Source organism: Antennarius striatus, chromosome 18 (assembly GCF_040054535.1).
Source record: "Antennarius striatus isolate MH-2024 chromosome 18, ASM4005453v1, whole genome shotgun sequence".
Taxonomy (NCBI): Eukaryota; Metazoa; Chordata; class Actinopteri; order Lophiiformes; family Antennariidae; genus Antennarius; species Antennarius striatus.
In genome coordinates, this window is record NC_090793.1 from 7,715,213 (window position 1) to 7,857,631 (window position 142,419).

The 142,419-nt window shown below is 41.6% G+C and overlaps 8 protein-coding genes, 1 long non-coding RNA gene and 1 pseudogene across 14 annotated transcripts; 6 read left to right on the forward strand and 4 right to left on the reverse strand.

The window, feature by feature from the left end:
• The first annotated feature begins 17,715 nt into the window (after positions 1-17,715).
• LOC137611839 (uncharacterized) lies at positions 17,716-18,306 on the forward strand. Its single transcript, XR_011038785.1, has 3 exons — positions 17,716-17,880; positions 18,022-18,074; positions 18,283-18,306. It is a non-coding gene; the product is annotated as an uncharacterized lncRNA (long non-coding RNA).
• Positions 18,307-18,317: 11 nt separating this feature from the next.
• On the forward strand, positions 18,318-32,693 carry wu:fb63a08 (mucin-2). The gene is made up of 27 exons (XM_068340992.1): positions 18,318-18,363; positions 18,986-19,203; positions 19,286-19,367; positions 19,585-19,982; positions 20,155-20,719; positions 20,839-21,035; positions 21,127-21,516; positions 21,934-22,226; positions 22,873-23,138; positions 23,289-23,351; positions 23,593-23,730; positions 23,850-24,106; positions 24,195-24,279; positions 24,375-24,401; positions 24,600-24,734; positions 24,824-25,080; positions 25,184-25,268; positions 25,386-25,583; positions 25,695-25,832; positions 26,191-26,447; positions 26,524-26,608; positions 26,766-29,990; positions 30,309-30,517; positions 30,636-30,792; positions 30,883-31,304; positions 32,239-32,368; positions 32,546-32,693. Exons 1-27 carry the CDS (start codon positions 18,318-18,320, stop codon positions 32,686-32,688), a joined length of 8,466 nt encoding a protein of 2,821 aa, XP_068197093.1. The 3' UTR covers positions 32,689-32,693.
• Positions 32,694-33,474: 781 nt separating this feature from the next.
• On the forward strand, positions 33,475-43,366 carry LOC137611736 (mucin-2-like). Of its 5 annotated transcripts, none has more exons than XM_068339782.1 (12): positions 33,475-33,616; positions 35,685-35,708; positions 36,729-36,857; positions 37,045-37,260; positions 37,370-37,501; positions 37,625-37,744; positions 37,910-38,314; positions 38,420-38,554; positions 38,639-39,043; positions 39,154-39,273; positions 42,044-42,132; positions 42,237-43,366. In XM_068339782.1, exons 1-12 carry the CDS (start codon positions 33,475-33,477, stop codon positions 42,306-42,308), a joined length of 1,989 nt encoding a protein of 662 aa, XP_068195883.1. In that variant the 3' UTR covers positions 42,309-43,366. The 5 variants fall into 5 exon arrangements, with proteins under 5 accessions (XP_068195883.1, XP_068195884.1, XP_068195887.1 ...); XM_068339785.1 differs by having other exon boundaries at positions 33,491-33,616; positions 36,815-36,857; positions 37,580-37,744; XM_068339783.1 differs by lacking the exon at positions 37,625-37,744.
• Positions 43,367-48,891: 5,525 nt separating this feature from the next.
• On the reverse strand, positions 48,892-64,632 carry pax3a (paired box 3a). Its single transcript, XM_068340296.1, has 9 exons — positions 64,436-64,632; positions 63,663-63,898; positions 63,191-63,320; positions 62,893-63,036; positions 54,683-54,882; positions 53,943-54,108; positions 53,598-53,818; positions 50,488-50,751; positions 48,892-49,643 (listed from the first exon to the last, which is right to left on the reverse strand). Exons 1-9 carry the CDS (start codon positions 64,518-64,520, stop codon positions 49,626-49,628), a joined length of 1,464 nt encoding a protein of 487 aa, XP_068196397.1. The 5' UTR covers positions 64,521-64,632; the 3' UTR covers positions 48,892-49,625.
• A 10,894-nt stretch (positions 64,633-75,526) lies between these two features.
• Positions 75,527-87,963, forward strand: acsl3b (acyl-CoA synthetase long chain family member 3b). The gene is made up of 15 exons (XM_068341437.1): positions 75,527-75,694; positions 77,988-78,466; positions 79,521-79,698; positions 79,779-79,888; positions 80,011-80,149; positions 80,628-80,778; positions 80,936-81,059; positions 81,711-81,782; positions 83,374-83,513; positions 83,701-83,873; positions 83,966-84,040; positions 84,126-84,317; positions 84,447-84,561; positions 84,673-84,830; positions 85,002-87,963. Exons 2-15 carry the CDS (start codon positions 78,116-78,118, stop codon positions 85,157-85,159), a joined length of 2,136 nt encoding a protein of 711 aa, XP_068197538.1. The 5' UTR covers positions 75,527-75,694; positions 77,988-78,115; the 3' UTR covers positions 85,160-87,963.
• A 7,164-nt stretch (positions 87,964-95,127) lies between these two features.
• scg2b (secretogranin II b) lies at positions 95,128-98,420 on the forward strand. The gene is made up of 2 exons (XM_068339928.1): positions 95,128-95,209; positions 95,730-98,420. Exon 2 carries the CDS (start codon positions 95,747-95,749, stop codon positions 97,559-97,561), a length of 1,815 nt encoding a protein of 604 aa, XP_068196029.1. The 5' UTR covers positions 95,128-95,209; positions 95,730-95,746; the 3' UTR covers positions 97,562-98,420.
• Positions 98,421-98,562: 142 nt separating this feature from the next.
• On the reverse strand, positions 98,563-102,828 carry ap1s3b (adaptor related protein complex 1 subunit sigma 3b). Of its 2 annotated transcripts, XM_068339930.1 has the most exons (6): positions 102,675-102,828; positions 100,722-100,900; positions 100,460-100,568; positions 100,181-100,318; positions 99,428-99,489; positions 98,563-99,245 (listed from the first exon to the last, which is right to left on the reverse strand). In XM_068339930.1, the coding sequence occupies exons 1-5, from the start codon at positions 102,675-102,677 to the stop codon at positions 99,448-99,450; spliced, it is 471 nt and encodes a 156-aa protein (XP_068196031.1). In that variant the 5' UTR covers positions 102,678-102,828; the 3' UTR covers positions 98,563-99,245; positions 99,428-99,447. The 2 variants fall into 2 exon arrangements, with proteins under 2 accessions (XP_068196031.1, XP_068196032.1); XM_068339931.1 differs by lacking the exon at positions 99,428-99,489 and having other exon boundaries at positions 102,675-102,827.
• A 57-nt stretch (positions 102,829-102,885) lies between these two features.
• dhrs12lb (dehydrogenase/reductase (SDR family) member 12-like b) lies at positions 102,886-106,173 on the forward strand. Its single transcript, XM_068339929.1, has 10 exons — positions 102,886-103,450; positions 103,820-103,953; positions 104,024-104,106; positions 104,177-104,272; positions 104,347-104,428; positions 104,510-104,571; positions 104,693-104,797; positions 104,935-105,025; positions 105,363-105,500; positions 105,620-106,173. Exons 1-10 carry the CDS (start codon positions 103,395-103,397, stop codon positions 105,784-105,786), a joined length of 1,014 nt encoding a protein of 337 aa, XP_068196030.1. The 5' UTR covers positions 102,886-103,394; the 3' UTR covers positions 105,787-106,173.
• A 195-nt stretch (positions 106,174-106,368) lies between these two features.
• Positions 106,369-119,903, reverse strand: LOC137611821 (cullin-3-like). Its single transcript, XM_068339927.1, has 16 exons — positions 119,583-119,903; positions 115,964-116,161; positions 115,765-115,878; positions 113,479-113,639; positions 113,147-113,261; positions 112,831-113,059; positions 112,527-112,672; positions 112,263-112,439; positions 112,020-112,190; positions 111,782-111,889; positions 111,527-111,651; positions 111,349-111,445; positions 108,225-108,359; positions 107,883-108,069; positions 106,925-107,070; positions 106,369-106,822 (listed from the first exon to the last, which is right to left on the reverse strand). Exons 1-16 carry the CDS (start codon positions 119,640-119,642, stop codon positions 106,691-106,693), a joined length of 2,301 nt encoding a protein of 766 aa, XP_068196028.1. The 5' UTR covers positions 119,643-119,903; the 3' UTR covers positions 106,369-106,690.
• Positions 119,904-126,784: 6,881 nt separating this feature from the next.
• LOC137612356 (cullin-3-like) lies at positions 126,785-138,943 on the reverse strand (annotated as a pseudogene).
• Between the last annotated feature and the right edge of the window lie 3,476 nt (positions 138,944-142,419).

Here is a 142,419-nt window from a genome sequence, read left to right on the forward strand (position 1 = left end):
AGGTTTTGTCTTTTTTCTGACATTTGCTTTGCTGTGCAGTCTTTTGAATGACATATTGCTCAGATTTTTAGTGCCAAGAATAATTTCAGTGGTTTTAAAAGCAGCCAGCCATGTGATCTCTATCCTCTTTTACAGTCCAGGCCACAACTCAAAGTGTCCTTTGTGACTGGGGCAGACCAGAACGGCCCTGACCTTTGTCTCCATATGCCTCTCAAAAATATTAGTGATCTGCATTCATTAAGTGTAATCTTCCATATGGCATCAACAGCAGGCTGACCGAATTTTGCAGTCCTGACTACCTGTTAACCTTTTATTTCTATTTTGCTCCTCGGTGTAGTATGTTATCCCAATCTAAAATCGACTGTTTGGTCTCCAAACTTGGCTCCAGGCCTGTCCGTAGAGTCTAATCATCCTTAAGCCATGGATTGGCTCCACTCTCCCTCTTCTTGCTTTCTCCCCATTGATTGTGGTCATTTTATACCTGAAAACAATCATTAATCTGATTATGACTGTGTCTGGGTCCAGTTCATTAGTCTGGCCCAGCTGTAATTCAGGCAGATGCCTGCTGGGCAATAAGGATTCATCACAGATTCATTGAGGCCTGAAGAACACACACAGAGCAAACATAGGATTGAACTTTTCTCTCAGATTGCCAATGAAAGTTACTTTAGAAACACTGATATCTAAATATGGCAAAATTGCGCTTCTGCTTCATGGTTAAGTTTTTTTTTTGCACTCATCTCAATGCACAGGTTGAGCCATCGCTGTTGTGAACCTCTAAAAAAGTGAGATCACATGTGCAGACTATATGGAACCCGCATGACTTAGCCTTAATGCATCAATAGCCCCTCCAGGGGGGGATTTGAATATTTCTTTTCAGTTAAATTAAGCTCTTGCACAGCTCCTCTAGCCTGTCTTCCCTCTTGCATGTTCTCATTGCTCTACAGTGTTACACACTAATCAGGAATTGAACCTGCGTTGCTAGATTATTTGTACTAGAGCAGTTAGTTAAGCACTAGGCTAAAAGAAGGGAGCTAAAATGCAGAGGTAGCATAAAAAGACCAGGTTTAATAAAGTATTTTAACGCTCATAAGGTTTAGGCAAAAAAAAAAGATCTAAGCCAAGTACATATCAACTAAAGCAGAGCAAAAGATATTCTAAAATTCAAAGTAAGCAACCAAAACGCAGGAATTGTCCAAGTTACGGAAAGTACAAAACAACACCTTAAATTAATAATCCAAAACAAAATTTCCACAAAAGGAAATTTACACAGTGATAAAGCAAAGTTCTCATTAAGCTCACCTCAACAGTTCTGCAAAGACTCAGGACTGCACTAACAGAAAAAAACGTGCTTTATATGCAGTCACTAATTGACAGACAAAAATTAGCTTCAGGTGACAAATTCGAAATGTCTGAACACTCATACGGAGGGGCAAAGAAACTTGAGCACGTGGCACAACAAAACATTAGACACCCAACATGATCACCTAAACAAACATATGAAAACATCGTCTTCTTGCCTACTGGTTTAAAATGTTTTGCTCCCTCACTTTAGTTCTCTCGTGCTGGAGCACACCGTCCACCACCACCTCACTACCACCATGTCTCCAAGTCCTTCAGCTTCTCAAGCTTCAGCGTTGGGAACCCATTCACTGCCACCAGTTTCTGACCACCAGGGGGATCCACCCTGCTGCTGCTCAGACCACATGGATGTCCTCTATCCAGATCTTCCTGCTGAGTCTGAGAGCCATTGCCATATTACCTTCGCGTCAGAGCTAAATCTTATAATCAAAATCCTTATATTCATTGGTTTCTCGTTTAAATGTCTTTTTTTGAGATATTTTATTTTATAATTTTTTCTGAAGTTATTTAAGAGAATTAAAAACTTGACGTGCTTTCCTGATGTCAAGTCCTGAAGCCCAACTTCTGTGGAGGAGGTTGGTTAAATGTACCCTACCTAAACCCTAGAGATCAACCCAGTGCCTTAAATATTACTGTACTTAATCATTTTAACTCAACAGATGCATGGTGTCATAAACGTACTGACTTGTTCAGAGTTTGAAAGCAGAGTAGCACCACATCAGCTGTTTCATTTAAAGGATAAAACACTCCATGTTTAACTGAGCTGGGTAAATGGACCCACTACTAAAATATTCCATCACTGTCTCCTTATCAGACAGAGTGTCAGTTGGGGTTAAAAGCCCCTCCAAATGTTCTTTCCATTTTCCAACAATGGCCCATCCAAATGGGATTAGTATTGCAGGACAATGGTGGTAATGTAATTCAGTACATTTGCACGTCAGTGATTTTATTGAATGATCTGGACGGCATATGCAGAACGAAGTCCGATGCTTCTCATGAATTACTGAGAGGTTATATCATTCCTGCCAGGTTTTATGACATGTCTGCAATACAAACCATTTGCCATTAGAAACCGTTTTAACATCGATCTAGATGGCACCGTTGTGATGGATGTGATAAGTATCCTCCTCTTCTCTCTCCCTCCTGAAAAATCTCCCAGAGTAAGTAAGAGAACATTTTTTCTAAATGGCATGGAGTAGCGGTGAATGAAAATAAGAGTTCCAACGTTAACATCTTGTTAATTACTTTCATTTTTGTTAATCTATGCCATTCAGTTACCAAGTACAGTGCCAATGAAGGAAATACTCTGATACTTTAAGTGCTTTGAAAACAGCTGGTCAGTTTTAACATTTTTATTTATACACGACCTTGTTATTTCTGTTTTTACACCACCTATTTTCTTGCTGGCCTTAAACGTGATTGCACCATTCCTACACTGCCTCCCTTTTCCCAAAGTCCAGGAAGTGACCCATGAAGGTCAGGTGATTTGAGTGATTATTTACAGGAGCAAGCTAGAGAACTGCATCAGAAACATTTTTGTACATTTCTGTAGAACTTAATGTTATCTTAACATGTTTTTCTATTTTCAGATTTCAGGATGGTTAAATATCACTTCTTTTAATTAATTTTTCTATGTTCTCCCCGTCTCTGCGTGGAATCTCTCCGGGTTCTCCAGCTTCCTCCTACCTCAAAAAACATGTGCTTCAGGTTACTTGGCCGGTCCCATATTGACCGTAGGTTTGAGTGTGTGCGTGTGTGGTTGTCTGCATCTCTGTGTGGCTCCGCGGTGCACTGGCGTCGCGCCTGGAGTTTCCTCAAGCCATAAGCCAACTGGGATAGGCTCCAGCTCCCCATGGCCCGCAACAGCGGAGAAAGAGTAGAGAGAGTAGAGTATAACTTTATTGATCCCCTAAGGAGGTTCTGTCAGGGAAATTAACATCTCCGTCACACACAGCATAGTCAGTACACAAAAAACAGAAAAAGCACATGGAAAGCACCAGCACATAGAAAGTAGTACCAACACCAAATAGAAAGAGTAATAAATAACCCATCAAGAATATACAAATAGAAAATCATAAATAGGCACAGAAATAAACAAATAAAAAGGCCTAGTTAGGCATGGGTACAGTGAAATGTCTATAGTGTTTGCATTACATACAGTATGTATATATATATATATATATATATATATATATATATATATATATATATATATATATATATAATATGATATATGTTAATATGTTTCCAATATGTGAATATGTAAATTTCATATGTTGCAGATGTTAATATGTATGTATATTATTTAACTATTTATGTTTGACCCCCCCCTATATATATATATATATATATATATATATATATATATATATATATATATATATATATATATATATATATATATATATATATACATACACACACACACACACACACACACACACACACATACACAGTATTTTTCGCACCATAAGGCGCACTGGACTATAAGGCGCACCCGCAAAAATTTGTTTTATAATTTATTTCATATATAAGGCGCACCGGATTATAAGGCGCACACAATAAAAAATGAATAAAATTTATTTGATAAACTGCAGCAGCTGTAGTTGCGCAATCCGTCCACTAGATAGAGCCGCGCTGCTCAGACAGTCATGATTGCATTCATGACTGCCTAGTACCTTTGAATGGCCCCTGTTGCTATGTAAATAAGACATTCTGAGCCTCATCAAGGAAACCTGATCACTTGATCACTTTGCCATCTGAGCAAGAAGTCAACACGCATATTAAAAAACTGACATTAAAAACTGGTTAAATTCATTACGAGTGCAGTCAGTGTGAACAAAGCGGATTATTTCCTGATCTGAAGTTCGAAGCAGATATTTAAGCTCCGACGTTCGTCTTCATTTATTGATTAAATATTGTTTTGATCGATCGGTAGTCCAGTTGGAGGTGAGGTGCAGCTATTTGCTGCTGTGTGTCCTAAACAATTTTTTAACTAGTTTTTAATGTCAGGCTGCTAATTTACTGGCAAATATGACGCTGTTTTACTCCTAGAACTGACTTTAATGTCGGTGTCTCACCGCCGTGAGATTCACCGCCGTGAAGACAGAATACACAAGCCTGAATGCGCCCCTCCGCCGCCCGCCCAATCAATTACAGCACCCCTGTTGGCACCTTTGTCTAGCAGTGACTCTGCTCTTGAAATTTCAGAAAAGGCTGGAAGTTCAGCTTTGAGGGTCTTTCATTCACCTTTATGCCAGTTTCTACTAGATTCCAGATGACAGCACAATGGCATTTTTAAGACCAATTAAGTCTAAAGTGGGTTATTTCCGACACCAAATAGTTAGAAAATACTGATCAGCCAGTCAGTCAAACTTTATTAATAGAATTGTTGAAAGTTCCTTATGTTTTGCTACGTAATCACCGGTGCTCCTACAGTCTACTGTCTGAGAGCAGCTCAGTCAGAGCTGGGACTTCGGTGACGCCCCTTGACTACCGTTGTTAGGGGGCGTAGGCCCGAGTGCCTTGTGAGGGGGCTCCTCTGGTGGCGGAGTGCGGCATGACTGGCGGCCAGACTGGCTTTTTTTCAGCGATCATGTTTTTAACCAATATTAATATGAATATTAATCCATATATAAGACGCACCGGATTATAAGGCACACTACGGGTTTATGAGAAAACTTCAGGCTTTTAGGTGCGCCTTATAGTGCGGAAAATATGGTGTATATACAGTGCCTTGCGAAAGTATTGGCCCCCCAAGAAATGTTTTGACATTTTGCCACATTTCAGTCTTCAAACTTGAACATAACAAACTGAAAATATTTTTCAACAATCAACAACATGTGAGACACAATCGTGAAGTGGAACCAAATTTATTCAACATTTTATATTGTGTTCAGAAGTAAAAAGCTGAAAGGTAGGATGTGCAAAAGTAGTGGCCCTCTGTTCTCTCAACTCAGCTAACCGACTGCAGAAGTTCCCTGATGACTTCTGAATGATCCAATGTTGACCTAAATGACAAACAATGACAAACAGAGTTCACCTACGTGTCATTTGGTCTCACATATGCACATCCTACTTTTCAGTTTTTTATTTCTAAACACAATATAAAATGTTGAATAAATTTGGTTCCACTTTACGATTGTGTCTCACATGTTGTTGAGTCCTTAAAAAAAATGCAGTTTGCTATCTTTAAGTTTGAAGCCTGAAATGTGGCAAAATGTCAGAAAGGCTTGGGGGGGGCAATACTTTCGCAAGGCACTGTATAAATAATAGTGTTTGCAAAGCAGTAGAAGATGAATGAATGATTGACTGAATAATGGGTAAAAATGTACGACACAAGTTTTGTCTGAACCCTCCTGTGTTTTTAAATCTCTCATTTAAATATTCTGTTCTTGTTCCAGATTAGACATTAGAATGGGAGAACAAATGAATATAAAGTTCAAAAATTGTGATGAAACAAGGATGAGCAAATGCACCACAAAGAATTCAGTTCCACCATATAAATGATCTGTCTGTGTTTGTCTTTGGCAGTACAGTCACGCGGTATGTAGCTCTGTTGCCTCCAACGAAAAGGTTTGAATTCACCTGGGTGCTTTTAATGCAGAGTTTGCATGTTCGCCCAATGTCTGCATGGGTTCTCTCAGGGTTCTCCAGCTTCCTCCCACCTCCAAAAACATATCCTTCATCCACAAGCAACGTGGATGACTTGGTCATGCTAACTTGAACATAAAGTGTGTTTATCCGTCTCTACAAGGCTGTGATAAACTGGTGGTCTCTCCAGGGTATACCCTGCTTCTTGCCCATAGTCAGCTGAGATAGGCTCCAGCGTAAACCTGTGAACAGATTGTCTTATCTTCAAGAAGATGAATGAATGTTGGTGTTCAGAGAGGGGTGGCTTTAACCAATTGTGGATGTTACAAAAAAAACATAAATAGTAAATTTAGGAAATCGACATGCCTGGAAAACATTATTCTTAACCTACTGTACTTAGAAAACAGTCAACCAGCATTAATGTTGGTAGAACATGGGGGTGAGAGAATAGAAGAAATTCGAAGGGGGGTGAAGAGGGAAGAAAATGAAGAGTGATGATTTTTTTTTTTTTAAATTTTATATACTGGTTTGATCCCTGAAGGGAAATTAAGAACACACTCTAGCTACTGATTCAAACGCATGCATACATATATATGTGAGTACAGGTCCCTGTATCACACGCACACAGGGGGGCCTGTAGGCATGCAGGGGAGGTAGAGTGGCAGGCAGCTCCTTCTTGGCGCGCCTCAAATGAGCAATTTGTAAAGGGGACGGCACCTTGCTCAAGGGTGCCTCGGCAGTGCTCCGGAGGTGAGCTGACACCTCCCACTGTCAGCTCACCTCTGGGTATTTTTTTGGGGGGTGGGAGCGGGAATCGAACCGCCGATCTTAAATCATAGGACGACCCGCTCTACCGCCCGCTTTACCACTGAGCCACTGCCGCCCCAATTGGGAGTGATTGAAGAAGGTTATCAAGGGCATAAAAGCCTTTATCAGACAAAGAGGTTTCCATGTGCCGACGCCTCCTGTCAGTTATTAAATTGTTTTTTTTGAGTTGTTGTGTTGATAGTTGATGATGATTGTTGTTTGTATCTTGCAGTAGGATGTAAAATGTGTTTCATGTGTTCCTTTCTACCTATAAGGATGTTTTTATTTTTCAAAAAGTATTCTCCCTTCACTTTCACCTTAAAGAAGGATTTGAAGATTTTATGTGCTTTCCTACAGTTTCCCAAATAGTAATGCTCCAACAGTCAATATCCAAGATGTAGGTAGTCCATAAATTGGGCACAGTGGTCAAATGAAGAGCCTATTTTGAATCAATAGAACACTTCACCTTTTGCAACTACTTTTTTGTTTGACATTTGAAAAGGACTCGTTGCTGGATGGGCAATAGGCTATTGCTTCTTTGTGGTGCTCAGATTGTTTATCGACAAGATGGCCTCGAAAACCGTGGCCCACTGTCAGTTCAGGTATTCAAGAGACCACAGCAAAGTTTTGTACATCTGTGCGTCAGGACACAGGTTGGGTTGTAAAAATGAGGGTCGGACAACTTTTACAGAGTGACATAAACGCAAACACATACAGTGATTCTTTGCGGTTATACATTCCAGGAACCACACGCGATTAACGATTTACACGATAGAGTGACAAACTAATTATCTTATTATTTACGGCAATTTAAATGTTTATGAACACTCTTATCGACTGTTTAAAGCACCTTTGTGTCTCACATAAGTCTGAGACTAAAGGAATGGAGCACACTTCCGAATGCCATTAGCCAATAGAATGGGCGTACGGTATCATGTGACTGCCTACCAAAAGTCCGCAATGAGGTGAAGTCGTGAGCGTTGATGCGCAAATGTGTGAGGGCGCACTGTGCATAGTGCATGCACAACGAATGCAACTCTCATGCAACACAGGGATACCTCAGGAAAAGGTGATTGGACCTCCAAGCAGGTCATTTTTCTCAGCCCATGTAAGCAACCTGACGCAAACATGGAGAAAACCCTGCAACAACTGTAAATGCTATTACTGTAAAAAGAATTGACCAAAAGATTGAAGATGTGGCTCCAACTGTGCCAAGATTAAAGGATCTCGTGAGGAATGACTGAAATATCTTCATCTTGCTAGATTTTTAGCATTGTAACATAGCTTTCAACAGCTATAGACGACATATACACAGTTAGTTAGGCAAGATTAAAAAAGAGTCTAAACATGCACCCACTCAGATAATTACAAATAGCTAGTATTTGCATAAATAACGCAGTGCATTGATTATTAAAACATACCTCCTACCATGCCTGTTTCTTATGAATCCCTTATGAATTGCTTTAATTTTGCATTCTGGGCTGCATTAAGCATCTTCAAATTAATGCCATTCAGTTCCCAAGTCTAATCTGCAACATCATGATTAGCATTCCCTCAGCTTTTGTTCCCCTCATCAGAGCAGCTTCATGTGTTTTTACAACTCAGGCGAAGTTGCCGAGCCGTTTGTGGCATCTCTTCTGATGTTTGACAGACATTCAGATCTCTTTCTACCTGGATGGCGCTGCTCGCTGTTATCTATTTTCAGCTGGGATGAGCAAAAAGGTGCACAGGTTTGGCGCTGCAGGCAAAAACAGATCTTCAAAATATAATGAGTACCTGGTCCTTTTCAGGTAAGGAGGAAAATACTTGTATTCTTTTTTCTTTATGTCAAAGCTTAAAAGCCCTACCTTAGGCCAAAAGACCATTGCATGAATATATGCAGATCACTTGGTAATTAGAATTCTAAAGAGTTGGTCTGTGCACTGTTTTCGTCTTGCTGAGTGAAATAATGATGAGGTTCTTGTATTGGCAGACCATCACAGACCACATGTCCTAAGCAGCAAGTCACAACAGAGCAGCTGAACATGCGTGTGATTGCTCTTAAACATCAACTGCACAGGATGTTAACCTGCATGGTTTCCTGCCCCTTATCGCTTTCATTCTGTTTTAATTCCTCTTTGATCAATGTAGGAGCTGCATGCTTCAGCTAAGGTGACACAGCGTTGATGTGATTTCTATAGCTCTGCTTGAGCCCAGCATTTCATCACAAACTGGGCTCAGCTGGTTGGGTGAACAAATCAAATCCCGGATAGAACGACTGAAACGATTTCACTTTGAGTCTGGAGAACAGGCCTCACATCTCAGTCGCCGGGGCGCATTCAGTCGGATACTTTTGATTCAATCCAGCTCGTACGTGGGATGAAAGATAGTGAATGATGTTGAAAAATGTGTGGGGGGGGGGGGTTGTGTGTAAACATCTGGAATTTAAGCTATGGCATCCTCCCCGTTGAAAGTCTCTGGGAGTCGATGGTCTCTCCCACATGTCTTTTATGTGCAAATCAACATAGGTTCAAACATTCAAACCTGCCAAAAACTAAAGAAAACATTGCTTTTTGGGGATGTTGTGATTCCACACTAAAAAAGTAAAAACACGAAATAGAATATCTGCAACTTTATTTTCCAAAAAATACGATCTAAGGTATAAGTGATTCTTTCGGCCTTGCAGAAGCAGGAGGCCCACTGTGTATAACCGTAGGATACTCACATGGATTACTTTGTGCATTATTAATCAAAAGACTCCTTTCCACTTGGTAATAAAGTAGCAGCAAAGTTGTTTGTGCTTCATTCCTTAGCTGTGTTTTCTATTCTGTAAATCACTTCAGCTCCACCTCAAGATTTTTGCAGATCACTGGCACAGAATCTATGTTGAATGACACTAAATGAATGATTAATATTGTATTTAATGCTGCTGTCATTCACATTTTTACAATGTGTTGATCAAACTTACGTATTGGTGGAAAGTGATTCTGAAGATGCTAAACAGACATCCTTCGGACCTTTTAAAAACACAAATGTTAAAATGTTGCCAAGACTTCTATTGAGTTATGTATCTCATATGATGTGCAAAACCAGACCAGACTTTGATTTTATCACCTGTTGTAAGAGGTTCTGTGACAGAACCAAAGTGCTTGGAAGGAAGTTGACTAACGTGACTAAACTCAACAAAAATCTTTGATAGCATTATCCTGTCTGTGAATGTTTTTCTAATTTTCATCAGTAGTGATGGTTCTTTAATATCTTCAACAACGTTTATGATTCCATGCTACTTCACAACATCAACCTTTTTGTCATCCCTTTTGACTGTGACCGTTTTAGCAGTAGAAATGTGCATATTCTGCACCTGACTGTTTTTTTTTTTTTACATTTGTTGGTTTATTTGCTTCTGTTAAGCCTTCTTATTGTCATTGCTTTACTTCCAGCAGCAGCAAACAGCTGTTTCAACAGTTTTCTTAAAATCCTCTGTAAACTGCTTCATCAGTTATGATCATAGTGTAGCTGCTGGCATGTAAAAAAAAAAAAGTTGGCTGAGAGCCAAATGAAGCTCTGGCTTTTGTTCAGTCAAGAAGACTACACTATTGCATGCTCGGATTATATTTTATTTCTTATAATGTGTTTGTAAATAGCAATCTCCCTGTTCTTTGTGTTCAATCATGCTGGAGTTATTTGTGTCCATCACCACCCACCAACAGAGTCTGTTCTCAATACCCTGAAAAGAATGAATGCCGGAGACCTTCTGGCACTAAAGACTTTCATATCCATTAATTGGAAACAAGGAATTTGATTCAGGTTTAATTTGTTCACAAGCAAAAAGTGTTGGGAATTTTGGGTGAACAAAACGATGGAAAAATATATATATATAAAAGAAGAAACCATGGTGCAATATAGAACAAAAATGTGCCGCAAACGGAGCCATCGTATATCATTTGCTGTAATATACAAATACTTTCTTATTATTTCTAACATGAGTCTCTTTTGATTGAAATATATAGTTACTCAAAGTAAACATGGGAGACATGCACAACATCTCCATATGCAAACATACAACTAAATAAATGTCGATGTTGCATGTTTGAGATATCAACTTAAAATAATCATGTGCAGGTTTAAACCTGCACATAGATTTTCATATACTTTTAATATTCATGCACATATCAATTTACTGAATATGATAAAGCAGTTAATGCTTTAGCACGGAAATCTTCGAAGTAGTTGTTTTTTTCTGGTTGTTTCTGGTTCAAGACGAAAAATGGGAATTAAATGCATTTTGATCATGTTAAAATGAGAAAATTAATCATTTTTCTTTTATCTGATCACTGTTTAAACATGTTTTCTCGCACCAGTATAGCTTACATCCTTTGACGAGCAGCAGAAGTACTTCTAAATCCTAGCAGAGCAAAGCAAATCTGTTGTCACACTGACTCTGGTTATTTAGCTCAGTAAACTGCAGCTACTCTCTTTGTGTGTGCCTGTGCTGACCTTTCACTGACGGTGAATAAAGCGTCTGTGAGTTAAAGTTCCTGGCTTTCAAAGGTTATACCGACTGTTGACCCCTAGACTAATAAAAGCCAACTGTCTCATGTTTGTGATGACACAAACAACCCAAGCACCCCCCTTTTTCAATCTTTCTGAGCATCAGATATCTCCATGCCCGCGCCCTGGGAGATGGCGGGATGCTGAAAATGAATAGAAAAACAATTAGTAGCTCTGATGGGCCTGTATGAGGTAATGAAATTGCGTGTCTCATTGTAGCGTGTAATGGAGAGCAGTTTGAAGTTAATTGAGGAGAGATAGGACACTGGACCAGTGCTTGGTTGGATTCTGGGTTTTATCAGGGAGAAAATCACTGAACCCAGAAAAAGAAACAATTACGTATCAGACCTTAAAATTAGGAATTATCTTGCTTTAACAGACAAATCACATGATCAGTTTTTGCTGTGATTAAATGAACGTGTCCTTCATATTTTATGTGAGTCAGGTTCATGAGCATGAAAGCTCCATTTACCCTCCGTGAATACATCATCCAACTAATATCTAAATGTGGTGACATTACTATATTATTATTCACATTGCATATGTATTTCAGCTTCTTAAGATTGAATTGAACATTCTTTTCACTCTCACATCATGAATTTATCGTATATGCACAGATTTCCTGTTTCATTTCATTCTATTTCTTTTTTTTTTTCTGGTTGTTAGACTTTCAGAAAACTTGTCACGGCGCAGAGATTCTGGTAGTTCATAGAAGGAGACAGGGCGCCACCTTCTGGTGAACGTGTTGAACAACCTCAATGTTCTGTTTCACCTGCCTGTGAATGCGACATGGAGATGGAACACGAAGGAATCAAAATGCTGAAAGCTGGCTGGACTGGAGTGCATACGTGTTTGAAATGGCAATAAACAAACAATCTTGGTCTGTAAAAAAAAATTACATCATCCAGCATTGACATTTTTTGAAACAAACATTTCTAAAGTGAAAATTTCTAGGAAATTATATTAAAGCATATCCTGTGCTTATCCATTCATTGTTGCTTTTTATGACTGCAGTTTTTCCAGTTGTATTTTTCACGTCCGAGCGAGAGCAGGGAGTGAAAGTAAGCTGCATGTATCAAAAGGCCTGAAGGATGATCAAGAAAGGAATAAATACTGTAGTTTGGGTGGATCTGCAGATTTGAAAATGCTGAATACGGGTTGCTCACAGTATTGATCATGTCTCCCTGCTAGTCAGAGCAGAACCATGGCACCTGTACTCATTAAACATCCTGTTTAGCAGCCAACCAGTGGTAGAAGTCAGGCTCTATTTGAGAGACGAAGCGCCACAGGCCAAGAAACACCTGCAAGATTGTAACAGAAACTTTCCAACAGAGCGTGACGGAAAGAAAGAGCAAAGGGGAAGGAGAGACCAAGTCATGACCTTGTCTACAAAGTTGAGAATGAGAAGCAAATGACTAAAAACAACAATATTAAATTGAGTGTGTTTATTGCAATGTAAACTGGAACGTGACAGAGGTTATTTATTGCTTTATTGCTTTATAAACACTTGTTCACATTTGGAGCTTGAGGGTGAAATGTTAACAAGTTTGACTTGTCATTGTGAAATTAAGAAACGCTTTGGCAAGTTAGATGATTCAATGAATATTAAACAGAAGGCACAGATTGAGGACTAATTTGTTTTCACGGACGTGTCTTATTTTGAAAGAATGGAGTGATTGCTTCCACACGTGTCTTACCTACTTTACATGCCACAGATGGGCTTTCTGCTGCTTTTTTCACCCTTCAGTGGAAGATTCTGATTCTAAAAACCTTACTGAGAACAAACCATTTTTCAGCAGGAAGACTATAAAGTGCAGGAGCTGTAAAAATGTGCCCATAAATAGGTGGGATTTACAAAATGTAATGGACCCACTTGAGCCAATAGTGTATGTCCTCAACCTTCATGTACCGATGTGATTTCATACTTTAATCATCAACAAGGTTTACAATAATTCAATCCTTTGTAGAATTTTGAAGGCGATACATTATGTTCCGTCACCTTTAAAGGATTAGAAGAATGTTGAGTTCATGCCAAACACAAACACAGACATTCACTCTTTAAAGATTCGTAAAATGCTGTTTAGATTGCTCAGACTGCAGAACTAGTCCAACATGTGAAAAGCTCCCATTCACCTCTTAAAATGTGATTGGGAGGGCGCGGTCTCTGTCACTGATAACCTTGAGCTCAGACTAAATCACTAGATGGCGAGAAGGAGAGGCAGCGTGAGCCTCGACATCCGCATCAAGTATCTGAATTAGAGCTCCATAAAAGTACACTGAAAGTATGGCAAGAATGAGAGCTTGGCATCCGCCCTGTCTTAGCCGGTGTTATCTATCAACCTTGACCTATGACCTTGACCTGCCGTTACACTTGAGAACATCGCCAGGAACTACAAACCACAAAGTCACAAGCAAACTGGAAGGAGGGCAGAGAGGGATTTTCATACGCCACTGACTGACCTGTTGTAGATGAAAGGCTGCAGTATGGATTGATTTTCTTTTGTTCAGCAAGGGTAAATTTCGAGTGCAAGCCTGGTATTAAAAAAAAAAATGTGTTTGAAGTGGGATGGAAGTGGGTTTAGGACAGCTTTGCAAGATTAGGGGGCAAAACTAATTCAAGGGGTGAAAAAAGAAAAGAAATATTGCCCTACCTGAGGGCCATAGGGGCTGGTTAATGACCAGCATCAAGTTAATTCTGCCTGACCACACAGGCAAGCTTTCCTGAGAGGCCTTCTTAGCTCAGCGGTTTTACAATCAAAAATGGTAAAAATGGAATGTGGTAAGAGTGAATTTGAAAATTTGTGTCCGATGACACACCCCACTGAAAGAAAAGATCTGACCTCCATCAAAGCATAGAGTCATGGTACAATGGCATGAAAATCAGGGCTCCTTCATTTCACAGAATTCTTAGTGAAGGTTTTTGAAGAGATGTGGGGAGACTGTACCCTAAGATAGATGAGGATCACCCACCGTTTCCTTTTGGCAGGAGCATTTAAAGAGACCCTCAGACAAAATTTCAATCCCTGCACACTTTATCAGTTGAAGTAGGTGGAGAGTAGTTTGAGAGCTTCTGAAATTTTTCAAGCCACTGATACTCTCATTATATATATACTATATCAACGAGGATGGACATTTTTTAGGACTGTCTTGTAGGCATGACTGGAAAAGGTTCATATGTGTAAAAAAAAAAAAAAAAAAAAAAGAATCTGGAAATAGAGGCTGGTTCAGTTCATTTCTGTTTTTTCCGAGATCGTTTGCAAACAAGTCCGATCGTCAAGTTTTCCAAAATAACATTACTTTGCCATAGCAACGAGGCAGAGATTCAAAAAGGAAGCATAAACTTATTAACTGTTAGTCATGGATCAGGGCGTGGGGCCAACAATGATCCTTAGAAAAGCCCATGGTTTATTGCTGCATCTTGGCCCCGTGTTGCTCCCTGCTTCCTGTGAGCAAAGTTGATTATTAATGGACCCTTAATTCTTGGCTGAAGACAGAAGGTATGAGAACATCTGGGTTAAAAAATAGGTTTATGGATTTACAGGCACGTCCTTGAGCAATATTTAATATTTCAGTATTAATACACTTAAAGGGTTCAGTATGTCGATAAGATTAGGACGTCGTATATCAGCATTTGTGACCATCAGGGTGAAGCAGAAAGTTGCTACACATGTGAATGTCCCGGTTACTGATGAGATCTGACCTGACGGTGGTTTGAATGCCCTTGACCCCTTATCAACAGACTCCTTCCTGGTAATCACAGTGCTTAATTTTTAAATCTAAATCAAATACTGTGCCGGGAAGTCAGAGGGAGAAAAAAGTCACAATCAACAGTGAAAAAAAAAAAAAAAGTAAAATAAATGAATAAATAAATAAATAAAAACTGATGCATGCAGGGTTTTTTTACACTGATTAATCAGGGAGTTCACGACGGTAACAGGAAATCAGCAGAGGGAGGAGCAGTTTGCTTCCCTGCAGCTTCACTTCCTCATTTTACTTCTTAGTGTAGATTGCTGGAAATGGAAAGGAAATGGGAAAAGGGATGAAGGTCCGCTTTAAAATGCACAGACAGATTAACCGACCAATATTCTGTCTTTTTGTTGATCTTGTCTTCTCCCTTTCAATAATGTGGACAGTGTCATACTGACACACAGAGCTTTAATTTAGCCATATTCCTTTGAAAGGCACACTTTGGTTGTGAGGCTTACAAAAATCATGTGTGAATATTTAAAGCGAGGTCAAGCAGACTTCAGCATTTCTCTCTTCTTTTGTAATTTTTGAAAAGATACAAATTTGTATTTCATCTAAAATAAGCAAACAAGAGATTCATGGATGACTTCAGTGGTTTAAAAAAAAAAAGAATGACAAAAAATTAGCAAAAAAATATTAGAGAAAAATTGTAATGAATCTGACAGTAAAAGTTCCAGATCTAGGGGAAAGATTTCAATGAATCTGACATTTTAAAAAAAGATTCCAGATCTATTGAAATATTACTCATTTATTTAAATATGTCTCATTCTGGGAGGTCTTGGATCCTGCTCCAACTGATCCAACTTAAATTAATTCCTTGTGATGTCATTCCAGAGATGGAACACCTTTAACACATTATGCTTTATCTACCTATGTGAGCGATTGTATAATCTCCTAGAGAACTGGACAAAATATGTGCATAGTAAAAAGCAATAGGTAACAGTGTGACAAAACATTAACTGAATCCATACATACTTGAGGAGCTCTACCACCTTGCAGTGTAAATACAGATTTTTGACACGTCGCTGTGGAGTCACACACCTGTTTTGTTTCATAGTGAACCCTCTATAAAAATGTTTGCACAGACCCGAATGGGTCAGTTTATAAGTGACTCACTTCCAGTGGAATTCATCACACGCCTTTGACGCCGGAGACACAGATAAAATGTAGATTATCTGTGGAGATATCATGGTGGTGGTGGTGGTAGTGGTGGGGGGAACAGGGGGTTTCTTAACAGATAACTATAGATGAGCACTGTAAGAGAGTCATCCTATTCCTCTAAAGCAAATGTAAAGGTAATAGCTGGTCCCTATTGAACACACTACTTTAGGCTGGACAAGCTGTGAGAGCCCTAGTATTTGTTTTGGGCCACCTGCTGTATTGACACATACCGACAGAGTTACAGCCATCCCACAATAGGAGGATCAAACGCCTGTTTGTTATCTCTCTTCCTCCATCTGTTCTTACATTGTACAGCACCATCTGACCACTACATGTACTTTTCAAATCTGTTTTTACAACTTAAACAAGTCACAATGTTCACCTATTGATTACATGAAATGATGCCAAGTATGACGGCAATTATCTTGTCCTTTTAGAATCTGAGGATTTTGTCAGCTATGATTGTCTGAATGAGACTGTGTCACAGAAAGTTATAAGTTAAATAGTTAAGTTAAGCAATGTTTTGAGAATGTGTTCTTTTGTTTAGACTCTCCTCATCTCGTGTCCTTGGCAAAGGGAACAGTGTGACACTAGAGGAAAGAAATTTGTTAGTCTAAAAGTTTTACTCCTGACTTGTTTAAATAAATTCCATTTCTCCTAAACAAATGTCTATGATCGCACAAAAAATGGGAATTAATAAATGAAATAAATAAATATATATATAAATAAATAAATTAAATAAATAAAATTCACTGAATGGGCATCACAGGAATCTGCCAAATCTGTCAACCCCTCCTCTGACTAGTGGTAGAGGCCTCCTGATTAAAACATTCAGTGAGCTCACTGTGTTTATCAGGTTACTAATGTCCCATCTCAGTGTCTCAGACTGCAGCTTCATAATATCATTAGCACCCGTGGATTTGCTGCCACAATCTTTGGAATCCTGTCAGCCAAGTCACACACTGTGCTGTGCAGTGCTCTTACGTTTTTACTGAACACACTTCTCACATCCTTTACAGCAATTTTTTTTGTGTGCTTGTGTTCTTCTAAACTTCTTTTGATACCTGTGTTTTGTCACAAAAAGTTTTGATCAATTAAAAAAAATCTCTTTAAACTGTACGTATTTGTCACTTATCATGTTCACATCAACCAAAAGATTGTTTATATCATCAAACTGTAAAGCCTTTGTTTACCCTGATATTTGTGATTTTTATGATTTAGCAACTCTAAACCCTGACCTTTCCTATCACTATTTACTGTAACTCTGCAGGCTGCTGTCGTCACCTGTACAATATTTTTACGCAAAAGACCCAGTCCAACCCCTTTTGTAGCTTCTTGTCCTCCCAGTCCTCCTTCCCCACCCACGACTGAGATTAACTGGTGAGGCGATGGGGCTATATATGCTCAAAACCCACTGCTGTGCTCTTAGAGTGACACAGGAAGACATATACCTCTACGTTGATGGTCACAGGGTGACATTAGCTGCATTTTCACTGTGAAGCCATACAACAGTTACTGCTCATCAGTCACTCTTTAAATCATCAAAAGGAAAGAGTATTAGCAACGGGAGAGCGGCTTAAAGACTGTCGGGAAGGGATCAGCTATGCTTGGAGAAACCCACGCAAATTTATTGGTCACAGTGACTCTACTCTTTCTAACTAAGACGGTGACTCAGTGCAGGTGGGTCTCAGGATAACTTGACTGTTGAAAGATTCTTTTTTTTTTATTTAATTATTATCATGATTCCTCTTTTTTTTTTTCTCTCAAATCAATCAAGATGTGTTTAAAAAATAACCTCCTCTCATTGTTCTGTAATTTCAGGGCAGAAGATGCCTTGTCATTTCTTACTTTACCGGACTGGAAGACAAACTCAGGTACAAAGTTTCATAGTTTTACCCAGATTAGGTCTGCAAATTGTGACATTTTATTTTTTTAATGAGAGAAATATTTTCTTATTATATAAGATCTACGATTACTCATTTTAAGATTTTACCATGAATGGATTTAAATAGAGTTAAATATTGTACATATAATTGGATCCCCACTCCCACCCCCCACCCCCCTTTTGTTTTTTTGCACTAGAATATGTTACAAAGTGTTTCTACGACAGAAACAACATGATCTGTGACTGGATGAGGAACCAGCCAACTGCCTCTGCAAAAGGTATAGAAAATAACAGGAATTATTATTATTTATTAAAATGGTAATTAATCAAATACATTAAATCTAACAAAGAAATTCAAAAGCAGGTGTTTTGAGAAGAAAAGGCAGATTGGAGTTGCACAGAGAAATAGTTAATCTGACATAACATTTAATTGAGTCCCACCCTTTTGGAGAGGTTTGGAACATAGGTCCACAGTTCTGTTATAATCTACAAACAAGCTGTGACTGAATCCATATCTCACTCCATATCACTAAATGATCTGTAACAGACTAATATGCTTTTATGGCCTGGCGTTCTCCCAGAGGCAATCGGAATGAAGGGCTCACACTAAGGTTTCCAGTTTAGCACAAAAACCTACAAACAGGTCTTTTGCATTCAATGATGATTACCTCAACAGATGGCTTTTTTTCCTTACAAGGAATGTTCGTTACTTCAAATTTTAAGGAACTTGTGTTGAAATAAAAATATTTAGCCATTTATATTTGGTGAAAAGAGTTACAGAAAGTTACAGATAGAGTTAGGAAACAAAGTTTTAATTGGAACTATTTAAAAACTGAGTTTTGTAATATAGATGGAAGCATCCAGTGTATGAAGTTCTCTTATGGGTTTTTACATCTCCAGGTAATGTGAGTATTTTAGAGAGTGGTCCACTCAGACTGGAGTGGGACGCCTGTTTGGAGTTTTGGTACCTGGACCCAGTCACAGCGGGAGGCTCAGAACTCCACGTCCAGCTGAAAAGCAGCATTGGTCTGAAGGAAATCTGGGCCTCACCTTTCTTCCCCAGGAATTTTTGGAAACAAGTGTTTATCCCCATAAGCATCACTGTACCTGGGACTAAGGTGAAGCAGCATGGAGCGACCTAATTCTGCTGTAAAATGTCATAATACATATGTTTAAACAGCTGATCTGCTTTGATATCAGGTTGTGTTTGAAGTGGCTTCAGCAGCATCCACAGAGGAGGGGATCACACTGAACCGGATAGGCGTAAGAAGAGGCTCCTGTGGTAAATCAAATTTTACTATATTTAACACAACTTTTCTCCTCAATTCATAAAGTAATACATTAAAACAAATAATTTCCATGGCTGTATTTCATCTTTTTTTGGTGAAGTGTAATGAAAGATTTTCTTTTGTTGTTCACTGACAATGAAGAAAATGACTACTTATATGAATAATATGAGCGCTAACAGAGGTAAAATAGCTTATTCACATTCTCTACAGGACACCAGTGTGAATCCAACACAGAGCTGTGGACGGATGAAAGGACACACTGCCACTGCTCTGCTGGCCAGCTTCTCTGCTCTCCTTCTCAATGCCCCCAGGGCCAAGTGTGTGCTTCTCAAAGAGAGAGCTTCAGTGGGCACTCTGCTATCGGGACGTGCACCATACACAGCAACACCGACTGCAGCACTTTTGACGGTGTGCTTTTTCGCTTCATGGTCCCCTGCACCGTCACACTTGCTAAGACATGCTTGTCCAGCAAGGCCCTGCCTGAGTTCAGCGTAGAAGTGGTCAATGAGCGGGACGGGAACTCATCTCTGCCAGCCATTCATCAGGTTGTTGTGGAAATAGGGCACTACAGAGTGTCCCTGATGAGCAGGCAGACACGCCGGGTCGTGGTGAGTGTTTATAAAATCTTGGATCAAGCAGTTCCAATACATATAGCTCACTGTAATGATAAAATAATCCATTCTGGGATTCATAGTAGACTTATCAGCCTTATCAGTTTTCAAGGGTATAACTTCAGAATACCTGATTACAGTAAAGAAATCTAATCTTTACATTCTGCAGGTTAATGGAGTCTGGAAGAAGCTTCCACTGAAGCTCAACAATGACTCTGTGATGATCCAGAGCAACCCTGCCGCGGTGTTACTGAAAACCAACTTTGGTCTTTCCGTCTCATATGACAAAAGTGGCGCCGTTCACATCAACCTGCCCCCTAATTACTCAGATCAAGTTTGTGGCTTCTGTGGTAACTTTAATCACCTCAGCGAAGATGACTACAGAAAACCTGATGGCACAGATGCCCCAGATGCTACATCTCTGGCTGAGAGCTGGCAGCCTGGTCAAAGCACGTCCTCCTGTGAAACCATTCTGGTGCCTTATCACTGTGACCCAATGGAGGAGGATAAGTATGCCAGTGAGCTGTACTGTGGAGGCCTCTTTTCTATAGCTGGACCCTTTGCTGAGTGCCTACCAGTTCTGGGGGCACAGAGTTACTTCAGGGGATGTGTGGTTGGGATGTGCTCCTCTCATGGCGACCCAGCAGTACTATGTGACACATTGCAAGCCTATGCCGATGTCTGCCAGGAGGCTGGGGTTGACATACCTGCATGGAGGAACTCTGAATTCTGCCGTAAGTTGTGACATCGCTTCCTGTTTTTATTCTTTTACTTCTTGGTATTGAAAGGGGAAATGTATATTTATTAATATGGCAATTAAAATAATGCGTTCCGCTGGTTCCTTCCTTTTCAGCTCTTCAATGTGGTGAGAACAGCCACTATAACCCCTGTGCTGATGGCTGTCCAGAGATGTGCACCAACCTGGATATAGTGGGCTCCTGTGGAAGTTGTGTGGAAAGATGTGAGTGCATATCTGGCTTCAAACTCAGCGGGGGAAAGTGTGTCCCAGCAGGAGACTGTGGGTGCTGGAGTGGTGGAAAGCATTATGAGGTAAATAGTGAAGAATAGGGAGCAATTTTATATTCACTTACTTGCTTCCCCAGTGCAAGAACTTAATCACACACCTCCTATTTGCCTGCAGAAAGGAGAAAAATGGATAGAAGGAGATTGCACGGAGACGTGCCAGTGCATGGGCGATAATGTTGTGCAGTGCAACCCAATGCAATGTCCAAAAAATGAGGTCTGCAAAGTCAAGGATGGGGTCAAAGACTGCTTCCCTCTCAACATCACCACCTGCAGCATCTATGGTGATCCACACTATCTCACCTACGATGGGATGGCTTACAGTTTTCAGGGGGGTTGCAGCTACACTCTGACAACCACGTGCGGAGATGAGAGCACAGTCCAGTTCACCGTTATAGGTCACAACATGCATCCTTCCCTCCAGAACTTCACCCGGTCCAAGTTAGAAGCTGTGACTCTTGTGGTTGGTGATCTACGCCTCACCATGAATCAGACCAGGGAGGCATATGTAAGCATGAAGCTTGTAATTCTCTGCTCTTTATGATGGATGAGAAAAATATTTCACAAGCAAATGTGGCTGTAAAAAGTGTGTGTGTTCATCAGTTGTGTCTCATTGTCTCATGACCTGAAAGTGGCCAGCTGGCTGCATGTGGAGTGTCACTGGCCTGTATTATCTGCTGTAATTCATTAATGATAATGGCCAATTATTAGCAGCACACCCTTGTTTATCAGGGTCAGTAATTACTGTGTGTCACTGGAGGAAGTTCCTCACAAATACTCACACTAAGAACTGACCCACTCGACTTTGCTCCGATCAGCGAGTTGGTAGCTAATTTGTTGCTATATATTGTATATCCCAATGAAAATATGTGCATACATGAAAATGTATAAACTTAATGTAATTGATGTATTGTCTTCACTATAGGTGGATGATGTTGGTATTCAACTTCCCTATTCCAAGAAAGGCCCCTACGGCACAGTGTCAGTGTACAAAAACAGTAATTATATTATTTTGGAGGCGACCTTTGGCCTCAGAATGATGATCGATGGGCAGAACAGACTCTTCCTCCAGGTCGATGAGCGCTTCAAGTATGAACTGTGTGGACTGTGCGGCACCTTCTCAGAGCATCAGGACGATGACTTTGTAACACCTGGAGGCCAAAATGCTACTGGACCGTTTGAGTTCGGTGACAGCTGGAGGCTGGAAAGCAACAACGAGTGAGTCATCTTGTTCGAGAAATTGTCTATGGACCTTTTTGTAAACGTTTAATGAATGTTCCAACATTTTAATATATGCAATGTCTCTAAAAAGGAAAACTACTGTACAACAGCAAGTTGGATTTAGCCGTAGTAGTTTCTTATTCTCCTTTCGACTTTTCCTAAGTTTAACGCTAAGAACCAACCGAATGGCATGTTGACCGAATAAACTAATATGATGAATGTGGAAAACATATGCTAACTATGTCAGTGTCATCACGAATAAATGAACCACTGTGAAAAAACATCAAATACATGAATTATGCTTTGTCAATGTGGTTTCTACATTACAATGAGGTAATAACCACCGTTAACAATCTGTTTGCGTGACTAGTTTGTTGATAATCACACACAAAAAAGGTTCTTGTCTACTTACTAGCTAAACATTACATAGTTTATTACTTTGTTAGTCATATTAATTAAATTAATTGAATATATACACATAATACTTGCTTAAAAAATGTATACACAGACCTCCTTATTTTGCCATCTAACATTAAATTTAATTTTAAACCAGTTGCTATAGAGTCATTAAGTGAAACTGAAGAATAATAAGCTTTTCCTGAACCTTATTTTGACATTTTACTTTGTGATTTTTCTCCTCCAGGTGTATCATCTATCCAAATAACCCTAAACTTTGTGATTATGCTGAGGAAGATAAAGCCTACAGAGAGTGCAACGTGCTACTAAGGGACGTATTCAAAACCTGCCATGAACCTGTTCACCCAAGCATATACATCAGCAGTTGCGTGTACGACTACTGTGCTACAAGCGGTGACCAACAGACCTTGTGTGAATCGCTGAAGTCCTATGTAGCTGCATGCCAGGTTGCAGGACTCAAGCTTCCACACTGGCAGACAGACACAGCATGTGGTGAGTGATATTTGACACTCCATGTTTTGTTGGGTGCCAAATAGTCAATAGTTGCGAACTCATTTATTTTCTTTTTATTTGTTTTTTACTTGTTTGTTTGTTTGTTTGTTTGTTTTTTGGCGTTTTGTTTTGTTTTTGTCCACGTTTCAGCTGACCTCTCAACAACGTCAGCTCCTCCAACAACTTCTACCTCTCCAACACCAGATCAAACTTGTAAGACCACTAAGGGTTCTAAGGGTTTATTTATTACTGAGCGATAATCCAATTTATAATTATTTCTTTCCAAACCAAAAATCACATCTCACCATGCCTGCCTCCCAATAGGACTTTCCTTTTACAGATTTAATATATGAATACATCTGAAAAATATTTCTAACTTAATGTAATTGTTAATATCATTTTTTTGTTTTGTAAACTAAAAACTATTGCATTGTGTTTATTTGTTTTTTCATAGTCTGCCCCTTGAATTGCAACTTTGAAAAAAATCTGTGTGGGTGGGAACAACTCATACAGGACAGTTTTGATTGGACAAAAAATTCAGGACCCACACCATCAAATCTAACTGGTCCAACCAAAGACCACACCACTGGAGGTAAGCTCAAACTCTCAACTTGACATGATATCTGTAATATTGCTTCCTTTATTTAATGACTTTTCCTGTGTGTTGTTCTATTTTGATATTTGTTTCACATATTTGCATTTATCTTTTAGCTGGTTTCTACATGTATATTGAGGGTGACAATGTAACCCATGGAGATTCAGCCCGTCTGTTGAGCTCAACGTGCCACTACAATGGCCCGCTCTGCCTGCATTTCTGGTACCATATGTATGGTTCAGCTAAAGCCATGGCTCTAAATATGTACTTGCTCAAGGCAAATAAAGCTACAAAGGTCTGGGCCTTGAAAAACAACCAGGGGCCCCAATGGCATCCAGGATATATCGATATCAGAGTACCAGGTCCATTTCAAGTAAGGACATATCTTGACAATATATGTTTCTTGCAAATACTAATGACAATATACACAAAGAAATATATGATTTTGTTACCTCTTCCAGATTATAGTGGAAGGTATTCGAGGCTCTAACGCCCAGTCAGATGTGGCCATAGATGACATTTCCATCCATTTTGGCTCATGCTCAGGTGACATTCTGTGATATTCATTCACAAATGAGAAAAGATACCTATGAGCATAAAAACAGTGTCAGTCTTTATTAAAAGTGAGCTTCCTTCCACAGCTGCAGAAGTCATCCCATCACATTCAGGTTAGTACACAGTGGCTGCATTTTATGGGGCATTTGTTTCTGCATTGAAAAGATGAAGTTGGTTACAGATTAACTAATCCCTCCCAATAAATACTGATAGTGCCGTTCCTAATTCTGACTGTATTTACAGATTTAGTATTTTATTACGTTGCATAAAGGCCAAAATACTAGATTTTTTGACCAATGTTTCCGTTATAGTTTGTGATTTCCATTGCAACTTTGACAACAACCTGTGTGGCTGGAATCAGATGCTCACAGATGCTTTTGATTGGACATGGCAAAATGGTTCAACTCCTACCCAGAATACTGGTCCATCTGCTGATCACACTGGTGGTAATACACTGTTTTTCTATGTGCAAGATAATGTACAGCTGTATGGCTCAAACGCACTTGAAAAGTTTGATGGTAGCATTGTTTTCTAGATGGTCACTATCTTTATATCGAGGCCAGCAGCGTGACACATGGAGACACAGCTCGTCTCATCAGCTCAGAGTGTCCTGACTCAGGTCCTCAGTGTCTACATTTTTGGTATCACATGTATGGTTCAGCGAACACAATGGGCCTGAATGTCTATTTGCTCCAGAACAAAAAAGCAGATGTTGTTTGGAGCAAAAGGAACAATCAAGGAAATGTGTGGCATTTGGTTCAAGTGGACATGACAACAACAGGAGCTTTCCAGGTGAGATACATCCGACCAATTATTCAGTGAGGTAGTAATGATAGAGTAGTAACAAAAAAGAACATCTTAGACATAACATCTAAAAATATTTTGCCTGACTTAGATCATCATTGAAGGGCGTAGAGGCTCCAACGAAGAGTCTGATGTGTCCATAGACGATGTAAACCTTTATAGTGAACGATGTTCCGGTAAGAAACTTACATACGGAACAAGCACTTTTAAACCTTGAAAACCTTTCACTTATTTCAAAGGCTGTGAACCTTGAAATGTTTTTAAATACTTTCAATTATTTTCCTTTATTGCAGATGTGAGTGTTCCTGTTACAAGACCCCCAAAACCTGATTTAGGCACTGCAGTTCCTTCAACTGTCTTTGTGCCAATCACTACAGCTTCAGAGCATCCTCCGGTTAATGTTACTGCCCAGTTCCTCAGTACAACCTTGCCCCCCACAGTGGAAGCAACAACCAGTGTCATTAACGGGGACAGCAATGTTGAAACTTCAGGTAAGACCCCACACCCATATGCAGGTGTGGTATTGGATACCATACCTGCAATCAAACGTTGTTAATTTCTTATTTCAGTAATCTTAAATTATATCTGACTTCTCTTCCCAGCATGTCAACTCAACTGTAATTTTGAAAAAAATCTATGTCAATGGAGTCAACTTCTCACTGATGTTTTTGATTGGACAAGGCTTCGGGGCTCCACTCCTACTACAATGACAGGCCCTTCATCAGATCACACCTCTGGAGGTACAATAATGCACTGGCATGAATGGATTTGTGATTACATTTACCTGACAGGGAAAAAATTAAATGGTGCACTTCAGTTAACTACTAAAAACACAAACAAAGCAATGCTAGCTTATTAAACAAGAAAGGGGGAGAAAGACCTCCTGATGAAATGCATAGCAGTTCTTTCAGCCTCTTGAGGACATGCCAGGAGATCTACTAGATATCAATTTGTGATAAATTACCTTTCAGTGTTTACCATACACTATAAATGCAGTAATCAGCAATCATCTGTAGATGCAGCTGGACTTTGAATGTAACATTAAATTCTAAATCCTAGCATTAATTTAACATAGTCAACTCTTATATCTTCAACCAGATGGTCACTATCTGTACATCGAGGCCAACAGCGTGACACATGGAGACACAGCTCGTCTCATCAGCTCAGAGTGCTCTGACTTTGGTCCTCAATGTCTGCAGTTCTGGTATCACATGTATGGTTCAGCAGATACAATGGGCCTCCATGTCTACTTACTTCAGAACAGAAAAGCTGTTGCTGTGTGGCGTAAGAGGAACAATCAAGGAAACATGTGGCACCTGGCTCAGGTGGACTTGACAACAACAGAGGCTTTCAAGGTCAGATACGTCCCACTAAATTGTCAGTTATGTAGTAACGTAATGATTTAGTATTGACCTCGACACTCCATTTCAGATTATTTTTGAGGGGCGGAGAGGCTCCAATGATCGCTCCGATGTCGCCATAGATGACGTGTCACTTTACCATGGGCACTGCAAAGGTGAGTATGTCCTCAAACTGACCTTGAATTTCTAAAGATAAGATGAGATATTTACTTTATTCTTCCCAAACTAGGATAGTAGAAAATCTTTAATGCACATTTAGGTTACAGTAATATCAATTCATAAAAAGTAATTGATTTTGAATTGTTGTTACAGACCTGGCTAAGCCAACAGTTCTGGCTTCCACATCCATTCCAGGACACAGCACAGCTGTGACACAACTGCAAACATCCATTCCTTCAGAAACACAACCAACAACTACTACAAGAACAACCAGAGCCACAACTGCATTTAACACACAAGTCCCTATTACATCTGCAACAACTTTAACCACAGAAACTTCTAATCCTGATGTCCCAACATCAGGTACACAAGCAACAATCACATCAGGACCAATAAGAACAACCACAACTGGACCTAAAACAACAGTTCATCCCCAGTCACCAACAACAGTACTTTCCACAGGAGTTGAAACGTCTCAGCAACCTGGAACAGACGTGACAGAAAGACCCCAAACAACAAGACCAAAACAACCAGTTACATCTACAAATGAGCCACCACCTCAAACGACTGCTGGACCACAACCACAAAGCACAGTTCAAACACAACCTTTAACTGACACTAACACAAAACCTTCAACTACAGCTGGACTACAACCTCCATCAACAGGTGGACTACACCCTTCCAGCACAGCTCAGCCACAATCTCAAACAACAGTTCAGACCCAACCTTCAACCAAAACTCAGGCACAAACAACACTTAGTCCACAATTATCAACAACAGCTCATCCTTCAGCTACAGCTAGACCAAAACCTCCAAGTACAGCTCAAACACAGCATTCAACTACAGATAGACCACAACCTCCAAGTACAGCTCATATGCCACCTTCAACTTCAGCTAGACCACAACATACCAGCACAGCCCATACTCAAACTTCAGCTTTAGGTACAGAACAGCCTCCAAGCACAGATCAACCACAACCAACATTAACAGGTGGCCCACATTCTTCAAGCCCAGCTCGTACACAATCTTCAACAACAGCTATACCAAAACATCCAAGCACAACCTATACTCAAACTTCAACTTCAGGCAGACCACAACCTCCAAACACAGCTCACACACAAAACTCAACTACAGATAGATCGCAACCACCAAGCACAGCTCATATGCCATCTTCAACTCCAGCTAGACCACAACATCCCAGCACAGCCCATACTCAAACTTCAGCTTTAGGTACAGAACAGCCTCCAAGCACAGATCAACCACAACCAACATTAACAGGTGGCCCACATTCTTCAAGCCCAGCTCTTACACAATCTTCAACAACTGCTATACCAGAACATCCAAGCACAACCTATACTCAAACGTCAACTTCAGGCAGACCACAACCTCCAAACACAGCTCACACACAACACTCAACTTCAGGTAGATCACAACCTCCAAGCACAGCTCATATGCCATCTTCAACTTCAGATAGACCACAATACCCCAGCACAGCCCATACTCAAACTTCAGCTTTAGGTACAGAACAGCCTCCAAGCACAGATCAACCACAACCACCATTTACAGGTGGCCCACATTCTTCAAGCCCAGCTCGTACACAATCTTCAACAACAGCTATACCAGAACATCCAAGCACAACCTATACTCAAACTTCAACTTCAGGCAGACCACAACCTCCAAACACAGCTCACACACAACACTCAACTACAGATAGATCACAACCTCCAAGCACAGCTCATAAGCCATCTTCAACTTCAGATAGACCACAACATACTAGCACAGCCCATACTCAAACTTCAGCTTCAGGCAGACCACAACCTCCAAACACAGCTCACACACAACACTCAACTACAGATAGATCACAACCTCCAAGCACAGCTCATATGCCATCTTCAACTTCAGATAGACCACAATACCCCAGCACAGCCCATACTCAAACTTCAGCTTTAGGTACAGAACAGCCTCCAAGCACAGATCAACCACAACCGCCATTTACAGGTGGCCCACATTCTTCAAGCCCAGCTCGTACACAATCTTCAACAACAGCTATACCAGAACATCCAAGCACAACCTATACTCAAACTTCAACTTCAGGCAGACCACAACCTCCAAACACAGCTCACACACAACACTCAACTACAGATAGATCACAACCTCCAAGCACAGCTCATAAGCCATCTTCAACTTCAGATAGACCACAACATACTAGCACAGCCCATACTCAAACTTCAGCTTTAGGTACAGAACAGCCTCCAAGCACAGATCAACCACAACCAACATTAACAGGTGGCCCACATTCTTCAAGCCCAGCTCGTACACAATCTTCAACAACTGCTATACCAGAACATCCAAGCACAACCTATACTCAAACTTCAACTTCAGGCAGACCACAACCTCCAAACACAGCTCACACACAACACTCAACTACAGATAGATCACAACCTCCAAGCACAGCTCATATGCCATCTTCAACTTCAGATAGACCACAACATACTAGCACAGCCCATACTCAAACTTCAGCTTTAGGTACAGAACAGCCTCCGAGCACAGATCAACCACAACCACCATTAACAGGTGGCCCACATTCTTCAAGCCCAGCTCGTACACAATCTTCAACAACAGCTATACCAGAACATCCAAGCACAACCTATACTCAAACTTCAACTTCAGGCAGACCACAACCTCCAAACACAGCTCACACACAACACTCAACTACAGATAGATCACAACCTCCAAGCACAGCTCATATGCCATCTTCAACTTCAGATAGACCACAACATACCAGCACAGCCCATACTCAAACTTCAGCTTTAGGTACAGAACAGCCTCCAATCACAGATCAACCACAACCACCATTAACAGGTGGCCCACATTCTTCAAGCCCAGCTCGTACACAATCTTCAACAACAGCTATACCAGAACATCCAAGCACAACCTATACTCAAACTTCAACTTCAGGCAGACCACAACCTCCAAACACAGCTCACACACAACAATCAACTACAGCTAAATCACCATCTCCAAGCACAGATCAACCACAACCGCCATTAACAGGTGGACTACACTCTTCAAGCACAAGTCACACACAATTTTCAACTACAGCCAGAACAGTACCTCCACGCACAGCCCAGTCTCAAACTTCAACTTCAGGTAGACCACAAACTCCAAACACAGCCCATACTCAAAATTCAACACAATCTTCCACTGAAAGTCAGTCACAAACACTTAGCACACCACAATCACTAACAACAGGTGTAACAAAACCTTCAACTGAAACTAGGCCACAACCTCCAGTGACCATTACACCACATTCAACCACAGGTACCAGACCTCTCTCTACAACTCCATCTATATCACAATCTACAACACCAGTATCAAGTGAGTCATTGATTTATTTCCCTGTACCACTTTACCTGAATTTCTATTTATACTTTATGCCTTTATGTTTGGCAAATTTAAACAATGTCACCTTTAAGTCCAGATACTCCAAGAATAACAAATAATGGATCCCTTATAGGCAGTACCAGTTAAATGTCTAGATGCATTTTAGTGTACATGTGAATGGGAATGTATGTCCTGTATATGTGGAATGTGGTATCTGTATGTTCATTGCATTTTACCATTTAAATTTTTGACATATTATTTTGGATATATTTTATATTATTATAATCTTTATCTACCTTTCTGTCTCCCTAGCGCCCCCCTGTACACAGAACAGTCATTATACCACTTGTGTCCCTGCTTGCAGTCCCACCTGTACAGACTTGAACGGCCCACCACGTTGCAATGATAGCAATGGTTGTGTGGAGGGATGTGTATGCAATGAGGGCTTTGTGCAGAAAGGAAGGTTTTGTGTTCCGATCCAGCAGTGTGGATGCGTAGAGAGGAACGGTGCCACACATCAGGTGAGTGATGGTTCAGATAGACAAATTTGATTTTCAAATAAACACTGCTTTTTTAGGGAGCCCAAGCACTGTTGAAAAACAGAGGTGGATGTGGGCATAACTTTCTCTTTGTTGTTAGTTCAATGAAGTGTGGTACACCGATCACTGCATCCACAAATGTGAATGTGAGGAACAAAATGGCGAGGGGAAGATTAACTGCGATTACGAGGAAGGATGTGTTGGAAATGCTGTCTGTCTTAAAAATGAGGAGGGAGACTATTACTGCCAATCAACAGGTGCCATAAACACTAATATTCAACTCTGTAGTGTATCTAAAACATATTCCTCTGTAACACATGAATTGCTCTCCGTTTGTTGATCAACAGGTGTCAATGAGTGCACCGTCAGGGGACATGTTGAGTACAAAACTTTTGATAAAATGAAGTATGATTTTGAAGGAGAACACTCGTATGTTCTGGTCCAGACCAGGAATTTGGCAGGCATCTTACCAGATATCTACGTCGAGGCGACCAATACACGCACTCTACATGATGACAGTGATAGTCATCATGGCGACAGCAGGAGTGAAGAAGACCACAGTCGCAGAGTCAAAGATGATGATGATGATGATGATGATGATGAAGAGAAAGATAACGATAATGATGCTGATGATGATGATAATGACGATGATAGCCATGATGATGATAGCCATGATGATGACAGCAAAGAGTATAACTACAAATTGAAGGAGCTTAAGATCAGAGTGCACAATCATACTGTGGAGCTGAAGGAGAAACGGAGACTTGTTGTAAGTACCAAGGGTATTTTCAAACAACTCACTGCCTCCATCTCATTTTCTTGCAGGACCTTTTTCAGTGGATGCAATATTTTTTTCATGTGATATTGTCATATCTGCCCGCCCACAAGCATTTGTTAAAGCACTGAGGGAAATAACTGTGCACCACATTTTTTCCATGAGGTGTAATGACAGCAGGGAGGCAGATGATATGTTATGAACAAAATAATACCGAGTCATATGTTATTTCCCCACTGGTGTTTTACACATTTCTTTGTGTATGAGAGAGCTTCAGAGAGAGAAAGAGGAAGTAAAACACTGCAATATCATTAAATGTATCCAAAAGTGAGACTTTATGATGTGACTATGATTTTAAATGTAGTTTTGTGAGTAGATTATTATCCCATATATGCAGAAAACACTGGTATGCAATTTGGAAAAAATTAAGATGCACCTAATGAGTCATTTCATGGATTTTATAAATATAGTTTGTTGATAAAAGTCAAAACTGATTCTCCAATAAGATTTTCAAAAAATATGAAAACTATGTTTTCAATATAACTGAACATGATGACATTATTTTTCATCATAGAAAAAAATTAGAGACGTTTTCAATAGGGGGCTTGAAATACTTCATTTCTTATGAATTAATCACTGTAGACCCGACACCTTGAAATCAAATACATACAGTAGGTGTAATCTTCAAGTGTATATTCAGAATATGTGTACATGAATAAATGCACAAAAATAGGTATTTATTTACAAATCCATTTCGCACTAATTAACTAAATAATTACAAGATATAGTCTCACAGCTCACATGTCATGTGTGGTAACTGTGCTGTTTAATGTCAGGCATATCTTGTAGACATTTTCCTAAAATCAAAGAAATATTCTTACATATCATCAAGTGCATTGACAAACTTTTTTTTTCTGTCTCTGTCTAGGTTGATGGGAGGAGAACTAAACCTCCGGTCTCACCAAGTCCTGGCTTAAACATCTATGTGCGTTTCTCTCGTATCTACCTGAAGACAGACTTTGGCCTCTCTGTGGAGTTCAACGGACACAGCTCTGCAGGTATTAATTTTTCACAAGTTTAATCCAAAAAAGCAGTAGTCCTGAATTTGTAGCATTCAAAAACATTGAATATGCATTTCATCATTCCAATCTCATGTACATGAATGAGCCATTTTCCCAAGAAGCAATTTACATACTGATCTAATTCACCCTGTTTGGCTGATTTTGTTCCTGCAGGGATCATTCTACCACGTATATACAGAAGGAAGGTGCGGGGTCTGTGTGGAAACTTTGACAGTCAAATGCAGGATGAATGGATAAAGCCAGATGGCACCAGAGCCAGGAGTGTTGAAGAGTTTGGAGATAGCTGGAGAGTGTGAACATTTGTGATATGGGATAAGACACGGACATTACAATCACAGCCCAGAAAAAGCTTCCATACTGTTAATAACTGTCATTTTACGAGAACAGGAAGAAACTGTCCAGATCAAAACATTCATTCCTAAACCTGACCTGATACTGCAAAACCAGCAAATTACATAGCACCCTATCAACTGCAACTGATATAAGAGCAAAATCATCCACAGTCTCTGATACTACAGTGACCATTCAAACAAGCAATCATCTCTTTTCTGAGCTCTTTCTAATTTTCTTTTTAACTTTTCTAAATATTTTGCATTTTCTATCTAAAAATCCTTGTATTCCATGATGACATATATAAACTCTTACCATTTGTGTCATTGCCAAATGTCATGTTCTTACAACAACTGCATCCTCTTCTCACACAGTATTGGCTATATGGATACAGAAATAGTATACAGTGTGTTTTTATTTATCTCATATTTAATAATGGTATAAAGAGAGTCAAAGTGCAATAACTGGTTGTTTCGAATGTTTTCTGCACCTTCCAATTCAAACGAATATGAACCCTAGTTTTTTTTGTGTTAACATTAGTCTAGTCATAATAGTCTGTTTACGACAATGAAATGCTATGTTGAAATGTCTGTGGTGTGGATGAGTCATCCATTATGAACTAGAACAACCAGTATAACTGACAACTAAGCCATAGAGAAGAAAGGACTGATGTGGAACATCCGTAACATAATATTCTTTAAATACCTGTCTGCCTGATAACAGGATTTTTCTGACTGTTTGTGTGAATGTGAATGTGTGTGCGCATGTTTGTGTGTTCGTCATATTCATGCACTTGTATAAAAAAAAAAATCCTTGTCCCAACGCCACACACAATCATGGGTTGGTTTGCTTTGTACGGTTGTCTCCTTTTGTCGTTGCCACGTCTTTATTATGGTGAGTGAAACTTAATCTGTTTTAAATTAGAATGCTAAGCTGAGAATTGTATTATAGAAAAATGTTTCACAAGAAGTGATTTAGTATAAAATGTAATGGCAGTGTTTAAACATTTTTTTAACCTGCAGGTTTTATTTAATTTTCTTGTTTGACTAGCAAACAATTGAAATACAACTGTCCGACTGGATTGTTTAAAAAACAACAAGTAAATAAGTGGAGCATTAAGTACTTAGTACACAGTGAAATTAAAATTAAGCAACTGCTGGACATATTTATTGTCATCAGTTGCTTAATTCTAGTTTGAGATGAGCCACTGAGTTGGTTTAATAGTCATACTCCGTTAAATTGGTAAGCATACCAATGTAATTGATGTGACTATTAAACCAATAGTATTCTGATTTTAATATATAACTAGTGTACCTCTGTCAAGGCCCAGCACCCACAGCCCCCTATCATTAAACAGGCCCACCTCTTTATCTGGACGTGCCCTACTTCTGTACAAAGTTTGATTAAAATCTATAAAATAATTTATGCATGATTCATTAAAATATTGTTTCACAAGTCTGATTTCATGACAATGAATTATTTTTATTCAAAGATCTCTCTTTTCATCTGGATGCATTCTAAAGTTTGTGATTTCTCCCTTTACAAGCTGTATTTTAAAAGTGAACCAGTTTTGTCCAAAAACTGTTATGGGCCCCAAAGCTATGCATTTGTGTCTGGCTAGGTTAGGGTAATTCAAATTTGTGTAATAGCTGTGTTTGAAAAACTAGAAAATGTAACAGCAATATCTTATTGTTTAGAACTGCCACAAAATAACTAAAAATGTATGAAACGATTTCAACAAAACTCATGGATTAACTCAGATTAAACAACCATGACATTATAACAGGGTAATGTCATCATACATGCATCCACCATTTGCCCATTTTTTTGTAAACAAAACAATAGCAATTTCCTTGGGACAAGACTCCAACAAGAGACAGACAAACACACAAGCTCACATTTGCACCTGTGGTCAATTTGGTGTAGAGTAATTCACCTAAACTGTATGCTTTGGGAGGTGGGAGGAAGCCAAAGAACCCAGAGATGACCAACTGTGCCACCTTGTTGCATGTGATCAAATAATGCAAGACAAATCAGTCATTGATATGAGGAAATATATTTTTCAGTGACTGGCAAGAAAAAAAATCTCCCCAAAAGGGAAGTTATTTTCCATGATGAGACTCTTCTACCCCTTCCTCATACATTGCATGTTAAGTCTTTGATTTCCTTGTTGGAAGAGGTGTAAAAGTAAACAGACTTTACTCATGTTAAAAAAAATTTATTTATAGAATGAAAGTGAAATTAAACCTTCAAATCCATGTATACTGGTTGCTTTAATGCTAACTCAATCTCATTCCATATTAACTATTTCTAATCTTTGCTTCTTGGTAATAGATTTACAATAAAATGCATAGAAATGATTGTATGACACATGTCACACCTAAAACAGTATCTCATAAACAAGGCTAAACAGTATTTTCAGACATCTCTACTTGCATATCTGATGGTGTGATGGAAGCTTTGGCTACACGGCTAACTTAATGTGACAAAGATTATCTGTGCACAGATGCTTCTTCTGGGGCTGGACATCTCAGAAAATGACAAATCAAACCAACAACAACAAGCTAGCAGCAATTTTTGTGTCATTAAATGCATGTATTTGAGTCGAGAGACTAAAAAAAACAGCTTCTCACTTGTGCAAGGAAGTTGTGAAATATACTTTCATGCTTTGAAATCATGGTTGGGTAGTAAAAGGCTCATATTTCAGTTTATGGTTATAATACAGTATAGACTAAAATCCTGGATCTGAGCAGTCAAAATACTTTCTTTACCATTTCTTCGGTGTGTTTTGCAAAATCTAAAGAATGGCCACTCTATCTGTTGCAGGTTAAGAGTGTTTGTAACTGTCTAAAAACCTTCAGGGAAGACAGGGCAACATCAAATTATTTTCAATTCAAAGCTTGAATGTTGTTTTGTTCTGAATTTCAAACAAAATTAAATGTTGTTCCTTTTCTGTTTCTAGCTCAAACAGCGATCACACCAACAGGTAATAAACTCAATATTACCTATATTCCCTGCTTCCATTCCTGCAGTATAACGTTTCTGCCTGCCCAGATGCACGGCATTGAACAATGGTGTGCCTGTGCAATCCCGTGGCATTGGTCAGGGCTGTTTCCTGGGATTTGGGCTTGTTTGTTGTGCCCGAATCTGGGTAGTGCTATATGTATTTATGATCTTGAGCCTACATATCAGCAACCGCTAAGACCAAATCTTCTGTGTCTATTTAAAACTTGAGGAGTTGTTGAGCAAGTTTTTGCGGCCAATATCACAGCTCAGTGGTTAGCTCCTGGCACTCTCTAGATTCTGGGCTGACTGGGAGTGTTTGGAGGATTAATATTACACTGTTCTTCAGTCTATGTGTATTTTTTAATACTGCCTCGGTTTCTACTCTTGTTTTTCTTGTTTCAACAATTTCAGTCAAGTTGCATCATGCCCTTTTCGAAGAGTGATAGGTATTACTTTCAAAAAACATAATAGGCAAGTCAATCACAGAGGGCACAGTAGGTCATATGCACACATTTGTCACATGTACAGTATGCAGAAAAAATTAATAACTTAACGAATGTCCACTCTCATTGTTGTAGGGTATCTGAGCCATTACAGTTGTCGGAAAAGTCTCAGGGAAGACTGAACAACACCTTCTTACCTACAACTTAAATGTTGTTCTTCTGAATTTCGCACAAATAGTATTTTTCTACTTCAAAAACAGCTCCCAGTACCAAACCAACAGGTCACATCCATAACAGCACCTCAGTCACCATACTTCCTGGTCCCAGTTTTCCAGTGCAACATTTCTGTCTTCAAGATGTAACAGTAAAATATCTTTCATCACATTGATCGCAAACATTTTTGCCACCATCATGGGCAGAAATCTTTTCCATTTTTTACAGAAAATCAGCTTTGTTTGGCTCAGGCACTCAGAATGATCTCTACATAACACACTATGGGTACCGTCACACGTCTTATGTCAGTATTCATCTTAAAAGTAGTTGTACTTGTGCTGTAGGCTGTGCAGGTCCATCTGTGTTGTGCTGCCCTGGCCGAAATGACACCTGTAACAGAGGCTGTTTCTGTGACGAATTCTGTCTACAGTCTTCTGATTGCTGTGATGACTTCTTATCAACCTGCACGGCATGTAAGTGTTCCTCACCACAAAAATAAATAGGCTTATAAATTTGTCAGTTTACTGACATCTCAAATTGAGATATGTTTGCAACTCTTTATGTCTTGATTCAAACTTTTGTCATGGTACAGAAAGGTAGGCATAGTAGTGACAATGCACTGTAAATACAGTGGCAATAATGTCAGAAATTATTTTCCAGTGTCAACAGTAACAGCGCTCAGCATGACATCTGGTACTACAGAAACCAGCGAAGCAGGTAGCACCCTATCAACTCCAACGTTCCCTAATACTATAATGACCATCCAAACAACTAGTACCCCATCATCTCCAACGGATACAAGCATGATTTCATCATCCATGGTTTCTGATACTACAGTGACCACTGAAACAACCAGCACCTCATCAACTCCTTCAGGTATGAGCATGACATCATCATCCAGAGTCTCTAATGCTAAAATGTCCATTAAAAAAAAACAGCATCTCATCAGCTGCAACAGTTACTAGCACAATATCATCATCCACAGTCTCTGATACTACAGTGTTGATCCAAACAACCAGCGCCCAGTCAACTCTAACTGATATGAGCATGACATCATCCACAGTCTCTGAAACAACAATGATCACCCAAACAACCAGCTCCTCGTCAGCTCTATCAGGTATGAGCACAAAATCATCATCCGCAGTGTCTGATACTCCAATGTCCATCTAAGCAAGTGCTGGCCCATCATCCCCAGCAGATATTAGCACAATATCATCATCAACACTCTCTGATACTACAGTGACAATCCAAACCTCCAGCACCTCATCAGTTCCAACAGATATGAGCATCACTTCATTATCGACAGTCTCTAATATTACATTCACCATCCAAACAACCAGCATCCCATCAACTCCAACAGGTATGAGCATGACATCATCATCCACAGTCTCTGATACCACAACAACCACCAAAACAACCAACACCTCATCAACTCCATCAGATATGAGCACAATATCATCATTATCCACTGTCAGTAATACTGCAATGTCAATACAAACAAGCAATGCCCCATCATCTCCAACAGATACCAACATGACATCATCATCCACAGTCTCTGATACTACAATGACCATCCCAACAACCAGCATCTCGTCAACTCCAACACATACCAGTGCTATATTTTTATCCACAGCCTCCGATAATACAATGTCCATCCAAACAAGTGATGCCCCATCATCTCCTGCTGATATTAGTACAATATCATCATCAACAGCCTCTGATACTACGATGACAATCCAAACAACCAGCACTTCATCAGTTCCAACAGATATGAGCATCACCTCATCATCGACAGTCTCTGATACTACACTGACCATCCAAACAACCAGTATCTCGTCAACTCCAACAGATACCAGTGCAATATCATCATCCACAGTCTCTGATACTACAATGACAATCCAAACAACCAGCATCCCATCAATTCCATCAGGTATGAGCATGGCATCATCATCCACAGTCTCTGATACTACATTGATCATCCAAACAACCAGCATCTCATCAACTCCAACAAATAACAGTGCAATATCATCCACAGTCTCTGATACTACAGTGATGATCCACACAACAAGAACCCCATCAACTCCAACTGATATGAGCATGACATCATCATCCACAGTCTCTGATACCACAACAACCACCAAAACAACCAACACCTCATCAACTCCAACAGGTATGAGCACAATATCATCATTATCCACTGTCTGTAATACTGCAATTTCAATACAAACAAGCGATGCCCCATCATTTCCAACAGATACCAACATGACATCGTCATCCACAGTCTCTGATACTACAATGACCATCCAAACAACTGGTGTCTCGTCAACTCCAACAGATACCAGTGCTATATTTTTATCCACAGCCTCTGATACTCCAATGTCCATCCAAACAAGTGATGCCCCATCATCTCCAGCAGATATTAGCACAATATCCTCATCAACAGCCTCTGATACTACGGTGATAATCCAAACAAGCAGCAACTCATCAGTTCCAACAGATATGAGCATCACCTCATCATCGACAGTCTCTAATGCTACATTGACCATCCAAACAACCAGCATCTCATCGACTCCAACAGATACCAGTGCAATATCATCATCCACAGTCACTGATACTACAATGACCATCCAAACAACCAGCACCCCATCAACTCCATCAGGTATGAGCATAATATTATCATTATCCCTTTCTGTGACACTACAGTATTCATGCAAACACGCGATACCCCATCATCTCCAACAAACACCATCATGACATCATCATCCACAGTCTCTGATACTACAATGACCATCCAAACAGCCAACATCTCGTCCACTCCAACAGATACCAGTGCAATATCATCATCCATTGTCTCTGATACCCCTCTGATCACCCCATCAACTCCATCAGGTATGAGCATGACATCATCATCCACAGTCTTTGATACCGCAATTACCACCCCAAAAACCAACACCATCTACATTAGGTCTAAACCAGTGGCTCTTAACCTGGGTTCGATCGTCGAACATACGAATCACTGTGTACATTTGACACATCGTGTCAATTCGTGATGACACGTCCCCCTTGGCCATCACTGGCTGTAGGTGATCACGCTGCATCGATTAGCTTACCTGTGCTACATGGGATTTTGCACAGTCAGTAGTAAATGTATGCCTGTCATGATGGTACGCCACCTGATTACTTTCGTAATATTTTAATGCATAGTATCTATGTTGAGCCAAAAAACAAAGTGGTTGGACGAATATGTACAACGGGCGGCCGTGGCTCAGTGGTAGAGCGGGTTGTCCAATGATTCAAGATCGGCGGTTCGATTCCCGCTCCCGCCGAGTCATCTTTCGTTGTGTCCTTGGGCAAGACACTTTGCCCTCCTTGCCTCCAGTGGGACACTCACTGGTGTGTGAATGTTTGTGATTGTTCCGCTGGTGATCGGAGGGGTCGTAGGCGCAGATTGGCAGCCGCCACTCCGTCAGTCTTCCCCGGGGCAGCTGTGGCTACATACTGTAGGTAGGCTTACAATCACCAAGTATGAATGAATTGGACCGTCGTTGGAGGAGATGGGGATGCTTTCTTGGATGGGGTTCACTTTGGCGATGATTTTGGTGATGATCATGTGGTACGGCCAGCCTGGCACATCTTCAGTTGTTTGCCCCAACGTCATTGGGTGTTTCAGCAGCTTACAACAGGACATCCTCTGCTGAGGTTGGCCCAGGATGATCAGACCTTGGTGTGTGGCAGACAGTGGCACCACATGCTCATTTGGAAGCCCATACTGCATCTTTACATTTCAGCCACAGCCAGTGACTGCTCGGTTCTGCTGCAGTCGCAAATTCTTTAATTGCCCTCCGCTGAGCCTGCCCCCTAATCCATACCTCCTTCAGGAACCTTGTGGTGGACCTGGCTACAAAGCCTCTACAGCCAACCTCCACTGGACACGCCTTCATGTTCCAGCTCTGTCCCTCTGCCTCAGCTGCTAAGTTGGCATATCTCAGTCTCTTCCATTCAAATGCTTCATCGATGGTATCTTCCCATGGGACAGTTAGTTCAACCATGAAGACATGTCAGCAGGATTTGGATCCGAGGACCAGGTCTGGGCACAGACTGGGGGTTTAGAGGCATGGCATTGGTGGTACCCTTCTGCTCTCTAGCTCGGCAGCCAAGCACTTCAACATCTGGTTGTGGCGCCAGGTATATCTTCCTCGTGTTAGGCTAGCCTTGCAACCCACCAAGATGTGCTTTAGGGTCACCGGGGCTGCACACTGGGGACTGGGGACACGCTGAGTCCTCTCGATACCATACGTGTGGATTGTTTGGAGAGGGCAGGAGATCATATGTGGCTCTGATGATGAAGCTTATCTTGTTGGACTCCATACTCCACAGATTGTTCCATGTGATAGTGTGACCTCGTAGATGGACATTGGCCACATGAGACAGGGCAGCATCCCGAACTGAAAGCACCACAGTTTCAGCTTTCCAGGCAGAGCTGTGCTGTTCATCTGCTTGAGGCCACTGATGGTATCCTGCTTGAGTTGCTGCAACTGCTTTGAGTCCTTGAGCTCTGCGCTGTACCAGCACCCAAGGCTTTTGACAGGCTTCTCCAGAACTGTTGGTATTGGCTCGTTGTTAACATAGAACCTCACATTGGTGAGCTGGCTTTTGACAATGGAGATACTCTGGGATTTGCTAGGTTTAATCTCCATTCGTGCCCATTTGATGTTTCCTTGGATTTTATTCAGCAGACGTTCGGTGCATGCACTTGTAGTTATTGTCGACATGTTGTCCATATACACCCTGATTGGAGATTTGTATCTCAATTGGATCCAACCATAAAAAGGTAATAAATGTTTAAAGTAAAGGTTTAGGAGATCCTCATTTCTTGAGCAATTAATTCTGCTATTCTTAGCGTGTGCCAGGGGCAGCATAGGGAGAAGGTCACTCGGCAGAGATCTTCCTTTGAGGGTCCTAGAACTATCAATTGAGGCAACACAATGGCATGTGGTAAGTCATTAATGTTAGGTAGTCAGAGTCGTCCTGGGAAACATGAACTAGCCAGTCCTACAAAGAAAAATATTTACTATCAAGTCTGGTTGGTATTCCACTTGAAAATCTGAAACCCTCTCTGAATAGCATACTTGGCAGATCAGATGATTCAGCAAAGGATAAGGTGGAGAAGTTATTACTAGGTTTAACTGACTGGTAACAATGTTTCAGTTGGAAAGTTTTCTGTAGAAGGAACTTTTATTTGACTGGAGTCTACACAAATGCCTCTCAACACGGGATAAATCAGGTTCTTTTACAAAGAGAAGGAGATGAACCAATAGCATTAGAGGCAAGGGGTTTACAATAGAGATAAAGTAATCTGCAGCAGAGCTAAAATAATGACCGTAAAAGTGGCCGATTGAAATTGTTTTACCAACTAAATCAGACATTAGTTTGATAAGTTAAGTTTTTTTATAAGCATTTTGATGCAACAAAATTATTTGAAGCCTCATTTTCTTATCCTGTGCTATATGGACGGGATATTTATCTAAGCTCGTCTTCTTCTCCTGCAGTCTGAAGCACACCGCTTCAGACTGCAGTACAATCATACACATATAACCCGGTGATGTATTTTTGCTGCAAAACTACAAAAAGCTATTTCATTTGCATGAATCTATTTCAGAAGGCAGGGCAGTGTCTCTTCACCTGAAAGTTTTTGTTGCAGCCAATAACTTTGATGATGAGGATTTGATAACAGAATCTTTATCTAATGTAAGTATTGTAAAACCTTTAATAACATAAGAACATTACAGCAAGACAAACTATGTACGCATTTATGTCTCTTCTCTCATCACTGAATGCCTTCTCTCTCACAGGTCATATCCCAGATCCTTCGGCAGAGTTGTGAACAATGCACTTTTACCACCAGACACGTCAAATTTACCTGAGAAAGAGAAATATTTTAACTGTTTCTGCCACCTAGCACATCAGTCGGACTACACTACTGTACAGTGGCAACAGAACGAAAAGCTTTCAAAAAGAGAATCAACTGCTGAAACTGAATAATTTGTTCATGATCAGCAATTAATGATGCCTTAAGTGATAAAGTGATTTAAAACCTCTTATTATTCAAGCGCTGTCTCATGAGAGCTCTTATCTCTATAGTGCCCTGCTGCTTTGGATAACCATGACCTGGATAACTGAGAACCTACACAGACATCACACCCCAGTATTAGGCAGTATATTGAAAAAAAGATTTTTTCACATCTACAGGCTGATGTAGATGTGACTGATTAATTAGGTCCTGGATAACTTGACTTTTTACTCTACCCCTGAAATTACCGTAAATGTGTTCTGCTGTAACACTCCTCTTGGAAATGCGTTCAATTCAGGTGACCTGTTTGGTATTATGTAGATTTAGACAGTTTTGATAGGTGACATCCTTCTCAAAAGGCCTCACCTCTCATTACACATCATTGTGAAAACAGACTCTTAAAAGGAAATTATAGAGATGGTTTGTAAAGAAAACAGAAGACCTGTAATTAAATTGTTGGAGAAAAAAATGAAAATAATATAATTATTTAGACAAATTCAGCCAGCTACCATAGAAAGCAAAGAAAAATGCCAATCTCAATCTCATCAATCCAAAGCTTAAATCGTGAATCAATTATCAAAATTCCAGGAGCTGTGCAACAATTCAGAATATAATGTCTGTGACCTTTGTGTTGACACCAGAACTATGGATCCAATCCCAAAGAAAAAGTGGCAAAATGTAATATACTCCACATGCCTTTTGCACTTTTGTCTGCTGTTTGCACTACAATACTCTAAAACAATAGCCTCTTTTGTGCACTATGTAGATTAGGGCTGTCGTTATTTTGTTTTTTTTTCTCTCATGTTTGATTGTATGCAAATATTTTGTTTTAAGCTTAATGTTTATGAGGTTTCAGAGAAATGCAATTTCAGTTCTTGGAATGTGTACACATGTAGCAGAAGTCAAAATAAAACTGACTTTAAATTTTGAAAAAAAAATGGGACTGTCTATAAAAGCAATTGACATTGGTGTATTCTTAATTGTTTACGAACAACAATAGCAGAGAGTGCGAGATAAATTAGAAGAGCAATGATTGCCGTCTCTCCGTCGTCGAGGTGCGATGACCTGTCATAACTTCACCAGCAGATGGCAGCACAGTCTCAGTTTGTCTAAGGAATGTCCACAGCTTTGCTACTGAGGCCGCTGCGCATGAGCTTCCGTCAGGCCGGCCCGGGGCGTCGGGGAGCCGGGGAGCCGGGGAGCATCGCCTGGAACTCCACTGACAGAAGAACGCTGACAAGGCTGGTATAAAGCTGTCATTCGGCCGCTGCAGCTCTTAACTCTAGTTCAAGTGTTAGTGAGGTTTATTTTGCATGATCGTCTGTGCGGCCGTTGGATTGTATGTTTACCCCCTCCCCACGCCCCCAACCACCCCCAAACACACAAACACACCCCTCCTCCCCTGCATCACACCACTATAAAGCCCTGTGGGCATTACTCTGTGTCTATATGTTGGATCTCAGCAACTGAGGGTGAACACAACAGTGCAGCAGCAGCAAAAATGTGGTATTGTCCTGTGTGGCAGTTGTTATAATGCAGTTATCTTTCTCTCAGATTGTATGGTTTTGTCAAGAGTATCCACATTCGATGTAATTGAGTCTAATTGGAATGGTTTTAGCAACTAAATCAGAAATTAGTTTAACAAGTTAAGTTTTTTTAACAAGCATCTTGATGCAAAAAAATTACTTGAAGCCTCATTTTCTTATCCTGTGCTATGTGGACGGGATATTTTGGTAGGCTCATCTTCTTTTCCTTTCAGCTTTTCCCTTCAGGGGTCGCCACAGCCAATCAGTTGCCTCCATCTAACCCTGTCTTCTGCGTCCTCTTCTCTCACACCAACTACCTTCATGTCCTCTTTCACTACATCCATAAACCTCCTCTTTGGTCTTCCTCTAGGCCTCCTGCCTGGCAGTTCAAAACTCAGCATCCTTCTACCAATATATTCACTATCTCTCCTCTGGACATGTCCAAACCCTCTCAGTCTGGCCTCTCTGACTTTATCTCCAAAACCTCTAACATGTGCTGTCCCTCTGATGTACTCATTCCTGATCCTATCCTTCCTGGTCACTCCCAGAGAGAACCTCAGCATCTTCATCTCTGCTACCTCCAGCTCTGCCTCCTGTCTTTTCCTCAGTGACACTGTCTCTAGACCAAACAACATCGCTGGTCTCACCACAGTTTTGTACACCTTTCCTCTCCTTTTAGCTGAAACTCTTCTATCACACATCACACCTGACACTTTTCTCCACCCGTTCCATCCTACCTGTACATGCTTCTTCACCTCTTTTCCACACTCTTCAGTGCTCTGGACTGTTGACCCTAAGTACTTAAAATCCTCCACCTTCTTGATCTCTTCTCCTTGTAACCTCACTCTTCCACTTGGGTCCCTCTCATTCACACACATGTACTCTGTCTTACTGCAGCTAACCTTCATTCTTTTCCTTCCCAGGACAAACCTCCACCTCTCTAGCTTCTCCTCCACCTGTTCCCTGCTCTCACTGCAGATCACAATGTCATCTGCAAACATCATAGTCCATGGAGATTCCTGTCTAACCTCGTGTGTCAGCCTGTCCATCACCATAGCGAACAAGAAGGGGCTCAGAGCTGATCCCTGATGTAGTCCCACCTCCACCTTGAACTCCTCTGTCACACCTACAGCACACCTCACCACTGTCTTACAGTCCTCATACATGTCCTTCACCACTCTAACATACTTTTCTGCCACTCCAGACTTCCTCATACAATACCGCAGTTCCTCTCTGGGCACCCTGTCATCAGCTTTCTCCAGATCTACAAAAACACAATGCAGCTCCCTCTGGCCTTCTCTGTACTTCTTTATCAACATCCTCAAAGCAAATACTGCATCTGTAGTACTGTTTGTTGGCAAGAAACCATACTGCTGCTCACAAATGCTCACTTCTGCCCATAGTCTAGCTTCCACTACTCTTTCCCATAACTTCATTGTATGGCTCATCAGCTTTATTCCTCTGTAACTGCCACAACTCTGCACGTCTCCCTTGTTCTTAAAAATGGGCACCAACAGCTTGAACCCTGCTCCTAAACTTCTAACCTTGCTACCTTTCCACCTGGTCTCCTGGACACACAGTACCTGTCACCTTCCTCCTCTGTATCATGTCAACAAACTCTCTACCTTTTCCTGTCTTAGTTCCAACAGTCAACATGCTACATAATATTTAAGTAGGCTCATGAGGAACAAAAATTGTCTTTTTTTTTTGTTTTGTTTTGGTTTTGGTTTTTGGTTTTTGGTGACATAAGCAAAGCAACAGTTTAAGGGTGGTGGACAAGACAAATTCAATTATGCAGAAAGAAGAGGAAACAGGTCCACTTATGGCCCCAAGGACCTGGAGTGGATAGCTTAGATTAGACCAGTGTTGTCATTGCAGACCACCTCTGACCCTGGAGTTTAAGTGCACAGAAGGTCATCATGCAAAAGACATTGTGTTTTTCTTCAGCCCGTTTGCCTTATTCTCCGGCCGTACTCTCCACATGCAGTTAGCTACCAGTCTTCTAATCTGTAGAGTCCTCCCTCAAAAGTAAACGCTCCCTTAAAACTCTGCAAACTCTGCGATCGAAGTTAATTCAACAGTCTCGGGTTCATGTTTCGCTTTGTAAACTTAGATCACATGGGGTCATCACAAGGTCAAAGCAGTCCTGTTGCTGCGAGTCGGGTCTCTGAAGATCAGTTACAACGTAATGGCAAAAGAATGTCCTCGGTCCTGACTGTTGCATGGCTCTAATTAGAGTTGATTAGTCAGTGAAATGACATTATATATGAATTAGAAACAGTATTTGCATGAATGTACAGTTTGTAGGGATATATTATGGATACTATTGTTAGGAGCAGTTAATTCTGGATGAAATCATGCATGAAATGGCATGATCTGTCAAATCTTAATAAAAAGTTTACACACATATTCTTATAGAAGTCAGACCCTGATGGATATACTTTTATCTGGAATGCACTAAAATAAAATAAAAACTCTTATTTAATTTGTTAAGAGAATCCAGTTACTTTTAATTCAGTGAATGGAAAATCCAGTGGCAGGTCAATACACACACACACAGACACACACACCGTCCAGGCTGTCCAACACCATCAGTCTGTTGAGGTATCCTTGCTTCCCTGTGGCGTGTGCATGTTGAAAGCTTTGGTGTTATTGATCCTGATTGGGCCTCACAGGAGGAGATTCCGGCCTGCCATTGACCCACGCTTCTCCATGTTTCCACCCTCCTCTCAGATCATCAGAGGCAGCCGTCTTCCCCTCCTGCCTGCCTGCTTGCGTGAGTTTTCTGATTGTCAGATGGAAGGGGGACAGGAGAAAAATCAACTTACTACAAGTTTTGGAAAGTCACTAGTAGGTCATGCCTGACGACTCGGTGCTGACGTTTTTCTGGCTTGTTGACTGCCACCCCTCCACCCCCCCCCCCCCCCCCAACAATGCTCACAATCTCCCTCCGCAGAAAGCCTTCGGCTCACAGACTGCTCTCCTCTTCAAAGTCAAACTTCTCCACCATGTGGCCTGCGTTGAATTTTTGCGTTGACCGTTGCCCAGCTTTTATGAACTCCTCGTAAGGCTCCTTTTTGTCTTCGTCACTGCCTATGCACTTGAAAAGAGTCATGGCAAGGAAGGAGTAGAAGACCATGACAAACAGGATGTAAAAGTAAGCGTTGTCGTAAGCCTCCCGGGAACTGGAAATGGTAGACGCCGTACTGGTGCTGGACAGAGGGCTCACTGTGCTGCTGGAGACATTTATTTGCTGTCCGTTACTTCTGGCGTCCTTCAAAATCTCCTGGCATTTGGACAGAAGTAGAAGCAAGAGGGTCCGGTTCATATCTGTCATAAATTTAAATTTAAATTTAAAAAAAAAAATGCTGATGGAACTCAAATAGACCGAACACACCAGAGAGTGAACTGTCACTGTGAAAGCACCCCAGTTATAAAGTGTGAGTAGCAGGCAGTCTCCGCTTTAGGAAAGGCATGCTGGGAGTCATCCACTCACTCTTCAGGAAGCTTGATAAGGTGGTATCTCATAGATACAGCCCATTCCACTCCTATGGTTCGGGATGCCACCACAATATTATAAACTAGGTCGTCTGAATAATTTTTACAGGGTGTTATTAATTTTTTTTGTAACTTGATCGATTTCTGTCCAGCAAATCCCTTCTTTGTACTCTGTCCTTCACTTTCATTTAAGGGCCTTGGAAGCTGCAGAGTTGCTTTGATAAATGTCAGATCCGGTCAAGTATTGCCTTCATTTCAAAGAGTACTTGGGTCAAAGGTTAAGTGTCTCCAGTGTGCTGCTGCTTGACTGACATTCTTTTCTGGACCAGCCCTTTGGCTCTTTCAGTCATTGTGTCTCACAAGTGGAGCACTTGTTAAAAATGTTTGTGGAGAGCAAAGAAAACAGTGAAATGTGATCCTGCCGCAGTCAAAAGAAATACTGACACAAATACATTTCAGATTTAAAACACGTCCAATGAATCCTTTTGCTTTTGTCCTTGACTGCTTACTTTATTCACATACCATGAATGATATAGACAGCTTCGCACCTGATCCCCAAACCTCTGAAAAAAAAGATAATGATAAACATATCAGGAATCTGCTAACAGTGTGCACAGAGGGAGATCAAACCCATTTGAACTCGGTGCAGCCACATCAGTAAGTGATGTCCTGTTGTTACTGTGGGGGCGGATATGGTGCTGCTATGATTTATAGTAGCTCTGCCTTATTCATTAAAGGGCGTGGATGAGCCTGTCGGGAACAGGATTGTGTCCAAAAGGAGTGATTATGACAGGAGGTATAGTTATAGACTTAATATTCTAGGATTACGCAGTTTAGAGAGATATGAGAGAAAGAAAAGAATGTAATGTACAAACAGAATCACAGAAATATTAACTATATAATATTATGATATAAATTATTATGAATCCATCAATCTATCAATTTAATTATTAATTTTACTTTTCAAATTTGTAATTTTGCTCCGGTCGGTTGGCATTGCACCAGGAGTGTCTCCCGCTTCTCACCTGTAAATCCGCGGGCATAGGCTTCAGTAACCCCCGTGACCCATAACAGTGGTTAAGAAGATGAATGAATGAAAAAAAAATTTAATTTTGTAACGTTAAAGTCCAAAATAAAATCTAGTGATGTGAATGTGTTGAATTATCACTCAAACATCAGTTTGTATTAAACAGTTGTGATCTAAAAATTATGACTCTGGTCTACTCAGCAGCAGCCGCAGCATCTGTGTATTTTAATACACTTTATTATAAATAGTAAATAGTGCTGTATTGTACACATTACAACAAAAAAAAACATTCAACAGCAATGTAAATGAACATTTTTACAAAAGAAAAACACATATATGAACATTGTATAAGACTGGCTTAATCACTTAGGAGACAAAACCCTCTAACAACACTGAACAACACTAAATAAATAAGGAAGAAATCTAATGTTTCCAACTTTAACACACACCGGAAAAACTGTCTAATGGAAAATTTTATCAGCAGAGAAATTTTTGGCTTAATGAAACACTCACTGCTTGTACAACTTGATGATATCCACTGATTGAGCAAACGCACGCAACCCAACAATAATGACATAAGAAAGCGGGTTTAAAATCAGGGCCGTCTGATTCGTGTTCATTTAAATCACGTGAGGTATGACTGTATTGCACTTTCTTTGGGTTGCAGTGGTTTCACTGTGACTCCACTACATTTCAATCGATGCCTTTCTGCTCGTTCTCCCGGTGTTGTCGCATGTTCACCCATAATGTCTGTCATACTGCACATATCATTGTCCTAAGACATGGTGATGAACATAAGGGCAGAGAGGCTCACCAAGTCCAGATCACCTTGCATCGCTGTTTCTTTAAAAAAATGCAGTCCTGAGTGCTTTTGCCCCCCCCCTCATCCACAACCCTCTCTTCTTCCCATTCGAAGTAACAGGAAAGGCTGCACCTTTGGTCCTAATTATTCCAGTCGGCCTCCTCGATCGCCATCACTACACCTCTTTCTCAACCGGTTCCTGTTGCTGAAGGAAGAAAACCTCAACCCCTTCATCCACCTAAAATTGTCCTCGGGGGGCTGAGGGGAATGAATGTCAGGCTGGCTGGGAAGCCTCCCGTTCCGGCTGCGTTGGGGACTTCATATAATGAAAGGCACCTGAGGAGAGCAGGGTAAAGCAGAGGTAAGGTTAAGAACATTTCATTCAGCTGTAAACGCTTACAGTAAATCCTCTGAGCAGAAAAGGTGTAAAATGTGAGGTTAAATGAGAGAGGAGTGGAAGAGTTGTTTAAGACCGGACAAGAGCAGGTGAGAGTGGAAATTGGAGTCCTGGATTAAATAATAAACCTCAAAAAACAGGTGAAGAGCTTAGAGAATGTCCTCAGACATGCTTTCAAACTAATGCGGCCAGTAAAACAAGCCCAGCACTGAGCTTGATCCTGCCTCTCTGGCTCTGCTCCACTGATCAATAACAACTTTAATCTGGACTCAAGTGGGACACATGGTTCTAATCCTGGCCTGCCAAGGGTCATAATCTCTCCCTGTTGAAGAGCCTCCTTTTATACACTCACACAGACGCACATAGATGCACACAAATTTAACCAAAACCGCTTTAGCTACATGTGGGTCTCTCCTGGGCCTGGATAAATTAATGGCATCAAGATGTTGCCACTGATGGGCCAGTCAGCGTGTGGTCATGTAGCCCAGATCAGTCCAAACAACGCACCGCCGTGCCCCACGCTCCCCCGTTCCCTCCTGTCAAACACACTTTGGGAAGCAGCTCCCTTTCACTCGGTGGCTATCCTGGTTACATGGGGAGGGGGGTCATTACACGGCGAGGTGAGCCACACCAAGGGTTTGATAGGCCAGCTCATATGGGGTCAGGAAGGGACAGCAGACAAGTGTGTGTGTGTGTGGGGGGGGGCAATACTTTTGCAAGGCACTGTAAGAGATGCAAAACAGACGTCACACTTTGTCATGTGTATTTGTATTTCAAGCATACCTTACTCTGACTGTACTGTCCGTACTGGTAGGATGGATGGTGGTCCATGGCATAGGCTGGAGAAGTGTAAGAAGGCGGGCAGTAAGACTGGGTGTTGGGCAAGGCGGGCATACTAGTGAGAGCCGGGAGAGCCTCCAGGCGCTGGGAGCCATGACAGCTGGTAGCCATGCCACCATTAGGCTCCAGACCTCCAGTCAGAGGGGAGAGGGCAAAGTCACTCTGGGACTGATGTGGTACCCCCACTGGGTTCAGTAGGCCCATCACCTGAAGACGGGCATAAAAGAAACGTGGAGAAATGAACAGAAAGTCAGACCGGCCCACCTCATCCATGTTCTTGTCCCTGGGTACCCTTTACTCTGTTAGATAAATTAAAGAGCCAATGGTGTCTAAAAGGTTTATCCAACTAATATTTTCTGACGGAGATATCTTGTCATATTTACTGATGCTTTCACTGTATACTGATTTTCCAGTTTAACAAAATTTTAGCTTTTTTTTTTAAAAGAGGAATTTAAACAGATTTCTTTTCTTTCATTGATGTGTTGTGTCTCCTCGGCTCAATGCACTCTCTCATCTTGTCTCTCCCACCCTCGATTGCTCCTGATTCCCCAAATTCACCGTATCCTTGAGAGGCCGGGGTGAGGAGGTCAAAGGGTACATGGGAACGAGGAGCATGGTGTGTTTTTTTTATGTGTGTGTGTGTGTGTGACTGCTACCTCCTCTAAATGTGCAAGTGTGTGTGTGTGTGTGTGTGTGTGTGTGTGTGTGTGTGTGTGTGTGTGTGTGTGTGTGTGTGTGTGTGTGTGTGTGTGTGTGTGTGTGTGTGTGTGTGTGTGTGTAATATAAGTATTTTTTGCCAGGGATGTAAGCGTATCAGTGAAACATGGTGAACAGCTGCATGTAGCTTTGCGTGAGAGGCAAAGTCATGAAAATGTCTAAAAAAACAACATCATATAAGGAACAATGGACTACCATCAATGTAGGACATTAAAAACAATCATACACACTTCTGAATACTCTCTTTAATGCATCCACAACAAAGCCAACGCTTTTACTCCTCATGATTTGTGATGTACTGTAAAATCTGTTGCACACAATAGCAAAAAAGCAAAAGATTTGTATTTAAGGAGCTTGTAAGTACAAGTCTTCGTGCTACTTTAAAAACATCCTGTTTTTAAAGTGTTAAATGGATGTATCCAGCCTCTTAAAATGTAAGACATATTGACGTTCTTAAATGTAAGGTTTCCTGTTAGCATTATAAAAGGCAGCATATTTCCTCAGCAACATGCATGCTGTATATTCCATTCACTCAAACAGCATGTTTGCATCAGAAGGTTTGAGTCTATCGACATGCTCGTGCATTCATTCGTTCCCAGTTTGCAACTGAAAACGGCAGCAGGTCCCACTGTGTCTGTTATGAGGTTGTTCCGGGGATTAGGTCTCGAGGGGGGTGCAAATCCCGGCCGTTCGCTTCCTTGGTGAGAAAGGGTTCCTTCGGTATGCGCCAGATCAGTACTAAGACGCCAGAGATCCAACACCGGAGGGAGGCTAGTGGCCAGACTGGAGCACCAAATACAGAGCTATCCGCTCAGACAATATCACCTATCTAAAGTAAATCTCGTCCATATCTAAACTCCACAGCCTTGTAATGTGACCATATCTGGAGGTAACTGAACCCCTGATTCTCCTGATGGACATCAGAGGGTATTTTTTACAGACATATCTGGAGTTCAGATAACCTGATAATTCCAGGAGGAGATTTAACACAAAACGGACCGGATGTGTAGCTGCACATGATAACTGAACCTCTAAAGTTTGCAAAGTGCAAAAAGGTCTTCATGCTTCATGTGTCAACTATCGCTGTCATGGAATTTAATCAATTCTCATTCCCTTCCTCTTATTAAGTTAAAATCGGCGAATTAATTCCATCCTCGTCGTAAATGGAGAAAACTGCATTGCAGTATACATCCAAACAGCTGCAATGAATACATGAATTAAAACAAATTAGCCAACAAAGTGAGTCATTTGCATAAATTACACACTTTGTTACAACGGGATAGATTACTTCATTCCAATCAATTATGACACTGGAACATTCCATGATTGCAATTCCAGACCGAGGACACATTCCGGGAAGGAGGTGAGACATCCATGCTGTACGGAGCTACTTGCTAAGGTTAATGCTGAAACCATCCATGAGACCACAGCACCTTTGGCCTCTTCATTGGAGTTCAAAACATTCTGTGACCCCGTTGTGGGGGGGTGATGGAAGAGTGTGTGGAATCACACTACAGCCATGTGCTTCATTACAGAAGGCTGGGGTTGAATACAAGTTATGCTTCAACAAAAGAAGTACAAAAAAAGGACCAAGAATAAAACCATCAACCGCTGGTGTGGATTGTCTCCTGTCATTTTCGCTCACTTTATGTCTTCATCACTTTATCAGTTCTATGATGTTCAAAAAATCACTACAAATAATGTTTTTAGGTAAATATGGCACAAAATTGCATGTACATAAAACAAACACACATACACACACATATACAAACCGCCCTCAGGCATTCACACAGTAACAAACCTGCCTGAGGCTGTTTTTTATCTGTGCCTGACAGGAGCCTGAGATTCTCTCTCATGGGAATTAGTACCCAGCATGCATTGCATGTGGGCCAGCCACCCTTTGTGGCTGTTAAAAGCTTGTTTTCCGCCTGTTAGTCCATCCTCTTGGCTGGTAGAGAGCCACTGATGTACACTGATGACTGTGTAATCGACCATAATTGTCTTTTCAGTTTTGATTTGTGTCATCATCCATCGTTCACACATCCGTCCTCATATCTGCTTGTCTCCCCGTCCCCCAAAGATTGACGTTCACCGCATTTCGAATTCAAGAAACAGCTCATCAGAATAAATGAAAATGAAAAGCTACCGTGTTTCTCGTGCTAACAGGGTTTTCATAAATGTCACTGCAATGACACCTCTCAGGTCGCTCACATATGGGGCCCCACTTAAGCTCCATGAAGAACAACTTCTGTCCTTTCTCTTGGTATCATATATAAGTATTTGTAGACTTGTGTTTCTGTACTGTTTTTCTCTTAAAATTGCACGTGGAGACGAACCTGTGGTGAGAGGCTGTTGCTGATTGCTGTGTTGACGGCGTTGGGGTGCCCTGTCGGGGCCACAAAGCCCTCCGAGTACCCTGAGAATCCATGACGTCCAGATGACAGGCAGTAGGCTGAGCTTCCATCCTGGGACCCTGCTGAGGAGCCCAGACTGCTCTGGTGCACAGTGGTGGGGGGCAGAGGCTGCGGTCGGTGGACTGTACCGGGCTGCTCAGATGCTGATAGGAATCAAATGGTTGGCTTGAAATAATATATAGACACCAAATCTGCAATATACCTTGACTATGTCATTTTAAAGCATTTCTTTAGTGTAAGTTGGAGTGTTTTATTAGCTGAACCCACCTTGGGCTAAAGAAGTCGGAGTGTAGGGACTGTCGGAGAGCTGATAAGGCTGCAGACCTGACATGGCTGATGAAGGGAACCCGCCTGGGATGAGATGGTTAAACGCCATCAGCTGACTAGCTCCAGCTTGCTTCCTCCACCGGGCTCTTCTGTTGCTGAACCAAACCTGAGAGACGAACCAAGACAGGAGTGTCAAATATTCATCTAAATGAAGTGGGTTAGGCAGAGGGGCTGAATTGTACCATACATAGACGGTCATCTGTATTCGCTTTATATGTAGAGCTGAACATATAAATCATAACATGTGTAGCGTGTGGTGAAACCACAGACATTACATCTTTATGTGCTACTGCAAGTCACGTAGTTCAGATGCAAACATCAGAGAGTTGTTCCAGCTGTTAACACCTATAGTATGTTAGCACGCTTTCTTAAAAAGCCATCTATTTTGGGATTATTACATCGCCCTATATGTAGAGTCTGACAAAGATGGGAATTTTTGTTCATGCACAGTACATGCAGTGTCTGGGGCGACTGTGTCAATATATGTGGAGAAAGGGGGGGGGGGGGTCAGACATGGGGGCACATGTCTAATCACCTTGAGGAATGCGTGGCAACCACCCAAGGCAATTTAACTCCCATATGGCACATATCCATGACAGGCCGACACATCGCTCTGCCGCTGGGACAGAGTCTCGGGTGCTTTGAGGCTGTGGGGTATCTTTGCCCGGCTTGTTTCTTACCTGAACTCGAGCCTCGGTGAGTTTGGCGCGCTGCGCCAGCTCCTCCCTTGTGTAGATGTCAGGGTAGTGCGTGCGTTCGAATGCCCTCTCCAGCTCCTCCAGCTGCTCAGCTGTGAAGGTGGTCCGACTGCGACGCTGCTTCCTCTTCAGGGGCAGGCCAGGCTCGGACTCCACATCAGAGGCCTCATCAGAGTGACTGGCTGGAAATGCAAAGGCAAACAGGCTGTTAGTTCGGCGTTTAGAGAAGACGGACTGATATGGGACAAAAAGTTTATGATGAAAGTTAAACTGGGAGCGTCATACAATTTGAGAGAATAGATTATGATGAGCACAACACATGGTACAACCTCAGATTATGTTCTCCTTAAACTCCTCAGTGGTTTCTGTGGGATCAAAAGCCAGAAGCTACTTGAGCATGGATTAAAGAGGGCTAGATCCCTCTGGGGCATCGATGCCCTGGGACACTGTGTCTCTCCTCTTAGCCATGCTGTGCGCTAGGCTTATAAGAGCCGATAGTGAAGAAAAGGCAGCCTTTTGCTGGAGTTTTTTAATCTGTTTGTTCAGTTGAGGGCAGGAGAGAGCAACTGGGTAGTTGAGAGACAGCTATTTGGATCTAATTCAGCAGAAGAAGGGAATCAATGAAGACTTGAGACAGAGGACAGAGAACCGTTGCTGCATTTTGGGGGGTTTCCCATCTATTAAATAATGATTAGGCTCCACAAACTAGCGTGACAGCCTGCCATTGTCCACCATTACATGCCTGCGATCCCCCATCTCTTTCGCAGTCGTATGCACAAACATGCATCTGCTGCATCGCTGCAATGGGCTTCCACCCAATGAACATTGCCGATGATAATGTGTCAAAAACAGATGGATGCAAGACAGAAAGAGTTGGAGTCTACTCCCGAAGGGGCCCTTTTAAAGCCTCTTGACGAAGGTTCACTGCACCTTTTTGGCACTCAGACATGCAGCAAAGACATAAAATGAGAAAGAAGTTGGACACTGAAAAGCAGGGAGACAGGTGTAGGCAACAAAAAGGCTGCAGCAGAGGAGTAGGGCTTATCTGTTTCCCCAGACCTTTCATTCTCCCCTCTGCCCTCCAGATTTAAAGCTTTAATTAAAAAGTGCCAAATCAGACGTAGAGGGGGGTTGCAAGGATCTCCCCTTGCCACTGGAGCCTCTGGAGCCAAGCAGGAAATGTTTGCACCGGTTGCCAGTGTGCATCTGGCCAGGCATTACATACGGATTTGCTCCCTGGGAATGCCGCTGCACTCCGGACGGTCAGCACACAGGATGAAGAGAACAGCTCTTCGATTTGGACTAAGTGTGCTATGGTGGCGTGGACGCTGCCAGAGGATCCTGGACCATACATGCAGACTTTTGTTTGAGATCTGTTTATGTAGGTCTTAGACCCTTTTGAAGAGTTCACACAGCATGAAAATAAAACTTTTTTTTTTTTTCTCATTTTCAAACTCTTTTTAAACATCAAAATTGTTGGGATGAGTTGGTTCACCAGAAAAGTAGAGGATGACAAGAAACAGCAAGCTGAGTAACATTTAATATCCTACCAGTTTAGACTGAGGCAAAAGATGGAGAAGCAACGACAGCGCAAGGGCCCAATGATTCCTGAGAGAGAATAACACAGTGGCACTGTAACTCATGTTAATGGTGGATTGGGGGGGGGTGACCTGTCCGCCTTTGCCCCTTTTATTTCTGCCTCTCCCTCTGCTTTTCCTCTCCCTCTTATTATTATTAGTAACTACAGAGAAAACACTCCATCACAGACACTCCCTTAATAGCGAATGACAGTGTTGCTTTTGATATCCTTTGGCTTGTACTTTCTATTTTGCTCTCTTCCTCTGTCTTCTCTTTTTTTTCGTTTCTTTTTCTTTTTCTTTTTTTCTTTTTCTTTTTTTTTGGAAGTGATGTGGCCAGGCCTTTGTATCTTAGCGGGGAAAAGCCTGTGGCAGGGCTCTATTGGGCCGATTACCACGCTCCATCTGTAGGAGCCATCAGTGACGTCCGAGTCCGCATTCAGGGGCCTGTCACCTGCCCAGCAGGGAAGTGGAGGGTGGGGGCTGTAGGGAGAGATGGGGTCTGTAGAGCCGGGGGCTGAGCGGGGGAATGAAGGGCGGGAAGGAGGGCGTCGGGGTACAAAGGGGTCCAGAGAAGGGCCAGTGGGGGCTGTGGAGAGACACAGCAGGGGAGCACCCCTTCATCCCCTCCTTCCACGGCCTGAGGGGCACAGAGTTTGGGGGGGATGGGACAGCTGAAGAGTTTGACATGGAAAGGAGATGGGAGGCTGACGGCATCTGAAGAAGATGCTGGGTATTGGAAGTGAGGGGCCAAGCTTAGGAAAAAATGGGGGTAATGGTCATGCTTTAAAGTGGACCCGTCCTTCCATCTCATCCATTTGTTTCACCTCTCTCTTTCTCCATTCTCAGCCGTCAGCGCTTCCACATCATGAGTGTCTTCTAACAAGGCTCGTACACCACTGCGGTTCTACTTTAAGGCACACTGACGCAGGAGCAGACTCCGAGAGGGTTGTTCCCACACATTCTCGCAGCAAACACCCGAGGAGGATACTAGTCACACAAAGGGAGGCCTCGACCTCCTTACTTAAACACCCAAATCAAATTTTACGCTGCAGCTAAAGCGCCAGGGAGCTCAAAATACTCCACAGCCACTCACAGTTTGGGTACAACTATGACAGCAGCGTTAATAGAAAGATATATTATTATCCCTGCTGAGGAAATTGGGGCTTCTGCAGAATTTCCCATAATCATAATAGATGAAGTACGATCAAGGTTAATAAACTTATAACAAGCTAATTCACATGGAGTTGATGGTGGGTCATTTATTTCACATAGTTTTGAGGGTAGTATCAGAGATGAACATTCAACAAGTGAATTCAACAGGCTCTGTTCTCTCACAGCATTATATTACATTTTTTTAAAAATATCAGTGAAGGACAAGGAAGGTAAACTTGAATATCAAGTCAGATTAGCTTCATCTGTGGTGCTATAGCTTCAAACAGGACAAATTAAAAAAAACAAGCAAGGACCCCAAATCCAGGAAGAGATTTTGTCTGCATTGGCCATGATTTTTGCACACATACAACCCCCCAAAATACCATCAATTCAAGAGACGTTCCATAAAGAAGATGCACAGACATGCATGTGCGTTTCTGTTCACACAGATAGCAAAGCATAATGAGGTGGAAAAGCGCAGGAACGGCTGGGAGATAACTCAAATACATCTGCAAGCAATGAATGGAGAACAGAGCGAGGAAAGGAAGAAGAAAAGGGAAAGAGACATCGAACATGTGGGCCGGTTTATAGTTCTGTTTCAGTAGGGGATGGCTGGCCCATCCTCCAATGACTGTTAATAGAGAAGGTAATTGAGCTGGCAACATGTGTTCTCAACACAAAACAAAAGACAGAAGAGACAAATGAACTATTTATTTGCCCAGGGAAGTAGATCTGGTCCTTTCAGGCCACAGAGCATAGCAAGAGTGGGCCACTGAATAAAATAGTGGCACACCAACATAGAGCCAGAGCGAGCAGATGCACTGGAGGGAAAGAATGGTAAACTGACAGCTCCCGGACTCAGCTGGGGTTAACAGTTAAAGGAAAAATAGGAGTGAGTGGGCTGCTCACTTGACTTGCTAAAGAGCCCCCAGGAACCTGCAGCTGCCTGGGAAAAGAGGGGGTCAGACAGAGAGAGAGAAAGGGAGATGATGATGTGATAGACAGAAAAGAAAAAAAATGAAGCGAATAAGAGCAGGAGGTTGGCACTTAACGGACAAAGAAATAGCGGCCGATACGACTTTGAAAGATGTATCTCTGTCTAATATCGGCGAAATGACAAAAAGCCACAAATGGCTCTTCATGCCTATTACGTGTGCCCAGTGTGTGGTGGTTATTATCTAGTTCCACTACGATGCAGTTAGATGACAGTTTCTCTGTGGCATTTCCATCCTTGGGTCAGGGACAAAGTGGCAGCGCAAGAACCCACATGGGGATAAAGCAACAGGCCAGTCTGGCGCACGTTCCAGTCAAATGAGCTCTAACCAGCAGACACGCAACCAAACCAATCACCTCATTCAGGACGACCACCATCCATCTGCATGGCAGCAAATCTGAAACTTCAAATCAACGTTGAGCTTAAAGCAAAGCATTTACGCAACACCGATTCCCTGAGCTGATGTCAGAAAGTCTGAGTGTTGTTATTTTTCACCCAAACATTATTGTAACCTCTTTTTCTTGGGGCCTAATAGTTTTAACAGTCCAGTGACCCAAGGTTAGCCCCTGACCTTTTCACAACCATCTCACAGCTCCACAGTGAAGACGGCCTCACCGCTGACCTCACAGCACTTCACTCTACAGAGAAGAGTCGTAACGGCATTCCACACATTTCTTCTTCCTTTTTTTTTTTTTTTTTTTTTTTTTTTACTCTACAAACAATCTTTGTTAATGTATTTATTATATTTATTATGAGATTTGAATGCAACTTTTCATGGATTTCTTTTCTGTAGTTGATTTTTGATCAATGTAGAAAATAAATTATGTAACTGAACGTTTTTGTAAATGTTTGCATCTTAAGTTTCTGATCTTTTTCTATGAATAAAGTACTGGATTGTTCATGATGTGCAACGTGCAGGATGAAACAGCTCCACAAAAAAACTGAGGCTAAACAAAGTTAAGTGATTGACAACACTGTCTGGCTTTACTCAATTAACTATCCTATTGTGCTCCTCTTTGCAAAGTCCCCTGGCCCCCGACCCTTTTCTCTTCACACCCCTTTATCCTCCCCATCACAGAGTTTTGCTTGGCTAATACTTCCAAGGAAATAGAGAGTTCTTTTTCTTCCGGGCCTCCTCTCCTTGACCTTCTATTGCTCACTGCTTCTCTTTCAGTCACTTCACAGTGTCTCTGGGGTTAGTGGGGAGAATGTGGAGAGTACATCAGCGCCGAGGGGACGGCTTAGGGCAGGACCTCAGCCCATCACTTCAAAGTTGGCCTGCATTCATTAATTGTCCTTTGAATTAATATTGGAGGATCACAATGAAGGTGCCAACAGAGAAAGAGGCTTTAATGAAGCATAGACTCTGTATTCAGCTGCAGATCAGCCACTGTGGGTTTTTTCTTTCTTTTCTGAGAGAGCGTCTTGAGAATCATGCCAATCCATCCATCCATCCATCCATCCACCTATCTATCTATCTATCTATCTATCTATCTATCTATCTATCTATCTATCTATCTATCTATCTATCTATCTATCTATCTATCTATCTATCTATCTATCTATCTATCTATCTATCTATCTATCTATCTATCTATCTATCTATCTATCTAGCTATCTATCTATCTATCTAGCTATCTATCTATCTATCTAGCTATCTATCTATCTATCGCTGCCTGTAGGTGAGATAAACCCCCGGTTCTTCAACGTCTCATGAGGATTGCAATTTTGAACTTCGAAGGTTGGATCAGACGTTTCGGTCAAGTAGTTTTCCTACCATCACCAGCCGAGTGTGTACAAACACAAATATGATCTCTCTGCTTTCATGACATACTCTCAAAATTTCCTTCGCTCCAAATCCATGCCAGAGTCGCAGGGAGCCAGTTTATTTACACAAACAAAGTCCTACTCAGCTCATTTGACAAAAGCAGCTAAATCTTTCATGTTTTGTCAGCACTTGATTCCTCCTGTCCCTCTGGCTATTTGCCTGCCCCTGGACAATAGAGGCAGGAGAATGGCAGCAGATTGTTGGAATGCACCTCAATGAAACCAATTATTACATGTTGACTGCGTTCACCATGGCAGATTTGAAAGAACTGGGCTCATTCAGTGTAGCACTGCAGGACTCCCTTTAAAGAAAAGTTATCCCTTTGACTGTTTGTATTTCTGAACTTTCTTTTTTTTCTTCTTCTCTTTCCTTCTCTCTGCCACCCCCACAGCTGTAAACGGATCTCACAAAAGTAGCTATTCCCCTTTCATGACTTTGATTACGTTAATGAGTTAAATTAGGCTAAAGCGCTAACACTGTAAATACGGGGAAGAATGATATAAATGTCTGCATGGCAAAAATAAGATCTCGACGGTTATATTATTTGGTCCCTCAGTTTAAGTGAATCACAAGGAGACACCCTGAATTGGATTCATGCTTGGTGTATGGACAGATGTGATAAACAACAAACCGCAGCTCAACCATGCGTGTTATTTGAACCCTTCCCAAACGGAGCACCTCCATAACTCAACAGTTACAGAACTTATAAACATCTAAGCATCAGATTCATTCGGACAAGCATCCCTTTCCCACAACGCTCCATCCACAGTGAGACGCTTCCCAATGCCTCGCTGACCTGGGGCTGCTTAGTATACTTTATCCCACAAACCTCAGCAGTCCTTTTCCCAGACAAATAAATCTAAATGAGGCAGCTTTGATCTTAGCACTTAAGGAAAGCCAACAATAGTGGTAGAGGAGAAAGGGGCAGAGAGCAACAGGCCTCTCTACACTATAACAATAGCCTCTGCAAACATGTACTTAATCAATATTTGGCCAGAAGACACTCTCCCAGTCCCCAAAACAGCCTTTTCACATTCTAATGAAGATGCTATAAAAGAGGGGGGAAAAACAACAACTTCCACAAAGAGACACATGAATGAAATAGTGCTGCTCTGTATATCAATGGGAAAGTGTCTCAGAAAAGTTTGCATGTATGTAGCATGTCACTTATGGGATGTAAAACAGTAGAAGTTATTTGTTTTCATACCAGCCCTAAAAACTTCCGTGTATTAGTAACACTTTCTCTTATGGCGACTTTTATTTTGAGTTGTATCAAACACCATCATGGTTCCACTCATTTTTGATCATTTAAGACGCAGTGGATCCTGAGTTGTTCATTTTGAACGATGCGAGAGAAAGAAAGAAAAAAAGCACTGCATTTTTTTTCTTACTCTCTTATTTACTTAATTGTTTAATCCAGAAATTAGTTTAGGGACACGTCTGTCCTAGAAGGGATAGAGGGATGTATCAGTAAGTAGATATATAGGAGACTGAATGTGTGTGTGCCCATGGGAGGAAAGGAAAGGGGCGAACGTTGTCCGAGATGAAAGTGGAGACAAATAAAAGGTTTGGGTTTAATCTAGTGGACAGAAGAAAAGGATTTCATTGGCTGAAGGCGTCAAGCTCTCCAATGCAAAGAGTGGAGCAAAAGCTCCGTATACGCAAAATTAACGGCATTGGTCAAGTGTTTGTGCAAACCCCAAAGTTAATCCAACGCGTTTGTGCCAGAAAATAATATTAATAATAAATAAAAAACAAAAACTCCAGCCAGGCATCGACAGCGTTAACCTCATATATCGTTTAATCTCCTGGAATTGAGCAGTAAAACACAATCAGAGCGCAGTCGCGCAACAGTCCCTGCACTGATATTTTGATTTGTTTGTTTGTTTGTTTGTTTGTTTGTTTGTTTTTTAAGGGGAAGGGGAGAAGATATGAAAAAAAACCGCACCGTCATTAATAATTAACTAAACTCCATGATGTCTCCAACAACAGCCTTTCCCCTGGCAGCAGCGCCCATCAGACCCAACAGGTCGTAAATCAACAGGTGTCTCAGCTTCTCCTTCACTATATCTTTTTTTTTTTCTGGTTGATAAACAATAAACACTAGAAAACAAAACAACTTTATCACGCTTCTAGTTGTCTATAAACCAGGTCGTATGGGGCTATTGGTGTCCCTGAATAATTCATCGCTCATTGCGGGTTCATAATGTCTTCTCCCGGCCTTTTGTCAGGGCAGTTTTCTCCCTTTCTTTGCCCATTTTGAAAGGCCTGAGCGTCTTTTTGTACACCACTGAGCCGCTCACTGGAGTTTGGCTTTTGTGTTCGCCATACTGAGGTGATAGCCTCAATGGACTCTCCGTGCTTTGTGCACCAAGCCTGAAGTTCATCCTCAAGTGTCCGATTGTGTAGAAAATTTTTTTTCTAAAGCTTAAAAGTTAGACAAATGTTTGATTACGCATTTAAATAAATCCGCAGCCCATTTGTTAGATGTATTAAGTTTTCCGCTCCAATGAAATTTATTTAATTATTATTATTATTATTATTATTATTATTATTATTATTATTATTATTATTATTATTATTATTATATATTATTTTTTATTGCTGTTGTTGTAAATTGCTATAACGCTGTACTTACATCTGTCTCCTAAGATGCCATCGATGCTGTGTTTCGTCCGTGGTTCAATTTCCTCCATTTCCCTCTTCACCACTTCATCATCATCCTCTTCATCGTCACCAAGTCCACCGAATTTAGACCGCATGATGCGACTGATCGCGCTCACTTAAAGGAACAGATGGATATACATTGTTAATAAGCCGGAACAAAAACACAAGTTATTCCAAAAATAGGATTTCTTGTGTTTTTCGGAGCATCTGAGCCCACGCTCTCCTGGTATTTTTTTATTTGCATCGTGGGCCCAGAAGTCGTTGCCTACCTGACGGAACGTTGTTCCTGTCGCAGACCCCATCTTTGAGTAATTTGTCTCTGATTTCCCAGCTGAACATTCCCGGGTTTTCTCTCTTGTATTCCTCGATCTTCTTGTCCACCTCTGGAGAAGCGGTTTGCTGGAACAGTAGTTAATTTTCAGATTCAAGGACTTATCTTATCTTAAACCACGCAGATTCTTTTTTCTTGCAGAAACTGGAAGTCAGCCGTGAATGATAACTGTTGATTCATTTACTATATCGATCAAAAATGTGTAAATAAAAATAAAATTATTTTCGGTTATGATGCAAAGATTAAACTGAGAGAATATCAATGAAGGCGTGATAATAAAATTTAAAAAAAAAAACTCCCCCTCAGGAATTTAAACCAGCGATTCTGAATTTCATTTAAAGTGTTTGTTTGTTTTTTCTGTTCCTGTGTAATTTAGTTGGTTGTGAATCCAGATAAACTTTCCACCTCACCTTTGGCTTGCTCCCTCCGATGGCCCCCGGCCTAATAGAGCCCGTCTCCTGGTACCGGCAGAGGATTTTGGAGACGCACCCATGGGACACCCGCAGCTGACGGGAGATGACGCACGGCCGGACACCGTGATGGGCCATCTCCACGATTTTATGGCGGATGTGGTTGGGGAGAGGTCTGCCGTTTATGAAGACCCCACCGAGTTGGTTGACCCGGCCCTGTCCCAGAGGAGTGGAGACTGGATGGCAGCGGCAAACGGGATGGAGTCAGTGTGAATACTCCAAAGTTAGTGGCTGAACATGATTCTGTGTTCTTTTTGTTTCAAACTGTTGAAGAAGAGCCTTTAAGATAAATAACCTAACAACCCGCAGGAACACGTTTAGGATAACTTCAACCAGTTACTTTCAAAGGTCAATGAATGTGGAAAATTATTGGTAATGACAACAACAATAAAAGTATAACGACAATTCTACTACTACTACTACTACTACTACTACTACTACTACTACTACTACTACTAATAATAATAATAATAATAATAATAATAATAATAATAATAATAATAATAATGTGAAATAAATAACAATAAAATATAAAAAGAAGAAGTTAAATATTAATTCTAATTTATCATTTAAAACCAACACCAAAAAAATGTGTGTTGTATCCCATTGTTTATTAGGAAAAGAACAATCTAAATACTTTTCTCCACACTGGTGGACTGATTTAAACGAGTCTTCGTCTTGTGAGCAGCAACTGGTGGTGCACGGTCTCTTACCCTCCAGAGAGTATCCTCCCCTCGAGTAGTTCTGGTGAGAAGTTGGTCTCATCATTCTCGGTAAACCTCCAGCAAGCGCCGTCATAGTCCCTGACGTTCGGTCAGGTAACAATTGAAAACCGACGCGCACTTTTTCCTGTCGCTTTTTAGTTCCACGAATAGCCGTTTTAATGTGTTGTGATTTTTCTCAGCAGCCGCACAGCTTCCCTCCCTCTGTGACTAACAGGTTGCGTCGACAAGAGACGCGCTGAACCCCCCCCCCAGAAGCTGTTATCCAGTGAGGGGAGAGTTTAAACTAGAGTGCAGGTGGCGGACAGTCCCGCGGAGATTTAGGGATGGTTTGTGGGAATGGATGCGAGTGTAACATTTTATTTGCGGTAGCTGGCCCCTCTGACTCCGCGCTGCGCCTCCTGATTGGTCAAAGGCCCGGACGTTCAGGGGCTGGGGGAGGTTGATAATTGGACGGTAGGACCCTTCTATCTGTATTGACCTCACAGGTCAGATAGTTGTCTCCAACTACAGGACACTTTTTTCGCGAAAACGATATTTCCAATAAAATAAAAAATTTGGTCCTGCGTCTGTAAACATGCTCATCTGAAACCAGGTCACAAACAAGTTTTTGAAGGACTGTATGAAAGTGAACAATATTACCATGAACGTCAACACTTGTAAGATCACAAAAAAAATAAGCAAAAAGTAAAAATGTAGAAGGAAATCAACACACACACACACACACACACACACACACACACACACACACACACACACACACACACACACACACACACACACACACACACACACACACAATATCTCTCTGTCTCTCAGAGTCTTGGACATTACTGTCATTTAGGAAAAAAAATCTTACAAACGAACAAAATGAATTATCATTTTTTTAAAAATCAGTATTATTGTTCTTGTTGTTTCTGTTGCTCTTGCTGTTGTTGTGTTATTATTAACACAAGTTGTAGTAAAACTAAGCCGTAATAATAAAAAAAAAGACGAAGATCAGTAAATTCCTTTAAAAATTGAGCGACTTTACGACCATTCGGATTCCATCGGTCTGCACAGACAGCGTTCACAGCTGAGGTTATGTGGCGCATCCCCGGTGCGCCCTGTGCGCACTGGTGTGGAGCAGAAAAAGCCGGAAAACGAAGAACGTTCACCATCGACTCCACTTATTAGTGTTTATTTTACTTTAGTTTTAAGTTTTATTTATTTTCTAGAGGGGTTATGTTTGCTTTGTTTTTGTTTTATTTCAGCTATAATCACACTTGACGCCTGCAACAGGTAATAAATAAGGTTTCAAGGGGTCTACAAATCATACTGAGAATTACAATTATTATTTCTATCACTATTATTATTATTAAAAAATATAAAATAATAATAATAATAATTATTATTATTATTGTTGTTGTTGTTGTTGTTGTTATTATTATTATTATTATTATTATTATTATTATTATTATTATTATTATTATTATTATTATTATAAATGTAAATCATAAAAATCCTCATGGTCATCAGTTCTACTGGTCCATTTCTTGTGAGGCTGATTTTTAGGTTTCAGGTCCTACTCATTTTGTGAATGAGAGCATTAGTGTACAGCACAACTACTGTAAAAAATAAAATTAAAAAAAAAAATTTAAAATGTCTGTAGTGTCTAACTTAATACATCCTCTCCGGGTGATGTCGTAATTCCTACTGGAGTTTTTTTGTTTTTGTTTTTGTTTTTGTTTTGTTTTTTACAGAAAACGACATTTGGGTGTTAAAATAAGAATGTTCTTCACAGGTTTTGTTGTGTTTCAGCAGGAATCTTTTGGAAGGTTTTTGCCCCGCCGTGACAGCACACGAGGTCAAGTAACAAATATGCACGGATCCCTTCTCTTCAACGAGTTCTAACCGAAACCCAAGCAAAAAAAAAAAAGAAGAAGTTCCGCGCCGTCGAAGCTGCGTGAGTTGAACAAAAGGCGCTGCGCGGATGCTGAAGCTGCAGCACGAGGCCGCGTAACACATCCGCGCAAATGCTCGATTACACACACACAGCACATGAGGGATCATTTGACTTTCATGAAGCCTGTAGAGCTGTAATAATTCTGATAATTAGGCGTGTTTAATATCATTTGTTCCCCCTTTCCTCTTGGAATAATGGCAGATATTGGGCTGATCTTGTTTGGAGGACTCCACACTCCATGTTAGTCATGACCCCCAAGACAAACTGGTGCTTCATCAGGACTAACGATCTGGATGACCGTCACATTTATCAACATTTGCAATATCATTAAGGGCTGTATGTTACTTACACAAATATGTATTATCACATGCATCATATCAATGAATGAAATTAACACTTTATGAGAGAGGTTACATATGTAATTCCATCCATTTTAGTGCTGCTATGGTATTGACGGTTCATGAGAAAGTGAAAAACAATGACTTGTCTTAACTGTTGTACAAGGAATTTTTATCTTTTTGTTTGTTTGTTTTCATTCATCCCAACTTTACCCCAGTGATGGGCATTTTTCCCTCCCTTTCATTGCAGTGTCCCCTGTGGCCCATCATAATTCCATCCTTATACATCTCTCTCTCTCTCTCTCTCTCTCTCTCTCTCTCTCTCTCTCTCTCTCTCTCTCTCTCTCTCTCTCTCTCTCTCTCTCTCTCACACACACACACACACACACACACACACACACACACACACACACACACACACACACACACACACACACACACGCACACACACACACACACACAACATGAAGACAGAACATGTGGAAACATTATACATCCATAAAAGAAGGAATGGGTGGGGGGTTATCATACTAAAGTTTGAGTATCATGAAAAGGATATTGGATCTACCGTGTCTAATCAATTAGTGGGTATAAGCTGAGTCAGAAATGTGCTGCAGCAGTGGACAAATGCATCAAAAATAAAGAACAAAATGGCCCTGAACTGTAATTGTACTGCCTTTATTAGAAATACACCCAGCAAGCTGAAGGATTCCAGTGCTGTGTATTTGAAACTACACATTATTTGTGTATTTATTTGTGCTGTTTCCACTAAAGATAATGTTAGACTACCACCAAAATAGGCCATTTAGCTTTTGCCTGTGGCTCCACAGTGATAAGATCCTAGACTATATCAGACTAAGGCTGTTTTAGACCACTGGAAAAATCCCCATTCTCTCCGAGGCAACACACGGCTGCATTCATGAACAGTTCAGATCAAATATAGATAGACATCTGTTGGCAATCAAATTATTACACTGATTGTAAGCTGCAGGGAGTCAACTGCTGAACTAACAAGCTTCAACTCCCAGTCAGCTATGCATTCCTCTCTGCAAGGCTACAGCAGGGAAACAAAGCTCCGTCTTTCTTTGACAAGAATGACGGACGCCTACAGTTGATTACCTTGTTAATTGCATTGTGGTTTTAATATGCTAGAATAAAAGACAGATGTAAAGCAGCATGTGCTTAGCTTTCATCGACCAAGGGTATAATGCGTTTTAAAAGCGATCAGACTACCTCAGGGCTTATTTTTTGCAATATACAGAAGAGCTTTGCATCAGAGCTGACATGGTGTGAAAGTCCAGTCATACCTCTATTTAGATAACCATCTCAGAAACACGCCATCTCCCAGCACAAGGAAATCTGCTCTGTGATGATTGCTCTTGAGATGTTACCATTACAAGGTGTTCCTGAAAGATGTTCATGTGTTTGATCTGATTGATTAAATAAGACTCAGAGCACCTCAGTGGGAACTCAAGACGAGCTCAGTTATCATGACAAAAGCCTGAGGGGTGAACCCAGGTGAGCGGGAGAAAAGAGTAAGAAAAGCAGGGCATTTGTTAACCATACGGCCTTCGGGCATGCAGGGTTCATCTGACAGGTCAGAAAATAAAGTGTGGATACAGTAAAGTAATGGTTTATGGTCCAATGATGAACGTGCAGCTGCTGCAAAATCATGTCCCTCATTCTACACGATAAGCGTCATTCAGTGCCTACAGTAGAGGCTGGTTAAAAAAAAAAGAAAGACGTTATTTGTACAACTTGAGGTAGACTTCCTTCTTCCATGAACAAATTAACTGAATTTTTTATGAGAAACAACAATAAATTAGATCCAGCAAGAAAATGTTTTAATAATGACCAATTCTGAAGATGTGTAGAGTCATGTATGATAGGTGGGGTGGGAAATGTCAGAAAATCTACAGAAATTACTTGTACATGTGGAACATATCCGTTACTGCATGACAACCCTTGGATTTTGTGACCTTTGTATTTTTTTTAAATATTAGATAATACAAGTTGGTAAAATACATTCCTCTCACCGGACAGGCTGACATGTTGTGTTCTTTTTGGCCTTTTGATTCAACATTATTCTTTTAGAACCATCACATAGAAAAGAATTTCAATATTTTTCCAATAATAAACAGAAAGAAAAAATCAGTAAATCGTTTATTTCCTACAGAAACATATGTCAACATGCAAACCATTCAAATGAGGATAAATATTGTGCGAACTTGAAACAGAAGACTTTTATTTAGTGCAAATGTTGGAGCAAATACATATTTTGGACACAAACTGCTTATCTTTCATAAATATCTGAAGTACTTCATGTAAAACATGATCAAAGATTCTGACATGTTTGCTACAATTGTCTCCAGACTTTTACATCATTTACATAATTTTCATTCTTACATCATCATTTTTTAACATTCTTGTTTACATTTGTGAAAAATCTTTCTACTAAAGGCACACATTGCTTCAATTATGACTACATTTCATCCTTCTTCAGATGATTTCAAAAAAAGCACCTTTTATCTGATTGCCCTGTTTTCACTCAAATCTGCAATCCATTGCACATCTTACACCATTGAAATGTCACTGATCCAATAGAAACACATATAACTAATCCAGTTAGACATCATAAAGCACATTACTGCATGCATATATTCTGCCACTAGAGGGCACACGGCAGCTCATTTTCGATAAGAACAGCATTGTGTTTTTGTAGATCTAGAGAAAGCTTACGACAGGGTGCCCAGAGAGGAACTGTGGTATTGTATGAGGAAGTCTGGAGTGGCAGAGAAGTATGTTAGAATGGTGCAGGACATGTATGAAGACTGTAAGACAGTGGTGAGGTGTGCTGTAGGTGTGACAGAGGAGTTCAAGGTGGAGGTGGGACTGCATCAGGGATCAGCTCTGAGCCCCTTCTTGTTCGCTATGGCGATGGACGGGCTGACAGACGAGGTTAGACAGGAATCTCCATGGACTATGATGTTTGCAGATGACATAGTGATCTGCAGTGAGAGCAGGGAACAGTGGAGGAGAAGCTAGAGAGGTGGAGGTTTGTCCTGGAAAGGAGAGGAATGAAGGTTAGCCGCAGTAAGACAGAGTACATGTGTGTGAATGAGAAGGACCCAAGTGGAAGAGTGAGGTTACAGGGAGAAGAGATCAAGAAGGTGGAGGATTTTAAGTATTTAGGGTCAACAGTCCAGAACAATGGAGAGTGTGGAAAAGAGGTGAAGAAGCGTGTACAGGCAGGATGGAACGGGCGGAGGAAAGTGTCAGGTGTGATGTGTGACAGAAGAGTTTCAGCTAAAATGAAAGGAAAGGTGTACAAAACTGTGGTGAGACCAGCGATGTTGTTTGGTCTAGAGACAGTGTTATTGATGAAATGACAGGAGACAGAGCTGGAGGTACCAGAGATGAAGATGCTGAGGTTCTCTTGGGAGTGACCAGGAAGGATAGGATCAGGAATGAGTACATCAGAGGGACAGCACATGTTAGAGGTTTTGGAGATAAAGTCAGAGAGGCCAGACTGAGATGGTTTGGACATGTCCAGAGGAGAGATAGTGAATATATTGGTAGAAGGATACTGAGTTTTGAACTGCCAGGCAGGAGGCCTAGAGGAAGACCAAAGAGGAGGTTTATGGGTGTAGTGAAAGAGGACATGAAGGTAGTTGGTGTGAGAGAAGAGGATGCAGAAGACAGGGTTAGATGGAGGCAACTGATTCACTGTGGCGACCCCTGAAGGGAAAAGCCGAAAGGAAAAGAAGTTTCACGCAGAACATGATACCATGGAAACCACTTCTCGCAAAATCAAATGAAATTCCACAAATACAAGCAGATAAAAAAACAATAAAACTAATTAGAAAATATGAGAAAGATTAAAGTAACTTTTATAGTTTATCTATTTTCAGGTCTGGGAAATGTAAAATTCTGACAGACAGTTGAGTTTGATGTAAAACAGCGCCTCCGCTGGTCGACAAGGGTAACTAATGTTTGGCCCACGGTCTAAAAATAGCATGACGACGTCACTGCTGGAGGCGCCCTTCGGAGCTGTCCACTGCCTCTGGTGCTGAAAAGCTGAGGGCAAGAAACCAACGCCTTAAAATGTCGCTACAGGCGCTAAATTTTAATTATGTGTCTAAATGGGCCCCTTTAAATCTGAATGTGACCACATCACCTAGATCGGAAACACTGGGCTGAGTCTGTTTTCTGGACGAACAGGACTGCGTTCCGGTGACGATTTTTTTAATACTGCATGTCGCTGATTCACTTACATCTGTATTTGCAAAACGATAATGCAGATAAATAACTTTTTTTTGGCACTTTATTGCAAGTAATGCCTTACAATTAAAGAAATTTATTATTATTAATTCAATTATCTTAATGAATTAAGAGCGTTCTCTGTGTTTTTTCTTGTTCGTTTGTTTGTTTGTTTGTTTGTTTGTTTTTTCAAAAAGTGATTCCATGCTATATGAAGTTGCCTATCTTTATTACCCCCCCCCCCTTGGACTCTTCTGGAGACTCTTCTGCACTGACTGACAGATGTCATACTTGAAACCAAACGTGAATTATTATTTTTTTCGCACATTTCCCAGCGGATACTGTCAATAAATACACAAGTGAAAGTTGTGAGTAGTTGTGTGATTGGTCAGATTTGTTTATCTGGTTAATATTGGTGGATCTCGAGGAATGATAACATCTCTGTGTGGATTCTGGATCATTTTTCACATTTATCTTGGCATCACAATGACTTTTCACTCATCTAATATATCTAATATATATATATATATATACATATATATATATATATATATATATATAAAGCTGATTAAAAAATCCATGGACATAGACAAATGAGTTAAAAAAGTAAATTAATAATAGTTCCACATCTTTATCTGGATCACCTTTAAAATTCAAATAAATGGTTACAAAGAAGATTAAAAGTCATAAAACATTTGTGTTGCTGTGGAGACCATCAATGGATGGGCTCCTTACGCATTCTCCTCCTTCATTTGGATGGACAGGTAGTATTTAGGTGACAGATTTCATGTGAAGGCTGGACGCTACAGACGTGTGTATTGTATACTCACTGCAGGTGTAACACTGTTGTTATGCGGCTTATTTATAATGTTATAACCTCCTTATGCCATCATGATGCACCTCTGTGTGATAACGCTGACTCCCTGTGGTGGACTGGATCAGCAGGGCTTCCCTGGCCTATGACCCTGAGGGGACAACAAGATAACAGAAATAACTTTGGGGTAGGGGGCCAAAACAGGCAGTGTTTTAAAGTCATGAGACAATGGGAGCGCAGATGATTTCCCAGGGTAGTCTTAAATCATCTAAAGGACTCATGTTTTCTTTAAAACTCATGTGAAGTGGAAATCGTAATCTACGCCCAGGTCTTATGAAACAAGGACTAAAGAAAGAATAAATAACTGATTTTCTTGTTTTAGAAAAAACTAGAGCCTGGACACATCCTCCTTGTAGCATCATGATCAAGAATTCTTATGAATTGTACGCCGTGATTAAAGATCACAGCGTACGGTTGATGTCCTCGCATTGTTGAAGTATCTGCTGCATCCTAATGACACAGTGGGTATTTATCTGAACTTCCTGTTGCTCTAAAAGGCAACACTGGTATTGGGGGTTAGAAATACATCTCTGCTCTCTCAAAAAAGCTCCTTCATGTGCTCATCCAGTTGGTCAGTAATGCCACTTAAATGGCACCATGACCAATGCCTGGGAAAAAGGGGAGGGGTGGTAGGCTTCCACTGGGAGCCACTGGCAACACGGTGTCTGGGGAAGGCAGTTTCACAGAGACTGAAGGGCTTAAAGTTAAAGATTACTTTGAAATCTGCATCCCCTGCCATTAAACTCTACTTCTACAGTCACCCTCCCTCCTCCTCCTCCCTGCAGCCATCACCCCCTCCCTTGAAAAATAAAAAGCTGTCGCCACAGAGCATGGATGAGTTGGGACTAGATCCTCTTTGATGACAGAGAAGGATCCTTTTGTTTGCTAATCCTCACACAGCCCCCTCCCCACCCCCCTTTAAGTCCAACTGGACGTCAAGGAGCTTCATAATGAGCCAGGAGGGCCTGAAGTTATTAGTTTACTTGTTTTCCATCAAAAGAGGGGAGTGTAACAACTATGTCATGTCTTAAAAGTAGAAACATCTCATTTAAGATCTTTTATTTGTTTTGTGTGTGTGTGTGTGTGTGTGTGTGTGTGTGTGTGTGTGTGTGTGTGTGTGTGTGTGTGTGTGTGTGTGTGTGTGTGTGTGTGTGTGTGTGTGTGTGTGTGTGTGTGTGTGTGTGTGTGTGTATGCTTAAAAAAAGTTGAAAGGAGCATGTAACTGAGGTATTACCCAATGGAGTCACATGATCCTGGACAGTGATTTGCCATCGGTGGATCCCAAGGGGGCAGCCATTAGCCCCTGCAGACACTGTCAAGAGAAAGCGGTCACACACAAACAGGTGGTTAGAGAATGTATTTCCTCTCTTTCTCTGTCTTTCCTTTAAGTGTGTCCTTGCCCCATTATCCAATTGGACACAGTTTCACAGAAGAGAGTGTTCCTGTCACTCATAACATCTGCCATCTAGTGTCGCATCACGACTGCCCCTGAGACATACCCTGAGGAGATGGGTTATCACCACTTTACACACATGTTGGTTTATCATGTGATCACATCCTTGTGTGGACGTCTTTTGTACATTTATAAGAAGACAAATGAAGTTTGTTTGAATGCATTTTTATAGTATTTCTGTATGGACATAGGGCCTAACAGGCGTGCGAACACCCCAGAGAGCAGCAAGAAGGGATCAATGTCTGGGGTCAAAGTGACAAACACAGCTTATCCAGCTATTTCACTTTCATCATGTCACCTCTCAAATATCAGGAAGAACACTTCTTTTCTGTCTTTAGCATTAACATTCAACCACTCTTCTGTTAAGTTGAAATAAATAACATCATGAAAGAGTTCAATACAAAACTCTCATGAATGAATAAATGCTGGTGGCGCAGTGGGTAGCGCTGTCGCCTCACAGCAGGACAGTTCCGGGTTCAAGTCCTGCTCTGTGTGGAGTTTACATGTTCTCCCTGTGAATGTGTGGGTTCTCTTTGGGTTCTCCGGCCTCCTCCCAACTCCAAAAACACCTCAAGTGAATGGTTAGGTTAGGTGAGTGTGTGTGTGTTAGTGGTTGTTTGTCTTTCATGGGGCTCTCCTTCGTGCACTGGTGTTTTACCTGGAGTGTCCTCCACTAAGAAAATGAGTGAATTAATGAATGGATGCTCAGTAACTGCCCCCAAAAAAACTCACTCAAAAAAATGACGCAAGACCCTCTTAAAGGCGACACATTACTATTTTGTTTGCCAAATGAAAGTATATTGAATCCAATAAAACACAAATATGTTCAACAAAATAAAATATGACTTATTTTTTGATGTCATATGTTATTGAAACACCTTGCCAACCTTCTGCGTCTTACTTTAGTAGCTGTGTACTTCAGTTGTTTAAGATATAAATTTATATAACAGTTTGGGGTCTGAAATCCAGGACTTTCACCACTGCTTACCCAGAAACACAGCCTCAGTAGCTCAAACCCCTCTAGATAAGACACAGTCTCCTAGGACCCTGTTTTGTGAAGGCCCGAAACAAAATTTTGTGGTTCAGCGCCTTGATGATGTACCAGGTAGGTAGTGATGTCCCATTTTTTTTAACAATGTATTTCTTTATGAGTTATACAGTTTAAGTTTTAAGTGATATAGAAGAATTTATAGTTATCATTTATATAGAAGAAAATTTGAACATACAAGATACAAACCAACAATTCCTCTCATCCTCACCATTTCCAAAAACCCGTCCAACGAGTAATAAACAAAAAAATTATTTGATGGATAATGATGGAAATTATAGTATAAAGTACAACTTGTCTGTAAAATAAACAAAATTCCAACTCTGAAAGTGGAAGAGTAATTAAAAGATTTAACACCAGCTATCATCCTGGCTTCAGCTTGCTTTGGTAGCTGCGTCTATTGGTGTTGGTAAGAAATCCAGCAAAGCATTCAGTCAATGATGCATTGATTTTAAACTGTAACAGTTTAAGTTATTGGCACATTTTGCATACCGTTTATCAAAAAAATTCCTATCAGATGATTGCTTCAAAGTAAAAGAAAACAAATGGATTTGTTCTGTGTATTTAATTGTTTAGGGGAGGGAAAGGGTGGAATCCCTTCCACATACTGGGCTGATAGCGAAATAAGGCCAGAGGCAAAGGGAGGAGCCACAAACACGTGTCCGAAAGTTGAGAGGAAAGGATCACTGCAACCTCAACAGTAAATCAGGATCAAATATAAACAGCAGCAGAGACACACGTCAGTCACCCACCTCTTGATGAGTGATAAAGGAAAATTCGTAGAATGCAATTCATAAAATGCATTGCATAGAATTGCATTATATGCAATTCATATAATGCAATTCATAAAATGCAATTCATCCACGAACCACACCGTTAACAATAAGAAAGGCGTTTTATTGTGATTGTGTTTAATTCAGAATAAGACTCCTACGGGATCTGCCAATCGTGTTACATTGCGTTCAAACCTGGTCAATTCAAATGAACCAGCAAACCGGGTTCGCCCGACTCGTCCTGCAGGACCGCCCCGGCAAGTCTGACCGTTAGTAACCTCGCTGACGTTTCCTTTGTCCCGAGCACGCGCCACCTCCTGTGCTCCAATCATTGACGGAGAAGTGTGCGACGTCATGCGGAAGCTTCCGGTCTGTAGAAACGTAGCGGCATTGCCCAGATTTCCATTTTAATTTTATTTTGTAACAGACTTGCGGCATGTTATAAAACGATATACATAGTTTAAAAAGATAATAAAACCACAATGTCTTAGCTCTGTTCGTAAGGATACATGAATTTGATCAATTTCCGCAGCGACTCAGACGTAGCGGTTGAAAAGAGGTGAGAATTTTGTGTGAACGTTCTGCAGATGTTGGAAGGAGGGCTAGCTGCTATAGCTAACCACTAAACACCGGTCTGCTCAATAGCGCGGCATAATGCATTTAACATACCATTGATTTGTGAACAGTACGAAGCTATTGCTGTCTATCAATTCATAAGCACATTGAATGAATAAATTAATTTATGTTATGTTAAATCGGTAGGGAGCCAATAGCAACTGCAAAATTTAGCTAAGTCGCTAAATGGTACTTGTTAGCTCCGTTAGCCTCTAGCGTATTTTTGAGCTAGCTGCTGATCTGATTCCGCCTCGCTTGTCCCAGAAAACTTGATATATTTATTAACCTTAAGGAGCGCAAAATGTCCTGATAGTAGCTCACACAAATGAAAATGAGTTTGTTTGTTGTTTTACCTTTCCACTCTGCAGCATCTAACATGATAAGCAAAATTGTGTGCAGACGATCATAACAGTAAGGCGGCTTTTGTTTGTGAGTATCGTCACACAGGGAACAAGTAGAATGACAGAGGCAATACGAAATTAATTTAAAAAGAAGAAGAAGCAATATTGGAAGCTGAGTGAAGCATGGTACTGTACATTGTTAGATTCAGTGGCACAACAGTATATAATGTACTGGAAATAGCCGGATTGTAATATGTATGAATGGGGTTTGAGGACACGTTTTAATTTGACCTAATCCAGCTGGTCCTGATTTTCAGTCAAATACTACAACTGTCGGTTTTCTGCATGAAGTTAAACCACGTATATGATTTTATTCTTTATTGGCCTTAGAGCTGTTACGTTCACTAAGATAATCATGATAATTATATGAACTGTTAATATCTTGTATCAAGTATGTTTAATGAAATATCTGCCATGGATTTATCTGTATAAATCAAAATCAACTTTATTGTCAAATGTACCATATGTGCACGACGTACAGCACAGATGAAATTGCAGTCCTCTTAGACCCACAATGCAACAGGCAATACAACACAAAGTATAAAACCAAACACCATAATATAATATATATACAATACAAATAATTACATATGTGAATTTTTGAACATGTTACTTTAGAGGTGGTTGAACCAATTGCTGAAAGTAAAATTTGGTCTTTGTTTTTAAAACATTATTTACTTTGTTTTAATTGCAAATTCTAGTGGGTGTGTCTGCTTTATTAGTAAAGCACACAATATTTTCACCACCTGAGAGAACTGTGACTCCCAGCTCATTCGTGCCATAAAAAAAAATACTGGAAATCGTGAAATTTAATATTAGACACTGTACCCCTTTCCTTACTTAGTGGGGCACAAGTGTATGGTGCAGTGAAGGTGGCCTGTGTCGTAACCGATTGTTCAGAACCACACTGTGTTGGTACAAGGCTGTGCATGGCTCACCTCATTGCTCAGTGTCCTTACACTAACCCAACTGGTTATGACTACATTATTCTCTTTCCTGTTTATTCAAATGTGTTGCAGGGCTGCACTGCAATTTACTTTCAGGCCTGAAATATTCACTAAAATAGCTGAGCAGGGAGGATGTGAAGGTTAATTTGAAGGTTGTTCGTAGGATGTTACCTGCAAAAATACTGCAGAAATCTCCCCCAGAAAAGTTGTTGGAACTGCTCCTAAGTTTCTTTTGTCTGGATAAGGGGGCCGTGTTCTTTTCCAGTGGCGGTTTAATGAAAGCTTATGTAAAAATTTCCTGGTAAGGGCTGACCCACTATAATAGCTTCTAAGGTGACTTCAAATTTAGGCTGTTTTGTCCCAAACCTAATTATTCAAGATGTCAATGTTAGCGCGTGTCTTGTTCTTCATTTTGTCCAAAACTTTACAAAACTCTAGTTGATTAATTTCTAAAAAGTTTGGAACCTCGTGAAAGGTGATTAGAAAAACATGTTTGGATTTTATGTTTACTTTCCCTTCAGGATGCTGGTATGCAGATTTGATTCTTGATAAAGATTACGGAATAGATATTTCCATGTTTTACTCCAGCATAATGTTTGTGAAACTGGAAAAACAAGTGGTAGATGAGAAAAATGATCTACAGCTTTTTTATTTTGAAAAGTTAATCAATTGAATTAATCCATTATTTTGAATTTTGAAAAAAGTGCTCGGCTCTGTTCTCTCTATGACATCCCCAACAAACAACAGAGAGAATGTGTTCAAGAAAGCAAGGATTTGTTTAGCAGGAAACAGTACCTCATATTTCAGCTGCTTGACAATTTATAGATGTGCTGACAAGCCCTTATTCCAAGCTACACTTCTAAATTTTCCTGTCCTGTCTCTGTTGCAGATTTGGTTTAGCTTGCTGTACAAAGGAAACACTGCGTGTAAGTTTCAACCAAACTAAGGAGCCGTAGCAAGTGCACGTCGTTGCGATTCTGGTTTGCTTCTTTTCCGGCGGCGACTTCATCCGCAGTGATGAAGTTGAAGGAAGATATCAACCCCTTGCTGCTGCAGGTCTTCCGCTCTGTGGTCTGGGTCTACTCCGTCATCACCTTCATACCTTGGTATTTCTTATCCGGAGCTGGCAGTAACTTGGAAAGGGCTCGCCGGATCAAGGCACGCTCAGTTAGTGGACACCCTGCAGGGCCATACAGGGCCATAAACAACCAGGACAAGCTAGTGTCGTGGCTGCACCCCGGGGTGGATACCTTGGATAAAATCTTTGAGTATGCCGTGGCGAGGTTTCCGCAGAGAGACTGTCTGGGCACCAGAGAGGTGCTCAGTGAAGAAGATGAGCTCCAGCCCAATGGCAAGGTCTTCAAGAAGGTGAGACTCCTAATTGTTGTTCGCACACACCCACTTTGTCTTATTTGTACTTAAAGTGACAAAGTTCCAAATGTAAATTTCTCTTAAATACAAGGTTTAATTTTCAGTATATTAAAAATTATGTTGTTGTCGCTTTCCTGCTGGAATTAGCTGCACACATCCATGTTTCTTCAAGTCATTTTCAGATTGGGGCATTTTTGTGGCACCGCAATGCAACATTTAGAATAATAATTAATTTATTAATGTTTAATTCGTACTGTTTTTTTCAAAAACATTGCAATATCACTAATATTTTGAGTGGTTGATCATCCTCAGTGTGTTGCCAGGACAAAATACATCAAGGTGATGTCACACATTGCTTTCGCCTCTGCAAGGTTTAAATAATCAGGAGAATCTGGCTGTTCTGAAGTGATCAACTGTTAATGGGGCAAATGTCCACTGTGTGTGGAACCTCTTCATCAATAATAGTAACAGCCCTGTAGATGGCGCTAACTGACTGCAAATGAATGAACACAGTGCGCCCTCGTTCCTTTCTGGTAATGCGTTCCAGGAACTACACGTGATTAACAAACTCTGCAAAGGAACGACAAACTATTTATCTTATTTTTTACGGTAGTTGAAACGTTTATGAACCCTCCCCATACTGATATTAAACCACCTTTTATATGTATTACCTTTTCCCACACTCTTATCAACTATTAAAAGCACTTTTGTGTCTCATGAAAGTCCAAGACTCACAGAACATAGCGCACTTCCAGATGCCGTCAGCAAATAGAATGCGCATACGGTATCACGTGACTGCCTATCAAAAATCGGGGCTGAGGTGAAGTCACGAGGGCACGCTATTGCATAGCACCAACAGATCTCCTTCAGATTCAGGAGTGTCAGTATTTCACATTATGGATTTTTATTATCTAAAATAAATCAGTGCTCATATTAATTCCATCCATGTTCCTAAAAACACCAAAACATCCTGTTAATGACTTTTTTTTGACTGAAAACTTTAGAGGCCCTGATTTTCTGCAACCCTGAATACCAAGTGTTTTGTGTGTAGGTTATTCTTGGGAACTACAACTGGCTGTCATATGACGAAACCTATCACGCAGCAAAGTGTTTCGGCAGCGGTCTGGCGGCCCTCGGCCTGAACCCTCAGTGCCATATCGCCATCTTCTGTGAGACCAGAGCGGAGTGGATCATGGCAGCTCAAGCTTGTTTCATGTACAACTTTCCACGTGAGTGAGGCACAGACAGATTCCAGTATGCATACAATGTGAAAACGACCAAACAGCTAAGCTGGATCTGAATTCGACAGTTGTGACGCTTTACTCCACCCTCGGGCCCACGGCCATCGCCCACGGCCTGAACGAGACCGAGGTCACGCACATCATCACGAGCAACGACCTGCTTCAAAGCCGTCTCAAGGTACCTCCTTTGCCTTTGCCGTGTGTCTCCATCGCGCAGTCGATCACCATGCAATCATTTTCATTTAAAAACTCAGTTCTACATACATAATTACTCATTCCCCTCACTCATCTTCCTGTCAGGCCATACTGTGTGATGTGCCGAGGTTGCGCTACATCATCGTGGTGGACCGCAAGCCTGCGAACTGGCCTGACATTCCTAGAGGCATCATGATCTACAACATGGATGCCGTGAACGAGATGGGATCCAAGCCTGAAAATAGTGAGTGTTTTGTGCAACGTGATTAATTGAAAGTGCCCCGACGGAGGCTTAACATGAAGCCCGAACCTTGATGAGACACGCATGACAGACTCGGAAACGGATCAAATCAGTGATCCATTGTTAAATTCTCAGCAACAGTTTTGTGTAGCTGAGTTTGTTGCAGAAAATAACATTCATTTGGCTCGCAAACATTTCTTGTATGAGTATGGCATCTCATCATGAAAACAGTTTTTTAAATTAAACAACAGATATTTTTTTATTTTAATAATTCTTGGAAGATGAAAGCTTTTGCTTTTTGTCCGTTTATTACAAATGAAAGTCAAATTCCTTTGGTGTTTGGATGATCCGTCAGAAACACGTTATTCATCTCAAGCAGACATTTTGCATCATCCTGATAACTCGTTATTCCAACAAATTCAAATTCAACGTATTGTTTTGTGATCCATTTCCTCTTTCATCATCTCCTCTGCCTCTGCAGTCGCAGTGGACCGCAGACAGCCGCAGCCCTCGGACCTCGCCGTTATCATGTACACCAGCGGCTCCACAGGCATCCCCAAGGGTGTCATGATCTCCCATGGCAACATTGTAGCTGGAATCACCGGCATGGCTGAACGCATTCCAAACCTCAAGTACATAAAATCAGACTCTGCTATATCAATCTTTCAAGCGTCATGCTCTTTCCTCTCTTCACATGCTTACCCTTTTAGTCTTTTTGTGGCACATTTTACCAAATTCTCTTCTTTGTGTCTACTGTCATCATTCATCCTATTATTTCTTTGTTGGCAGTGAAACGGACACCTACATCGGCTACCTGCCATTGGCTCATGTTCTGGAGCTCAGTGCTGAACTGGTGTGCATCTCGCATGGTTGTCGTATTGGCTACTCCTCACCTCAGACTCTAGCTGACCAGGTCAGCACACACACACACACACACACACACACACACACACACACACACACACACACACACACACACACACCTCATGGCCAACTGAGTTTGTTTCTTGTCTGCATGAGCCTCGCTGTACATATATTATGCTCATTGTTAATTGGTTTATCCAAAAATCTCCAAATGGAAGGAGAATCTTTATATTTTTTGTGTATTAAAGTAAAATATAACAAAGACGTAAACATGACTTAAAACAAATACTGAAGCCTCTGCACTGCTCCACAAATTGTAAATAGCCGTAAAGGAAACCTCAGATTTTTGGAGGCTACAGGTCAATCAATGTAACTAACAGAACTGCCTTGAATTGGTCCCTCATGGTCTCTATATCATGTTCTTTGTCTGTCTTCTCCTCCTTTATTTAAAAGCACCTGAGGTTTCATTGGTAAGAGTGGCGGAAAACAACTCCCATAATACCACCAGAATTCACATCATCATTAAACCGTGGCTTTTGTTTGTCTCCATCAGAAATGGAATTAATAAATCAAGCATTTGATATTTTTTCAAAATTGGTGTCAGTTGTGATAGTATCTTTTTAAATTCTGAAGTGAATATTTTCAAAGCCTACATCAGGAGGTCTCTGAGGCTTCATCATGTGTTTTTCTTTGTTTTCAGTCCACCAAGATAAAAAAGGGCAGCAAGGGCGATACCAGCGTGCTGAAACCGACTCTGATGGCTGCTGTACCGGTAAGTCTTTGCTTTAGGGCTGCACGATTAGTCAACTAGTCACTATTATGTGGACCATTAAACTCATCAATAGCTAATTTAATTGTCGAAACTGCTGCTGCACCTTCCACTGCCGCTTCTGCCTTTCTGTCTTTAACACACATGCACAGTAGTGGTAATCGGGGTAAGCCGTGATGTCACCCCAAGTTATACCAGACGGGTTCTGCTATCATGGCTACCTGGTGGCATCATAGCTCAAATGTGTGGAAGCATTTTAAGAAGACAATAGTGAGAAATGTGAAATGCAATAACTGCGATACACAATCACCAGAAAAGGAAGCATGTTGCGTTTGGAAGGATCATCGTAAATAAGCTAATTGGCTAGTTAGCTGCTAGTATTAGCATAAACGGAGAGCTAACTTACTACTTACAGTATTTTCTGCACTATAAGGCGCACCTTCAATGAGGGTATCATTTTAAAACTGTTTTCACCGGAATAGGGCACACCGCATTATAAGGCGCATGGAATAAAAACAACTGTAGTGGCTGTGGTTGCGTTAGGGATCCACTAGATTGAGCTGCCCTAAAGGGATTGCGTTCACGACTCTGCAGCCTTTTCTCAAATTTCAAGAGCCAAGTCACTGCTAGCCAAAGGTGTCTGGTATGCTGCAATTGATTTGCAAATGTGGTTGACAGCTGGAACAGCAGGTACTGTATGTGTGTGTGGAGGGGGGGCTTAGACTTGTGTATCCTGTCTGGGCTGCTGACCAGATAGGCAACAGCATGGGGGTTAAGGTTACAGCTGAGAGCCGAGAACTCATCTGAGAATTCATCTTCAATTAATGGCACACTTTAAAACCTTTTTCATATATAAAGCGCACTGGATTATAAGGAGCACTGTCAGTTTTTGAGAAAATTTAAGGCTTTTGGGTGTGCTGCCTTATAGTGCCGAAAATACTGTACTCATATAGCCATAAACGTCAACATTAGTGATAACAATTTGATTCACTAGCCGCCCTTAGCGTACATATTTCATGTGTTTTCTGTAACGTTAATAATAACGCTTTAGTTACAGGTGCCTGCTTGATTGTTGCTGTGTTTGATGCCAAAGACAAATGTAGGAAAAAAAACAAACAATGACCATGAAGTATTTATTTTTGTGTTGTTTTTTTTTCGGCAAGTGTCTTTTCCTTATTTTACTCAGCGGTGTGCACTTTATGCTACACAGTTAAACAATTGTTTGTTGTGACAAGGATATTTTATTGAAGGTTTAATGAACTACGATCTTAATTGTCTTTATTTTTAGTTAGCATATACCTAAATACTTTAAGCTGAAAACTATTGATATCAGAGCAGGTTCATGCTGGTGTGATAAGACGTATGTTTTCATTCAAGTTACGTATGATCCGAATAGTCGAGTTATTGCAAAAATAATTGGCGATTTGTCGACTATCAAGATAATCATTTGTGGCAGCGCTACTTTGCATCACTGGACACATCTGTTCGATTTTATCATACTGCACCCAGACCTTCATATAGAAGCAACCAAACAGGGTAGAAATTTAAAATGTCGGAGGTGTTAGCTGAGAATTTTCCCTCCTGGTCTATGCAGGAGATCATGGATCGCATTTACAAAAACGTCATGACCAAAGTGGAGGAGATGAGCAAATTCCAGAAAACCCTTTTTGTGCTGGCTTACAACTACAAGATGGAGCAGATCTCTAAGGGCTACAGCACGCCTCTTTGTGACAGGTAACCATGTTTTAAAGAGTGGATCTAACAGAAATAAGGGACTAGTCAAACAACCCACACCAGAAAAATCCATATCTTCATATTGGAATGATTGAGTCAATATGTGTGTGACTAGTCAGATTATTGCTTAGATGTCTTAGAGTCTCATTCATCTCCTCCACATCATCTCCATGCTGTGTATTTTTAGTCTGGTGTTCAAACGGGTCCGTGCGCTCTTGGGAGGCAACACACGGGTGCTGCTGTCGGGTGGAGCTCCGCTGTCACCCGCCACTCAGCGTTTCATGAACATCTGCCTGTGCTGCCCTGTGGGCCAGGGCTACGGCCTGACGGAGACCTGCGGCGCCGGCACCATCAGTGAGAGTAAGAGATTTTTCTTTGCTTTTGAAGTGGAGAAGACAGGCAATGAGAGGAAACACTAAGTGTGCATTGTTTTGTTTGTGGTCCTTTTTCAGTGTGGGACTACAGCACAGGTCGCGTCGGCGCTCCTCTGGTTTGTTCTGAGATCACGTTGAAAGATTGGAAGGAGGGTGAGTCACGTGGCAACAACAACATTGAAGGGAAAGCAAACAGAGATACGGACATTTTCTTTCAATTAAGCTTGTGTTCCACTAGGTTGTTACTACAGCACTGACAAACCCAATCCACGGGGGGAAATCCTTATCGGCGGTCCCAACGTGACGATGGGCTATTACAAAAACCACGCTTCGAACCGTAACGATTTCTTCGTGGACGAGAATGGCCAGCGATGGTTCTGTACTGGAGACATCGGAGAGTTCCACCCTGACGGATGCCTCAAGATCATTGGTAAGAGATCTGCGAACGAGTCTGTATGTGTGTGTGAGCGTACGTGTTCGTGTGTGCGTGCCTGTGTGTGGTGGTGTTGGTGGTTGGGGGTGCATCCATGAGGATTTTGACGCATGTTTTCATCGTCAGACCGCAAAAAGGACCTGGTGAAACTGCAGGCGGGCGAGTACGTGTCCCTTGGAAAAGTGGAGGCTGTCCTGAAGAACTGCACGCTCATTGATAATATCTGTGCCTATGCTAACAGGTACAGCAGGAAGCCCATCTGTTTAAAGATTTTCTGTAACCTTAGTTTGATTTCTCCCACTTAGATAGTGACAAAATGTAACCCCCAGACTTTCGTGTGCTCATTCTTCAGCGACCAGTCGTATGTAATTAGTTTTGTGGTGCCGAACTACAAGCAGCTAATGCTGCTGGCGGAGCAGTTACGGGTGCCCGGCACATGGGAGGAGCTGTGCAACAACCCCCTGGTGGAGAAGGAGGTCCTTCGCATCATTACTGAGACCGCTGTCTTGGGTAAGAAAAAGCCTGTTTGTTGTTGCTTCCATTCATGCGATTAATGCAGAAAACACCGACCGTAAACACCGGCGGGACGCTCAAGTTGTGAAATTATCCGCTTGGATCTTATGTGATCATGTCTTATTACCAGACTGACACTCACATGCTGCTCTCTGCCTCCCTAAACAGCCAAACTTGAGCGATTTGAGATCCCTAAGAAGATCCGTCTGAGTGCTGAGCCCTGGACTCCAGAAACCGGCTTGGTCACCGACGCGTTCAAACTGAAACGCAAGGAGCTCAAAACACACTATCAGGATGATATTGAGAGGATGTATGGCGGGAAATAACACACAGTTGTAACAGACTCTACAGAAACACATACAGTCACACACACACACACACACACACACACACACACACACACACACACACACACACACACACACACACACACACACAATCCAGGAGCTCCCATGCTACTATCAGGGTCAGTCAGAATATAATTAAAATACACACATGTATACAAACCTTCTCAGCACCTCCTTCTACTCCTCCTCCTCCTCTTCTTCCTCTTTGGATTCCCTGTAACCAACTTTAATCGAAGGAGAAGCCAAACAAAAAACATGTGAATTTAGATCTTTGTTAAAACCAAAAGCAAACTGCCCCCCCCCCCCGACAAATGACTGAAGTTGTGAAGAGGAAATCAAGGCTCCGCTCTCACCAATCCATCCATTTGGGTTGTTATGACAACAGAGGGGGCAAAGTTGGATGACTGCACGGCTTAAAGGGAAACAGGCTAAATGTATCCGGATCTGTGTCAGCACCCCATCTGCGTCTCCTCCTGCTCTCTCAAGGTCGTGCCGGTCATCGACTGATGGGACGGGTAACAAATAGAGGCTGATAGAGGGATCCAATGTCCAAGTTGGAGTCTGTGCAGAGGTCCTCATTATTTAATTTTTTAAAAATATTTTTTCACGTTTTCTGTTTTTAATAAGTGTGTGGGGAATCTGTTGCAAAGCCATGTTAGATTGAGCATTGTCCAGTACCATTTCTAATCGTTATTTCAATCGTACAATAATTTCAAATTTGTTTTCAATGTTTTTTTTGTCCTGTGTTCTCTTGCCAATGTGTTTACAATACTCTACATGGATGTGCTTTGTTTACATGTTTTTTTATTTGTTTATTTTTTCCTACTGCATCCCAAAGAGTGCATGTTCAACAAGGTCTTTATTGAAGCGATCTGGTCTCCAGTGTGTCCTGCTCTCCAGCTTGTGCAGCTTCCTTTATTTTTCACCACTATTATATTTCTTCTACATCTTTTCAGCCACTGCAAAACCTGCACTGTATTATTCGAGATATCGCAGTCGTTGCAGCATCTAGAACGCACTCCTCCGTTCATTCTGACGTCACTTCCAGTAGAAAACCACTTTGTCCGCTCTCCCAGTTACTTTTCAACCCCGTAGCTCGAGTTACTGTTATTTAGAGGTTTTTTAAATCATTATTATAAAATACGGAAAAGAATGTGCAATATTTATTCAAATTTTTAAACTCGATTATGTCGGAAAAGCGGAAGCCGGGAGCAGCAACCACTCCTTCGTGCGTGAACTAGTAAAAGTCTGTCATTTCCTACCAGCGCCTGGGAGCATAGAAACACTGATGGAAAAGTGTAGATGTAGCCCGTTGAGCACGCCGTGCTAAACGATATCAAGTGAAAGTCTAATATTTGGCATTTTTTGAAACTGCATGACGACAGTACCAAAGCACGTGAACATATTTGCAATGAGGGACTTTCACTCCTGAAGACACTCCTTATGAATACTTATTTAAGAGTGAATATATATATATATATAATTTTTTCCACACAAGGAGTTCACTTGACCTCAGAGTCCAAGTAACATTTCCATATGTTCGTACCAGACGATACATATGATGCTGAATGTGCAATGTATATATATATATAAATATATAAAAGGTCCATTCTGATTCAGTTTGACTGGCGTATTTGAACGTCTCAAGAATTACTGTAGATTTTAAGACTGATACTGTGACCTTGTCTGAATGGCAGCAGTACGACAGACACATTCGCCTCAGCTTCCATGTTCTCTTTAAGGCCAGGCGATTTGTCATCAGTAATCCTGCTTTTGCATTCGCTGAAGGCTTTTAGTGTAAATAAAAGTTGCAGGTAGAGGTGCTATAAGTACATTTCTTCTCCAGTTCAATACAGAGTGGTTCATTTTAGCATGTTAAAGTTGTTCTTTCAGAGTAGGGGGCCATTCCCTGTCTTTCTTTGAACCCGTCTGACAATACTGTGGACAGTGAGTAGCCCACTGTACTGTTTGCTGCTTCCCTGTCCCTGCATGGCGAGAAGCTGCTAGTTTCTTTCACACACACACACACCCACACAAGTACACAATCTGTTTTCACGGCTCTCAACTAGGAAGCACTCCCCCTGTTTTACCCGCAGTGCATGCGTCCAGTCGTGTGCGAAGACAAATTTAACCACCCTGTTTGATTTCACTTGTAAATACATGGGAAGGGGATCAGTGATCAAAGTTCATTCAAACTCCCAATAATTGTAAAAAGTGTACAGTCTCATGTTGATATATTTAATAACCTTTGTTACTGACTGGTTTTTGGGGGTGTCCTTGTTTTGTGTGGTTAAGCGACCCAAGTTGGGGTCAGTTGTCTCCTTCCTTTATTTATTTGTGATTTGGGCTTGGAAACTATGTAATGAAATAAAAGAATACTGTGCTGTAATAGCTGCGGCTCTGTGTGTGTGCGTGTGCGTGTGTGTGTGCGTGTGCATGCGTGTTTAAAATACCTGAGCATTGCCTGTGGCTGATGCGATCAGCAGCCGGATTAGAATCATCCTGACACCAGAGTTTCCATGGCAACGAAGGCCAACATGAGTTGTGCGTTGGAGCGTACGTTGTCGGCGATGGACCGCATGGCGTTTCGACGCAGATCTGAAAGTCAACCTTCAATCAAAGCTGGGAGACCTGAAGATTATTTTGAATTTTGAATTTTGTTTATTTCTCAGAGGGCGCTGAATTAAAGGTGTGTGAGTGATCTGCTTTAGTAAATCGTGTTTAACTCACTGCACCACTGATCACCTTTTAACCACTAATGTTCAATACATCCTTGTGAACACAAGTATTCCATTTATGTATGAAAATCTATTCATTTCAATACTGTGTAAATTGATCGAGATTTGTTTCATTGATGACGAGTGATATTTTTATTTATCTCAAATTTAAAAAAAACACCTTGGTCTAATAACTATCACGTGGCAACAAGCGTTCTTGTTTCTATGGACACCGTCAGCATCTGCTTTAATACTTTGCTCTATAAGCTGGAAATCATTGAAAAAAACATTGCTGATTCCAGAACAGATGGCATTTTTAATTCCATAAAAATGGTTTGATCAAGGGCCAAAACCCCCCACCAAAAGGCTTTTTTTTTAAAAAATTTTAAAGAGATCATTTTTCCACATTCGATCAGACTAAAACCTGCAGAATGGTTCAATTTCATAGCTCAATTACAATAAAACTGTTGCTACAATACCACAGACGAATGAGTGATCCTCCTTACTCCTCCTCCCTTCTATTCTTTCCATCCAACCCTGTGGGACCAGAGAGTGCGTCAGAGGCATAACGCTCCCTTCATTAGCCCACTGATTCTGACGCAGACACACACACACACACACACACACACACACACACACACACACACAGTGTCTCGACCACTAAGACAACAACAGCATCGAGAAGCAGGAAACCGTTAAAATCATCTCCCTATTTGCTGCAGTTGGTTACTTCTGATCTGGGTGATAACGTTTTGGTCTGCCAGAATGATTTCACAAAAATATTGACAGATTACAGTTTTTAAAAATGCGTGTAGAGAGGTACGATTTAACTGGAGGAATAGATTTTGGTGATGAGACAGAGCATCTGGATCCAGATTTGTTCCTTTCTTTATTGTAGGATAAGAGAATTAATTACAAAGAATCTCACTTGTAATGGATGATGCTGACTATTCTTGGATAAAACTGACATGTGCCTTACCTGCTCCCTCTTCTTTAGGATTCAGAGGTACTCAGGCACTTCCACCAGTGTTGTGTTTTATGTGCTCTCTCCAATGAGAGCCAATAAACCATGTTTAAGTTTAACCAAGGATGAGCAGAACTAAATTGGAGCTGCCTCCTAACTCTGGAGACGTGGGTGTTGGCTGGAGAGGACTGACAATAATTGCATCTGAGCATGAAAGATGGTGACAGATCGAGGATTGGGAGGGATGTTCAATTTTTTTTTCTCAATTCTTTTTAGCTTTATTTAGATCTGGTTTCCATTAAGATGCTAGCTACTGTAAAATATAATGTTAAGCAAGAAAGTAAAAAGTCCCAAAAAGGATATCAAGAAAAAATATTGAAAAATTAAATACCACAGCATTGACCTTTATTTAAACGCACATTTAAAGACAGCAGTTAACCTACGTTGTGTGCAGTCCATAAATAATACAGTCACATGATAAAAAAATTATTGAAACGCAGTGAGAGGACCAGATGATGTACAAATCTAAATCTGAGTTCAAAGTGAAGGAATTAAAAGAAAAACATCAAATGAATGAAACAAACTCCAAACTCATGAAATGTGTTGAAATATAGTCAAATGCAAAGAGTTATTTTCTTCTTTTGATGTACTGAATCTTCAATAGTTATCTGCATTTTTTAACTCTTTAAACAACATATTCAGAATATTTTTTCTATGGATTTGATGTTTGGTCTGGCTTTGAAGCTGCCTCTCCTCCTACTCCTCCTCCTTCTTCTCCATCCTCATCATCTAATTGGAAACTTAGTGAATCGAAAGCTCTGGTGTTTGGATGACTGTTTCCTATATTATGCTCACTCCTGGCTCCTGGTTATAAAGAGTCAGGCTGACCTTTGGATGCACCCAGGCTGCACCAGGCCAGGCTTAGCCCGGATGGGTTGTGGTTGGGTTGGGGGGAGAGATGTGTGAGGTCTGATGGCAAACCTGAGACACATTGAGGGGTAAAGAAAAGAGATGGTGGAAATGGGGGTGTGAAGAGTCAGAGGGAGAGGCAAGATACGTTTCTGCGATGACTCACCGGCTCTGGGTATTTATAGCATCAGGCTGAAGTGAGGAAGGGAAGGGGAGGGGGGAGGACGGCAAACGCGTTGGGAGGCGGCCAGGACAGCATCATCTGCTGCCGACAGTGAGTGGTGGTGGGTGGGTGGGGGGGGGGGGTGTGCGGGAGACTAGATATGAAGCACCAGAAGAAAAAAGAAAAAAGAAATGGAGAGGAAAAGGGGGAAAACAGACTGATGGTGGGAGGAAGGAGGCAGGGAATAAAACTGGAAAACATTCAGGTGGTGGAGAGGGCGAAGGGAATGATTAATGAGCTAAAAGTTGAGAGGATGACCTGTGACCTGTGATGAAGAGAAGAGGAGATAAAAATAGAACAGCACTTCGCATGAGAATAGAAATATTTTGAAATCTCACATTAGACAAACGATTGTCAACATGCAACGTGACCCTACAGAACAACTGTACATGAAGCGTTTAGGATCCTAAATCTGCCTCTATTTGCTTTGGAACTGAGTGCAATACTTACTAAAAAATCACACTTTTTTGCACCGTGATGCAGCCTGATATTCAGACATTTTCTGGAGAGACACGCACAGAGAAAGGTGGATCACTTTAATGAAGAGAAAGACGAGCCGCGGTTGCCTGGACACCCCACAGAAAGTCCAGCACATGCACAAGCAATTAAAGAGGCACAGATACCCAAATACATCCACGACAGGCAAAGAAAGACTAAATGGACCTTCATAACATTGCAGCGTTGCTTATTTGTGGTATTAATATCTTTATTATTTTATTTTCAAATCAATTTTACTCACAAAGCACTTTTCATGCAAGAAGATACAACGCAAAGTGCTTCACAGAATTAAAAACAACTAACATAATGAAAGAAAGAAGATCAATTACAAAGAAAGCCCATTCTTCCCTCCCTCCCACCCTCCATACTAGACACACACACACACACATGCACGCACACACACTACGAAGACATGACATGACATGGCATGGCGCTGAGGCACCCAGGCCCTCAACTGCGACAGAAAGGGAAGGTGGATCCCCACATATGAAATACTGGAGGAAAAGCTAAAAACTACAAGTATAAAAGTATAAAATTGGACTAAAAGAGTAATTATAATGAAATACAGGCAGTACAAAAATATATAAGATTAGAAAATCAAATAGAACAAATTTAATAACAGTAATAAATACAAACAAAACACTATTTAAGATTAATATCATCCTGAAAAGCATCATAAAAGCAGCAATATAAAATTGGATAGAGAAGGGTTTAAAATATTAGTTTTGTAGCTGCTGGGATGATGACATTTATAAATCTGAAGGAATTTGATGTTGTGCTCGGACATTTCCCACACGGTGACTTTCTGTTTTTCATTCTCCCCTTTTCATTAATAGGATCCCTTGATCAATACACACCGTGTCTCTACCTCTGATGAGGTCAGACGGTGCATCACGCTCAACTGTGCACACATGCTCGACTGATCATTCTTGCAAAACAGGGTTGGTTGTAGGCACATGGTAACAAACAGACTAATATGTACAGAGTATAGGAATTTAAGGTAACAATAAGAGTAAATTGTAAGTTGACTGGTCAGTGGAGGGGTTGGGTGGGGTGACTTTGGGTAACTCAGGTGTGCAACTTAAAGACAAGTACACAAGCATAAGGGCACCGGAGGTCTAACCATGACCTACGACACCCCGGGTCCACGCTCGGCTGCACATCCTTGTCACATTGTCACTCCTTTTTTCGCCCTCCAATGGCTTCCTGTCAAATTGTTAGTCTTCAATCTCAGCACAAAATGCCCAGAATGATGCAGGTACACACCCTAATACCTCCACACTAGATGTGTGGTTAGCAGCTAGCTATCTCGGAGTGACATTCAGACCAGAAACCAAATGTGACGCTGCATAAAAGATGATAAAAGTCAACTTTTTCCACTGAACGTGATTCCAGAAACAGAATTTACCTGTTTCTATAGGAGCTGAAAAGAAAGACATTAAGTATGGATTAATGAACTTTATCAGAGCTGCTACAGCAGGTGGATTTCAGACAACTGTTTCCAACCTTTCCGCAGATAAACAACTTCTGGTTCCAGCTCTATATTTACCTCGCATTAACATAAGTAGGAACATCTGTCTCTTGGTCAGACAGTGAATGCTCTGATGTCTCAACTCAGAAGCAATTTAAAAGAACCCATTAGGAGGAGGCTCAACTGGTGAGCTCGTCCTCATCAATGCAGAGAAGAAGCCCCCTCGCACAGGTCTTTTCCTGCATGACAGCATGACATGGACATGTGCCCTTTTCTAAAAGCCAGAGCTTGATTTCTGTCACACTCTGCAGCTTCAATTTCTCTCCCTGCACACGTCCAAGATCCTTCTATCCTCACCTCCTCTCCTTCATCCTAATGGCTCAGATAACATATTGGTGCAATAATAATTTCCATATCTGTTCTTGTGTCAAAACCCACTTGCCTTAGGGAGACAGTGCCTTGACCACATAGGAGAGAGAAGAGCTGGATGGATTGAGGAGAGGAGAACAATAAATGAATACCCACTGCTAAGAAAATGAGTGTATTAAGAAATGAAGCCACTGATGGAGGAGGGAGGATATCAACCTATGGGAAGAGATGAAGGTGGAAGCAAATAAAAGGCTGTGAGGCTGTGTCACCATGGAGATATTGGTTGCGAAGAAGGTGCGTCTGCATCTGCCTCATAATGTGGGTGATGTGGGGGGAGCAGAGAGTTGAAGAGGAGGATAAAAACACAAAGAGAAGCGGGGATGAATGACTGCGTGTGGCCTTGCCACCTTTTCGTCATCTTTTTTTTAATTTCCTTTTTCTTCTTTTGCAGGAAATGGTGTAACAGCATCACATTTGAATGTGATGCAATTTAAAAAAAAAAAAAAATACAAACGAGGCTGAAATGAAGCATTTGCAAATCTGCAACCTTGGCTTCAGTTGTGATGAGCCAGTGTTCCTGGATCTGATGGAGCACAATATCAGTTTGAACATGGATAAATGCTCAAAAGACCAAACAAGAATGCAAAAAGTAAATGAAAAAATGAAGTTGGACCTGACTGACATATTTCAAATCAATGTGAAAGAGAAAAATGGTTTTATGTCTGCTAGCATTTTATACTATTAATGACCGCTAAAGGAATGATTTTGGTCCGACTGGAAGATTCAGGAGCTAAAATGTTTCAAAATAAAATAATGGATATCAGAATTCCTATTGTATGAAACAAAAAGCTGGTGGAACAGGAGAGGGTTTATCTTAGAATTTGTATTTATTCCACAGTTTAATTTTATTCTGAGCTGATCTCATTTTCTCAGCTTTTTCTTAAAAAGCCCCATTTTATGCATTCAAGGCACTGCTGCACTCGCTGAATGAGTCATTGAGAGAAATGCAAAAGACTTCAAAAGAAGAGAAATGGTTTGATGCTCCTGCAAACATGTAGGACTGGATGTGTGAAACACCGGAGTGGTGCTGAATGTTATCACTTCTATAATAGCTCTAATCAAATATCATGTCAGCCCTTACTTTAATGAAAAAAATCCCCAATCACCATTACTCACACGTCATTTCATTGTGAAATTCCTTTTCTTTTGACTTCATTCCCATTATTGACCTTTATTATTCCTTTCTTAGTATTAAGCAATCACAGCATCTGCACTGACTACAATGTAATTGCATTTTGTACAACTAAAGAAATTAAATGCACTCATGCCGTGATTGTGTTCATTGGGGATTTTCTAATTAAAGCCAGGAACGAGCCAGTGAACAGGAAAAGCATGTTTGGTAGCATTTAGTAATTACACAGTTTTTAAGAGCGCTAAATAGATGCATACAAACAGCAACCGAGAAGCACAGGCAGTAAATAAACAGGAGACACAATCAAGATTGCAAACATTACATAAATATTTTAAACACATGTGAGAAGATAAGGAGGATGACAGGTTGGCTACTCATTTTCAATCCAACTAAATGTGAACAATAGACCTATTCTCTGATCTATCTGTCAATGAGTAAGAGGATGTAACCTTTAAATGATGGATGCAGCGTGCTTCGGTGAGCTGACGCCATCCCCTGGAGGGTGGAGGCTGTTTCTGAATGGAGAGATGTCAGAGGGATCACGTGGCACTGATGGGGAAGTGAAGTGAATACACTAGGATAGTGTTTTAATAGTTGTGGAATGACCACAAAATGGAATAAAGACGAAAAGCTTTATATGCCGTTATCAGTTTGGTGTCAGATTTAATGTATCTCCAGAAATGATTGGCCTAGATGCTGAAGAAAGTCACCATTAGAAGAAAAAAAAAAGACTTTCACTACATCATCTAATAATGAACCAGTGTGATTTCAAACAATGCCTCTGAGATTTCCACTCTGTTTGAGGTCTATAATATTTTCATTAACAACTACACAGTAAATTAATGCTGATGACGATGATGAGACTATTCCTTAGTTAACACATTTGATCCCAGTATAAACTTTCTCTCCACCCCACCCCATCGGCTGACCTGGCAGGTGTAGTAGGTGTAGCAGGTGTGGCTCTCTTATCTGGTCGACCTGCGGAATGCTTGAGTTTCTGGCCCCCAGCCGACAGGAGGGTGTTCATCTTTGTCAGAGAGGGAGAAGGAGGAGGAGGAGAGAGAAAGAGAGACGCCGAACTGCGACAGCAACTCCGTGGTGGTTTTAGCCTGTGAGTCATCGCTCAGGGTTTAACTCTTCATCTGCCATGAGGAGGGCGGCAGTAGTGGCAAAACGGCAGCACCAAAACTGTTTTTTTGTGTGTGTGTGTGTGTGTGTGTGTGTGTGAAAGCCATCATAAAAGGACACGTACGGTTTCATTTATATATTTATGGAAAAAAATATGTTTTGACATATAAATCCAACGTCTATGGCGTAAATCTGATATAAAATGACATACAACATGCGCATGCTGTCTCTGAATGAACAATTCTGCAGCTAATAAAAATTCTCTAGTATGTAAAAAAAAAATTTTAGGAGACAAAAACATTTGCTTCCAGACTTGTGTCGACATTTTAATACAGCGAGGTTTGTTAGTGTGCTTTATAATGAACCTGAATCATTTATAGTCAAGGTTTTTTTTTTTTTAAGGAGCGGCTATTGCGTGTGATGTGATTTGGGTGATGACGCAGTGGTCAGGTGTTGCTTCATATAACGAGGGGAGCTGTCCGAGCGCTGAAAACACAGACCGACACAGAGAGAGGAGAAACGCACACATTCACTATTGACTGAGCTTCATCGCCAAAGGTAAGAGGCATATTTTATTTTAAATAAAATTCGTTCTCATCATTAATCAGTAAGTTTGTCTAGGGTGTATTCTTTTTACATTCGCTTCTCGTTGACGTATAATAAATAATAATAATAATAATAATAATAATAATAATAATGGCGTTTATCGGTTTATGGGAGAGACAGAACCGAAAAGCAGTGAAGGCAGAATGGTTAGTTTTATATATTAGTGAAATAACCACAAGACGGTTTGCTGATCGGATGAAATGGGATGGGGTTGCCAATAACAACGCGAGGAGTGACTCATTCATAGGTGTGAATGTCTCCTCGCACAAAGCACAGAATGGCATCATTACCGAGTCGGATAGGAAGACGATCCCACATCACAACACGATCACTCGCTTTTATTTCAGGTGCTTTCGAGTAAGTTTTAGTGTAAATGAAGAAAGCCTCGGTTTGGTTTAGCTTCTTCTGTGGGTTTTTTTTTTTTCATGCTTCTCTTTAAATAAATTTTCGTTGTTTTTGTTTTTGATTGCAGGTAACAAATAGCCTGTAATGCTGCATTTCCATCACAAGTTGCCCACGGGGGGAGCCGTGGTCCTGCTCGCCGTCCTCCTCCATGGATGCGCCGTGCTGGCCGCGTCTCTCCCGCGCCACTACAGGCTCCGAGGCGGGAACACCGAGGGGCAGCCGGCCGCTTACCCATCCAGCTCCGACTTGATCAAAGCCCTTGAGTACATTGAGAACCTGAAGCAGCGGAGCGGGGGCCGACCTGAACCTGTGGATTACGACGAAGTGGACAAGTTCAGGGTCCTGCTTCAGCTCGCCTCGCAGCAGGACGAGGGTCCAGGGGACAGTCAGCCCGCACCCAGCTTACAGAGGCAGGACAATCCCGCCGAGCAACTGATGAAAGCCCTGCTCAAGTCTCTCCAGGATCAGGCAGGAAAAGACACAAAACTCAGTCCCGCATCGGTACCCCGGAACGACCGCCGCACGCACCGACACCGCACCAAAGAGACCGAAGTCTCCCCAAACCCACCGGCAGATTATGGCAATTTCCCCAGACCCCACAAGAAATACCCGCTGATGTTTGAAGATGAGGAGAACACAGATGCTGCCAAGAGGGCCACAGAGGATCTGGATGAGCAGTACACGCCCCAGAGCCTGGCCAATTTACGCTCCATCTTTGACGAGCTGGGGAGGATACCCACAGTCTCTGGCCAAAAGAGAAATGTTTTTGGGGACGATGACGATGGGGAAGAGGTAGGATTCCCTCTGAGAAATCAGGCCTACGAGGATGTCGCCGGAGGAGAGGAATGGGTCCCGATGGAGGAGAGGGAGGAGACGGAGGAGATGGTCAACAGGAGTCACGAAGAAATGGATCGGGCGCTTGGTGACCAGGAAGAAGCTGAGAGGGAGGAGATGCAACGTCGGGCGAGCCTGAACCAAGAGGATGCAGATGATGACACTAAACTGGTAGATTACTACCTACTGAAAGTCCTGGAGATGAGTGACCAGACGCAGAAGAGAGATAACACCGGAGAGCAGAGAAAAAGACTGATCCGCCCCTCCATTGTGGATCCCCGAACAGTGAAGGAGTTGCTGGAGCTCTCCTTGAAGCTCCACGTCCCTCCACAGGACCTCATCGACATGCTGCTGACCGAGGAGCTCAGGAAGCTCCATCGCGACCCCCAAGCCTCGGCTCGCTTCACGACCAGCCAGAACCCCAAGATCAGGTACTTCAGCCGCAAACTGCCTCTGAAGAGTAAGTCCGCCCCGGAGGACATGGACAGAGAGGACTTTTTAGACATCATCGGTGTGGAAACTATCAGCAACCAGTACCCTGTGGTGCAGAGACCACTGAAGACCTCTTCATCCTCCAGCATAATCCCAGTAGCATCCAATCCTGCTGCAAATGCAGGTCCAATGAAAATACCTCCTCCGTCCGGGCGCAGGGAGAACCTCTTTTTATCCGAGCTCAACAAAATGCCCCTGAAACGTCAGGCCAATGCCGATGGTGCCGATGACGACGAAGACGATGGAGATGTAGAGGACGAGGTGACCACCTACCTGGCGGCTAAAATCCTTACAGAGTACCCCAACACCATCACCAAGCGGGACACGCAGGCACAGCTGAAAGGGCAGTTCCCCTATGAGCTGTATGAGCGCGCCCTGAAAGACTATCTGGGGCAAGCCGACGATGAAAAGAGGCCAGTGGCCAAGAGGGAAGTCCAGATGGCCACAGAGGAGAAAGTTAATCCCACAGAGATGCAGGTGAAGGAGGAGATGATGGCCAACACATCCGCCCCACAGATCGTCAAGGAGGGAGAGGAAACGGAGCACCGTGAAAAGATAGCGGCCGGGATGTAGCCGGATTTCCAGCAGGATGCAAGAAGTCATGAATATAGTATTTATACAGTCTCAAAAATTAAGTTTGGTGGATGTGATCTAGTTTTAAAAAAATCTGTTATATGAACTATAGCTGGCATTACTAATATCACCTTAAAGAAAATGAACTATTTAGTCTTAACGTATGTTTTTAAAAGAAGTCCCTGTTTGCTGCAACAATTCTACAACTATTATATCATCTTAGAAGATTAAAGATGCGCAAGAATAACACGGCATCCTTTGAGCACGTTTGTCACTTAAATTGCCTATAAATACATCGATTAAAGTTGAACCACAGTGGAACCCATATTAAGATTTTGTGATGTTCTTGGAGTTTTCTTTAATAGTGTTTGTAAAAGCAGAAAAAATGCCTATATTTTCAACTATAATCAAGTGAGTAACAGTAAAAACGCTTGTTTTCCATCTATGGCAAATGATTTTATCCCACATGTGAATATATCAGTGAATTATAAAGTTTAATGTCAACTGGGCCTATAGAACACAAGCATATAGCAGAATGATGGAAGTAGGGTTGTGGGGTTTTGGTTGGGGCAGGAAGATAGGCTGAAGGGAGTGTTGTCATAACGCTTGATATATTCAGGGTAAGTGGATTTAATGTTATATTATGGATGACTATGTCCAAGTAAAAATATCAGACCGTCACCTGCCTTCCAACCTTTTCATACTGCGAAGCTCTGTATCGTTGGCCTACCAGTGGTTGTGCTATGTATGCTCATTTTTAAAACCATTTTGTACATGTTCAATAATGTATGATGAGTCACAGATAAATAAAGCATCAGCGGTAATATTTTTCTTCCTGCCGAGTTATGTTGATTTATTAAAATCACACCAACCGCTAAAAAACCTGTCAAGTCGAGTTCCTGTCTTTTAATCGTGGTGATTCTATAGTGTCACTGGTTTTTGTTCCACGACCAAGAAACCAAATGAGTTGTTATTGTCAAGAGCGATAAGTCGGAGGAAACTGTGTATCAAAATATTTTAATCCTAAATTCAGATTTTATAAAAAGCATGACATTCACACCTACACTAGAGCAGTCTCTTTAAAAAAAGACGGCTGGTCCCACCCACACACACAAAAATAATCACAACCCAAACTTAGATGTTCCATTTTCAGAATACAAAACACCAAAACAATCCCTTATAAAATATGTAATAGAGGCAAATTCTTTTTTGTTTTGTTTTTTGTTTTTAGAGTTGCACGCTTTTCCCAAAATTAATCCCTGGGTGGTTTTTTTTTGTGTGTTTTTTTTTTTTTTTACAAGGAAAGCATTTACTTCCATTGATATGCAATTCATAAAAGGAAAATCACTTCATGGTTCTAGTGCTACCCTATCCCTTGATTACTACTTCGTGTCCATTTCAAAAGAGCAGTCCATGTAAAAACAACCAAACTCCTCTTCCTCCTTTTCCTCCTCCTTGAGCAGACGACTGCAAACAAACGAAGGGCAAGCGTTCCTTAAATGAGCCCGACTCTTCTTTTAGAAAATGTGCAACAGAATCAAAGCAAATTCCATTTTCATAGTTAGAAAAATGGATTCACGCACAGGACAATTACTTCCTGTATTCCTTCTTGATGTTCCAGTCTTTTTTTTTTTTTTTTCCTTGTGGGTTAAAATGCAGGTTTGCTCATGTACTCCTCCATGGTCTGAAAAAAAAAATGCAGAAAACAGCAACAGTTGTTAGACTTTTACAAACACACACACACACACACACACACACACACACACACACACACACACACACACACACACACACACACACACACCACCCGCTATTGAATGCTGAGCACACTAACATTAGTTAACTAACACAAGCAGAGCATCTAACCTTTCTGTCCATATTCAAGGTCATCCAAACAGCTCCACCTCATACCAATCACTGTTGTCATCCTGAAGCGATAATGGTCAAAATGAATGGGAGGCTACTACACTGCACACACAATCCAACTCTAGATTAAAAGGTGTTAGTCAGCACTACCCAGAAGCACAGATTCACACACCCAGCTAACTACTGTACCACACAGAGCCATGATTCTACAGGGTGAGAGGGAAGCATCAGCCCAAACACTAAACCTATGTCATGTTCCAGGGAAATCTGTCTCTCACTCGCAACAACGCTGGCAGACAGTAAGAAAAAGAGAGATGAGGGGAGGAGGGGGGCGGGGGGAGGATGTAGAAAGGGGGAAGAGTTAAGAAAAAAACAGCAACACAAAAACAAAAATCGATCAAAACAAAAAGGGGGGTAACGGCGCATGTACACAAGTCTGTCAGCTACAGGAAAGTCAAGAAGGCACACCAGGGACTCCGCAGCACCACCGTTAATTAAACTTATCATTACACTGACTACACACTGAAACAGAAGCACTGATACAAGTCCCCATCCTAGAGTTTATGCAGCATTCATGCTAAGGATTGTTAAGTAAAAATTTATAAAAGAACCGATTTCAGAACCTAAGCAGGTCAAAAAAAAACAACAACAACAACAACATGTTGCTTTTTCATGCCTGAGGCATGCAACAAAAGTTACATGCTCCTTGTGACACTTTGTGTCGTGCCGTGTATGAAGCCAAGAGCGTCTCACCTCTTGCAACATGTCTGAGGCGTCGATGCAGCGATTCACAGTCTCTTTGGAGGTTTCCTGTATTTCACCTCCCATTACAAACTCATCCAGGATAAAATAGGCCTTCTCAAAGTTAAAGATTATATCCAACTCGCACACCTGGGAGGAGGTACGACGGTGGTTATTTGTGTAACAGAAACCATCCGATGCACTTGTGATTTCAGATAACGTGACGGAACGACTAGGCTTCAGGCTACGGCAGCATATTGAACAAAAGTTAAGTTAAACACGTTGAAATACATTGCCAAAGTATTTGTCCAGCAGCTCCACGTAGCGATGGATGATCTCCAGGGCTAACAGCTCGTTCTCCTGGTTCTCTATGGCCAAGCAGAAATAGAGGCTAGCATACCTGAGGAGAAACACAGATGATGCACAGTTGATAGAAATATTTGTGGGAGATATATTTCTTTTATATATGCATCAGGTGGAGCCCTGAGGGTCTATTGTTTAAGAAGTAGATCAATTCAGACTTGTTAAAGAAATATGCGAGGGCAGTTCCTACCTTTTGTAAATAATCTTCAGGTCTTTCCAATGCAGAAAGTTGCAGGAGCGTGGGTGCCGTGCCAAAACCATGGAGGTCATGTCCCTGATGATTTTCTTCTTCTCACGCTCCGCTGTCGGCGTGAACCACTTCTGCAGACGCAGCTTACCCTGGCGACTGAAGAGCAGCAGGAAGCGCATCTAAACACACAGACACAAAGTCAGGTTAGAGCAGCGAATGGGATGCATTTTCAGGACCAGGAGTGCGAAGCGTCAAATGGGTAGTCATCTGCCGTCATGGTTACTTAAGGAGTAAGCAGACCAGAATGTGAAGGCCAAAGCATCTGTGGTTTTGAAAAAGATCTAAAGGAGTTGGGTTTCTGATGCTTCCCAGCTTCACAAATAGCTTTCGCTGCATATCGAGTAGGGAATTGATTCCCACACCACCTTTAAGCCTTCCTCTAACTGTTGATGGACGATGGGCTGAAAGGCTGGATGGAGTGTCATTTTGCTGAGGTTGTCCTTCTCTAGATGAAACAGCTGGACATATTTTTGTGTCTCGACATCTCAGTGCGAAATGTAAGATTTCCAGGCTGTAGAAACATTGATTTCCATTCTGAGTACAAGCTTTTCTGCTTCAAGAGTCTTTTAAAAAAAACATTACTTCCTTCTTCTGTCACCTTTAACAAGAATGTCAAGAGTGGATTGCTGTGTTGTCTGAAAGTTGGAAAATATCCAAATGCAGCAACGCTGAGCCTAAGAAAAAATTTCCTACGCAGGGTAAACAAAACTGACTAGACTTGGAAAATCCAAGATACACCTGCACTGAAACAACTCGACTGAAGTATGGATCCAGAGCAAATAAACCAGTGGAAACAAAGAAGTGTGAGTTCTAGCTCATATTAGATTTCTCTCTCTGTTCTGCTGCGGTCATAGAAAAAGACTTATTGAGATCTTTTATCCATGAGAACAAAAAAACAAACAAACGGTTGCAGTACTTTGAAATAGGTTGAACATCTATATATGTGACAATTCCCCACCAGAGGAGGTGAAGTTTGTGAGGAGTGAGGAAGTTAAACAGCGTAAGAAGCGAGGACACGTGTACCGAGACCATCTCAAATGATCGCTGCTTTGATGAACTGACATACCGGGATAAAAAGATTGACATCTGCAAAATAAAATTTAAAAAAAAATGCCACTGCAGGGCACCGTGACCAGACAGAGCAATGCACCGGATAAGTTGCCATGGTGATAAATACTCACCATTCCACCAATAGTGCATCCTTTGAAGATAAAAGAGTGACAAACCCCTTGCAGAAATTTAATGTTGATTTTTCTACATCTCTTTTTATGTTACTAAGCACATTTTAAATAACCATTAAAGGTTAATAAGACTATGGCTTCGCGCAAGGAAAAATAAATAAATAAAAAAAGTCCAGGCCTTTTTTTTTTTTTTTTTTTGGTCAAACCCGATCGCCTTTACATAGATGACGTCAGACATCATTTGAATATCACCAAGTGAAAACGTCATGACGAAACCAATTTAGGTCATAGATAGCAGAAGACAAATAACAATTCAAAAAGACAAACATCACTGACATTGTGTTGTGTGTGTGTGTGTGTGTGTGTGTGTGACCTCAATGTATTAGTCTAGAGCAGGGCAGGGCTCGGAGTGATGAAACCTGTTCTGTTGTGGTGGGGGTTGGTACACACCTCACTCTCAAATCTCTCTCATAAATCTCTCTCTAATATACATTAAATAATTTAAACACTTAAAACTGTCCCTTAAAAGTTGACAGCAGAAACCAGACGCAGCTACCGACGGAAGCCTAACAAGGAATTAAAAAAAAAAAAAAAAGGTCAAGACGTGAAGGAAGTTGGGTAGCGCCTAGCTTTAGCTACCTGCCAGCGCCGACAGGTGCGACAGGTGGAACCGCCTCGGAGTCGAGCTGAAAAAAAAACACCAAACACTCACCATTTTGATGCTGCCCCACCAAATACGTTCGCAAGCGCTACTCTAAAACACGGCTTGGTGAAATTTAACTGGTTACAATGGGGTCAACTGGTACCGAGAACATAACCTATCCGTCATCCAACACCGACACAAGGGAGGAAAGTTAGTTAACTCCGCCCCCCTCGGCAGGAGGAGCGGCCTGTCCCGGAGTCGTCAGCAAACCGCGCGACCGACTGGATTTGTTGGATCGTGTTTAGTTTTCAGCCTATGGGACGTTTTCTGACCGATCACGTGACAAAAGGACGCCTTTTAATGAATGAGCTGTTTAAATTCTAACCAATGCTGTTTTAACTGTCGAGCTTGAGTGTTATTTTCACGCGGAGTCCGTGGAGAGCAGGAGGCGCTCCTCGTAGCCGCCTGCTTCAAAAGATCTAAGGGCTGCTTCAACAGAGGAGAATGGTCCTTTAAAAGATCTGATTTCATGGAAATCTCTTTTGATGCCAAACCGACGAATAATCACAAGGCAGTGAAAATAACATCAATGTTAGCGGTAAAAAAAAAAAATAATTACGAAACATCTTTTATGGGCGGATTGCATAAAGCGCCCCTCGCTTCCGGATTCATGTAACACTGGTTCCTGACAGTGTTCGACAGGGACCGACGAGCTGTGGACTCTTCTGGGCTTCTTGTTGTTGTTGTTGTTGTTGTTGTTGTTGTTGTTGTTGTTGTTTTCTGTCAGACATGTCTCTGTATCGGAACACCGTTTGGTTTATGAAAGGAATCAACCAATACACAAGGTCAGTCACTTATTGAATCCTTTTCTTACATCTTATTTATGAGACATGTTATCCGAGGATTCTTTGAGTATTAAAGTCACTGATAGTTCGACATAGAATCTTGATTTTTATGTCTAAATATAGGATTATATTATATTATGTCCTTAAAACTGCAAACTAATGAATATGTAGGTTCTGATCACTGTTTGACTCTCACATCGCACACACTGGTCTTCTGTGCAGTTACAATAGTTCCATTGTGAGCAGATGTTGACATCTACAGCACTTGACTCCACCGCTGCCACATTATGTCACCATCCTGTGATTCTGTCATCAAAACAAGAACAGCCTTTAACTTTTAGCTCATGTTTAGCTTCTCTGTGCCCTTAGGAGGGGTTACGAGGTGGCATCGAAAGACTTCGATCCCCAAGCATTGGATGTGTCCACCGCGGGGAAGTCCTTCATGATCACCGGGGCCAACAGTGGAATTGGCAGGGCGACGGCCATTGCCATAGCAAAGAAAGGTGAATGTCAGGATCAGTCGTCTTTATCATACTTCTTACTTATGTTGAAGCCTCACGTCTGTGTTTCCAGGTGGGACAGTCCACATGGTGTGTCGAAACAAAGATAAAGCAGAAGAGGCCAAGGAGGACATTATCAAGCAGTCTGGAAACACAGTAAGTGATGAACTCTGTCCACATCTCATGGTTAATGAGTAAGAGCATGATCCTCATCTGATTGCTGCAGGAGATACACGTCCATATTTTGGACATGTCAGAGACACGCAAAGTCTGGGAGTTTGCCACGGCCTTTAGGAATCAGCATGCATCCTTGAATGTGTTGGTAGGTGTCCCACCTCTCCTTTAATCTTCATCTCACCTTGGTTATCGGAGCTGATGGTCATTTCCTTGTGTCAGATTAACAATGCAGGTTGTATGGCGCACAGTAGATCCGTAAATGCAGAGGGACTAGAGATGAACTTCGCCACCAACACCATGGGTGAGACCTCATTCTGAGGGTCACACACTGCCATGATGCTGCATATGTGATGTTGTTAAACCTGTGACTCCGTCTCTTTAGGGTTGTACCTTCTCACTAAAGGTCTCGTACCACTTCTCCAGAAGAGTCAGGATCCCAGGGTGGTACGAACATTACCACACAAATACACATCAACACGCTGTGGATGGCATCATTCCGATTCTTGTGTACACTCGAGAGACAGTTGTTTAAATGCAGTGTGGATCTCTTCTCCCTGAATACTAGATCACTGTGTCTTCTGGGGGCATGCTGGTCCAGAAACTAAAAGTTGATGATTTGCAATTTGAGCGGAGCTCCTTTGATGGTGTCATGGTTTACGCCCAGAATAAGGTAATCAAAACTATTAACTCTATTTGTCTCCCTGGGGTTGGATTTGTCTGTATAATATGCATAGAAAAAAAATACATTAAATATAAATGCAAGTGGAATATGCTGCACCACTGAGCGCTGTTGATGTTTCCGCACAGAGACAGCAGGTGGTGCTGACACAGCAGTGGGCCAAAGAAAACCCAGACATACACTTTTCTGCGATGCATCCAGGCTGGGTCGACACACCAGGTACTGACCGATATATTAACTCTTGATTGAAAACTGATATTTTTATTTTGTATTTTCCTTTTATAAAAAAAAAAAAATTTAGCTTGAAAATAACGTTTAATTGACTCTGTATTCATGCCGCTGTTCTCTCCATCATGTTCACCTTTCTTGATAAGTGAAAATGGATATATTTATCTCTTCTGTGATCAGAGGTTTTACTTGAAGTGAACTTGTCCATTATTCCTGACTCTTCTGTCTGCAGTGTAAATCTTTGCTTCCATTTAATTTTTAAACGACAACAGGCCGCTCTTTGTTAACATTAACCCAGCATAAAGAGACTGATCCTGTTTTATTCCAGCTGTTTCTACCTCGATGCCTCAGTTCCACCAGACAATGGGGGAGAGGCTACGGACTGCTGAGCAAGGAGCTGACACCGTCGTGTGGTTGGCCGTGTCTGAAGCTGCTGGCAAAACACACAGTGGACAGTTTTTTCAGGGTGAGCAGCATGATGACTAACCTGTTCTTTGGCTACATGTGGATGAGCTCCATTTATTGTATTCTGATATGAATCGAGTCACCACATTCTCTGGAATCACTCGTTTGACTGCTCTACAGATCGTAGGCCTGTTCCTGCCCACCTACCTATGGCCTGGACTCAGAGCTCTGCAGAAGAGATTCGTCGCTTCACGGATCAGCTTGAGACTCTGGCCAGAAACATTCAATCACAATCTGACGCACAGCAGAATGCAACCCAGAACTCCTCCGAACCTCAGTCTGTCTGAATTACACTAGAGTTGTTGATCCATGAGAGGATTAGGTTCTGAAGAGGCTGGCATAACTGTCATGTTTAGTCTTGTCATTCTTCAATCCATTTAGCAGTGTTATGAAGAGACATAGCTCAGCACCACCTGATATGTGATCTCAAAATGTATCTATCATTCAAGAGTAAAATAGAAGGCAATTGGCCTCCTTTTGATAATATTTAGCTACTGTTTGCAGAAGTCATCTCTAAGTGACAATGATTTTTAACTTGAGGCACCCATGGAAGATACTTTGGATAAAGGTTTGAAGCGCAGGTACATTTAAAAGATGTTAAAATGTTTACATACAACTTAAATATTAGGGTAAATGTAAAATCCAGTTTAAAGTAAAAAAAAACATTTTCATGTGGTCTCAAAATATTAAGACTTATACTATATATGAAAATCACAATGAGTAAAGCATTTCTGTGAAAAACTACGGAGTATCAATACTCATTTTTATTTCTGTCTTATAATAATCCACATTTGTTGTCTTGACTACATTTTTATACAGTATTCAAACAAAAATAATGTGGTGCGTTCACATTTTCCCAAGGGATTCTTTGTAAGATTGATCTCTACAAGGGTTGAAAAGCTTGAAGCTAGATTCATCCATTTTAAAACTGGAACTCAGTTAAAATTTATCTAGTAATTTATCATTATAATTACCTAGAGCTGCAACTTGAGCACACCACCACAGTGGGCCAACATAACCTAATGTTCCTAATAAATGTTTGCTTTTTGTTGGAAGGAAGAATTCACAGTAGCTGGAGAAAACCATAGATTAAGGCTCCCAGTATGTCTTTGAAAGAAACTTCCAGTCCATGTGTTCCAGCAGTTCAAAAAAAAAAATCCTCTGCATCCAGTCTTATCCATAGTTCCTCTTCTATGCGACGTACGTATAAACTTTACGATCCTCTGACGTCCTTGCCAAGTATTCTCTTTCTATTAGTCCTTCTATACGCTTTTTGATTACCACTGGGCTTGGAAGAAAACGTGCGCGGAGCTGCTGGGTTACCTGCAGACGCAAATATACAACATGTAAGACAATGGCACCTTCATTCAGTGATGGGTAGACAATTATTTTTAAGTTAAAGGATCAATCACATAGGTTCTTTACCTCTGCCACCAAGACATTGTGCTGCATTTTCTTCCTTGACTTCATGATGCGAACAATCGCTGCCTCGATCTCATGCTTCCTGTCATCATCCACTTTCTGCCGTGTTTCTTTCCTTTCAGGGTCCGACTCTTCTTGTTTAGCAGCAACTAGGTATATGGGGCAGAGACAGGGAAGGCAACAGGATTTTTTTTTTCAGCTTAACTATTAATGACTAATCAGTGAGTTAAAAAAAGGCCAGCATATTAATCAAAAAATAATTTAATATTTTGAAAATGTATTCAGTCACTGTTTCACTCTTGTTCTCATAAGAGGGATTCTGAGAAGACGACATCTCTCTTCAGTTCAGGAATTGTTTTCTAGATATGTCATATTATTATTTACACTGTTTACAATTTATAAATATTATTTCTAGTTGACAACTTCCTCTTGTTTGCAGCAAGTTCAGCTAACTTCTGTATTGCCTTCTTCTTTGATTCCTTCTGGTGTGCTCTCTGTGAATTTGGGAAGTGAAATGCTACGAGCATTCTCATTGGTCTAAACTTTTTCATTTTAATCCAGTCCCCGATGCAACAGCAGTACCCAATGCGCCATGGTGTTTAAGGATAAGTGTTTTCTGGTATCCAGGAATTGTCAGAAGTCAGGAGTAATGTAGTTACTGACACAGGAATAGTTAAAGAAAACGTATTTGACAAGTGACGGGAAATGTTGTTTCAAAAACATGGAACAAGGAGACATTCCCAAAGTGTATGTTGTATGTATAACCTTAGAGTAAAGTAAATTCTGTGAACGTAATTCAGGTGAATTTTTGCAGGTGATTTGGGTTACGAGAGATCAACAAAATGTCCAGTCCGAATCAAGATCAAAAATCAGGTCTCAGTTCTGGGACATTGTTCCTCCATAATTTAACACAATTTGGATCTCTGTGAACTGAAGTTCCATAAAACAAAGCTTTACCCACCTGTTTGTATTTTAACTCTGTGCAGTTTGGAAGTAAACTGATCATTGACTGTAAACACATGTCCGCTCTCAATTTCCTTGGACTTTGGCTCTTTGGTGAGAACTCTCTGTGTAGGCTTGCCACAGGCAAAAGACTGCAATACTCGCACCAACTCCCTTTCAGGAATATCAGTCTCTTGCTGGATCTCCTGTAGATGGGTTTGAAAGAAGCCAAGACTGCGTTACACAAGAATAATTTAAGCCAGTAATGCAATAAACAAAAATAACTTCAGCAAAACAATCAGCATCTGAAGGAGGAGTGAGGATAAGTTATCCAGATAGAGGAGCTTCAGCTCGTGCTCACCTCATAAGTACACTTGTCTCTGCTATTGAAGAGCATGAGGACGGTCATCTGGAAGGTGGAGACCTGCAGTATGTGCTTCCGGGTGTTCGAGCTGGTCACCTGTGCGCCTCCAACACCCACTTCTGAACCATCCTCCTGCAAGCGAATTACAGCAGTTTACATCCCTGACGATTTCCATTATTTTTATTAATAAATCATTGGGTGTTTGGATCAGCAACTTCATTTTGATTTCTTTTCCAAAAACTGGTGGATACAATAATCAGTCATCAATAACCCAACCTTTTTTTTGCACCACAAACTGGTTTCATACAAGACAATTATTTTCACAGACTGGTGATTTGATCGATGATTGTTCATGACGCAGCCGTCCGTAGTCTAATAATAAATCATCCGGAACACACTTAAGGTGTCATTGTCTCCCGTTACCCCTAGATGGGACCAGCTCATTGCAGAGAAACAAACTCAGAGCTCCCACTAATTGTCATTATTATTTGATTGACATGTTTATAAAGAAATTATCAATATTTCTCCTACACTGAATGCGCTAATTGCAAATCACCATATTTCAAAATAAACCTCATCAGCGCAGTCACTTGAGTCGAGTTTTTTAATACTGCATAATTATTTTTTATTAAAAAGGACTTTCTTTTTAAAATTGATGTTGAGATGTTGATTATCAATTTATGAAAAAAAGGTTGTTTATTGTCTGTTGATGTCTGCATTTGACTTAAGACCACTTCAGTGATTTATTATTAGACTACAGCTGTCCTGATGTTATTAATGATTTTCGAGCAAACGAAGGCCGGTCTGTGAAAACAATGTGTAAGATGAAACCTGTCCGTGGCACAAAAAAGGTTAAGTACCGCTGGTTTAGATAACCAATTCCGTGGAGTCTGGACTTTCTAATCAACAGGTAACAGAGAGTTTGAGTCAACAACAAGCTCTCCAAACTCCGACACACCTCGACTGGCTACTCTCAGGGCTGCATGCTCTCACCTCTGCTCTTCATCCTCTACACCGATGACTGCAGATCCGCCCAGCCTCAGTGTCACCTGTTGAAGTACGCTGATGACACAGTTCTATCGCTGCTCTCAGGTTCCTCACAGCATCATGGACTAGCTTTACAGCAGTTTGCGACATGGTGTGACAGCTCGTGCCTTGAGCTGAATGTGAGCAAAACCAAAGAGGTGGTGGTGACCTTGTCTAACAGCAGAGGGAGTTGGCCGCTCAATCCACCACCTCGATTCATTGGAAACCAGTGGAGCATGTGGAGGAGTACAAATATCCGGACACTATTTTTGATAATTGGAAGCCTCCAACACAAAGGATATCCTCAGGAAATGTTATCAGCTTCAGTACCTCCTCAGAAAACTCAATTCCTTAGAAGTCAGCAAAAACAATCTACTGGCTCTATATTACTCCTTCATTGAAAGCCTCTCCACCTTCTCCATAACTTGCTGGGTCCACTCTGTCAGCTTACATAATAGAAACCGCCTGGAGAGGATCACAAAAGTCTGTTCTAAGATCACTGGACTTCCAACTAGATCCCTCTCCTCCATACATGAGCAACAAACACTCCGGCTGACAAATAAAATCCTGCAGGACTCCTCACACGCTCTACACTCCTCCTTTGAGTGGCTCCCCTCACAACATTGTCTCCCTTGTGCAGGACACAGAGGAGGAAAGCTACCTTTGTTCCCAAAGCTGTCAACTTCCAACTTCTCTTCAGTTTCTGTGTTTACTTGTAACTGCATACCTGTTTATGTTTACACCATTATTTTTGCACTGTTATACTCTTCATACCAACACACATAATGACGCCACAATATGAAGGTCCTTGATATCTTTAGTTTTTACAATGTCTATGGTCTTTATAAATGTATTACCCATTGCACATATATATTGTTACATATATATATATTGTTTATATTGTACATATCTGAATTGAATTTTAATTCTTTAACAATTCAGCCACTTTGCACAAGGACAAGCTGCACGGGAGAGTGATGCAGAAGAAGCCTTTTCTGCTCACACATCACCAACAGAATTGCCTGAGATCAATTGGAATAAAGTCCAGTGGACTAATGAAACAACGACTGAGTTATTTGGTCATAACAAGGGATGTTACGCATGGCAGCATAAGAACACAGCATACCTAGAAAAACACTTTCTAACCACAATGAAATTTGGTAGAAACACACACAACATCTGGGTTCTGTTTTTACACATACCACAAAAACAAAATACAATATTAGAAAATTACATATTCTTAATATTGCATGCTGTCAAAGGAAATGTTTAAATTTTGGCTCACACTGTCGGATATAAAAGATATAACATGATGTTTTCACATCTTTGACAAATTTTAAAACATAAAGCTGTCATGTTGTGGGGCTGTGTGGCCAGTCCTGGTACTGGGAATCTTGGTAAAGTTGAGGGTCACATGGATTCCTCTCAATATTAGCAGATTCTTGATAACAATGTTCAACAACCAATAACAAAGCTGAAACTTTGCTAAGGCTGGACATTTCAATAACACAACGACCCAAACCCTGCTCATCTACTGTGGCATTCATGCAAAGGAGCAAGTACACTGTTCTGGGATGGCCATCCCAATCCCCAGACCTGAATATCATTGAAATACTGTGAAAATCTAAAACGGGCCGTCCATGCTAGGTGACAATAACACCTAAATGAACTGGAGATTTTTGTGAAGAGGAATAGTCCAAAATACCCCAATCCAGAATCCAGAAACTCATTGAAAGTTATAGGAAGTGTGTAGAAGCTGTTATTTTTGAAAAAGAAGGCACTACTAAATATTGATGTAATTTTTTTTCTGTTGGGGCGTCTAAATTTTTCCAAGTGTCTAATTTTGTTTTTATGCATATTGCATGTCTTCTGTTAGTCCATCAAACCTAGCTTTACTGCTGAAATATTGCTGTGTCCATCTTTTTTTGATAAATCAAAATGAAGTTGCTTATCCAAACACCTAATGATTTATATATGAAAATAGTGAAAACTGTCATGGGTGCCCAAACTTTTTCATACCATTGTAGATGGGGCAGTCAATCCTAAAAAATACCATTGTGTCATACAGTATTAAAAATAAAAAAGCATATATAACCTTTTTAATAGTGCCATAGAAAGTTGCATTCAGGTCTGCCCCACCCATGTGGTGTTGAAGTGTGAGCTGTCTACCACTGTGCTTTGCGAGGTAAAACCTGTGGAAGAAGAGTCATCTTTAGAAACCACAGAGAACTAAATTCACCGTCATTATGCTTTTATCAGTTTTGGAGAATTACCGTCTAAAGACTTCGAAGGCGTGGCTCGGAGCGGCAGGGATTGTACATTTAGGTGTTGCTGACTGTGTAGGCCAGTAGCCAGTAGTAAGGACTTTTACTGTGAGGTCCACACCACTCAGAGATGCCTTGAAGAGATAAATGTTTTTTTTTTTAACTTCATCTGACAGACAGTGATATGCGTACTGAATTTGAGTTCATGAGGACTTCTCGTCAAAACACTGTCTTGTTTTTTGAGAGGGTGTCTGGTTGCCTTACCCCTGTCGTATGCATGTGTTGTCTGAACTCATCCATTGTAGTGTTGGAGATGCTCATGTCTCTGAACATTCCCTCCAGTTTTGAGGTAAACTGACAGCCACATTCTGTCTATGGGGGCAAAGGAACATACAACAGCTGAAAGTGCTGACGAAGGTTTTTGAAACAGTGACACTAAGACAACTTCAGCAAGCAAGACGTGACACAACAGTCACAAGAGATATGAATATGTATATTTTACCTTGAGCTTGGAGATCATGTTCTTCTCCGAGTCGTCTGAGACACTCTTGTTGCTGAGCAGTCTGCGGCCCAAGTGCTGCTTGTAGTACCTTTCAAACACATCCTTCTCTTGCATAAACCTGAACAACACCATGGCCTTATCAAGGATCGTTTCCACCTCTTGTTCCGTCAACTGGTGAAAGAAGACAGGACTGCTTTGTTTAACTTCTTTGGACTGTTGCCGAGTACTAAGGATGCCACTTACCCCTTTGACGCCCTTCTTGAGCTTGTCATCAATAAAAAGAGACAGATATTCCGGTGAGCGGGAGTTGAGGTTAAGAAAATATTCAAAGTCTCCTGCGATGGTTTGTTTGAAAAGTCTATCATTGTTGAAGGACTCAATGAGGAAACGATCAAATCGTGTCTTGAGGTCTAGCAGGCTCTGTCCAGGAGAAAATTACAAATAGGTGATGTCATCTGTGATGAAACATTTCCCTTTCATTTACAAAGAAAGCAGAGCCAAGCCTACCTGAATATAGTCAACAGGATTCTTGCCTTCTCCCTCGTCCGACACCAGAGCTTTGCCTTGCTCTCTCAAGTAAGAGCTCATGCACTCACACATGGTTTTCAGGCCATATGGCACACGGCTGAACAACATGTACATGCATGCCAGGTCTGGGGTGGTATGGGACAAAACAAACAGAAAACATTAAGGAAAGTCGTTAAGGAAAATTACTATAAATGCCTCACTTGTAATTGCTCGTTGTAACTGCATCTTATTTCACAATGACAGGTAACTGGAAGGGGAAATAATATTTAGGTAAAGAATTTACCTCCTGTCTTGCCATTCTTGAGCATATGGAGGAGGCCAGAATTCTCCATCTCCACAATGTTCTTCATGTGTTTAGAAATCAGCTCCCTTTCCACCACAATGACAATGGGCTCCTGTGTAGACTTGTCCAGGCAATGCAAGACTCGCTCGATCTCTTCATTAATTCTGGCCTCTACCTTCTTTATGTAGACGCTGGCACTGTTTTCCGCAAGGAACTTTTGGCTCTCCATCTGAAGGAGCAGATATTGCGGTGTTATGGGACACAGTATCAGATGTGTGGAAAACACAAAGGCATTGGGAAAGTAGCGCAGACTTACCTGAAAGAATTCTCCTGACATATTTAAGAAAGGACACTCAAAATCTTCTTCATACACAGACCTGCCATCCAGGCCAAGAATCATCAGCATCTGGCAGGCATTTCTGATGGCCCCCCTTCAATGAATGTTTAATAAAGTGAGGTTCCAAATCTACAATCATTAAGCATTTTCCTGAATCTATTTAACAAGAGCTACAAACATAACCAATCATCCAAGGACAGACACCTTGAAGCACGGAGGCGTGACCTCTAATTTTCAAACCAAACCTTAGAGCGTTTCTTTAGCAGGCCCACAGTTACAATGATCTTTAGTGAAATAGTCTTCCTTCATACCTGTCAACAACCTCTCCTTTCCTCTCACAAGCTATCATGTCGAGTAACGTCGTTTGCAGGTGGTCTTGAATGCAGCCGTAGCGCACGACCTGGTCCCTGAATATGATAAGGCCAAGGTTGTAGACATTTTCCACGTTGTTTTGTTGAACATAGACCCGGTCCTGAGAGGGCAGAAAGAATGAGGTGATAAGGAATCAAACTGATTCAAGAACACTAATGTTACTGTATGTACATCAAAAGATTTTAAGGGAAGTTTAAAATGCAGTTGAAATTCTTCTATAAGCTTTGCCCATAGTCTGAAAGATGAAAGGTATCATCCACCACCCCATTTACATGTCAAGTGTTTATATCCTCATCAGTGTCAAATTATATTTTTGCAATTCCTTCTGGTACAAGACAGGTTTTACGAGGGTTTTAATTGACAGCATCTTTCATTTAGTAGAAAAATGCATTTAAAAGCAGGTGAAAGACATCTCATGGATGCATTGGGACACATCATCAGTGCCTTAGGTCATTGGAAGTTTCGAGTCTTTCAACATCAGACCCCCTCACCTAGGTGATGCGGTCAGGGTGATCAGTCCCTGGCCTGTGTCCCAGCAACGTTTAACAAAAATTCTGCCTTCTTCATCAAATGCCATCTTGTGGCTTTCTCTGTGGCTTCAGTTGTGGATGTAATTTCTTTCCATTTTGACGCCCCGATGAGTCCAAACTGTGTGAAAACTCTACAGAGTGAACGCCCTGTGAATCACAGACAGCCCACTTCCAGGGGCTCGCAGACTGTTTTTCAACCTTGCCTCTTGCACTCTTCCACCAGCTCCTGGTACTTGGTACGCTCCCTCTTATTGGCCTCATCCATGCGCTCGTCCCAGGGCACAGCAAGCTCCAGAATTATCAGAATTAATCATATATGGATGAGGCCTCGTTGATGTAATCCTGGAAGGGAACTTCAGATGCCTACCCAGATCCACTTCCAGTTGCCAGTCGGTGGCAGTGGTGAAGAGGCCAGACTTCGCACGTGATTGTATGTTGGGTTTTTATCCAGCTCTATGGAAACTGATAGTACTAGGTATGAAGTGGCCCTTTCTGGTGTTGCTAGCAGTGGCTATGCTGTCAGCAACTGCCCTAAGCACCTGGTTTTGTGGCCAGTGATAGCGTCCTTCTCCAAGGGCTTTTGGGAGACTACTTACTAAATGTTCCAGGGATCTTCGTCCAGGGCAACAGGGACAGGAATGTGTCTTCAGTTTTACCCCAGATGTGTAGGATTGCTGGATTTGGAAGGACGTTATAAACAGTCTGGACTGAAAACCTGATGTGTTGGAAGTCTGCTTTGCAGATGTTGGACCAGGTGCTTTTTTGTTGAAGAACATTCTCCCATTTAGTCCAGGCTCCTTTCTGCCCCATTCCCACCATCCTGCTAGCTCATACTTCCTCCATGCCTGCCCGCTCTTCCTACTGAATAACGCATTGGTGCTCTTTGCACCGGATATTGTCAGGTCTAGTTGCTGGAAAGTAGTCAATGCCTGGAACAGTGTCTTCAACCTCAGCCATGTCCAGGGATTTTCATTAATGACTAGTCCATTAACATTTAATGCAATGCCTCTCCTAGAAAAACAAATTTCATTTCTTTTAAAGATAACAAGGTAAATAAACTGCTGGGAAAAGCCAAGTAACACAGTAACAAGTGTCATGTCTGGCTCTCTTCTGGCGGTCATCAAGCAGATAGCCAACTCTTCACATAGATCAGGTGGGTCCGGTGAAACAACAGAGGATTCACTGCACCAGGTGAGATGAGCACAGAAAAATGGAATGTGCACTAAGATAAGATAAGCCTTTATTTGTCCCACTGTGGGAAAATTTTCACAAAAGAACCCCAGGAAGTGCTGCTGCAGTCTGTCATTCTTTAGCCTTACGTTGCGGCAATCTTAACAAACACATACGTGCAAACCCTTGTGCACTGCCACCTGCTGAGGTAAAACCACAAATTCTATGACATGCCTGACAAACACGTGAATATAACATCAGAGGTGGCCTATTGTAAGGCTAACAAATAAAAAAGCACCTCACAAAGTCTAGAATAATATGTGTATGTCGCTGAATGTTTGCAAGGCCATTCTTTAAAAGCACAAACTTACTAATGACAGAGAACAAGGATGAAATCTCCCCTGCAGAGACAAATGCGCTCACAATAACAAAAACAGAAGCTCTGGTCTTTTCCAGCAACAAGAGAGTAATTCATCTGCAAAACAATTTCATTATATAAAATGTGTGTGAAACATGTGGACCTACCATGTACATGAGAATGTCTCTGATCATAACCATGGCGGTTTGATGGTCATTCCATGCCTGATTCAGTGTTTGCAGAAAGTTATTGTGTAAAGAGTTAAGAACATCCTCCCGTACCTGTAACCAAACAAACAAATAAATAAACTTCATTTTTTGCTGAATGGTTAAAAGAACTTAAATCAAAGAGTAAAGTATATTTTACTTTGTTGTTGAGATGCTCACTGACAACCTCCCTCAGACCTGTGTACAGCTTTTCTCCATGTTTGTGGAGCACCATCGTGTAGGCATTCCTGTACAGCTCCTCAAAGCTTAACCCGCTATTATTCTTCCGCTGGATCTCTTGAATGGCATTCTTCAGAAGGTCCCAGATGTTGTTCACATACTTCTCATCCATTGTTGTCTAGGAAGCACAGCAGGATAAAGGTGTGTTGACATATTTCCACATTGTATAAAACGAAGATTGTCAAGATTATTATTTTTATAATAGTACATGTGGGTGGCAACAAGTGTTGTTGGAGCACCTTTCCTACTGTCTTTTAGATTCATAAGCAATGAGGAGTTATCTTTTGAAAGAACGAATGTTTGCTTGAGGACTTTCAAAGTAAAGCATTGGATTTGAGATGAAACAGCCATGTTAACAAGCCATGTTCACGGCCACCCCCCTAACTTTATTTGAGGGGTGGCAGTGGCTCAGTGGTAGAGGGCAGTTTGATTCCCGCTCCCGCCCAGCCACCTTGGACTGTGAGCTGACAGTGGGAGGGGTCAGCTCAGCTTCCGAGCACTGCCGAGGCGCCCTTGAGCAAGGCATCGTCCCCTTTACTGGTTGCTCATTAGGGCACACTAGGAGGAGGAGCTGCCCGTCACTCTACCTTCCCCACACTTCATGCCTACAGGCCTGTACACACTATATATATTATATATATATATATACCCGTGTCTGCGTGGGTTCTCTCCGGGTTCTCCGGCTTCCTCCCACCTCCAAAAGCATGCGCTTCAGGGTGATTGACCGGTCCCAAATTGCCCGTAGGAGTGAGTGTGTGTGTGAGTGGTTGTATGTCTTTGTGTGTGGCTCCGCAGTGCACTGGCGTCGTGCCCGGAGTGTCCCCCGCCTCACCCCTTAAGCCACTGGGATAGGCTCCAGCTCCCCGTGACCCGCTGCGGCGGATGTAGCGGTGGTAATATGAAAATGAAAATGACTAATGCATGACTAATAATAGCGTGAAAGAGTGTAAAACTAACTAATTTCCTTTCGGGGATTAATATAATACAGGGGTGTCAAAGTCATTTTGACTGAGGGCCACATCAGCGTAATGGCTGTCCTCAAAGGGCCAGATGTAACTTATAAATGTAACTAAATGTAAGTCAATGTAATTTTAAAAAATGTAACTACAGTAATCCCTTGCTTATTCGCGCTTCAAGATACACGGCTTCACTACATAGCATATTTTTATGCTAGTGACATGGTACCATATGCGCATTCTATTGGCTGACAGCATCCATAAGTGCGCTGTGTTCTGAGACTAACGGGATGCAGCGTACTTCCATGTATTAACAAGTGTTGTTAATACATGGCTGTTTAATCTCTTTGATACAAAAGTGCTTTAACAGTCTATAAGAGTGTGGGAAAGGTAATACAGATATAGGTTGGTTCATACCAGTATGGGGAGGGTTTATAAACGTTTAAATTACCGTAGATAATAAAATGCATAGTTTGTCGCTATATAGCGGAATTTCATTTTTTGCGACTGGTCCTGGAACGCATACATCGCAACTAACGAGGGATTACTATACTTTTTCGTTCATTCATTTTCTGCCACTGTATCCGCCGCAGCGGGTCACGGGGAGCTAAAAAATATGTGTGCTTGTTGCTCTGTTATAACATAAATCCTTTTGTCAAGTTATGAAACCCACAGAACTCCATCAATCAAAGATCAAATTATCCAAGTGAATAAAGAAAAATAGCATCAAACACAAATTAGGACATTAACTTTGTTCAAAATGTTTTTGTCAAGAGTTCATTACTGCATTGTGGGAAATGTAGTTTTGGTCAAAACACACTTTTGACCTATTTATTTTTTGACACGCTGACCTTTTATGCTCTCTCATAAAATGATGTGGCGGGCCATATTTGCACCCCGGGCCTTGAGTTTGACATGTTATATAGTATATGAAATAAAATTAAATTAAATAAACTTCTCTAATAAAATGTAAGTGATGTCAAGTGATCCCTGGACTGATCTAACAGAAATTAAGTAACATTTCTTAAAGTGTAACTGTAATTTCATCAATGCACTCAATGCAGCACAGGAGTAGTTAGCTTTGTTTAACCGAAAGACACAAAATGATGTTTGTACTAGTTGTAGTAGTAGTTAATCCCCACTCTAGCCTCCACTAGGAGCGTGCATTCAGCCTGGCTCATATAACTGCGTTGAATATCAACAAGTTGATATAATTTCTGTCAATTGTGTGGACTCGAAATGACAAAATAGCATTGAAGAAGCTGGATACAGCTATAGATGGTATAAGACTAATACTAAATCATGTTGTCTCTTTATTGCTGCTAGTAATAATAGAAGAAAAGTTTACTTAAAATTAGTCTGTCAGCATTAAACATTATGGAAGAAACATACAATTCAGCAACTTGAGAAGTGTGGTGAGGCAGTATTGTTGCGGCAATCAATATTGAAGGTAAATGCCAAAAAACAAGGTGCAATATTATAAGTTGTGTTGATGACTCTTTAATCATCATGAGTAACTGCTACTGGCTGGATTAAAGCAAATAATTCACTACACACCTTATTAACAAATTGCACTCACACCTACTGACAATTTGGAAAACTAAAACATGCACTTCGGGTGGATTGAGCTTTCCAAACTGTTCATAGGTGTGAGTGAGTGTGTGTGTGTGTGTGTGTGTATGCTTGTTTGTCTGTGTGTCCTCTACATGTGGCTCCGCAGTGCACTGGCGTCGAACCCAGAGTGTACCCTGCCTCATGCCCCCAGTCGGCTGGGATAGGCTCCAGCTCCCAACGCAGGCAGATGAAGTGGTTAGTGAAAATGAATGAATGACTGAATGAATGTTTGATTGCTGCCAAACTGGACATCCCAAATATGAGCATCAGGGAGTGACAAGCTCTCAGCCCACCTTTGACTTCCACAGCTTGGTGAAAGTTAAAACACTTATTAGTGAACGGTTTTAGAGGTTATCCCTGAACAAAACACGTTTACACACAAACAAACGAATCGATTGACCGATAGCTATTTCATCCCACAAACATATTCTACAATATCAAGTAAATCAAAGATGGGGCAAAGCATGAGTGACATTGACAAAAAATTGCACTTTCCACAAAAAAGACAAGTGAGTGAGTGTTGGTGTATTTCAGCACGGTGATCACAGGTTGCTGCCGGCACCAGTCATGACCGTGGAGCAGAACAAGAGGTGGGTCACTGGGTCGCCGTCACCAGGACCAGGACTCCAGTCGTCAGCACAACGTAACGACGTGAGGCGACTGAGGAGCTATGCTGGCAGCTAGCATGTTCAGGCCTGCTACTTAGCTCGCTACTATTTGGTAGCATGTAGCTAAATGTCCTTTCCTACGCTACTGTTAGCTCACATACCAAATGACCGACTGATAGATAAACCCGACGTGTTAACATTGCTTTATAATCACAGGGTATTTCACATAGACGACAGCCATTTCCAACTGACAGTGTTATTCTGCCCAGCCATCAGACAAGCAGTAGCTAGCTAGCTTACAGACCTGTCATCCCCGTTATTCTCACGGTTTGCGGTTCAAATCCCACACAGACAGACTTACAGGGAAGGCTCGAATCCTCATCTTAGTGTCCTTCTTGGTGCCGCCTTTGAGGTTGGACATGATGAGTGCGAACGACTTTCTTTTAGAAGTTGACTTGAAGACTACATGGAAGGCAGCTGCTATTTTTGATCCTTGATGATCTGATGACTTTTTACTATCCGATCGAAGTGACCATCAAAGCAAAAACTCAGTGGCCTCCCCTTTGAAAATCAGCTCGATTTGTATCGACCTGGTTTCCCAAACAAGCAGTGGAAGATGAATGAATGAAGGTATGTCTGTTATGATCTTGTCACACGCTCCTGGTGTTTTCCTTGGCTAACAGTTTCTGTGCGGTGATGACGGAAAGCTTCACTCCACTGCGCAAAGCTGAAATCTCGCGAGAGTTCCTCCTCCAGCAGCAGGTGTGTTCCACAGGTTGGACAAACCTACCGACGTCAAAACAATTGATCTCAATAGTTTGACAAAGGCTATGAGTATTAAAAACATTTTTAACAAGAACTGAGACGGAGGTCAGAAAAATACTTTATTTAGTGATGTAGATAAAGGTTATTTACCACTGAGTTGGAGTCAGTTTATGATCGCCACCAAACTAATTATCATTTTTGTTTTAATTCAATCCGCCGCTCACTTTTATTAGTGTTCATCTGCAGTTTGCGATAATTGACCAATGGCTGGAAGATCGAATATCTCCTGACCGTCATGATGACACTCTCTGAATGAGACAAAGAACAACAAGGTAGATGAGTTAACAATGACGCTGTAGACAATAACATTTGAGTATATTGGTGTTTTAAAAAAAGGTACTGTACATGGAATTAATAATATAACAATACTAAACAATCATATTTACATTGCAGTTCAATGAGGATATTTCTGTGTCACTTAAATATGTTTCTTCAACACTTGTTGGATTTCCCAGTTGTCATAATTATAGTTAGTCTACCTCTAGTTTTGGGTAGCATGATGGGAACTGTTGCATTCTTCCTGAGATTAGTTCCAGTTCTCCTCCTCAGACCCATGTTCTCCAGCTTCAGCTTTCTGATTTCCCACTGCATGGCGCTGATCAACTGGATAATCCTCTGTCCACTGTCCATGGTGATGGTCACACAAATTCCCACCTTGCCTGCATCTCTGCGACAGGCATCCAATCTACGACACGTCCCATCTGAGATGGAAACACACAGCTTGCATCTCATGCAGTCTGAAAGCATGCCCCCCTTGTTCATCTGAGGTTGATTTCAAAGCTTATCAAAGGGCCAGTAAAGAAATAAGGAGACAATGGACAGAAGTAATCTAGTCTGTCATCAGTGTGGTCACATGTTGGGTGTTTGTTTTCTTCTTAGCGATCTGATGCCTACAACTTTCCTGCTCCTGTTAAATATTTACCCAGCCTGTCAGTGTTAAACAACAGAAGGTACTTGGGAGACATGTTGCCCTTCATCTGACAGTCTGTGCCACAGGGCGTAACACAAATACTACTCAATGTGGCAAAAGTGTATTGCATTTATATTGTTTGGTTTATTTGGTGTCGTGGAAATTTCTGTAATAAAGATTTTATTTCACTTTTCTGCAGCAGAAAGTGGGGGAGAGATGCAAGTCAACCTGTGGCTGGGTTGTATGTCTCACCGAATCACAATTCAGTGAGTGATCATTTTTATACAGTAGAAAGGTGTGCAAAACAAGACACTCCCTATGAAAGAAATTATACTTTATCAGATGCGTACAGTGGGAAAGGCACAGGAGGACGCTTCCAATGGAGTCTGGCCTTGAAGACTAATTCTGGACAGTTTTAATGAGTGAGTTTTGATAAGTAAAATAAAAACATGAATGAAGTGGGAAATGTTAATGAATGAGATACAAACATCAAAGACAATATTCTTCTGTGAGGACAACAATTGAAATCTTTCCATCACATTGTATGATGCTTCACTCGTGGGCTTCATGTATTATGTGCAGTATTGAAAGGAGCTAATATGACTCAGTGAGTGTGTTTTATTTTATCACTCCTCTGCTGCTCTCTAGTGTCACAACATCTTCCTTCAAGAGGAATGTCATGGCGACCAGATTTCAGTGACCACTTCAGGTTCAAGTGCTGACCTGTGTCAGATCTCTGGCTTCAACTAAGTGATGTAATCACTGTGTTTTATTTTACAAATGCACCTGGTAGACACCAGTAAACATTAAAAACATAAAAAAGTATAAGCGTAGGAAAAGCTGGTATATTAGTGGCATGTGAAGATTAAAGTATCACTGTTTAAAATAATAATCATATTCAGCATTCAATGAGAGAGAAGATAATAGAAATTGGCATATATTGCCATAGATGTTGGAATCTCTTGTTGATAATAATAGCAGTAAAAAGAATACTGTATTAGTATCTGCTAAAGTACAGATGAAAATATCATATAGATAATTATTCAATAAGTTAAGTAAAACCATCCATTTATTCATTCGTCTTTATTAACTGCTTCTTACGCTGTTGCGGGTCGCGGAGTTGCTGGAGCCTATCCCAGTGGACTTGGGGCGTCAGCCGGGGTCCACCCCTGGGCGCAAGGCCCGCTTTCCACATCTATATGAAAGTTAAAAATAAAGTAACACACACACAGTCAGTCAGTCATTTTCATATTACCGCCGCTACATCCGCTGCAGCGGGTCACGGGGAGCTGGAGCTTATCCCAGTGGCATAGGGCGGGGGACACTCCGGGCACGACGCCAGTGCACCGCGGAGCCACACACAAAGACATACAACCACTCACACACACACACTCCTATGGGCAATTTGGGACCGGTCAATCAACCTGAAGTGCACGCTATTGGAGGTGGGAGGAAGCCGGAGAGAACCCACGCAGACACGGGAAGAGCATGCGAACTCCGCACAGAGCGGGACTCAAACCCGGGTCCGCCGTGTTGTGAGGCGACAGCGCTAACCACAGCGCCACCGTGCTGACCCTACACACAGTCATAGTCCACCAAATATCTTCGCAACCGTTGCAGTTAGAAAGATGAAACAAAAAGCACATTACTCGGGAGGCAAAGGGGATGAAAATGAGATTATTACCCTGACCTTTAGATAAATAGGTCAAGGCCAAATTTAGACTTTTGTACACTCAAGAACCGGATAAGATAGAGAGATGAGGGAGAAAGCCAGTAAGAGTAAGACCATAGATCAAAGCTAGTTCTTTGATATATGAAAGCAGGTCAGGGTAAAATTTTGAATTCAGGGGTGTCGTGTGTTGGCGCGCCTTCTTCCTCCGCGTGTTCGTTTGATTTCGGGTAGTGAGAATGTTGGTGGTCCCAATAAAGGCTGGAGACGATGAACAGTCCTTCGAAGCTTTATTGCAGAATATTCTGGGCACAAGGGACTTACAGACAAGAGCTGCAGCGGTGCACAAGTGCAAAGATACGAAAGGATCACATTTAACGAAAGGATCACATTTAACATTTATACTCTAAAAGGCAGAACTGTGGGTGGTATGAAAATGTTGTTTAACCTCGAAGCATCTGCTCTCAACCAGTTCTTTACTGGTTTCATTTGGTACATCATGACCTCCAGGCGTTACCACAAAATGTCAAGTCCAGTTTCACAAAATTATCTGAGGACACAACAAACAGTGACTCGGACCCCGTGAGGACATTCATTCATTCATTCACTGTGTACCGCTTCATCCGCCGTAGCGGGTCACGGGGAGCTGGGGCCTAACTCAGCTGACATAGGGCGTGAGGCGGGGGGACACTCCGGGCACGACGCCAGTGCACCACAGAGCCACACAAAGACGGACAACCACACACACACACACACACACACACACACACACACTCACTCCTACAAGCAATTTGTGAGGACATATCTGTTGAAAATTAAATTATCTGAGGACACTGAACAGTCATACAAGCATTCCCAAATATGGTCAAACAGTAGATATATCCATACAGAGCCTTCATGCAGGATGTTGCAGTCTCTGACTGCCTTAGTTGTAGTTTACCTTGCTTTGAGATGGTTTGGCCTACACAATAAACTGTCAACACTCAAATAATAACCAAATAATCAAATCACCAGTTGTGAGTATCCCCAAACCTGCCCCCCGCCACACGTTTGACGCAACTCTGGAAAAGATCAAGGTCCAACCCCTGTCCAGGAGTTTGGTTCCAGAACCATGGCTATGTGTGGAAGTAAGCCCCACCAGATCCAATTGATATGTCTCCACCCCAAACACACGTGCTTTACGTGTCGCAAAGCTTACATAGACTGGTTACTGGTTACACCAAAGGCTAGAAAGTGTCACCTCCTCAAAAGAGAAGCTGTAAGTAAACAAATAGCGGAGGAGCACAGGATGAATTAGGCCACATCTGTTTTTAGTTTGTGATACGTGCCAAAGATGCTTCATGCCAGATATAACAGTCATGTTTCTTCCTGTTGGCAGAAATCCAATTTGAAATGTCACGAAATTGGATCTTTCCACATCTTTCAAAAGATAGCTAGGAACACTGATGGAGGGTCCATACAGGCCAAGCGGTGCCACAGCTGCGAGGCCACCAGGTTGTTTATCACTAAGACTCGACCTCTGTACGACATTCTGGGGAGCAACCATTTCCATTTTTCCCTTCTATTTTTTCAATGACGCCCTCCCAGTTAAGAAGAAGAAGGTATACTTTATTGATCCCCTGGGGGAAATTACATTTTGTCACTCGGGTGTAAATTTTTTTTTTTGTGTTAGTTTTTCACAATCAGTATGTACAGGCCCCTGAAACAACCACAGCACACAAGGGGCATGTAAGCATGCAGTTAGTACATACAGTACATGACAACACACAACATCAAGTTGTACATCGGGAGGCAGAGTGACAGGCAGAGACTTCCTGGAGTGCGCCCCAATAGAGCAGGTCATAAGGGGGACGGCACCTTGCTCAAGGGCGCCTTGGCAGTGGCTGGGAGGTGAGCTGACATCTCCCGCCGTCAGCTCACACTCCGGAGATGTTCTGGCAGGAGCGGGAATCGATCCACCGATGGCTGGGCGATCTGTTTTCAAGACATCTGCTCTACCGCTGAGCCACTGCCGCCCATCAGGCTGTCATTGCTGTTGTCCACGTGAATGTTGAAGTCACCAACAATAATGACCCTGTCTGTTTTAAGGACTAGACTACAGTAATCCTGTCACCTTTGCCCGCACGTCTTGTTTGCTGCACTTTGAGAGTTTTCTTGTTTTTACTGGATTTTTGCTTTATCAATTAAAAATATGACTGAAAGCTTCTCCACGAGTGTTCTGCATTTGGGTCCTAACCCTATCCTTGACAAATCCCTTGTTACTCATGGTCAATGTGTTCCAGGACCACCCGTGAAAAGCGATTATCCGTGGCATAGCGACCAAATATTTGATTATTTATGTATAGTTTAAACGTTTATGAACCTTCCCCATAGTGGTGCAAGGCTTTCACAAATAAAAAAAAATAAAAATAAAGTAAACTTGGAAGAAGAACGGTGAGTCTCTGAACGCAGTTCACACACAAATGCTGCCAGCCAATAGCATGCGCTTACGGTGTCATATAGCTCATGACTATAGCTCATGGGAGACACTTGCTCCTCCCCTCTTGCTCTCTCTCTTGTCCTCGATGAAATGAAATTTACATCTCATCCAGGACTATATATTATCTCCCCACCTATATGTTTGAATTAGCTCACTTGAAAAGTCTCACGGTGTCATGCTTTCAACAACTCCACCAAGTACCTGTCAATCAAGCTGCCAACCATTCACGGCGCATCTGCTGGAAGGAATTGCTGGAACAATATAGCGTAAGGCATTTGCTATGTTAGGAGAAGAAATAACTATACATGGACTTCCCACTTAACATAATTTTAGAGTGTCATAACTGTTCCAACAATTTTCATGTTTTTGAGCAGAGAGTCCGAACAGCAGGAACGACACAGAAAACGGCAACGACTTCTTAGTGAAACTAGCTTTCTAGCACGAACCGTCTGTCCAGCTGTGGTTTTTGTTTGGAATGGGACAATAGATGTAGTATCCAAAATATTCCTCGGGCATCTGACAAAAACGGTACCTATTGCTCTCTCCCTTGTCCTCGATGAAATGAAACTTACATCTCATCGAGGACATCTCCCCACTTATATGTTTGAATTAGCTCACTTGAAAAGTCTCACGATGTCATGCCGTCACCAAGTCTAACTACAACCTTAACACCAACTCTAACACCAACTCTAACACTAACACCAACTCTTTAAGTAACTACATACAGTTCTGTTCATGTAGTCAGCTAACAGAACAATCACTTCTCTAAATTTTCTTTTCCACTTTCTCTTTTGACAGGTGTCTTTTCTTTTAACATTAGTATCCAACTGAACTGACTATGCTGTGGCCAGAAGCCCTGAAAGTGCCCTGAAAGAGGCACACATGTGCACCTACGGACAAGTGCATGTTTTTACAGGTGCAAAAAAAACGAAGACACTGGAGAAAACCTACGTAGACACAGCAAGAACATAGAACCTTCACACTGAAAGGAGGTTCTGCACAAACCACCGGAACTGTCTTGCAGTGAGGTGACAGCCATAGCCATTGCGCCACCGTGCCACCCTGTTAAAGGAATATAATAGTAACAATAAGAACTTTAAAATTCTCCTAATACCAAAAAATGCATTTAAGTTAATATTGCTGTCAATTATTGGTATGGTCAAGGCTGTAATATCTTTATCCGAAATATTTAACTTTGCACTTCATTTTTGGCATATTTTTGGCATGGCATATTTTGTGTTTTTCCCATTGGAAAAAAATCAGGGTTTTAATGACAAAGTCCATACAAATGTAAATAATTATTAAAAAAACACACATTTTATATCTTTTGATAGATCTGAAGTGGTTGAAAAGATCTGATGCAAAGAAAGAAAACAAACATTTATGTATTACATTTTTATTACACTTTCATGAGAGGTCATGTTTGTGACACTTGGAAACATTGTGTGAGTGAAAGTTAAAACTCCTTTTACCAAAAACTAACAATGAATTAACATTAACATTGTTACCAATTATTGGAATGGTCAAGGTTGTAATATCTTTATCAGAAGTATTTAATTTTGCAATAATTTTTGAAAATATTTGCCATGTTATGGGGTTAAGGTTCTCGGTATGTCTTTAAAAGAAACTTCCAGTTTCAAACAAAATTCTCTGCATCCAGTCTTATCCCTAGTTCCCCTTCTATGCAACATACGCATATACTGTATGATCCTCTGACGTCCTTGCCAAGTATTCTCTTTCTATCAGCCCTTCTATACGTTCTTTGATTACCACTGGGCTTGGAAGAAAACGTGCGCTGAGCCTCTGGATTACCTATAGAAGCAAATACACAACATGTAAGAAAATGGCACCTTCATACAAGGATGGTGAGACAATTATATTTAAGTTAAAAGCTCAATCACATGGGTTCTTTACCTCTGCCACCAAGACTTTGTGCTGCATTTTCTTCCTTGACTTCATGATGCGGACAATGGCGGCCTCGATCTCATTCTTCCTGTAGTCATCCACTTCAGGTTTTGACTCTCCTTGTTTAGCAGCGACTAGAAATGTGGGACAGAGACAGGGAAGGCAGTTGGTCTAAATAGTTTCAAATTCATCCAATCCCCAATTCACGAACAAAATATGTTGTGTAAGGGGTTAACTAACACGTAATGCAGTAACCAATGAGAGTGTTTATTGTTTTGAGGTTCGGAAACCCAGATGTAACCTGGACTGAAGTTAAAAGTAACGTTCATCACACCCTGATTTCTTATCTTGTTTGCTATTAGAATAATAATTTAGCTAAATAATGTAATCACTAACAGACTCATCATGGTGTCAGAAGTCATCTTGGAATGCAAATAAGTTAGATGGCCAGGGCCGTTATTTTTTAATTTTCAGCCGCCGACCTCCACACATCAAGCATAGGCCTTTAACTCCGTTCTCTCCAGTAAGTTAATTATATCGAGACATGTGAGAATCCAGGTGCTTACTGAGTTTCTCAAGGTGTTTCCATCTCACAGCTGCCAATTTCTTGGCAGACAAGGGCAAACCATACAAGTTCTGCACAGAAATGCCTGTGGTGGAATCGGACCTTCTTGCTGTGAGAAAAACAGCAGTGCCCAATGCACCATGATGTTTAAGGATAAGTGTTTTGTGGTACTCAGGAATTTCCAGTGGAGGCATAGTTAAAGAAAATATATCTGACAAGTGACGAGAAATCCTGTTTCAAAAACATGGAACATTCTCAAATCATATATTATGTATATATTCTAGATAGATAGACAGACAGACAGACAGACAGACAGACAGACAGACAGACAGACAGACAGACAGACAGACAGACAGACAGACAGACAGACAGACAGACAGACAGACAGATTTATTAATCTAGATTTATTAACTTTATTAATCCCGGAGAAAATTGAAAGTTCTGTGACCATAATTCAGGTGAATTTTTGCAGGTGATTTGGGTTACAAGAGGTCAGCAAAACGTTAGTCCAGATCGAATTCTGATCAAAAATCAGGTCTCAGTTTTAGAACATAATTTCTCCACAATTTAACACAATTTGAAGCTCTGTGAACTAAAGTGCCGTACCACAAGGTCTTACCCACCTGTTTGTATTTTAACTTTGTGCAGTTTGGAAGTAAAATGATCATTGACTGTAAACACATGTCCGCTCTCAATTTCTTTGCACTTTGGCTCCTTGGTGAGAACTCTCTGTGTAGGCTTGCCACAGGCAAAAGACTGCAATACTCGCACTAACTCCCTTTCAGGAATATCAGTCTCATGCTGGATCTCCTGTAGATGGGTTTGAAAGAAGCCAGTAATGCAATAAACAAAAATAACTTCAGCAAAACATTCAGCATCTGAAGGAGGAGTGAGGATAAGTTATTCAGATAACAGAACTTCAGCTCGTGCTCACCTCATAGGTGCACTTGTCTCTCCTATTGAAGAGCATAAGGACGGTCATCTGGAAGGTGGAGACCTGCAGTATGTGCTTCCGGGTGTTCAAGCTGGTCACCTGTGTACCTTCTGCTCCCACATCTGAACCATCCTTCCGCAAGTAAATTACATTAGATGAGGCACTCATGCTTAAAAAATACCATTGTATCACAGAAAATAAACAAGGCAGTCATAGACTGCAACATCCCGCCACACCCCTGAATTAAAATTTTTACCCCAACCTACTTGCATAGGTCAAAGATCAAAGTCAGTGCTCTGACCTAACTTTGATCGAGGTCAAGCTACCACAGCTTATCTAAAACAGTATTACCACACCACTTACATCGGCGGACCAGGTGAGAGGAGAACTGAGGAAGCTTCGGCCCCGAAAAAGCAGCAGGACCAGATGTGGTGAGCCCCAATCTACTCAAGGCCTGCGCCGCTGAACTCGGGGAGTCGCTACAACAGTTCTTCAACCTGAGCCTGCTTCTCAGGAAGGTGTCCACCCTCTGGAAGACGTCGTGCATCATTCCATTTCCCAAAAACAACCGGCCCAGTGAGCTGAACGACTTCCGACCAGTGGCGCTCACATCGCATCTGATAAAGACTCTGGAGCTGCTCTTCCTCAGTCTCATTAGGCCTCATGTGAAACATGCTGAGGACTCTTTACAGTTTGCCTACCGGGAAAGGTCAGCGTGGACGACGCCATCCTCCACATGCTACACCGAGCCCATTCGCATCTGGACAAAGAAAGCGGCACTGTGAGGATCCTTTTTCTGGATTTTTCAAGTGCCTTTAACACCATCCAGCCCTGTATCCTACAGGAAAAACTCCTACAAATGCGAGTGGACCCCGGCCTGTCTTGTTCCCAACCCTCTTCTCTCTGTACACGGAGGACTTCTGCTACAACTCAGAACTGTGTCACATCCAGAAGTACGCAGATGACACAGCTATCGGGCTGTGGCTGGACAACAAGCTGGACTGTACCAGCAACATGAGGCAGCAGTACAAGAAAGAACAGAGCAGGATGTACTTTCTGAGGAGGTTGAGGGCATTCAAGATCTGCAGGAAGCTCCTTTGGATGTTCTATCAGTGTGGTTCTATCAGTGTCGTTCGATGTGGTGTGTTGGGGAGGGAGCGTGACCAAGGCGGATCTCTCCGGGATGGATAATGATGATAAGGCGGGCCAGCTCGGTGGTCGGGATGAAGCTGGACCCTCTGGCAATGGTGGCAGAGAAGAGAACATTGGACAAACTGCTGGACATCATAGACAATGTTCAGCCACCCTCTGCACACCGTTACCAACAACCACAGAAGCCTGACCAGCCAGAGGCTGCGCCTTCCAACATGCAGGAAAAAAAGACTTAAGAACTCCTTCATCCCCCGAGCCATTAAACTGCTCAACTCCTCTCTGGGGGAGTTGAAGAAGAAGAAAGTCCACACGAGAGCTGAGGGTTGACACAGACAGTACAGCAAAAGCAATACAAACACTATAAACATTTCGCTATACCCATACTTAACCAGGACTGTTTTTGTTTTTTTTATTTCTATGCTTATTTACGATTTTCTATTTATATATTCTTGATGGGTTATTTATTACTCTTTCTATTTGGTGTTGTACTAATTTCTATGTGCTGGTGCTTTCTGTGTGCTTTTTTGTGTTTTGTGTATTTACTGTGCTGTGTGCGACGGAGAAATTAATTTCTCTGACAGAACCTCCTTAAGGGACAAATAAAGTTATACTCTACTCTTACACTGGTCTTGTTCCTCGTCTTTCTAGCTTATCTGGTTCCTGAGTGGAGAAAAGTTTAAATTTGACCTTGATCTAGTTTTCTCAAGGTCATCTTTCTATCTGCAATGGTTTCGAAGAAGTTTGGTGGACAAACTAACAACCGAATGGACGGACGAACAGATGGACGAGCACACGAGCACTGACAATTGTAATTCATCACCGCTTTGAAGCGGGATATAAAAAATAATAAAGCAGTTATAACCTTTTTAATGGTGCCATAGAAAGTTGCATTCAGGTCTGCCCCGCCCATGTGATGTTGAAGTGTCAGCTTTCTACCACTGTGCTTAGTGAGGTAAAACCTGCAGGGGAAGCATAATCTTTAGAAACCACAGAGAACTGAATTCACCCTCATAACTTTTTTTTAACAGTTTTTGAGAATTACCGTCTGAAGACTTCGAAGGCGTGGCTAGGAGCTGCGGGGATTATACATTTAGGTGGTGCCGATTGTATAGGCCAGTAGCCAGTAGTGAAGACTTTTACTGTGAGGTCCAGACCATTCAGAGATGTCTTGAAGAGATGAATGCATTTTTTTAATTGAATTTAACAGACTCACGTACAATCCAGTGTTGCTCATCAGTTATATGGATATTGATTTCTGATTTAGTTTGTATGGGCTTCACGTCAAACCTTTGCTTTGTTTAAAACACTGTTTTGTTTTTTGAGAGGGTGTCTGGTTGCCTTACCTCTGTCATATTTATGTGTTGTCTGAACTCATCCATTGTAGCTTTGGACACGGTCATGTCCCTGAACATTCCTTCAAGTTTTGAGGTAAAATGATAGCCACATTCTGTCTACAGGGGAAGAGGGGCATACAAAAGTTGAAAGTGTTGACGAAGGCTTTTGATACAGTGACACCAAGGCAACTTCAGCAAATAAGATGTGGTACAACAATCGCAAGAGACATGAATATGTATATTTTTACCTTAAGCTTGGAGATGATGTTCTTCTCTGAGTTGGCCAGGACACTCTTGTTACTGAGCAGTCTGCGGCCCAGGTGCTGCTTGTAGTACCTCTCAAACACATCCTTCTCTTTTATAAACCTGAGCAACACTATGGCCTTATCAAGGGTCGTCTCCACCTCTTGTTCCGTCAACTGGTGAAAGAAGACAGGACTACTTTGTTTTATGTTTTTGCAACGTAGTTGCATACTGAGGATGCCACTTACCCCTGTGACACCCTGCCTGAGCTTTTCATCAATAAAAAGTGACAGGTATTCTGGTGAGTGGGAGTTGAGATGAAGAAAATACTCAAAGTCTGCTGCAATGGTTTGTTCGAAAAGTCTATCGTTGTTGAATGACTCAATGAGGAAATGATCAAATTGTGTCTTGAGGTCTAGCAGGCTCTGTCCGGGAGAAAATTACAAAGCAGTGATGTCATTTGTGACGAAACACCTCCCTTTCATTTACAATTAAAGCAGAGCCAAACATACCTGAACATAATCATTAGGGTTCTTGCCTTCTCCCTCGTCCAACACCAGAGCTTTGCCTTGCTCTCTCAAGTAAGAGCTCATGCACTCACACATGGTTTTCAGTCCATATGGCACACGGCTGTAAAGCATGTACATGGATGCCAGGTCTGGAAGGGTGGAGGGGGTCACGGTGGGGGAAATGGGACAAAACAAACACAAAATCATTAAGGAAAATGATTAAGAAATATGATTACAAAGGCCTTGCTCGTATTTGCTCATTGTAACTTCATTTTATTTCAAAATCACAATGACAATGTAGCTACAAGAGGACAATGTAGCCACAAGAGGACAATGTAGCCACAAGAGGACATAATGTAGCCACAAGAGGACAAATGTAGCCACAAGAGGACAAATGTAGCCACAAGAGGACACAAGCCAGTGTCCAAGCTCGGATAAATACAGAGGGTTGTGTCAGGAAGGGCATCCAGCGTAAAACTTTGGCCAAATCAAACATGCGAATCAAACCTATGACTTCCATGCCGGATCGGTCAAGGCCCAGGTTAACAACGATCGCCATCGGTGCTGTTGACCTACAGGGTGCCAGTGGAAATTGGACTACTGTTGGACAAAGAAAGAGAGGAGGAAAGTGTGTTCATAGGAAGAGTTAGAAGAGGAACGCCAAGAGTATAGGACTGAGAGTAGGGACGTTGAATGTTGGAACTATGACAGGAAAAGGTAGAGAGTTGGTTGACATGATGCAGAGAAGGAAGGTAATCATACTGTGTCCAAGAGACCAGGTGGAAAGGTAGCAAGGCTATAAGTTTAGGAGCAGGGTTCAAGTTGTTCAATCATGGTGTAGATAGGAAGAGAAATGGAGTAGGAGTTATCTTAAAGGGGGAGTTTGTTCGAAACGTCCTGGAGGTAAAAATTGTGTCAGATAGAGTGCTGAGTCTGAAGCTAGAAATAGAAGGTATGATGTTCAATGTTGTTAGTGGGTATGCTCCGCAGGTAGGATGTGAGCTGAAGGAGAAGGAGAAATTCTGTTTGGACTTTGATGAAGTGATGCAGAGCATACCTAGAAGTGAGAGAGTTGTCATTGGTGCAGACTTCGATGGACATGTTGGTGCAGGAAACAGAGGTGATGAGGAGGTGATGGGTGGATTTGGTATCCAGGAGAGGAATGCAGAAGGACAGATGATAGTTGACTTTGCAAAAAGAATGGAAATGGCGATCGTGAATACTTTCTTCCAGAAGAGGGAGGAACATAGGGTGACCTATAAGAGTGGTGGTAGGAGCACACAGGTAGAATACATCTTGTGTAGACGGTGTAATCTGAAGGAGATCAGTGACTGCAAAGTAGTGGTAGGCGAGAGTGTAGCCAAACAGCAAAGAAAAGTGGTGTGTAGGATGACTCTGGTGGTGAGGAAGATGAAGAGGGCAAAGGCAGAGCAGAAGATTAAATGGTGGAAGCTGAGAAAAGAATAGTGTTGCATGACTTTTAGGAAGGAGTTATGACAGGCTCTGGGCGGTCAGGAGGTGCTTCCAGACGACTGGACAACTACAGCTAATGTGATCAGGGAGACAGCTAGGAGAGTACTTGGTGTGTCATCTGGAAGGAAAGTAGATAAGGAGACCTGGTGGTGGAATGAGGAGGTACAGGAGTGTATACAGAGTAAGAGGTTAGCTAAGAAGAAGTGGGACACTGAGAGGACTGAGGAGAGTAGACAGGAGTACAGGGAGATGCAGCGTAAGGTGAAGGTAGAGGTAGCAAAGGCCAAACAAAGGGCTTATGATGACTTGTATGTTAGGTTGGACAGTAAGGAGGGAGAGACTGATCTATACAGGTTGGCAAGACAGAGAGACAGAGTTTGGAAGGACGTGCAGCAGGTTAGGGTGATTAAGGATAGGGATGGAAGTCTATTGACAGGTGCCAGTAGTGTGATGGGAAGATGGAAAGAGTACTTTGAAGAGTTGATGAACGTGGAAAATGAGAGAGAACAAAGACTAGAAGAGGTGACTGCTGTGGACCAGGAAGTAGCAAAGATTAGTCAGGATGAAGTGAGGAGGGCATTGAAGAGGATGAAGAGTGGAAAGGCAGTCGGTCCTGATGATATACCTGTGGAGGTATGGAAGTGTCTAGGAGAGGTGGCAGTAAAGTTTCTGACTGGGTTGTTCAACAGGATCTTAGATAGTGAGAAGATGCCTGAGGAATGGAGAAGTGTGCTGGTGCCCATTTTTAAGAACAAGGGAGACGTGCAGAGTTGTTGCAACTACAGAGGAATAAAGCTGATGAGCCATACAATGAAGTTATGGTAAAGAGTAGTGGGAGCTAGACTAAGGACAGAAGTGAGCATTTGTGAGCAGCAGTATGGTTTCATGCCATGGACTATGATGTTTGCAGATGACATTGTGATCTGCGGTGAGAGCAGGGAACAGGTGGAGGAGAAGCTAGAGAGGTGGAGGTTTGTCCTGGAAAGGAGAGGAATGAAGGTTAGCCGCAGTAAGACAGAGTACATGTGTGTGAATGAGAGGGACCCAAGTGGAAGAGTGAGGCTACAGGGAGAAGAGATCAAGAAGGTGGAGGATTTTAAGTACTTAGGGTCAACAGTCCAGAGCAATGGAGAGTGTGGAAAAGAGGTGAAGAAGCGTGTACAGGCAGGATGGAACGGGTGGAGGAAAGTGTCAGGTGTGATGTGTGATAGAAGAGTATCAGCTAAAATGAAAGGAAAGGTGTCCAAAACTGTGGTGAGACCAGCGATGTTGTTTGGTCTAGAGACAGTGTCACTGAAGAAAAGACAGGAGACAGAGCTAGAGGTAGCAGAGATGAAGATGCTGAGGTTCTCTCTGGGAGTGACCAGGAAGGATAGGATCAGGAATGAGTACATCAGAGGGACAGCACATGTTAGAGGTTTTGGAGATAAAGTCAGAGAGGCCAGACTGAGATGGTTTGGACATGTCCAGAGGAGAGATAGTGAATATATTGGTAGAAGGATGCTGAGTTTTGAACCGCCAGGCAGGAGACCTAGAGGAAGACCAAAGAGGAGGTTTATGGATGTAATGAGGGAAGACATGAAGGTAGTTGGTGTGAGAGAGGAAGATGCAGAAGACAGGGTTAGATGGAGGCAATTGATTTCCTGTGGCGACCCCTGAAGGGAAAAGCCGAAAGGAAAAGAAGAAGAAGAAGTATGGTTTCATGCCAAAAAAGAGTACTACAGAGGCAGTATTTGCTTTGAGGATGTTGATAAAGAAGTACAGAGAAGGCCAGAGGGAGCTGCATTCTGTTTTGTAGATCTGGAGAAAGCTTATGACAGGGTGCCCAGAGAGTAACTGGTATTGTATGAGGAAGTCTGGAGTGGCAGAGAAGTATGAGAGTGGTGCAGGATATGTATGAGGACCGTAAGACAGTGGTGAGGTGTGCTGTAGGTGTGACATAGGAGTTCAAGGTGGAGGTGGGACTGCATCAGGGATCAGCTCTGAGCCCCTTCTTGTTCGCTATGGTGATGGACAGGCTGACAGACGAGGTTAGACAGGAATCTATGATTTTTGCAGATGACATTGTGATCTGCAGTGAGACCAGGAACAGGTGGAGAAGCTAGAGAGGTGGAGGTTTGTCCTGGAAAGGAGAGGAATGAAGGTTAGCCCCAGTAAGACAGAGTACATGTGTGTGAATGAGAGGGACCCAAGTGGGAGAGTGAGGTTAGGGGGGGAAGAGATCAAGAAGGAGGAGGATTTGAAGTACTTAAGGTCAACAGTACAGAGCAATGGAGAGTGTGGAAAAGAGGTGAAGAAGCGTGTACAGGCAGGATGGAATGGAGAAAAGTGTCAGGTGTGATGTGTGATCGAAGAGTTTAGCTAAAATGAAAGGAAAGGTGTCCAAAACTGTTGTGAGACCAGCCATGTTGTTTGGTCTAGAGACAGTGTCACTGAGGAAAAGACAGGAGGCAGAGCTGGAGGTAGCAGAAATGAAGATGCTGAGGTTCTCTTTGGGAGTGACCTGGATGGATAGGATCAGGAATGAGTACATCAGAGGGACAGCACATGTCAGAGGTCTTGGAGATAAAGTCAGAGAGGCCAGACTGAGATGGTTTGGACATGTCCAGAGGAGAGATAGTGAATATATTGTAGAAGGATGTTGCGTTTTGAACTGCCAGGCAGGAGGCCTAGAGGAAGACCAAAGAGGAGGTTTATGGATGTAGTGAAAGAGGACATGAAGGTAGTTGGTGTGAGAGAGGAAGATGCAGAAGACAGGGTTAGATGGAGGCAATTGATTTGCTGTGGCGACCCCTGAAGGGAAAAGCCGAAAGGAAAAAAAAAGGAGAAGAATGACAGGTAACTGGAAGGGGGAATACCATTTGAGTAAAAGGATTACCTTCTGTCTTGTCATTCTTGAGCATATGGACGACTCGAGAATTCTCCATCTCCACGATATTCTTCATGTGTTTAGATATCATCTCCCTTCCCACCACGTTGACAATGGGCTCCTGTGTGGACTCATCCAGGCAATGCAAAACCCGCTCGATCTCTTCATTAACTCTGGCCTCTACCTTCTTTATGTAGACACTGGCACTGTATTCCGTGAGGAACTTTTGGCTCTCCATCTGAAGGAGCAGATATTGTATTGTTATGGTACACAGATTTCCAGGTGTAGAAAACACAGAGGCATCTGGAATGTGGCACAGACTTACCTGAAAGAATTCCCTTGACATATTTAAGAAAGGACACTCAAAGTCTTCCTCATACACTGACCTACCATCCAGGCCAAGAATCATCAGCATCTGGCATGCATTTCTGATGGCCCCCCTACAATGAATGGTTATTAAAGGAAGGTTCCAAATCTGCAATCATTGAGCATTTCTCTTTTTATGTATTTATTAAACAAGAGCTACAAAAATAAGTGAAGTGAAGTTGAAGTTGTAGTGCGGAAGCGTGACTTTTAATTTTCTAACAAAACCATGGGCCTTTTCTTTAGCAGGCCCGCAGATACAATAATCTTTAGTAAATTGGTCTCCCTTCATACCTGTCAACAATCTCTCCCTTCCTCTCACAGGCTATCATGTTCAGTAACGTCCATTGCAGGTGGTCTTGAATGCAGCGGTAGCGCACTACCTGGTTCCTGAACATGATAAGGCCAAGATTGTAGACATTTTCCACATTGTTTTGTCGAACATAGACTCGGTCCTGAAAGGCCAGAGAGAATTGGGTGATAAAGACTCAAAGTGACTCAAGAACACTAATGTGAATGTATGCACAACCAAAGATTTAAGGGAATTTTAAATTGCAGTTGAAATTCTTCTAGACACTTGTGTATAGTCTGAAAGGTATTTATCTACCACCCCATGGGCATGTCAAGTATTTATGTCCTTATCAGTGTCAAATTATGTCCGTGCAATACTGTCTGCTACAAAACAGGTTTAACGGGAGCTATAAATGACAGCACACCTTTCATTTTGTAGTAGAATGCATGCCAAAGCTCATTGGACGATAAATGATAGCAAATGACATAGTCCTAGTAACTATCCCTTCCGTGAATCATACAAATTCAAGAGGCATATTGTTAATTAAATATCATGTCACCAACTGACGTGATTTTGTTTAACATTCACAATTAGTTCAGAAAATCAAGAACCCAACTAGTGGTACCTGAACCTAAACCAAAATTTTTAGTTTTTCAAATTGTACATGAGGCTGGATGGTGTTAGAGGCTAATGTGAAGTCAATGAATAGCAGCCTAGCATGTTTCTTGCTGACCTCAACATGTTTATTAAGAAGTTTCAATAAGGTAATGGTAGCAACAGACAGCCCTCTCTTGGCCCTGTGTGCAAATTGCAGAGGGTCAAGGCGACACTGTTTTTGCCAAGAGCTCTTCCAAATTTACAATTGACAGAGAACAAGCATGATAATCCCCCCTACAGAGACAACAGCACTCACATGACCGAAACAGAACATCAAAAACAGTAACAAACAATAACATCAAGACAGTAATTCATCTGCTAAACAATTCATTACATAAAAAGTGTGTAAAACGTGTTGGCCTACCATGTAAATGACAATGTCTCTGATCATAACCATGGCGGTTTGATGGTCATTCCAGGCCTGATCCAGTGTTTGCAGGAAGTTATCATTTAGAGAGTTAAGAACGTCTTTCCGTACCTGTAAACAAAGAAACAAACAAATAAACAAACCAACTTCATAGTTTTGCTAATGGTTAAAAAAAGAGTTGAATCAAAAAATAAGTTAGAGTTTACTTTGTTGATGAGATGTTCACTGACAACCTCCATCAGACCTGTGTACAGCTTCTCTCCATGTTTGTGAAACACTATCGTGTAGGCATTCTTGTATAGCTCCTCAAAGCTTAACTGGGTATTATTCTTCCACTGGATCTCTTGGATGCCATTTTTAAGAATATCCAAAATGTTGTTCACATACGTCTCATCCATTGTCGTCTAGGAAGTACAGCAGGATATTTATGTTTATTTATTTCCCCAATGTATAAATGGATGATTAAGATTATTATTTACAGGAGAACTTATAAGTATAATACTTATAAGTACAATACATGTGGGTGGCAAAACACCTTTCTTAGTGCATTTTAGACTCATACACAATGAGTAGTTTGCTTTTTGATGTTTGCTAGAGGACTTTCAAAGTAAAGCATTGGACTTGAGATTAAACAGCCATGTTAACAAGCCATGCTATTGTGACTACAACTTTATCCATCCATCCATTTTCTGCTGCTGTATCCGCCGCAGCGGGTTAAAGAGAGATGGAGCCTATCCCAGCTGGCATAGGGCGTGAGGCGGGGGACACTCCGGGCACGACGCCAGTGCACCGTGGAGCCACACAAAGACAGACAACCACTCACACACACACTCACTCCTACGGGCAATTTGAGACCGGCCAATCAACCTGACACTGATGCTTTTGGAGGTTGGAGGAAGCCGGAGAACCCAGAGAGAACCCACGCAGACTACAACTTTATTTCTTGAATAAGATGCAAATGATGACAAGTGATCGCTGGACTGTTCTAACTGAAATTAAATAGTATTTTAAAAGTGGCCAAATGCTAGCTGACTTCAATAGCTTGTGAAGAACTTTCAGTGTGTAGCTCTGAGCCAGGTCGTTACCGCACACCGCTACCGTAGCCTGACTGACTTACAGGGAAGTCTCGTGTACTCATTTTGGGACCTTTTTGGTGCGGCCTTTGAAGTTGGACATGATGAGTTTGAACAACTTCATTTATAAGTTGACTTGAACACTACATGAAAGGCAACTGCTGCTTTGATGCTTAATGATTTGGTGACTTTTCTATGGCATCACAGCGGCAATCAAAGTCATCAAAGGGGAAACTCAGTGACCTTCACTTTGAAAACAATTAGATTGATTTGTATGGACCCAATCCCCCCCCCCACCAAAAAATAAATAAATAAAATAAATAAGCGAAACTAGCAGCTGAAGATAATAAATGAATGAATGAGTAGTTATTTGTCTTTCATGGGCGACACAGCGGCGCAGTGGGTAACGCTGTCGCCGCACACCAAGGCGGTTCCAGGTTTGCGTGCTGCTCTGCGGAGTTCACATGTTCTACCCGTGACTGCGTGGGTTCTCTCCGGGTTCTTCGGCTTCCCCCCACCTCCAAAAAGATGCGCTTCAGGTTAACTGGCTGTTCCAAATTGCCTGTAGGTATGAGTGTGTGCGTGCATGTTTGTGGAGTTGCCTACGCCTCACACCCAAGTCAGCTGGGATAGGCTCCAGCTCCTTGCGACTTACCACAGCAGACAAGCGGTAGAAGATGAATGAATGAATGAATGAATGAATGAATGAATGAATGAATGAATGAATGAATGAATGTTGTGATCTTCTCACCTGCTCTCTTCGTAGTGTTTCTTTGGCTAACGTGAGTTTCTGTGTGGTGATGACAGAAGGCTTTACTTCACTTAGCAATGCTGAAACCTCTTCCTGTTTGTTATCATGGTGACTCGTCGAATTGAGGCTCCATTAAAGATGGCTTTTTAGAGTTGTGTTGCACCTGCTAAACTCTGGGTGAACTCATGGGTTGATAAAACTAACCCTGAGCAGCTTTTGCAAAACTGCAAATCCTTGGTTTCCAAGCTCAGGGTAAGTCAACCCAGAGTCAGAGGTTTTACTCAGGGTTTGTTAGCCCTGCTTTGTGAAACAGACCTCTGGATAATCCTATGTCCACTGCTCACACATATTTCCACCCTGCCTGTGTAACGAAATGTATTATTCAAGTGGTTATGTTCTGTTAGAGCTTTCCCTATGGGACCTTGGTGCTAGCGCGGTTCATACTTTTAACCTCTTTTCAGTCCGTCAGTGCCATCGCTGGAGAGAGGTATGCATCCAGAGTGGTTGGATCAAGCTCCTTTTTTATTGAAGCTAAACCAGAATTAGTGCACATGGTACCTTCTTGACATATTGTACGTAATTGTATTAGTATAGTCACTTCAGTTTGTGCACCACAAGTGCAGTAAAATATTTTCAAACCTAGTTGCTGGCATATTAGCGATGTGGACTCAGTGGGCCCATTTCACGAAGGCAGAGTTAACAAACCCTGAGGTAAACCTGTTGTTCTGGGTTGACTTACCCTGAACTTGGAAAACCAGGATTTTGGTTTCACATACACTTTTCAGGGTTAGTTTTGTTAACCCTGAGTAAGTTGACCTGCAGTTTAACACGCGCGACAACTAAAAAAAAAAAGCCATCATCAATGGAGCCAGATTCGACGATTCACCATGATGACGGACGAGACGCTTACTGCAACGCTTTACAGCGTTCGAAGTACAGATTTGAATGTAATGCATAAGAAGAATTTGAGGACATTTTCTAAAGAAAGAGCAACAGCAGTGCAGCTGCAAACAAGAGGGAGATGACGTGGGAGGAAATCGTTTTAAACGTAGTCCGTTGCAATCACGGTAAAATTACGTAGGTAGACGGCTTGAATAATAGTCTACCAATTTATTTTATCTAGATGCAATCTAGCGGTGGAGAAGCGCACATAGATAGATGGATAGATAGATACTTTATTAATCCCGGAGGAAATTGCATAAAAGCTGCACGTGTCAGCAGCTAAGAATTAAGTATAAAAGCATTGTTCACTCTGATCAGAGTTCCGCATCATGTCATTCGGGATACTCCTCATCTTCATTATGTTTGATATTGTACAATAAATATAGTGGACATTCGACTGTTCAGTTGTTTTATTGCCAACATAATGCTCTTGTCACCCACATAAATGAGCTCTCATCTATATCGAGTTCTGTTAAAAAAGGAAATCTAACATTTTTATGTTATGAAGAAGATTTTGTGCAAAAAAAATTCAATCACATTCAGAACATTTTACAATTTTCTATTAGATGAAACTTCAAAAACACTAAACACCAATAAACAAAAGTAAATACAGTTTAAAAATTAGTGCATTATATCAGGAAGTTTGCAAAAGTGAGGTGAGATGAAAAGTGCAAAAGTGCTATGGATGAAACGGGAGAGAATAAGGAATCCATGTGTTCCAGTGGCTCATGAGTGATCTCCAGTTATTCATATAGTCAATCCAAGAAAATAGTACAGGTGATGCCGAAAGTCAAGTTAAGCCAAGTGAAGTACAAAGACTGCAACAGGAGTAAGTACTGCTTCAACAGGCCCAGACAGTGGCTTGACGAGAAAAGAGGAGAAGATCGAAGCTTTGGGGATTCCCAGCTTAGCAGTACACCACCCATAAAAAAGAGAGAAGTCAATTATTCAATTAATGATGTCTGGACCCCAGAGTCAGACAAGATTTCTGAATCTGGGGTCAGATATGGGAAGCTGGACAAAAAGATAAATTATCTTTCACTGGTCTGACCAACCAAATCGTGTCTGGGCTTAAGAAAGGGTCTTCAGAGACTGAGATCATTGAAGCTGTGATCAAAGTAGTAAGTCCTTTCCTGCACCTGAGAGACCTATTGGAAGTCAAGTGAGGCCTCACTCTGCCCATACAGAACCATACTTATAGGATATTATAAAGTGGACTCATCATGCGACTTGCTCCACAGACTCATGAACATATATCAGGATCCCAAAGAATCAGCCCAAAGCTTTCTGTTCAGGGACATAGAACTCAGTGAAAAACTACAGTTGCCCCAGAACAGTGAGACAGACACAGATATTGAAATACAGTTGACAGGGAGTGTGGGAGCCACCACAAAGAATAAACCGGGACACAGCAAATGTCCAGAGACTGATCCAGAGACTGTTAAACTGATTGAGGGTGTCAAGGCAGATTTTCTTGAGGTGAAAAAAAATTTCAATGGTACATTGGAAGCAACAAAGTCCAGGCCCAGTACCATCACCATCTGTAAGATGGGTCAAAGGGTGTCAAGTAGGTAGAGAAGGTAGGCAGAGCCACCTGCAGCAGAGCCATAAGCCACCTCACTGGGATCCTCCAGTGAAATTAGATCATCTCAGTAGGGACCAGCAGAATGTAAGGAAGCTGTTGAGAGAGGAATGTCATGCTTTTGCTCATGACAACAACGAAGTAGGATGTATCCCCAGTTTAAACATGCGCATCAAACTGCACAACAGCTTACCTGTCCAGAAAACCTACATATCTGTGCCAAAACCCCTGCACCAAGAGGCAAAGGATTACCTCCAAGATCTCCTGAACCATGGATGGATTTCAGAGTCAAGGTCACCCTACT

Coding starts and splice junctions, on each gene's coding strand:
- wu:fb63a08 (XM_068340992.1), top strand. CDS start 18,318: ATGATCTGTGACTGGATGAGGAACCAGCCAACTGCCTCTGCAAAAG. Junction 25,584..25,694: donor CAGCAATGTTGAAACTTCAG/GTAAGACCCCAC, acceptor TTCTCTTCCCAG/CATGTCAACTCAACTGTAAT. Junction 26,609..26,765: donor TTACCATGGGCACTGCAAAG/GTGAGTATGTCC, acceptor TTGTTGTTACAG/ACCTGGCTAAGCCAACAGTT.
- LOC137611736 (XM_068339782.1), top strand. CDS start 33,475: ATGTGTGTGCGCATGTTTGTGTGTTCGTCATATTCATGCACTTGTATA. Junction 37,261..37,369: donor CACCTCATCAACTCCTTCAG/GTATGAGCATGA, acceptor CATCATCCACAG/TCTCTGATACTACAGTGTTG. Junction 37,502..37,624: donor CTCCTCGTCAGCTCTATCAG/GTATGAGCACAA, acceptor CTGATACTACAG/TGACAATCCAAACCTCCAGC.
- pax3a (XM_068340296.1), bottom strand. CDS start 64,520: ATGACGGCGCTTGCTGGAGGTTTACCGAGAATGATGAGACCAACTTCT. Junction 63,899..64,435: donor GGGAGGATACTCTCTGGAGG/GTAAGAGACCGT, acceptor GCTGCCATCCAG/TCTCCACTCCTCTGGGACAG. Junction 50,752..53,597: donor GCAACAGCCTCTCACCACAG/GTTCGTCTCCAC, acceptor GCCCGTCTTCAG/GTGATGGGCCTACTGAACCC.
- acsl3b (XM_068341437.1), top strand. CDS start 78,116: ATGAAGTTGAAGGAAGATATCAACCCCTTGCTGCTGCAGGTCTTCCGC. Junction 81,783..83,373: donor CTCTGATGGCTGCTGTACCG/GTAAGTCTTTGC, acceptor TGGTCTATGCAG/GAGATCATGGATCGCATTTA. Junction 83,874..83,965: donor CGCCGGCACCATCAGTGAGA/GTAAGAGATTTT, acceptor GTCCTTTTTCAG/TGTGGGACTACAGCACAGGT.
- scg2b (XM_068339928.1), top strand. CDS start 95,747: ATGCTGCATTTCCATCACAAGTTGCCCACGGGGGGAGCCGTGGTCCTG.
- ap1s3b (XM_068339930.1), bottom strand. Junction 100,569..100,721: donor CTGAAGATTATTTACAAAAG/GTAGGAACTGCC, acceptor GTTTCTCCTCAG/GTATGCTAGCCTCTATTTCT. Junction 99,490..100,180: donor CCTCAGACATGTTGCAAGAG/GTGAGACGCTCT, acceptor TTATCGCTTCAG/GATGACAACAGTGATTGGTA.
- dhrs12lb (XM_068339929.1), top strand. CDS start 103,395: ATGTCTCTGTATCGGAACACCGTTTGGTTTATGAAAGGAATCAACCAA. Junction 104,273..104,346: donor ATGCATCCTTGAATGTGTTG/GTAGGTGTCCCA, acceptor TCCTTGTGTCAG/ATTAACAATGCAGGTTGTAT. Junction 104,429..104,509: donor CTTCGCCACCAACACCATGG/GTGAGACCTCAT, acceptor CCGTCTCTTTAG/GGTTGTACCTTCTCACTAAA.
- LOC137611821 (XM_068339927.1), bottom strand. CDS start 119,642: ATGTCCAACCTCAAAGGCGGCACCAAGAAGGACACTAAGATGAGGATT. Junction 113,060..113,146: donor TGTCAGGAGAATTCTTTCAG/GTAAGTCTGCGC, acceptor CTGCTCCTTCAG/ATGGAGAGCCAAAAGTTCCT. Junction 108,360..111,348: donor TCTATGGCACTATTAAAAAG/GTTATATATGCT, acceptor ATTCGCTTGCAG/GAGGATGGTTCAGAAGTGGG.